Genomic DNA, 114,448 nt, shown 5'->3' with positions numbered 1-114,448 from the left:
TTAAATAAAAAACACTTCAGTTTTATTGAGGCATACGCCCCTGGAAATTGACATATAGATACCCCCACGTTGACAGACAGAATACAAAAATATATATCTGGAAGAACCTCTTCTCTCCGATCCTGTGAAATCGTCAACATGGCCACTTCTTTTAAACAGCAATTCGCTGTATATGAAAGGAGCCTTGTCTCCACACATGGGAAAAAGGCTAGTCCCATAGTCAATCAGACCCATCTTCTATTGACAGAATGGAAGAATGAAGAGTTCTGACCTTAACCCCCCACCCCCTGAATGTGGCTGTGTACAGACTGACCTCCACCACTGGCCTGTCACGCGAGACGAGATACAACACCTGCATGTAATGGAAGAAAAACTTTGGCAACTTGCCCAGGAAGAAAAGAAAAAGACTGTATTTTCTGGCAGTACAGAGAAAAACGCTGAGAAGCGATATCAAGTCTCCAATCTTTTCTATCAAAATCTTTTATTGACTTCTCCCGAGAAAAAAGAAAGGCACAGCTGGCATGTGAAGCGCCGAGGTCAGTAAACACGATCACTCAATCGCTTTATCCGGCTCTGTCCGAACTGGGTTCGCCTCCCCCGCCTTATGCTTCTGCTTCCTCTCTCACAGTTATGGCCTCTTTCGAGGCCACACTATCTAACTTACAATGTGAGGACTTTGTTGTCTCAAATCCTGTCATCAAATCCTGTCAAAGTGATGAACAACAGAGAGGTGGAACTGCGTGGGGAGTCTGGGAACACTGCAAGCAGTGCTCATGCCAAGGTTGTCATAGACATGCCTGAGCTAGACAAGCAGATCCTTGAACAGCAAGAGACCTTGCTAAAATGTTGCTCCTGTGTAACTGTAACATAACTGGACTTTTAGGATACAGAACAATGCATCAGCCCGATAGCTCTATCTCATTGACACAGACATCAGACTTCATGTCATGGATGACAATGCTGAAGAGAGATGGTAAGAGATTTTAATAATAATGCTATTATATAATGCTAAATCTAACTGCCTTTTAGGTTCAAAGATTGTATACTCTGCTTTTCTCACTCTCTCCCCTCTCTCTCTCTGTGTGTGTGTGTGTGTGTGTGTGTGTGTGTGTGTGTACGCGTGTGTGTGTGTGTGTGTGTGTGTGTGTGTGTGTACGCGCGTGTGTGTGTGCGTGCGCGCGTCCTCGCGTCCTCTACATCAGCCCTGTTCAAATGGTCCAATCCTTATTACTTCTGGACTGCTACATGTGTCTACTTCTGTCTGTCGCCGTCGGTTTGATCGTTGCCCTCAGCAGCTGTAAGACAGGTTTTATTTCAATGTTTCAAATATCTGCATAGGCTAATGATGTTCCCATTATAATAGCATATTATGATAACCCATAAATATGTTATTATTACAGTATTGAGAACTTTAACTGTTTAACATTTGATTGGTGTATATTAGCAGGCTATATGCTGTAAATGTAACTTTATTGCAGAGTCCAATATATACTGCACGTATACATTATCTAATATCACTGATCTCTTTCCCAGGTTCCGGCACCTGCAGACAGCATGGAGGAGGACATGGTGGGAGGCGAGCGAATGGCGGGAGGAAAGGTAACGTTTTACAATCTCATTCAGATGTGTATTGTGTACACTCTCAGAGTAAGATTAACACTGATGATTTTATGGTGTACATTCCATTCCAACATACACGCACAAACGCACACACACACACACACACACACACACACACACACACACACACACACACACACACACACACACACACACACACACACACACACACACACACACACACACACACACACACACAGATAGGTATTTTTAATTAAATGCTTGTTTTTTCTGTTTCCAGATCATGGCCCAAAACAAAGGAGGAGAAAACAAAGATTCATCATTGGTATAAAACAACCGAGTTATTATTAAAAAAAACAAACAAAAAAACAACAACAACAACGTTAAACTCACTTTGCCACTCGATTTGCAGTCCTCCAAGACCCTCACTGGCCTCCACTCAAGAATCCTACAAGGGCCCTCAACAACCCCCCCCCCCAAACTCCTTCTCCACCACCATGTTAGCTGTTGCGAGCAGTGGTGCAAGAAGTAATTAGATTTAGTTTTTTATACTAAGGTAAATGTAGCAATAACACATTGTAGACATACTCTGTTACAAATTCAAGTCCTGTTTTTCCTGCCGGGGAATGCTGTGGGTGCTGGGGGCGTGTTCTCTCCTCCGCGTCATCAGTGCCCACACCCTAGGTGGGGTCGGCAAAAGGACCTTTCTGTGTGGAGTTTGCATGTTCTCCCCGTGTCTCCTAGGGTAGATACCCTCACAAAAACATGCAGTAATCCTGGTCTCTATAATGCCTCCCCTGGGCAGCCGGGGCGCCTGATGGAACTGGTTGGAATAACGTGTTCCTTCCACGCGTTACGTCCAATCGGGGAAGCTCCCCCCTGTCAGGTGATAAGAAGCGGCCTGCTCACTCCTCATGCACTGAAGGAAGCATGAGCTCAGTTCGGGGCCCTCCCCAGGTTGGCAGAGGGAGAGCAGAGCCCAGGATTACAGCTTAGGCAATTGGCACCGGGTGAAAAAAAAATGGGTTATACAAATTTTGGAAAAAAAAAAAAGATAATTCACCATGGTCCTTTAAGAGTATTGGGCGGGGCTTTGGGGGGCAGAGGGGTGTGTGAGTGCAGAGTGTGAAATAAATGGACACGCAGTTTGCGATGTCAGAAGTTGCATAACTTTCATTCTTTCAATTCCTGCTGCAAGAACTCATTTTTTAGAAGCTCGCAAGGCGTAGTGATGTGACTGTGACACATTGTGAACTTGTAGACCGGCCTGCTAGTGACTCTGTCTTTGTTACTTTAATTGTAGCCTACATTCAAGATATGATCAAGGCTGCTTGCTCGTGTAATCTGTTTGTTTCTGGCCAAGTATTCTCACATTTATGGGAAATCCTCTTATTCAGTGTAATTTTCAACTTGCCATTCATTAATGGTTTTTGTGTAGGGTGACCAGACGTCCCAGTTTACCCGGGACAGTCCCGTTTTCAAGCTGCGTGTCCCAGTGTCCCGACAAATATCTCTAAAACATATCTCTAACAAATCTAATAAGTGTGACAAATAGCTCAGAATAAGTTGTTTAGTAACTGAATCTGAGTACCCACAGATTAAAATTCTTAACTACTAGAGCCCTATGAAAAATAATCTAAAAACCGATTTGTGTTAAAGAGGTGGTGCCATAGTTTTGAACTTTTTCTGTTTTTCATGTGTCTAGGAGGTTGAAAGTACTTCATTAGACCCCCTGATGTGTTTTTTTTTAAATGATGTATTCTCTTAGTATTTGTTTGTTTTCTCTTGGAGGCTGCCACCTTGTGGCCAAAAGTGTCAGTTAAAAAACACAGATACTGTGACACCCTTAGTATCAACTCCTCCCCAATTGCCATTCACCCAACACTGTGGGGTGTGGCTATACCAGCTGGGTCACCACCCACCATGCCATCCATGCATACTTAATGAACTGGGGGTGTGGCCACATAAAAACCCAATTTTAACTCTTTCTGTATACTTTTTTGGAAAAAATCTTCCTCCTAGTATAATCATAATACCTGATAATCATGTTTTAGAGGGGGGGGGGGGGGGGGGGGAATCATGGCACCACCTCTTTAATGGCTTGAAAATAAACGTTTTTAAATTGTTCAACTGGTTGAAAGTGGTTAATTAATCCAATAGGCATTCAAAAGCAGCCAATGTAATACTTTCACTTAAGTAGAAAATGTAAGTACTTTTTCCACCACTGGGAATGGCTACAGTAGGTTGCAGGGCTGATATTTGAAGGGACATGTTTCATATGCACAGGGAGATGGGGAGAATAATTAACCCCATCCAGGCCATATGCTTATGTGAGGTCAAACAGCAAGCAGGTCGTTTCACCAACGTCAAGCACAGGGGTCTTCAATGTTTTCAGGTCATGGACCCCTTAGCTGATATGAAGCACTGTCATCATGTTGGAGTAAGGTGTGTTTTCAGACATTTAACCACTTTGAACCGTCAAATACTTTCCCTCTACAAACTTCTTCTTTGACGTCCCCAGTCAAAATATTTTGTTCCAGCCAGGGACCCCCAGAAGCAAAGATTTTAGTTAAAAAAGTTAACTCTGAATTTGGGTCTTGCTGCCAAAGAGTGGTGCTCAAACCTTTTCATGTTAAGGAACCCCATGATTATAATTACATCCAAAGATGCTTCGCCTTCATTCACTTTTGGTGAATGTAGCCTTGGCCAGGAGGTCACTTTGTCATGGCGCCACCTGTATCTTCCTTGGGCGAGTGCGGTTTTACACCCTGACAGGATGTGTGCCATGGTACCCCTCTCCCCGCAAAGCTTGCAAAAAAATGATATGTATTTGGCAACGGACCCCCATCTCAAAATATTTAGTTCCACGGACCCCCCAGAAGCAAAATTTGAGTTACAAATGTTTGCTTAAAAATACATAGGCCTATATTCAAAGATTTGCACTCATTTTCACGTCTTTTCAAAAATAGCAGATCTACAAGCTCGCAGCTACATGGGTCTCCCAGGGTCCAAATTTGGACCCTAACTTTGGTTCCATTTTTAACTCAACATTGTTTTTACAATATAAATTGGGGTTAGAGATAGAAATGCCATTATATGGGGGCCCGTAGCCTAATGCATGTCAAACTGGGGGTCCTTGAAATTAAAACGGTTGGGAACAGTTGCTAGAGCAGTAAAAATCTTCTCTTATGGGGGTCCCATACTCGAACAGGTTAACCCACATTTTTTTGTCTCAAGTGACCTTCAGAATCAAGTTCAAACAAGTCAGCACTCAGCAGACATTTGATTTGACAACATTCCATCCATTCATGTCTCTTGGTTACAATGTTAAAAGTTGAGTTTCGCATAGGTGAAAGAATGAAAATACCCAAACAAGTATGGGTATTGGGGAAATACTGAACCCACTCTGTTTGGGTCAAAGTAATGAGCAAGTCCCTGGGTTTCATGAGCCATGACAAGAGTAATCTGAGTTCCCAGAAGTTCTTTTATTTTTTTCGCCACTAGAGCAGAGGTCATTTATTTAGAAATAAGTACTCACATTTTATACTTATTTTGTATAATGAAATACTCTGTTACAAGTAAAAGTCTGGAATTCAAAATGTACTTGTGTAAAAGTATGAAAGTATTGGCATCAAAAGGTACTTAAAGTACCAAAAATAAAAGTACAAATTGTTTGAAAATAGCCGATCTACAAGCTCACAAAGCGTCGCATCGTGACACGTTGTTAGCTTGTAGATCGGCTATTTTCAAACAGCCTAGGTATCAAAATAGGGCTAAGAGTGGAGGAGAGAGTATCTCAGCTCTCCCTGTGTCTGTTGCTCAGCAGGCATGTAGACACATAGACATGGGCTTGAGCCCCTGCCCTTTTATCCGTCTGTAAAAAGTGCCCTCTCCAGACCATGAATGCAGTTTCTACTATGGTGAAAGAAACGCAAATCCCCCCTTGCCATGCCATACCTCAAGAGAATGCTGCCAAAACTCTCCTGAACTTGAATGCAGCATCATATGGTGAAAGAATTGCCCTCTATGTGTAGAAATCTATGCCATACGCCACATCTCCAGTAGGCCTATTCACTTGATTATGCTTAGTTCAGTGTGGTATCCATGGTCCATGAACAACACAAAACTTAATTGCCACAACATTGTCTTGGACATGTGATATCTGCAGTGACTCAAGATTTTGTGTACCTATTTGCTATTTTGCGATGCAATGTAGCCTTTGCCAGATAGGAAGTTTGGTTTCGTAGGCGTTTCCGGGCAGAATGTGTATAAAAAAGACAGCCCAATAGCTCTATCTCATTGACACAGACATCAGACTTCATGTCATGGCTGACAATGCTGAAGAGAGAGATGGTAAGAGATTTTAATAATAATGCTTTTATATAATGCTAAATTTAACTGCCTTTTAGGTTCAAAGATTGTATACTCTGCTTTTCTCACTCTCTCCCCTCTCTCCGTGTGTGTGTGTGTGTGTGTGTGTGTGTGTGTGCGCGTGCGTGCGTGCGTGCGCGCGCGTGCGTGTCCTACATCAGCCCTGTTCAAATGGTCCAATCCTTACGTCTGGACTGCGACTGCTGCTGCATGTCTACTTCTGTCTGTCGCCGTCGGTTTGATCGTTGCCCTCAGCAGCTGTAAGTCAGGTTTTATTGCAATGTTTCAAATATCTGCATAGGCTAATGAATGATGTTCCCATTATAATAGCATATTATGATGATAACCCATAAATATGTTATTATTACAGTATTGAGAACTTTAACTGTTTAACATTTGATTGGTGTAATAGCAGGCTAAATGCTGTAAATGTAACTTTATTGCCGAGTCCAATATATACTGCACGTATACATTATCTCTTTCCCAGATTCCGGCACCTGCGGACAGTGTGGAGGAGTAATTGGTGGGAGGCGAGCGAATGGCGGGAGGCACACTCACTCTCGGTGTAAGATTAACACTGATGATTTTATGGTGTACATTCCATTCCAACACACACACACACACACACACACACACACACGCACAAACGCACTCACAAACACACACACACACACACACACACACACACACACACACACACACACACACACACACACACACACACACACACACACACACACAGAATAGGTATTTTTTAATTAAATGCTTGTTTTTTCTGTTTCCAGATCGTGGAACAAGGAGGGGAAAACGAAGAATCATCATTGGTATAACAAAAAACCCAACATATAGTGTGTGCCAGCGCCTACATCATTGTAGTCCTTAGCGGCCATTTCTTGGGTAAAAACACAGGTGTTTCAATTGTTTGATTGCATAGAACTAATGCTATAGTCTAATCAGATCACCTGTTTAAGGCTGTGTTTACCCAAGAAATGGCCGCTCTTAGAACTACATTTGGCACACCCTATTCAGCACCCATCAGCTCGCTTTAGACCACAACACTGCAGTCCTCCAAGACCCTCACTGGCTTCCACTCAAGAATCCTACAAGGGCCCTCAACAACCGCCCTCAACAACCGCCCTCAACAACCACCCTCCCCAACTCCTTCTCCACCGGCATGTTAGCTGTTGCAAGCAGTGGTGCAAGAAGTAATTAGATTTTGTTTTTTATACTAAGGTAAATGTAGCAATAACTGTCTGTGGATACACGCACATCTCAGTTTACACCTGAAGAAGGCCATGTTTTCAAAGTATACCCGAATTACCAAAAGTAAAAGTATGTACAGTAGTGAGTGATTCTCTTAATAATTGTCTCCACCAGCCGAAGGCATAGGGGAGAGTATGTTTTCCCCTCCGTCCGTCCGTGCGTCCGTCCGTGCGTCCGTGCGTCCTCATAGTTTGTGTGCACCTAATCTCAGTCGCCGTTGGCCCGGTCGCTGCCAAAGTGAGCACACACATTCCCTGGATGCCAATCTAGAACCTCTGCCCTCATTTTTTCAAATGGGCCTTTTCTAGCGCCACCTAGTGGCCGATGTTCGCAAAACACATTTCTGTGCACTACTCTTACAGATTTTGTCCAAAAATCGTACAAATCGCTAGGCAGTATCTCGACAGTCATGTGATCGACACGGATCTGTCCGATTTTGCATATTCCATCCTGATTGGCTAAGATTGGCTTCCAAAGTTTGTAGGATTGAGCCGTTTTGAACAAAATGCCTCAAATCACAAACGCAAAGTGCAATTATCATGAAATCGCGCACACACGTTCCCACTAGGTCGAGGAAGATATGCCACTTCAAATTTTTGAAATCAGCCTCATGGTGGCGCTATAACAGGCCGATTTGTGGTTTTACCTATGACTCCACCGATCAGTTTCAAACTTTGTAAGCGCACTCCCTAGAGGCCGAGGAAAAACCATTTCTCTGCATTTTTCACATCAGCCTTTTATAGCGCCACCTTTGGGCCGACTTGTGTAAAACACATTTTAGGATATTACGCCTTCAGATTTTCTCCAAAAATAACACAAATTAGTACACAGTATCTCTATAGTCATATGATCAAGTCTGATCCGTCTGATATTTCATATTCCATCCTGATTGGCTAATATTAGCTTCCAAAGTTTGCAGGATTGCTAAGTTTTTGAACAAAATGACTCAAATCATCAACGCAGCTTGCAATTACCGCGAAATTTGCCACACATATTCCCACTATGTGAAGGAACAAATGCTTTTCACATTGGCCTGTTATAGCGCCACCAGCAGGTAGACTTTAGCAAAACACATTTTTTGAACACAATGCTTCAAATCATGCATGCAGCGTCCGATTGCCATGAAAGGTCTAAGGTGAAGAACATAACGCCACCCTTTTTACACTGGCCTATTATACAGTAGCACCACCAGGACGCCTGGCCTGGTGGAGACCTGTGCTCGGAAGAGCACTGCTTCTAGTTCATCATGGTTCTTTAAGAGGATTGGGCGGGGCTTTGGGGGGCAGAGGGGTGTGTGAGTGCAGAGTGTGAAATAAATGGACACGCAGTTTGCGATGTCAGAAGTTGCAATACTTTCATTCTTTCAATTCCTGCTGCAAGAACTCATTTTTTATAAGCTCGCAAGGCGTAGTGATGTGACTGTGACGCATTGTGAACTTGTAGACCGGCCTGCTAGTGACTCTGTCTTTGTTACTTTCATTGTAGCCTACATTCAAGATATGATCAAGGCTGCTTGCTCGTGTAATCTGTTTGTTTCTGGCCAAGTATTCTCACATTTATGGGAAATCCTCTTATTCAGTGTAATTTTCAACTTGCCATTCATTAATGTTTTTTGTGGCCTAACTAATCTAATAAGTGTGACAAATAGCTCAGAATAAGTTGTTTAGTAACTGAATCTGAGTACCCACAGCTTAAAATTCTTAACTACTAGAGCCCTATGAAAAATAATCTAAAAACAGATTTGTTTTAATGGCTTGAAAATAAATGTTTTTAAATTGTTCAACTGGTTGAAAGTGGTTAATTAATCCAATAGGCATTCAAAAGCAGCCAATGTAATACTTTCACTTAAGTAGAAAATGTAAGTACTTTTTCCACCACTGGGAATATAGCTATAGTAGGTTGCAGGGCTGACATTTGAAGGGACATGTTTCATATACACAGGGAGATGGGGGAGAATAATTAACCCCATCCAGGCCATATACTTATGTGAGGTCAAACACCAAGCAGGTCGTTTCACCAACGTCTAGCACAGGGGTCTTCAATGTTTTCAGGCCAGGGACCCCTTAGCTGAGAGAGAGATGAAGCAGGGACCCCCAGTCCCCACTAGTACTACATATTATATCAAATTGTGTTGAAGATTAAAAATGTTCATAGATTTCTTAGACGGCTTAGACTTGTTTGACAGCACTGTCATCATGTTGGAGTAAGGTGTGTTTTCAGACATTTAACCACTTTGAACCGTCAAATACTTTCCCTCCACAAACTTCTTTGCCAAAAATAGCCGATCTACTAGCTTACAACGCCTCGCGCTAAGCTTGTAGATCTGCTATTTTTGGCTAATGTTCCACTCAGAATAGGGATGCTAGGGCGTCTCTCGAGAGCTAGGGTTCAAATGGTTATTGTAAAAAACATTATCCTATCACAGTGGTTCTCAACCTGTGGGTCGGGACCCCCAGAGGGGTCTCCAAATTATTTTGGGGGGTCCCCAGATGATTAATTAATGTAAACATAGTTTTTACACTCAACAATAAACACACCAACATACAAGGGTATCTGCACATTTCTAAAGTGAAAATGTAAGAACTTTTTAATACCTCTAAAATGACAAATTAAACATTGGCCAAATTGTCAAATAGAGGAAGAAATTGTGAAAAAAGCAGATCTACATGCTCACAACGCCTCGCAATGTAGATCAGCTATTTATACAAAATGTATAACACGTGCTCGTCAGGGTGTGTGTGTGTGTGTGTGTGTGTGTGTGTGTGTGTGTGTGTGTGTGGGGGGGGGGGGGGGTGGTGCTCAAACCTTTTCATGTGAAGGACCCCCAAAATGATATGTATTTGGCAACGGACCCCCATCTCAAAATATTTAGTTCCACGGACCCAGGGGCGGTTTTTATAAACTGGGGGCTCCCCACAAAGGTAGTAAAAGAGGCCCCCCCATGAGCGCGCGTGAAAAATAGGTATGCGTGAAAAAACAGTATGCGCGCGTGCGAAGTGCAGGAATTAAAAATGCCACCCTCCAACTCAATACCTATTCTGAAAAAGTGAAGATTTAGCATGACAAGACAATGAACTTGACAAGACAATAGTACAGTAAGATAAAGTAAGGTAATCAAAGGTATACAGAGTAGGCCTATATGTATATTTTTATACAGGACATATTTGATGCAGGACAATAATTATTTTAATAACAATAAGGGAATATCAGTGAATAATAATACTTTAAAATGATATTTTTACAATTCCTTTTTAATTATTATTTTTCAAAATTTAGATAAAATTAAAGCTGCAAGCAGCAATGACCGGGCCCTCGCAGCTCTACCCACGTCACAAGGGGCAACAGCCAATCAGAAGAGGGGATGGGACTAAGTTAAACCAATTAAGGTGAAGGACTCTTAATGAAGTCATATGACACCAGCCACAAGTCTGTACGACAAACGGTTCATGAGATATAGAGGCACTTCCTGTTTGGCGAAGGGAACTTCCTGTTTGGCGAAGGAAGCGCCAATTAAGGTTAAGGACTCTTAATCAAGTCATATGACACCAGCCCCGAGTCTGTACGACAAACGGTTCATGAGATATAGAGGCACTTCCTGTTTGGTGAAGGGCACTTCCTGTTTGGCGAAGGAAGTTTGATCTGTGTGTGAAACCTATTGACTCCAGTGAGCAGTTGGTCAATTCTTTAAAAAATCATAACTTTTGACAGGAATGGGCTAGAGACTTACTTTTTTTTCTCTAAATGCTCAGAATAATGAGCCCAGCAGGGGGCCCCCTCTGCCTAGGGGCTCTATGCAGTTGCGTAGTCTGCGTAGAGCAAATGCCCGCCCCTGCACGGACCCCCCAGAAGCAAAATTTGAGTTACAAATGTTTGCTTAAAAATACATAGGCCTATATTCAAAGATTTGCACTCATTTTCACGTCTTTTCAAAAATAGCAGATCTACAAGCTCACAGCTTGTATAGACCTATCTGCCATTTTTCAATAGCTAAAGTATAAAACCAGTAAGACTCCCTAATCGGGAGATAAGCGACCGTTGGTCGCTTATCTCCACAAATAGGCCAAAAGTTTGTTTTACCAATTATTACACTCTATGTGAACATTTACATCAACAAATCCCAAGTACAGGGCATCATCTGGGATACAATCCCTTTTATGCCCATATATGGAGATCCCTAACATAATCCCTTTCATGCCCATATATGGAGATCCCTAACAGAATCCCTTTTATGCCCATATATGGAGATCCCTAACAGCATCCCTTTTATGCCCATATATGGAGATCACTAACAGCTAACAGAATCCCTTTTATGCCCATATATGGAGATCCCTAACAGAATCCCTTTTATGCCCATATATGGAGATCCCTAACAGAATCCCTTTTATGCCCATATATGGAGATCCCTAACAGAATCCCTTTTATGCCCAGTTGGTTGCTAGGGTAAAAAAACATGGTTGCTATGGTAAACAGTTGGTTGCTAGGGTAAACAGTTGGTTGCTAGGGTAAAACCATGGTTGCTAACGTACACTAACAGACCAGCAACAACAGACTGTTGCCACAGCAACGTACACAAAGGTTTGTGTACACATGTGGTGTGATGTCATACTGAAGATATATGACATCACACCGTACACAAACAAAGGTGTGACGTGTGACGGACGGACGGACGGACGGACGGCCGGTGGAGGTTTTCATAGTAAACTGCTCCCTGACGGTCGCAATAATAAGGCCCCTCCACCTTGGACCCTAGTAACTCAGTCCCACTTTTCTACCCCTTCACTGATATAAACCAGGTACAGGTAGTGTACACGCACACCATAGACGCGCACACGCATGCACGACCTTGATCTAATTTTGAAATTCAATGTGAACGCGCAGCGCGCTGACGTCAATGGTCACATCCTCGGAGGAGCAACAAACAAACAGACGCAGACAGACAGCCAGGTGAGCAAGACGTTTAACGTGGGAAACGTTTAAACTTGAAACCGATCGTTTATACTTTTATAACCCGTTGGTTCACAGTTGTCTAACTTTATTATGCACTGCTCACATCATTTAGCAGGCTTCAATGCAGAATCTGGTGGAAGCTAATTTGTGTTTAATTGATTTGAGTCGGTCGTTCAACCGACTGCTTTTGTGCACTGTTTTGGATGTGTCAGTTTAACCCCAACTGGCGTGATCTCTAAACATTCATTTGAGCTCGTACACCGTGTGGTTTTCAAACTTTATCATGTCAAGGTCCATTATTTGTTCAGCATTTGATCCACGGACCACCATTTGATGAGATTCACCCTCTCAGACCCAAAACGTAGAATATTTTGTTGTCATTGGACAAGATTTTTCCAGATGATGGTGCCATACCATAGCTAGATAACTGGCAGTGGCAAACATTGACCAAACAATGTTTAACAATATGGGTCCATTTGGTTTCATTTTACCCTCTCAAGAGTTAAAGATGTATAATTAAGGGTCAATTTGGTTAACTTACCAACTCTCCACCATTTAGCTGGGGACCACCTGGAAGCCCCTCAAGGACCACTGGTGGACGGTGGCCAGCGACACCATTGTACCACCGATTATAGATTAATCTTTAGTTAATGGGAGGGCTGATGTCATATTAAAGTTGAAAATATCTCAAAACGTGTTCTATAGGTTCTGCAGTTTAACAGGCCCTGAAAACATGCTTAGAATTTAGTAGTAAAGTTCTGTCGAATTCTTTGAAAAAAATAAAAAAAAATAAAGAAAAATCTGTTTAATTGTTGTGTAAGTGGGGAAAAGTAGGCAAATCTGTTCTCTCAGAGTTGAACCAAATGGACCGTCCATTTGGTTTTACACTCAGAGTTATCGGGTCCCAGAGATAGGAATGCCATTAAATGGGGGTCCGTAGCCTAATGTATGTCAAACTGGTGGTCCTTGAAATTAAAAAGATTGAGAATCACTGCTGGAGCAGAGCTGTAAGAATCTTCTCTAATGGGGTCCCTGCCCTGGCATATATTTTTTTTAAATGGGGGTCCGTGGGGTCCTTGACATGAAAGATTTTGAGAAGCATTGCTCTAGGTTACCTTCAAGAGCATTGTTTCCCAATCAGTGGGTCGGGACCCATTTGTGGGCCACGGACCAATTTTTATTGGAAAATAGCCGATCTACAAGCTCACAACGCGGCACCAGGCGACGTGTTGTGAGCTTGTAGATCGGCTATTTTCACTAGTTTGGGTCCCAGGAAAACATCAAATCTCTTTTGGGTCTCGACCTGAAAAGTTTGGGAACCACTGTTCTAGAGCAGTGGTTCGGGTTGGGACCACCAGAGGGGTCCCCAAATTATTTTGGGGGGTCCCCAGACGTTTAGCTAAATGTTAACTTTGTTTTCCAACTCAACAGTAAACAGACCAACATACAGTATAAGTGTATACATGGTATCTGCAAGTGACAATTTAAGGACTTTAAAGACGTTTTCAGTTTTAGTACCTCTGGTCCAACATATTGGTCAAATTGCCAAATATTTGTCGGAAATTTTGAAAATAGCAGATCTACATGTTCACAACGCCTCGCATTGCGAGGCGTTGTGAGCTTGTAGATCGGCTATTTCCACAATGGAACAGATCAAGTCAAACTAAATGTATGCCAACTCCTACAATTCCAAGTGTTTGTGAAGGTTATTTTGGGGGTCACAGCCTGAAAAGGTTGAGGACCACTGTTCTAGAGAGTAGAGCTAAAGCATATATAATAGACTACCGCTTAAAGCCGCAAAGGTTTGGCATTGACTACTATACAGGAAAACCTTGCAAGAGCTTTAGAGACGGTATCCATGTGACACTCTAGATGCTGATGCTTCCAGCGCTGCCACAATTGCTTCGTTATTCTGTTTGCCTCCACAGTGACTGACAGTTAGTCGTGACGAATGTGCCTTGGCCTAAGGCTGAGGATTAGTTATTTTGCACTTGCTCCTTACCATACCTCACGAGGGTGGTTCCAGTACCCCAAGGCACATCACATAAGTATTTTTCATACAAACCAGACAATGCATTGGCAGGTTCAAACTAGGGTTGGGCGATATGGTGATAAATATCGTTGAGACGATACAATGTCTCCACGATACAATGTCTCCAGACGATACAATGTCTCCACGATATGCCTATTCAGAGATGTCGTATACAGTATACAATGATACAATGAAGGAGAGCCTGATAAAAAAAATCCTTTTGAATTGTTAATACAGAGATTCATTGCAGAATTAATTAATTAATTTAATTTAAAAAGTTCTCAAAACTTTAAAATCTGACAGTATACAAATGGACCTCGTAAAGGGTTTCATTTGTATACTGTCAGAGTTACATACTTGTACGGGTCAATTTAGACCTCCCAAAAGGATCTTTTTCTTTTAGTTTTTGTTACCTTGTAGTGGTTGTACTGTTAAGTAACTTAAAAAATAACCATAAAAACCAACATGAAAAAGATTGTGTATCGTGATAAGCAAGGTAACCCCCCCCCTTTGCCACTAGAGGCAACTTGGAGGTTATCGAACCTCTTCATACGTTTCATTAAATGACACCAAAAAGCTGCTTAATCCCATGATGTTTCCATGACTTCCCCGTCAGGATGCATCCATCCTGAGTTTCTCCATTGGCCCAAGGCCCATAAAGACAGTATCACATCACAGTATCAGAGTAGGGATGGGACGGTATAAACATTTCATATCACGATTATTGTGACAAAATAAATTGCGATTTACAATATTATCGTGATAAACAACATCCATTATCCTGGGGTGTAACATTTGCCAAAAAATGGCAGATCTACAAGCTCACAACGCGTCGCAAGGCGACACGTTGTGAGCTTGTAGATCGGATATTTTTTGGCAAAGACATTGATAGAGAGTGAAAAAAAAGACTGTATCAAGTACATATGGTTTAATTGGTACCGAATATGCAGCTTGGGCAAATAAAAGGTGAATTGATCCCAGTGCATGACGGAGGACGGTTTCACGATAAATTAAATCTCCACGATAGGATTATCGTGAGTGTTTTTTATCACGATAAACGATAATATCGCGTATCATCCCATCCCTATATCAGAGTGCTCAAATATCACTGTGGTTGTTAATGTCGCACTCCCTCATGTTTTTCGTTCTGTGCTCCTTTTCTTTTTATACTGTAGATAAAGCCAGCCATCATGAGAGTTTGTCCACCAAAGTCTGAAGTCCGGTCATCAACCCATGCCTCCTCTCGTCCCTACAAGTGTAAGAAGGCTACGCCTAAGAAGTCTAATGTGCGGTCACCAAAAGCTAACGTGAAGTTCACCGTGACCATGCCATTGAAGGTCTACTCTGGGAACTGTGGGATCAATGTGAACAACGCTGAAACAAAAGTGAATGGCGCCTTGTGTCCAAGAGTTATGTTAAAACGTGTGGCCATAACACACCATCACCAACGGATCAAGACAGAGCAGCCAGAACATCGGATCAAGACGGAGCAGCCAGAACACAAATGGATCAAGTAGGGCTGCAACTAACGATTATTTTCATTGATTAATTATTTAAACGATTAATCGGATTATGGCACTGTTACCTTTTTTCAGGCCGGGAACACTATTTAGTGTATTACAGTACATGTACAGTATGTAGCAACATATTTGTTTTTGTACTAGGCACATTTTTGAATAATATTGTTTTTTTTTCAGAAAACATAGGTCGGGCCTAAATGGGTTAATTAGATTTGAGGTTCTTTTAGACATGTTCTAACTAACAAAAACACATTAAAGATGAATAATTCATTCAGAAATACATAATTACATTTTTTCTCAGCTGCCGATTAGGTTGCAATAACCCTTTTCTGACTGCATACATTTGCTTAAAGGAGTAGTTCACCCCCAAAATGACTTTTTTTTCTATTGATTACTCATGCCATGGAGAGTAGAGTTCAATAATTTTTTTTTGTTTTTTGTCACATTCCTAAGACAAAAATTTGATTCAAGTAAATTTACCCCAATTGATTCCGGATGGGGGTAAATTTATTGTTATCACATTTTTGTCTTAGGAATGCGACAAAAAACTAAAAATATTATTGAACTCTAGTCTCCATGGCGTGACTAATCAATAGAAAAAAAGTCATTTTGGGGGTGAACTACTCCTTTAAAGAATAACTTCACATTTGTCAGGCTAAAGGGTAACCATACTCTTTTCGAAAAGCTAATTTAAAAATAAATATTCATTCAGTTCATATAGGATCCCTAGGATCAAGAGGGAGCAGCCAGAAGATCGGATCAAGACTGAGCAGCCAGAACCCAAACGGATCAAGACTGAACATTCAGAACCCAAACGGAACAAGACTGATCATTCAGAACCCAAACGGATCAAGACTGATCATTCAGAACCCAAACGGAACAAGACTGATCATTCAGAACCCAAACGGATCAAGACTGATCAGCCAGAACCCAAACGGATCAAGACGGAGCAGCCAGAGCACAAAGTTGCGAGCTCGGCGCACCCAAAACCCACCAAGGAAGAACACGCTGACAAATCTGTAGCAAGGTAATGTTCACCTGTGGTTCTTCTGATGATCCACTAGAGGGAGCAGTGTGACCATGGTTCACATTTATCCACCTCCACAATAAACTAAGGATGTTCCATGAGATGAAAATGTAAAAACATTTGATGAGGTGATAGAGTACAGTATGTGTACTGTATATCCATAAGCAACCCACTGCAAACACTGTAGTCACTGACTGTCCCTCTTGTTTCCCACGATGATAGCCATGATATTATAAATACATTACATAATGCAGTGGTTCTCAGGCCGTGACCCCCAAAATAATCATATTTTAACTGGGGACCCCCACCCTGCACAAGCACTTGGAATTGTAGGAGTTGGCATTACATTTAGTTTGACTTGATCTATTCCGTTGTGAAAATAGCAGATCTACATGCTCACTGTGAGCATGTAGATCTGCTATTTTCACAATGTCTGCCTCTAATATTTGAAAATGTTACCAATGTTTGACCAGAAGTACTAAAAAGGTCTTTAAAGTCCTTAAATTGTCATTTAGAAATGTGCATATACCCTCTATACACTCAAACTATATATTGGTTTGTTTACTGTTGAGTGAGAAAACAATGTTTCACATTGAGCTAATCATCTGGGGACCCCCAAAACTAATTTGGGGACCCTCCTGGGGGTCCCGACCCACAGGTTGAGAACCACTGACATAATATACATAACATTAACATTCAGCCTTTATTGACAGATGTAGTGTGTAGAGAGACTGGAAACACCTAGACAGCATGCAGGGGAGTGACCTGCAGCAAAGAGTGCATGCATTATAGGGATGGGACGATATGAAAATTTCATGTCATGAAAAAAATGTGCGATTTACGATATTACCGCAATAATCAAAATATCCCAACATCCATTATCCTGGGCGGAACATTTGCCAAAAAATAGGAGATCTACAAGCTCACAACGCAGCACGTTGTGAGCTTGTAGATCTTGTAGACAATTTTTTTGACAAAGAGATTTGGTAGAGAGTGAAATCTATCAGTTACGTTATTTCCAGGTATGTTTTATGCATTATAGAGGGTTTAATTGGTACCGGATATGCAGCTCGGCAAATTAAAGGTAAATTGATCCCAGTGCATGACGGAGGATAATTTCAAATCTCCACGATACAATTATTGTGCGAGTGTTTTTTATCACGATAAAATGGTAACGATTATCGTCCCATCCCTAATTATGTGCCCTAAGCATTCAGATATCGGGTTAATAGTGTTCCATCCCGCCTGTAGAGTTCTTGTACAGTCTACACCAGGGGTCTTCAACGTTTTCAGGCCAAGGACCCCTTAGCTGAGAGCGAGATGAAGCAGGGAACCCCAAAACCTTTTCGTAGATTCCATTTAGTTTCATTGTTTGACAGCACAATCATCAGTGTATTTTGGATTCATGTCAATTTGTGCTCTTTTTCCAGTCTACACCAAACCTCTTTGCCAAAAATAGCCGATCTACAAGCTCGCAGCGCAAGGCGTTGTGAGCTTGTAGATCTGCTATTCTTGGCTAAAGTTCTCCAAATATGGACGTTAGGTTTCAAGTGGTTAATATAAAAAAGGAGAAAAAAAAGTTTCTATCACTAATATAAAAAAGGAGAAAAAAAGTTTCTATCACACAAAGATTTGGAGGACCCCCTGTAGTAACTCTGAGGACCCCCTAGGGGTCCCGGACCCCCTGTTGAATACCCCTGGTCTACGCCAAGATGCATTGCTCTTCTGGTGGCTTGTGGTGAAACCGACACAGTTCTAAGCAATCTTATGCTGTTTTTTTCCTTTAATTTGTCACCCTTCTTATCTGTCTAATCTGGTAACTTAATGTCATTATTTATAATAATGTTACTCTTCACTGCAATGCACCAACCTCACTAAGGCAAAATCCCCATTTGTGAAAGCATATTTATTTAGTGAGTAAGATAATTCTGACAATGATGGTATTTTCCATACTGTCAACTTGCATTGGAAGTTGGGTATGGGTTGCATCATAATCAATGTTGGAAAGTAACTAAGTCCATTTCCTTATAAAGTACAATTTTGAGGTATTTGTGCTTTATTGAGTATTTCTAATTTGCAATACCTTTACTTCTATTCCACTACATCTACATTTAAATATTGTACTTTTACTTCACTACATTTATTTGATAACTTTAGTGACTAGTTACTTTAATTTTCAAAGGATTTTATACATTTGAAAACTAGAAACGGGTCATTCTGCACAATGAATACTTTCTACTTGTGTTACTTTAAGTACATTTTGATGCCAATACTTTTGTACTTTTAAATTTTGAATTTCTGACTAACTTGTAACAGTGTTTCTACATTGCAGTATTGACACTTTGAGTAAAACATTTGAGCACTCTTTCCACACTGATCATAATTCATGTACTCGTACAGACCAACAGTTGAGACAGTTGAGACAGTTGAAGACAGGGACTGGCTGCAGCAGAAGCGTGTCTACATTGACATGGTCCGAAGCCACATGGATGAGTATCCTGCTGATGAACCAAGTGAGTATGATACACACCTTCCCAGATTGCTGTCATATTCTACCATTGATGGAAGAGGTCATTATTAAACATGGGAGGATATGAACATTTCATGTCACGATTATTGTGACCCAAGAAATTGCGATTACGAGAAATTGCGATTACGATATTATCACGATAATAATAATAATAATTAAAAAAAACAACACCATCCATTATCCTGAGGTGGAAAACTTTGCCAAGAAATAGCAGCTCTACAAACGTGACGCGTTGTGAGCTTGTACATCGGCAATCTTTTGGCAAAGAGATTTGGTAGAGAGTGGGGGAAAAAAGACTATCAGACAAGTACATTATTTCCAGGTTTGTTTCAATTATAGTGTACAAGTGAATTGATCCCAGTGCATGACGGAGGATAATTTCTAGATACTGTATTTTTAAAACTCCACAAAATTATTATCTTGAGTGTTTTTTATCACGATAAACGATAATAACTATTATCCTCCCATCCCTAGTCATCATCCATCAACTGAGCAACTTGTAGCCTTCATATCACTGTTGTCAGGCAGAAACTGCATATTCTCCATTTTCTAACCATTTTTTTGGGGGCAAATTAACTCCCTACTTGATCATACAACAGCGTCACACAAGAGCATCAAAAGTAGCAGATCTACAAGCTCGAAGCACGGCATGAGCTTGTTGATCTGCTACTTTTACCAATTTTGAATTGGAATACTGAAAAGTAAGTCTTAGACATGAGGATTCCACCCAACAGATGTATGTGTATTTATATTTATGTATTCGTTTTGTTAATTCCCGTTTAGCCTCCGTACACCCTCTAAAGACCGAGTTGCTGAACCTGATGACCTGTGTGGCCGGACAGACACATTCTAACAGCACACAATGGCAGCATCCATCTGACCTCACAGTCAGGTATTTGTCAACTCCACTTATGCCAGTCTAAACAAAACAATTAAATTCACTCTCTTTGAAAATGTATTTGGCAAATACCTGTACATTTAATCTGATGGTGATGGTATGGATTTACATACTGTCAACTAGGATTGGTAGAATAGCTTTAGGTATAAGGGTTGCATCATAATTTTTACTGTTCCAGATCAACAGTTGAATGTGGTCAGTATTTTTATTGATGGGAATTTACTGTTTGAGTAGGATATCAGTCGTACTCGCAACACTGAAAACACCAACTCAAAGACAGTACGGGGCAGTTGGTCCACAGACAGGCTCCTCACACACCTGCTATATACAGTACACACGCTTGCCTTTAGGGCTGAGCAATATGGTGATAAATATCGTTGAGACGATACAATGTCTCCACGATATCGTGATACAATGAGGGAGCCTCATAAAAAATCCTGTTGAATTGTTAATACAGAGATTCAATGCAGAATGCTTTTAAACCTACATTTGGGTGTAAAATGTAGGTTTAAAAGCATTCCAAAGGTAAGGTCTTCCCTTAACTCTAAAAGTATACAAGTCCATTTGGTTTCATTTGTATACTGTCAGAATTACATACTTGTAAGGGTCAATTTAGACCTCCCAAAAGGAACCCACAGAGTCCCTGGACCCCACTTTGAGGACCACTGGTCTAAATGGTCTGTTTACGCCTTTTTCTTGTAGTTTTTGTTACCTTGTACTGTAGGTGGTTGTACTGTTAAGTAACTTGAAAAATAACCATAAAAACCAACATGAAAAAGAATCGTGATAAGATTGTGTATCCTGATACAGCTTGGAAGAATATCTTGATATTGTATTTTTCCATATCGCCCACCCCTACTTGCCTTCCTTTATGAGAATTAGAAACATCACATGGTAGGAGTAGGACTGAACTAGCCTCGCAAGCCATCCCGAGCTACGTCATCACCAAAGTGCTTCCTTTCTCGGTCTGGTGTCCCTCCCATCGAGTCTCTTTATTAGACTTTGGTTCTCAATTTCCAATCAAAAGGCTGCATTTCGAGCAAACTGATTGGTCGAGCGGCTGCTACAGCTCTCGCATTTTGTAAACAAACATGGCGGACCCCATGTCCAACGCGAGTTCACAAATCGCAAATAAAAGCTGCATTAAGCGAAGTTTTATCTGAAATCAACGGCATCTCATAACTTAAAAACGAACAACAGTTTGCACCTTTGGAATTTCTGTCTGGAAAAGACGTATTTGATGTTCTCCCGACGATGTTTTGATGCGCTGATGACTACTGACTGGACCTGTCAGTCAAAGTGAGTAGAAGGAGAACTCCCAGACTATCCTTTCTGGCTGTTGCGAGGCTAGGACTGAACTACTTTTAGTTTTGTTAGTGTGCTGTTTAGATTGTGGTCCTTCTTTGTTCCTTGTTGAGAACCAGTGGTTCTCAACCTGTGAGTCGGGACCGCCAGGGGGGTCCCCAAATTATTTTTGGGGTCCCCAGATGGTTAACTTAATGTGTAACACTGTTTTCTCACTCAACAGTAAACAAACCAACATACAGCTTATAGTTTACATTTCTAAAGTGAAAATTTAAGGACTTTTAAGACCTTTTCAATACCTCTAAAATGAAAGATTAAACATTGGCCAAATTGTCAAATATTAATCAGAAATTGTGAAAATAGCAGATCTACATGCTCACGTGAGGCGTTGTGTGCATGTAGATCTGGTATTTTCACAATAGGACTGTGTTAAACCAAATTTGTTATGCCTCAACTCTTCCAATTCCAAGTTGTGCTCGTCAGGGTGGGGGGTTGAATAAAACGTATATTTACAGTTTTATCAATTTAAATTACTTGGGTTTTGATCACCATTTATAACCACATACATCATTGTCTATGAGCGATTGAGCGGTGACCATAAAACTGTTCAAACATTTAGGGTTGTTTTGAGAGCAGTTTATTCAATTTCAATAGAAGTTTATGGGCATTTTGCCGTAGAGTGTAGACTGTGCCTTTCTCCTTTTAACCTCTCAGGCCTAGTAGTATATACTTCCTTGTACGATGAATAGTGAAAATGGCAGATATATAAGCTCGCAACACCTCCCAACGAAGCTTGTAGATCTGCTATAATTTTTTTAAACAGAGTTGATGGATAGTTATTCACATGTCATCAGGGCTGAGTTGCAGGCTGTTGAGGCTGAGTTTGTGGGAAACATTGCATCACTGCTGTAATGCTCTGAGCATTGTTGCCATGTCTGCTTCTTATAAGCGACTTTGGGCTTGTTTTTCTGTAAAGCATTGGTTTTCATTTAGTTTTTTTTTTGTATCTTGTGTATAGTGTATTTGCTTATTCAGGATTGTTGTGTCCTAAATATTGTTTATACCAGTGGTTCTCAAACATTTTCATGTCAACTTATATGCCAGGGACAGCCCCCATAACAGATTTGTGGTGTTAAAATGTTTCCAAAGAATATTCAAGATATTTCAATTTCTTCTTTTTTTTCCTCAAGATTTTCCTTGTGAAAATAGCAGATCCACAAACCTCACAACGCGTTGCATCGCGGCACTCGGAGAGCTTGATCGGCTATTTTCAAATAGCCAATGTATAAAAGCGCTCATGTGGCCCAGCAACTTCATTTGGTCTTGTTTTCATAGATGTTGTTGCTTATTTCTCTCGCAACATCTGGCTGGCAACAGTGGCTCTGAGCTGATGGCAGTGAAAGCAACTGTTTTCTGAAAAGCAACGAGGCTTGTCTGCATTCACTGATGTAACTCCTGAAACTGATGTACACAAGCTTCAATCAAAGTGGAGCTGTAAAACAGGGGTCTTCAGCCGGGGGTCCGGGACCCCTAGCGGGTCCTCAGAGTTACTACAAGGGGGCCCGCCAAAATCTTAGTGTGATAGGATAATTATTTTAAATGACCAACTTGAACCCTCGCATCCCTATTCTCAGGAGAACTTTAGCCAAAAATAGCCGATCTACAAGTGTTCAACGCCTCGCAGCGAGGCGTTGAACACTTGTAGATCGGCTATTTTAGGCAAATAGGTTTGGTGTAGAGGTTAAGTGGTTAAATGTCTGAAAAAACACATTAACACAAATCCAACATAGACTGATGACATTGTTGTCAACCGAGTCTATGAATCCATCTATGAAATCAGTGAAAACACACTTTTATACAATATGTAGTGGGGGTCCCTACTTTATCTCCATCTCAGCTAAGGGGTCCTTGGCCTGAAAACATTGAAGACTCCTGGACTAAAATGATCATTATGCTATCTCTCGATTCTTAATCACAATTATTGATTTAATGATGATTGATTGTGAATACAAGAACACAGGAAAAACACTGCTGGCTGTTCCTTCCTGTGCTTTTTTGCAAACTGCTAATAAAGTATTCAATCAATCAATCAATCAATCAATCAATCAGTGAGAGCAACTGTAATGCTTCTGAAACCGACAAAGAAACAGACATTGCAGATATGAAAACAGGGTTCCAAAATTGTATAGACGTTCTATGTGTAACAATCTGAATATTGTAATCATGGTATTTAATCAGGATTATTATCCTTATGGTCTTTGTTTCTCAATGTGCTCAAGGGTGCCATATATTTGGCCAAATTGTATGTAATGGCCTCAGTGATCTTTATTATTATTGTGCCCCTGTGAGGCTGATGGGTTATTATTACCTCCTGTGTAATGGTGAGGAGCCGAGGGCAGAGTGCAACAGAAGACCAAATTAAATGTTTGAATTACCGGTAATTGCCAACATTCACGATTACATAATTGTGTGTTACTCAAATGGATAAATCGTCGATGTGTTGCTTTTAATGGATAATGTTGGGTGTGTGTTTCCATTTCTTAAAATCGCATCCATTGGTTATGTACTGAAGAAAAAACCTGAGCTACATTATTATGGGCTAAAATTTCACCCGCAGTTCACCCGCTAAATATAACTCTATGGGGTTACCTGATTGATCTGGTTGTTCAGGGGTTCTCAACCTGTGGGCCGGGTCCCCCACGGGAGTCCCCACATGATTTTCGGGGGGTTCCAAGATGAAAGTGAAGTGACAATTTTGAGGTTTTAGATTTTTTTGGCATAAATCAAGGCTATTGAACACCCTTTATATCTGGGTGTTGGTTAAAATAATATTGAACCAATTGTGGGGCCCTGGCTCACATGGACTAGAACACTGGTTCTCAACCTTTTCAGGCTGCGACCCCCAAAATAATCATATTTTAACTGGGGACCCCCCACCCTGACCAGCACCAAGAGTTGAGGCATTACATTTAGTATAACACGGTTCTATTGTGAAAATAGACGATCTACATGCTCACAACATGTAGATCGGCTATTTTCACAATTTCTGCCTCTAATGTTTGGCAATTTGGCCAAAGTATAATTTGTAATTTTAGAGAAAAAAAAAAAAAGTCCTTGAATTGTCACTTTAGAAATGTGCAGATACCCTCTATACCAGGGGTCTTCAACAGGGGGTCCGGGACCCCTAGGGGGTCCTCAGAGTTACTACAGGGGGTCCTCCAAATCTTTGTGTGATAGAAACTTTATTTTTTCTACACTAACCACTTGAACCCTAGTATCCCTATTCTGTGTGGAACATTAGCCAAGAATAGCCGATCTACAAGCACAGGCGTTGTGAGCTTGTAGATCTGCTATTCTAGGCAAAGAGGTTGGTAGAGTAAAAAGAAAAGCAGAATAAGTATTGACGGGTCAAGTCGTTCAATGTCTAAAAATACACATTAAACCAACAACCCACACTGATGGAGAGATGATATTGCTGTCAAACAAGTCTACGCTGTCTCAAATCTATTGAAATGTTTAATCTGCAACACAATTTTATACAATATGTAGTGGGGGTCCCTACTTCATGTCTCTCTCAGCTAAGGGGTCCTTGGCCCGAAAACGTTGAAGACCCCTGCTCTATACACTTAAACCAACTATGTTGGTTTGTTTACTGCTGAGAGAGAATACAATGTTGCACATTAAGTTAATCAACTGGGGACCCCCCAACACCACAGGTTGAGTACCACTGGACTAGAAGTAGTTAGAAGGCAATCCAGCTCTAGTTCCAATAATGTGCTTCTTTTCAGGAGCTACCGGAAGCGATTTGAGCAGAACACTCCTGTAGTCTCTCTCCGTGAGTGGAAGGACCACCAGAACTTCAGCAGAATCAGCACCAGTGTCCCACGCTTTTACGGAGTCCCACGTGTTTTTACGAGGACTCCAGTTTATCTGTAGTGTACCGATTAGTCCATTTCAGGACTATTTAGTTTGCACTATTTTTGTGGCTTTGTTTTTATTTGTTTTAAAATATACTTGTGGCTTATGTGCATGTGTTTGCATTTTGCACTATTTTGTTTAGTTTTACTTTTTAATTTGTGGCTTAAATGCATGTTTGTGCTAGTTTATCTGTAGCGTACAGATGTTTCCATTCCAGGACTCTTTTCTTTTGTTTGCAATATCTTTGTGGATCTTTTTATTTTTAATAATGTGTGGCTTAAATGCATGTTTGCACTATTTGTGTGTGTCTAGCTTTTGTTTGTTTTAATATACGTGTGGTTTAAATGCATGTGTTTGCACAATTTGTTGTGTATTCTGTTCTTGTTTGTTTGATACGTGTGGCTTTAATGAATGCATTTTCTATGAAGCACAAGGCAGTGTATGTGGCTCTGTCATTTGGGCTGATGACTTCTAATGCATTTACACATTAGTATGGTCTGAAGTTCTACTATAAAGCACTTGAGGCTAAGATGAATCCATCAAAGGCTGATGCATTGGGTAATTAGCTTCATGTATGGGCAAATGCCCATACATTAAGTTTCCTTACTGCATAATATTAATCTGTGTTGTAGTCTCAAGGCCGTATCCTCCGATCTCAGTCATGGACCCAATTTGTCTTGGTATCGGGCACAAGTCTTGAATTTCTGTTTGTATAATTAAGCATCTATGGACGAAACACTCAAATATATAACAAGAAAAGAAAGCAAAATCTCTGGGTAGTACATGTACCAGACGATGTTTCTCATGTGAGTATGGCTGCTCTGCGATAATAAGGTCTCATTGTGAGAGGAATATATGTATAGATTCATGTTAATGTTTCAAACACTGATCATCAAACATCTGAAAGTTGTGTTTGTGCTCAAAGTTGGTCTCTCTCTCTATCGAGATGGTCTTGGCAACTACGCTGTTATTAATTCAAATGTTAACACTTTGCTGAGCGCGAGACGGAACACATCTATCATTGTAGCTCTGGTTTTTGTCTGGGTGTAATCTGTGTATTATCACAGTGGTGCAGCTTTAGCTGCAGCATGTGAAACTTCCGGAGGTTCGGGCCGGGGGGACCGTGTGTACCAGCAATAGGTTTTTCGTTGTCCCTAGAATTTTAAATTGTGTTGCCCCCCCTGAGAGTTCTTTAATCTTGTTTTGATCTACGTTTCTTCTATAAAATGTTTTATTCACAAAGCTGACTCTGTCATAATTTACATGTACTGTATGTATGTTTTGCATCCTGCCTCTTCCCGCAGGGTTTTTATTTATATAACGTGCAGTAGCAGCTTCCCAGTACCCAGCCAACAGCAGCAGCTAGGGCTGTCACGATTATGACATTTTTACATGACGATTAATTGTCACTCAGATAATTGCGATTAACAATTTAATTGTGTTTTTGTCGTTGACAATTACATTTCTGTTTGGCTTTTAAGCTTTGAAGTTGGCACATGGCAGATATGACACATAACCTAAATATACAAAGAAATTACTGACATTTTTGACTACTTACACTTTGAAAAGAACATTGATGGTGGAAATAGCCGATCTACAAGCTCACAATGCGTTGTGAGCTTGTAGATCTGCTATCCCCCAACCAAGTAAATGGTTGGAAATATATGAACATTTTTCAACATGGAAACAATTATGACGACTATGTCAAAATAATTGCGATTATGTCAAATAATTGCAATTATGTCAAATAATTGCGATTAGACGATTATGTAATAATTGTGACAGGCCTAACGGCAGCAGCACAAAGCTGTTTCACAAAACAATAGAATAATGAAAGCGAGTGCATGTTCCAGTCTTACGATATATACAGCGTTCCGCTGGTGGTCAGAAATGAAAAAGCGGCTGCACTCAGAAGCCATGTAGAAGGTCTTATCAGCATGCCCTCCTCGTCTGCTGAATAATGCAAGGCTGTTAAAGTATAAAAGCCTGTCTCCACAGTTACTGGGGCAACCATGTCTCTGGCCAGCCAACCACCAAGGGCCTTGTGGTGGTGCAGGCTGTGCAGCACGTGTACTGGAGACGGGCCCTATAGGACCCATGCCCAGCTTACTGCGCTCGCCATCAGTGGTGGAAAGTAACTACGGGAAAACTGGCTGAAAAAGACTTGCTTGCTGCATAAACTATTAAGGAAGACCTCTTAGGCAGAGAATAGTATTTATTTTATTTAGGGGCTCTGTGCTCAACATGAGGGGGTGCAAATGAATGGGCAAATGCTTCGTCAGTGCTATATGAGGATGGTCCCAGGATCTAAACATTTTGCATTTTGAAAATGGCAGATCTACAAGCTCGCAACGCGTAGCTTTGCAACGCGTTGCCGACTTATAATGTAATAATTGAATATATATAGCACCTTTCAAAAACAAAAGAAGCATGAAAAGCTTTATAGGTGAGGAGGAGCACAGTTTGTAGGTGATGATGCGGAACTTAACCGGTGGAGGCGTTTGAGGGTGGGGGTACAGGTGAGCACTCTGGCAGCTGAGTTTTGCACATACTGCAGTCTGTCCAGGGCGTTGTTGGGAAACCCGAACAAGACACTGTTACAGTAATCAGAGTCTGAGAGTGGCGGCCGTAGTCTGGAAATGTTTTTGAGGTGGAAGAAGGCAGATTTGTTAACACATTTCACATGGGATTAATATGTTAGTGGGATTAGTATGTTAGTTAATATGGCGGCAGAGCAAGCACTGTACTGATGACTTACCTTGAAAATTGTGGATGTATCCTTCGGTCTTTGTACACAGTAACGTTAGCACGGCACCGAGTGCCGCGCTGCGAGCTTGTAGATCTGCTATTTTTGAAAAACCGTGAAAATTGTGCAAGTCTCTGAATATCTTTTACCCGATCTTTGACCCGTCTTCTAAATCCTTCTTCTAAATCATGTTGTTCTCAAACTTTTTCATGTCAAGGACCCCCAAAATTACAGGTATTTGGCCGCGGACCCCAATCTCAAAATATTTGTTCCAGGGACCACCCAGAAGCAAATATTTGAGTTACAAATGTTCGCTTTTAAATAGATATATTCAAAGACTTGCAAAGAAATATCATGATTTTTCAAAAATGGCAGATCTACAAGCTCGCAGCGCGGCACTCGGTGCCGCGCTGTGAGCTTGTATATCTGCTATTTTTCAATTGTTAAAGCGGTCAATAATCCTAGGCCTAAATGGGTTAATTATTCAGGGGAAAGTGACGCCTGTCTGCCTGGAGTTTTTAATGCGTTATTCAAATAAAGTTCAGTTTCAGAGTGTTCTTCACATTTTTCTTTTGAACTTGAAATTTATAAAAAAAAAAAAAGATATACATATATAAAACAAAAGCACAGGGAATCTTTGTGGAAAATATTTTATGTTTTATTTGATTTAAGCATACACAAGAAAGCATACACCATTTTCTTCATAACTGAAGTTGTGTAACCTTGTGCATAATAGTTAAACCATGCTAGCCCTCTTAAAGCAATGTCTATACTTAACACACATGACGGTATTATGGATAGAGCAGCTTGTCTTTGTTTAGCCTACTGTCTAATTTATGCTCCCGTCTTCACACCGGGAGCGTTTATATCATGTGATTAATTTGTCATGAATAGGCCTATGCAAATATAACTTGATGCAATTAGTTTCCGAGACCAGGTCAATTTTTCATCACATCAACCTGTACGAATGAGTCACCAAATCACCAAATTGATGGTTTGCTGTAAAATATTCACAACACATTTTCAGATTGTTTATTCGTCACGCTCCAAGTGTGTAAAGGACCTTTTACGACGGTGTTGCGCACCACAAAAAAATTGCTGAATTACAAGCTAACAATGCGTCGTAGCAGAGTTGTCTAATCAGAGAGTTCTGCCACTGCGGGGTCAGAAACAGCGCTGGTCACGTGGTTCATTGTCACTTTACACCTCATAGACTTCAATGCATTCTGTAAACTTCCGGTTCGCCGTTTGTCACTATACGCCAATAGATGTGTGCGTAGAAGACCTGGCCCCATGAGGTGAACGGGAGTGACGCAACTCTCCGCAGGTAGAAGGCTCTGCGTCGTAAGTGCAACGCATTGTGAGCTTGCGACCACAACATGGCCGTACAACACAGCATAAAAAAGGCTTCAACCATGCTTCTTTGTGAATCTAGTTTTTCCTACTCCCGTAACATGAAGCATTTCTCTCTGTATCTCTGCATTCTTTACATGAGTTGTACTAGACCTAGTCTAGGTCTGTTTTTAGGTTCTATATAATACCATTCTGAAACTCCAATTTGTGTATACATTTTTTTAATGCCCGCTGTGATTTGTCTTTTTCAGTCGGGGGGGGGGGGGAAAAACGTATAAACTCTATCAAGCATATCTTTCAAACAAGGCATGAAATGTCTGCAGCTTCTCAGTCATCAAAGATGGCTGAAATTGTCAGTATCTTATAAAAGCATGGCTTGCTGCCACAGGGCCCAAAGTGGAATGTTAAGTTCTTACAGTCGTCACCATAATGTCTTTTGTTATTGAGAAAATATAAGTTTTTCACCTCCATTTTTGTATTTCTGCACTAAGGTTTACATTGTGTGTATCGTGTTAAGAAATGTCTAATGGACAGGATAATGCTACTGTAAGCTTATGAACAGCTTGGACGATAAAGAGAAGTTGATATAGGCCTAAACAGGCCAAACTCATGGCAGCCTGCGAGTGAAATATCTAGATGGGTTCCACAAATCGAAATCCTCACTGTGACATTGGTGTGCTGCCGCTGGATAATGGGGTAAAAAAAATAATAATCTTGCATGATTACTGAAATATGTTTACTACCCAGCCGAGGCAGCTGGAATCTGGTCCCTGCCAGGGAATAGTCACTCAAGCGTGTGATAATATTTCCTTGATGCAGAAAACTGTTCTCTCTAGAGGCAAAGTTAGACACCCCTGCAAGGAAATATGTTTAACATTAGCCCTAAAATGATGATAACATTTAGACTTGAAGTAAAGAGTGTGATATTTAAAACGGCAACAGAGAACCGTCTTGACTAATTGGCAAATTAGTTTCACTTAATTGAGAATGAGCTTCATTTAGATTAGGCTTTCAAAATGAGCTTGTAATGTTGTCAAGGGGGAGCTTTTTAAAGAGCCGTGGCTTTAAAGTTAAGATGTGGACGTTTTCATTCGGCGGCAGCTGTCTTGAAGAGGAGAGTGGAGGAAAAATGTGTTGGCGGAATCGCCGCTGAGAAATAATAATGCCTGGCAAACAGCAGTCGTGGCTACAGTTCAAAGAAATCATTCAAGGAGGAGAGATCGTCTGTTACCGCGCGCAGACGGATGGACGCCGATCGATGGGGCGTGCAGTGGTCCCCGGGACAAATGGTTTCAACCTTCAGCACAAAAGTTTTTTGGCGAAGTGCTGATCACTCCGGGTAATGCAGCAGAACGTCATTTACCTCCCAAGTTTGTCTAGGGAACAGTCACACGTCTATGTTAACCCATTTAGGCCTAGGATTATTGACTGCTTTAACTACTGAAAAATAGCAGATATACAAGCTCACAGCGCGGCACCGAGTGCCGCGCTGCGAGCTTGTAGATCTGCTATTTTTGAAAAATCATGATTTTTTTTGCAAGTCTTTGAATATATCTAATATATAACATTTGTAACTCAAATATTTGCTTCTGGGTGGTCCCTGGAACAACATATTTTGAGATGGGGGTCCGTGGCCAAATACATGTAATTTTGGGGGTCCTTGACATGTAAAAGTTTGAGAGCAGCATGATTTAGAAGAAGGATTTGGAAGTCGGGTCAAAGATCGGGTCAAAGATATTCAAAGACTTGCACTCATTTTCACGATTTTTCAAAAATAGCAGATCTACAAGCTCGCAGCGCGGCACTCGGTGCCGCGCTGTGAGCTTGTATATCTGCTATTTTTCTAAGGTTAAAGCATACAATAATGGTTAAAGTGGTTAAAATCTAACGCGACTCGGGCGCGTTCCAGGTATTTGAGAGTTAATCAATCACAGGGCCCTCGCGTGGCCCTCTAGCTCTCCCCCACCCACCCTGGCCCTCGTGCCCTCCCTCCGTCTCTACTTAAAACTCACTCCCGTCTCCGACACGGACCCGCTCTTATGAGAGAAATGAAAACTTGAGTTCCTCCACTCTTTCTCATTAGGAGTGGCAGTGGAGAGCGAGAGAGAGGGACTGATAAAAGCCTGCTATTTCATTAGTCATCACTCTGCCCACTCCTCTCAACCAGAACCACCACCTCTCTCATCGCTACCCCCCCTCTCAAGCCACCCACACGTGCACTATAACAGTACACGCGCACGCGTTAAAGTCTGCACATTAGCAGGCCAGGATATTGGAGTGCGCATGCATGTGCTTAATGAGATCCACGTAGAATAACAAATGCATAAATCATACTGCGTTTTCAATACAGACTTCTCACTCAGAATGAGTGTGATGTGAATTTCTCACGCTAGATTCATGGTGGCTTATAAAACCGGCTGCCCTAAAAGAAGATTATCCTCACAAATGCTTTCTTTACTAGATATATATAAAGAGCACAGTCGTGTGATACCAACAGAATGAAGTATGAGTATGTCAGTGTTATGAATAACTGAATTTGTAGCTTTCTCAGGAACCACACTTTTATGGGCCCCGATGTACTTTGTCTACAAATGTTACCTTCATCAGTACCCTCTTACGATAGGCGACGGTCCAGTCTACTTGTTTCACATTCAATTTTTGAACAGCTTTCTGAGTTCACACCACCAAACGAAAACGGCAATATAAATAGTATTTACAAATTGAAATGCAATGCCCCCTCTAAAAAAAAGAAAAACGTTTCCAGAAACATTGCATTCAACCATCACATCCAAATCTGCAAACAACCTCAACTCTGACCACATGTCATCACTAGTATGTTTCACAATAATTAGCAAAAAGACAGTTTAGCGTCGGTGGAAATGCAAAGAATACAATGGAAAAGGTGAGACATTGGGCTTCTGGCATTCCATACTACAAACTAAAGTGGAAGATTTTGATATCTTTAAGGCAGTACTATTGTATTTGAATCAGCCCTCAAAAACACGTTTTCTTTATTTAGTGAAGCTTAACCCTTTAACCACCATAACCTACACAATAGCGGGGAGGGTTCGTTTGGCCCATTCAGAAGCTGCACAGTATTACGTCCTCATACAACATTCAGTGCACAATACTATATGGCGTTATTTTATCGACTGACATTGTATTTTGCTTCCGGGGCGTGGACGTGTCAGCACTAATGGTGACGTCGAGTTGAAAATACCTCTTGGTAGAAGCCCTTCTGTCGGGGTGACATCTGTTGACAACGTTGAAAGGGAGTTGAAGCATCGGATGTTGGGCCCAAAAAACCTCCTCCGCCCTCTCCAGAAACCTTGTAGAAGACATCGGCACTGTCTTTTCGACTTTTCAGTGAAAGTTCAGAAAAAAAGACACCCTGGGGATTCCCCAATATGACCTCCCGCTGTCTTTATCGTAGTTTGCCCTGCGTCAAGTATGGCTGCTTCTTCTGCCCAAGCCGGTACATGCGGGGAACCCAGGATTTGGTGGAGGATAGATGCAAAAAAGGGCTAATTTGGGATTGAAACTTCATTGGAGTTTTTCGTCTGCTTTCTTCTGTGAACGAGGGCCGTTATTGCTGACAAGAAGGGCATTTTTTAGCCCTTCTACAGATACAAGTCCACATCACACACGTGAGTCCAACAGGTCACTATTTACATGACCGCACCCGATTAATTAGCCTCCTCAAATGCTTATCACTACAATGGAGAAAGACACAAGGAAATAGTTACGTTTTAATTTTTTCTTCCCTTTTCAATTATTGTGGAATGTTACAGACAGATCAATAATAAGCATGAAAGAAGTTAGGGACCTATTTAAAAATCAAATATAAACGATGGATTTTCAAATTTGACCTCAATGAGGATGCTAGTGTAGGCATGTTTAATGTTAGAGTCGCCTAGGACTATAAATGCTTAATTTATACTCCCATCGTATGAAGGTGTCGCATCCTGAGAATTACCAATCCACAAGATCACGACGCGGCACATCGTGAGCTTGTAAATCGGCCTGTACAGTAGGTGTGCCCAGCATGTGACGGAAGTATAAATCAGGCTTTCCAGCCGTCACATTTGATGAGCTTTGAGTTTTCAGGTCAAGTGTGATGATGCCCTGGTGGAGGTACTGGTGGTACCGGACTGATGGTACTGGTAGTACTTCCTTGTTGATACTGCTCTATGTTGATCATGCCTCATGTCAGAGATGGCTACTGAATTAGCGAGGTGGAGTCTACATTCCCTGAGGGAGGGGGAAAAAAAACTAGCTTGCAGAATGAAATCATTTCCCAGAGGATGTCATAGAGGACATCTATAAAAAATCAAGTACCAGCACAGTATGGTACAACTCCTTCTCAAAAGAATCCATATAAAAAAATATAATGATATACCCTACTAGAATGACTGACCTTTTCAAAGGAATTCGACCAAAGTAGAGAAATTGTACAAAAGTGAGGATACGATTATACTGTACAACGGATGAACAGGATGTTGTGAAGAAAACAAGGTCCGGGTGGTCGAGGGGAGATTACAGTACACTAGACGGGGGGGCGTATCTCTGTGAAGTGGACAGACCTCTGCGGTGCTCCGTTTTACCTACAACGGGGTAATGAGACCGTGGCGGAAGTAGGGAAATGGGCTAGGTTTGTGTTCATTGATCACGCACTGACCGATTGGGGAGAAGAAAGATGGAGAGAGACAGTAGAGAAGAAACGAGTGACCCACCGGGGAGAGAGAGAGAAACGAGGAAGAATGGGTCTCTGGCTTCGGTCCCGAGGGTCTGTTTATCTGCGGTCTCAACCGCAATTGGAGCCACCTGGCCCTCTTATCTCTGACGACCCGCGGTAGTGATTAAGCATGGTGGAGGCCCGCCAGTCTCTCTTCTGCAAACTCGGTGCTTTGGCCCAGCGTCGGTCATAGCTCAGCCCCCAGAGTCCTCCAGGCTTTGTCTCAGCGGCGGGCCTTGTGCCAAAAGGGGTGTGTGTGTGTGTGTGGTGGTGGTGGTGGTGGTGGTGGGGGGTCAAGCCCAGAGTAGCAGCCTCATTTCATCTCGGTGATATGGGCTGAAAAATAGGGGCCTGTTTGTTTGTTTGAGAAGACATCGTCTTTTGGATGAAAGGGGAAGGCGTTTGCTTTGCGGTCACACCTCGATGAAGTTGATCGTCGGCGTCCGGTTGTTGTTGTTGTTGTTGTTGTTCTGGAAGAAAAGAGCGAGATGACAACTATGAGAGACGGGAAGATGGGGAGGATTGTTGGAATTGTTAGTCGTTCTTCAATGAGCATGAGCATGTTCTTTCTCCGATGTTTTACCCACGCCGGGTAATGAGACCATGGCAGAACAAGGCTTTTTTTCCGTTATAACACGATCTTTAGGAATGATTGTCCACACTGTTATTTGCAAGAGATCAATCAGATCACATAGTGACATACTGTAGACATGAGTAATGCTTAACTTACTCAGTCATATAATGGCGTTGCTTGCTGAAAAGAGTCGATCTGCAAGCTCACAATAAGATGCGTTGCTATTTCTGGCGATCTTACAGTGAAGCGTGCACCAAGCTTCAGTGCCTGAGTGCTCAGACTGAGACACAGACTCGATAAAACCAATCTGATTCCCATCTGGATATCCAGATTTGGGCTGCCAGTCTGAACATAGCCAAGAGCCAATCGTTACGGTCTCATTTTTATTGTCTGTATGACAGTTTAGCTAGTTCTGAGCGTATACATCGTTTTTTATTTTTTATTTTAACACACCAAATTAATATCACTAGCCCTTACCCGTTCAAAGATATGAGCTCCAAAATGATGTGCAGTGTGTGGGTTATGGGATGTGCACTGTGCATACAGTATATGAGGGATGGAAAGTAACTTTAACTGGTGCTTGCATGATAATATGTAGGAGCATCAATGTAAGAAATACCCGTTTCGTTTAATGGCTAACCCCCCCCCCCCCCCCCCCCGCCCGCCCGCCCGCCTGCACACACACACACACACACTCCCCCCCCCCCCCCCCCGTGTGTGTGTGTGTGGGTTTGTGTGTGATTGTGCATGGCCTGAACAACAGCGCCCCTCCCTTAACATGTGTGGTCACAAAAGGTACTGTAGGCTAAATAGATATAGATACACCATAAAAATGCTATTATACAGCATACGATTTGTGAAAGTGACAAACGGGCTTCACAGTTATGTCAGGTGTGTTCATATGCTGATGGTGATGCGATTTCAGATCAATTGCTCCAGCCACCGAGGAGAAACGCTGTTTCATACAGACAGACACTCACTCAGACAGACATTCGCAAAATTATAGTATAGATATGGAGTGAAACACAATATGTGTCCGGTGTTGACCATGATATTAGTAACACTGGCATGGTCCTTTAAGATGACAGCATGAGGTTGAGGTGCATGCGGTTTGGGAGAGTGTTTTTTGCAGGTCATTCAGTCCGAGTGTATCAAAACAGCAACTGGGTTAAGGCAGCGGAAGCTTGTCATTGGCTGCACGGAGGTGACGAAAGTCTGGGGGACGGAGATACACCTGAACCTAACCTTAACCCTAACCCTAAACTCAGTAAAACTAACGCTGGTGAATGCTAACCTGGTGAATGCTAACCTGCCGACGCTGGTGAATGCTAAACTGCCGACACCGGTGAATGCTAACCTAGTGAATGTTCAACTGGTCGGACCAACAGTGCTTAACCCAGATGCTTTTTTGATACACTCAGACTTAAAGACCTGCAAAAAAAGACTCTCCCCATGCGGTTTCTGGAAGAGGCCGGGACCATTCACCTGCCCGGTGCCGTTGGGGTAGGGACCCAGGGGAGAGGAGGGGTGGTTATACCTTACTGCGCAACAGCCCCCCCGTCGGGTGCTCCGGAGTGCTGCACTCTGAGGAGGTCTTCGCTTTGTCCTTGTTGGTGTTGGGCTCGTTGTCTTTGATGATGTCATACTGACGGCAGAACAGGGCGATGACGCCTGGGGGGAGAGGAAAGAGAGGAACAGGACTGTGCAAGCACCGGTTTCTAATGGAGCCACTTAATCACGGTGAGATAGGTGACCTCAGTGGTGTAAAGTAACTAAGTACATGTACACATACACTTTAAGTACAGTACTCCTTTAAGTACTGTACAAATGCGTTTGGGTCTCCATCCGGATTCAATGGGGGTACATTTATTGTAATAAAATTACTGTCTTAGGAATGCGACAAAAAACTAAAGATATTACTCAAGTCTCCATGGCGTGAGTAATTAATAGGATTGGGCACGTAAAAGCAATACCGCGGTTATGTTACGCATACCGCGCTTAAAAAAAGGCAGATCTACAAGCTCAATGCGTTGCATCGCTTGTACTGTAGATCGGCTATTTTCAAAAGGCTGAAATGTGAATAGGGCTGAAGTGGGTATAATGTATGTTTTGTAACATTAATAATCAAAATCTACAAAGTAACTAGAAACGAAAGTTTTCAAATAATTATAGTGGAGAAAAAGCACAATATTTGCCTCTGAAATGTAGTGGAGTAAGAGTAAAAGTAAAGTAAAAAATACCTCAAAATTGAACTGAAGTACAGTGCTTGTACTTGTCTGGAGCTCACCTGCCCACATGATCAGTACGACCACGATGATGATGCACTCCCCTGCCCTCAGCTGAGTGGACAGACCCACTTCCTCCATGGTCACTTCGTCTGGCGGGGAGACAAGGAGAAGGAACGGGTTTTTGATTGATTACTTCATTAACAACATCCTTTGGTGTTATGTCCATGCACACTCACTCTAGAGAAGTAGTTTGACAGGTTACTGGGCACTGATCCTCCGAGTATCTCAAAGACCAGCCCCGTTGAAAGATGCTGCACTCTGCCTTCTACCTTGAGTCAACCCACACTAGCAAAGTGTAACTTACTCACCCACTTATTTCTACATTCTATTGGATAATGTTTTTCTCCTATTTTTTACCTGATCAACACTTAACTGCAATTCCTGGTGTTCGTTATGTTATTTTTTTTCTTCCATTTAAACATTTCTATCAGATATATACTATCTATTGCAGGATTCTTCTTTCTGTATGATTGTCATTCGCATATCTCGAGAACTGATCATCCGATCAATTCCCCACTTGGCCGGAGTATTGTTCAAAGAAGTACAGTGTTGTCATCGGATGGGTGGTTAATAAATACTGGCCTGTGTTCCTGAAAGTATCCTGAACGGTCACTGCACAATGGTTTCTAGGAACCTGCTTTAGTTGCTGTTTCACCACCTTTTCACCCCCTCGGCGCCGCAATGTACCTTAAAGTCAGGATGCTGACTCAACAAAATTAGATCTATAGAGGTGGAACTGGACTTGAACTGGAGCCCAGTATGTGTGATGATATCTACAGTTGCTACAACGAAGGACACAGCAAGCCAGGTGCTTGTCAGTTAGAGCAGTGATATTCAAACTGTTTGTACACCAATGGTCAAACTCTCAAGGCACACCTATATTCATAGCAAAAATGGCAGATCTTTTGAATAAATGAAAGGTTTATTTTTTATCTTCGTTTAAAATGAACGATAGACAAAACATACTTGTGTGCATACACACAACAAGAACACCATTGTCTTTATGAATTCTCATATACCCCTGACTCCCCATCTTCTAATAGTCTATGGCAGAGCATGTATGAAATTTCAGCTCAAATTGATATGTGGCTGCGGATCCCCATCCGATTATTTTTTTTGGGCCAGGGACCCCCAGAAGGGAAGATTTGTTCAAAATCTTCAAAACATTTTCAAGGTTTTTGAAGATGTACAGCGTCACTTTGTGACTCGCTTTGAGCTAGTAGATCTGTTAGTTTTGAATAGCCAATGTACAGTATACATGGATAAAGTGGTTAACATTATTGCGATGCTGTATTAACACATTCAGCTGGGGACCCCCTGGAACCCCTCCAAGGACCCCTAGGAATCCCCAGACCCCACTTTTAGAACCACAAGAGTAGGCTTCTTGGAAAGATTAGTGAGCTTTGCCAGTGATTCTCAAACTTTTTAATTTCTTGGTCACCCAGTTTGATATGCATTAGGCCAGGGGTCTTAAAAGTTTTAAAGCCAAGGACCCCTTAGCTGAGAGAGAGATGAAGCAGGGACCCCCTCTACATATTGTATAAATGTGTGATGGAGATTCTAATCGATTTCATAGATAGATTCATAGACTTGAGAGCTTGTAGATCTGCTATTTTTTGCTAAAGTTCTCCTCAGAGTAGGGATGTGAGCGCTCAAGTTGTTAATTCAAAATAATTATCCTATCACACAAGGATTTGGCGGCCCCCCTGTAGTAACTCTGAGGACCCCCTATGGGTCCCGGACCCCCTGTTGAAGACCCCTGCATTAGGCCATTTGATTTTCTTTTTAATCTCTAGGACCCAAATCTACACTGTAAAATCCTTTAACTCTGAGAGTGTACACACATGGAACATAAAATGAACCCTTTACGGGTTCATGTTTGGCTCCTAACTATCAATCAAAAGCTCAGATTGCACTCTCTCCACTGCAGAGGATGTACAAACCTGCTCAAACCCTATGCAGCCTGTTCCCTCTGTAAGACAATGTGAGAAGGATTCTCACATGATTAAGGAACTCTACCATCATAAATCACTATGATGCCAGTGGGCCCCTGAAACCCCTGGGGGCCCCTGGACCCCACATTGAGAACCAATTACTGGAGTCTACACGTTAAATTAAGGTACACTGACTGTACTGAATCTACCCCCCCCCACGCAGAGAATAAGAGGAACATGAAGTGGTTTACTACATCCAAGCTATTGTTTTCTCCAACAAACGCTATTTCAGAGATCAACAAAACTGTCAAACAGATGAAAGCGAACAAATTATTCAGTAAACTTGTTTATTAAACAATATGCTGTGCTCTCTGCTCTCACTACTCAAAATAATATTTTGTCAATCAGTAATCACTGTGTGCATGTGGGTGTGTGCCTGCCTGCCAGCCTACCAGCCTGCCTGCCTATGTGTGTGTCTGTGTTTGCATGGGTATGTTCAATTTAGACTTGGGCAAAATATTTTGCATGCTTCTGTGATGAAGGATATATACTGTAAATCATTGCTTTGTAAATAGAAGGCTCTTGGTTCAAAACCAAGGATTTTTTTTAATTTATCTTTCAAGTTTGTATCTTTCACTAAAGAGCATGCAAGAGTATTGATTCAGTATGAACCACGTGGTTAAAAACTGACTGCAAAACAGCGATGTTTAAGTGTTTGTTATAAGTTCAATATTCTGGTAAATCTTGTCCCCAAATTAAGAGACAGGGTGAGGATAAATCATTGTGTAAACCTGTTAAAAGCAAGAAGGTTAGTTTGCAGGTGGATTTTCATTCAGTATTTCTACCATAAACAACTGACATTAATAACTACAAGGTGGGCTGTGGCTGGCCAACTAACAAGCTAGCCTGGAGGAGAAGAGAGTGTGAGAGACATTTCAACACGTTTCTGAGTAAGTACGGATACGGATCTGAGAACTGTAATGACATGGACATTTCTAGTGGGGAGATAGGATGTTTAGTAGTGTTGTGGTGTTTTAGATGGGAAAGTCCCGAAAGCGCGAAGCCCGAAAGCGCGAAGTGGGGAAATGTCTCCTACCGCACCGTTAGCGCGAAGTGGGGAAATGTCTCCTACCGCACCGATATTGTATGGTAGTACAGCTCCTTGTGAACGTTGATAATATGCAGTGCTCGATATTGTATGGTAGTACAATGTCTCTCTTCCTTGTGAACGTTGATAATATGCAGTGCTGTCTGCACTCAGCTTGTCTCGCAAAATAGCTGATCTGCAAGCTCACAACACATCGCATCCACGAGACAACGTGAGCTTGTAGATCATTTCTCTGCCTTCAGCCCTTCACAATAAGGGTCCAGGAAGATATATTGTGTGGTAGTACAATAGTTTCGACAGGGGGCACCCTTTTTCATTTAGTCAAATATATTGTGTGGTTGTGTAGTTTCTTAGGGCTTAAAATGTCCTCACGCCTCCCCTCCCCCCGCAAAGTGAAGCCGATAGCCGAAGGGTGCTAATAGTCGGCTAATAGCCTGCATTTGCATGCATACGTATGAGACATTTCCCCACTTCGCGCTAACGGTGCGGTAGGAGACATTTCCCCACTTCGCGCTTTCGGGCTTCGCGCAAAAGGTACGCACCCGTTTTAGATAGTGTGCACAGCACTTGTCACTTAAAGGGATATTTATATTTGTAACTTCAAACTCTATTTTAACCATGATAAATTCATCAAAAACACCCATTATTTTTTCTGGTGACTCATACTAACCTCCTAATACGTAAGCAGGCCATGCTTTTTCGATAACTTTTTTCATTTATTTTTAATATTTTTTTATTGTATTCATGTTTTTCCATTTTCCCAAAGAAAATTTTAAAATTATACAAATAATAAATAATAAAATAATAAATAAAAAACTCCTTAAATTGCACTTATTTAACACTTTACTGGTTGTATCTGAGATGTTTTCAATGACAATTGTTAAGTGTTAATGGATGAAAACAATATGATATACTGTATCTCCACAACTAGTTGTCTATGTTTTAGTTTTAGTTGTTACGTTCCACGTAGGTTTGTCTGGGATTCTGTGTATTCCTCCCTGTCTCTCCTTCCCTCTATCACACTCTCAGGTCTGGAGTCACCACCTCATCAGCTGTCAATCAAACCATTACCTGGCCCCACCTTCATCCAATCATCCCCACCTGCTGCCTATAAAAGGCTGAGCTCCACCCTAAACTCAGTCTCTCCAAACCATGTTTGTAAGCTGTCCTGTTGTCTTGTGTTTTTGGAGTAGTTTGAAACCCAGAGCAAACTTTTTGTAAATTAGTATTATTTCACCTATACATTCTGTGAAATATCATATGCTCTGCCTTTGGACAGGGAAAGACCTCTATACACATGCACCACGTAGGTATAACTTTGTTAAGCAAACTGTGTAAGGGGTGTTTGCCACTTATGTATCTTGAACATTGTAGGCTTTTGTTTCACTAGTTACGTGTTGGTTAGCTTGTCTTTTGTTTCAACTAGCTGCTTCTTGTGGTGCAACATTCGTGTCCCCTGGTAGTGGCTTGTTTTTTGATGGTATACTTGTGCATCCATTAAAGTAAAAAGAGTAAAAAGCACTCTGCACCTTTGCTCCAAACCTGTGTGGTCTTCATCATTTGCACCTTTTTATGCTCAACAGCCTGGTTTTTAAAACTTGTATATTTTTGTTACCACCAGACCCAAAAGGGTTTCCTAACATGGACAACTATTAAAATCCAGTAGTCGTGAATGCCCTAAAGCTAAAGTGACCCTTCGTGATTATTTGTCTAATTGTTTTCCATTTCTCCTCCTCCAGTAAAATCCTTTCAACTACAACATGTGGCCTGTTCCATGGAGGAATTGATGCAAAAAGGAGCATGTTATTAATTCAGTTCCTACATTGACACAATATTATGAAAATATGTTCTACTACACTGTGTCCTATAAATGAATTCATGAAATACTTTAGGTTAACACAATGCCATATAGCACTTGTTTAAAAAGAAAGCTATTCAATGCCATGTGTTTGGCTAAATTGTTGGCTAAATTGTTAACAGCACAGCTATCTGTTTTTGTATTTAATTCTTGATTGTTGTTGTAATAAATACATGAAATGGAAGTGGTTGATTTCAATTTACATAACTTGTTATCCCTGTGTCAGAATGGCACAAAACAGCAAGTAACAAATATGGGGCTTGGTTTATAATTGATTTGATATTTGATTGATATGCTGCAGTGATGAGTGTCAATTGGTATTTTCTCTAACTAAATTCAGCTAATCAAAGAGGAGCTGGGGCTGGGCAATTTACTGGTATCTATTGTGATAAGAAATAGACTATATATGGTGTGGGATTTTTATCTTATTATATGACATACTGTAAGTGTTGTCTTTACCTGGTTTAATCACTTAAAGTGTTCAAAATGTAAAAATGGCCCATCTATAACCTCAGAAGCACTGTTTGAGAAATTGTTGAAAACATAGCCATATTTTTTAATTTAACAGTCCAATGTGAAAACAGCACTAATGTACCTACGATTTAACATGAAAAAAAAAAAAAATCAAAGAAACAAGGTTGATTTTGTTTATTAAAACTATAGTTTTGATCATCAGAAACTAAGAAATGTATATATCCCAAAGTGTGTATTAATTTGACATTAATGACATTACTACCTTTAGGCTAAAACAAAACATCTCTGTTTGCTTTCAATGAAAGTGTAAATCTGGGTGCAGGGTAGAAATGTTTTGACAGATGGTTTTAAACAAGAACATAAAATCTCAGTTGAACCCTGGTCATCAGAGGGTATATCTGTAGATTCAGTCATTCTGTCAGGGGTAGAGGTGTTTGCAATGGATTTTCAACTTTTGACCTGTCACCTCTCCCTTCAACTTTAAATATAACCTCGAGAATCTAATTAGTGTGAAAGGCCTGGTGGTGCAAGAGAAAAGGAGAGGTCTCACAAGCCAGAGGTTGGTGGTTTGAATCTTACTCATGGTAGATCTTCATTTTTGTTGTTTTTAAGGCGAGAAGGCCGGAATCAGCCCAGCTCCCTCCTCACCCTCTCTTTTGGCTCCGGTAGGAGAGGGAGGAGCCTGGAGAGGCCCCACCTCCAGGGGGAGGGGCTTAAGAAATTTACATATCAAGCAAATGTATTTTGTGGTTCCTTTTTCCTTCCACATTAATTTTATTGAGGCAATTAATTAATTTATTTTGTGTGTGTTCTTCCATTATTTGCTTGTTTTTAATTTAGTAAGGTTTTTATGTTTTATGTATTTTCACACCACCATTTTGATTTCACAGTTTGAGTTTTGTAGTTTTTTGTTTGGTTATAGTTTGTTTTTTGGTTTTATTGGAGGTTTGAACCCATGACCTACGGTTTAGAAGACCTATTTTTATCTATTGAGCCACAGGGGCTTTGGATACACAATTGAGAATGTAATACTTAACCTACCTTTTAGAATTTAGATGGACAATGAAAATGTTTTTAGAGAGGTTTGAACCCTGACACTTCGGTGCTTGAGCCCCAGATTTATCTCTTGAGCTATGCTTACTGAGATACGCATCTCGGAATGTTATACTTGACTCATCTTTTATCATGTAGATGGACAGTGAAAATGTTATTTTGGAGGATTGAACCTGGAACCTTTGGCTTACAAACCCCAGGTTTATCTAATCAGCCAGACTGCCATGTAAGAAACTTTTGGAAACTTAATATTTAAGTCACCTTTTACGATTAAGATGAACAGTGAAAATATTCTTTAGGAGGTTTGAACCCCAGACCTTTGGTTTTTAAACCAAAGACTTATATCTGTAGCCACCCAGGCATAGAAGATGCAACTCGGAATCTTATACTTAACTCACCTTTTATAATTTAGATGGACAGTGAAAATGTTCTTTTGGAGGTTTGAACCCTGACACTTCGGTGCTTAAGTCCCAGATTTATCTCTTAAGCTATGCTTAATGAGATACACATCTCGGAATGTTATACTTGACTCTTTTTTTATCATGTAGATGGACAGTGAAAAGTTATTTGGAGGTTAGAACTTGGAACATTTGGCTTACAAACCCCAGGTTTATCTAATCAGCCAGACTGCCATGTAACACACTTTTGGAAATGTAATACTTAAGTCACCTTTTACGATTAAGATGAACAGTGAAAATGTTCTTTCGGAGGTTTGAACCCTGACACTTCGGCACTTGAGTCCAAGATTTATCTCTTGAGCTAAGCTTACTGAGACACAAATCTCGGAATGTTATAATTCACTCATCTTTTATCATGTAGATGGAAAGTGAAAATGTTCTTTGAGAGGTTTGAACTGATAACCTTCGACTAATAAACCCACGATTTATCTATTGAGCCAGAGGGTCATGAAACAAACTATCGGAAACGTAATACTTAATCCAACTTCCTTTTTCCTCCACATAAATTTCATTTTGTTGAGGCATTTAATTTATTATTGTTGGGTTTATTCTTCCATCAACAGGTTGTTTCACTTCATTAAGGTATGTATGTAAGTTTTAGGTATTACATCATCATTTTGATGATGATGATCACAGATGTTTGAGTTTTTGTAGTTGTTTGTTTGGTTTTAGTTGTTTTTTTGTTGGTTTTCAGTTTTGTTTGAGATTTGAAACCATGACCCACGGTTTAGAAGACCTATTTTTATCTATTGAGCCACACAGGCTTTGGAGGTGCCATTGAGAACGTAATACTTAACCTACCTTTTAGAATTTAGATGGACAATGAAAATGTTTTTAGAGAGGTTTGAACTATAGGAGGGCTAGGTTTTGAACATGTGATCTCTGTGCCAAGAGCCTGCTCATTAGACCACTACACCATCATACTGTCTCTCTGGGCAATGTTCGCCTCATGCTTTTGACTTGTTCTTCTGTATTTCTGCCTTGAAAATGTCAAGATACTCCATCAGTTTGAGTTTAGATTTATTTTATCTTTTGAGCCACACACGCTGGCATGGAATAAGCGAGAACGTAATACTTAACCCACCTTTTAGAGTTTAGATGGACAGTGAAAATGTTCTTTGATTTATAAGCAACAGATGCATCTCCACGCAAGGAAAATATAACTGAGAAGACCACGGGGCATACAAAGAAGTTCAGGGGGTGCTGTTGTTCTTACAATCCACTGAGCTCTCCTGCAACAGAGGCATTGGAGCATGCAAGTGAGAATGACATATTTACTAACTTGTAGAATTTAATTAGATGGACTGGATAATTAACATTTGGCCTAATGGAGGTGTAGAACCCCTAACCCCTGGTTTAAAAACCGCTGACACATCTCTTGTGACTCAGAGATATGAAAGATATTAGCAATTTGCTTCTGTGTTGCCTAGAACTGGAGGGTTGATTGTGAGGTCACAATCAACCATCAGTTGATTCAGTGATGTCAGTGACATCATGAAGATGTACTCTTTGGCTTGCAGAGTACTATATTAATGATTTCACTGATCACATGAACACACAATCAATCTTCAGTACTAGGCAACACAGAAGGGGGGAACATCTTTTCTTATTCCCACGCAGGAACTCTGCAGTATACTGTATTAATGACATAGTTCAATGTTGAAAATGAGAGGTTTCCCCCAAGCTCATAGGATTTAGACGCAATTGGATATTTTAAAACCAAACTAAGAACAAACCATATAAACCACAGACACATGGCCTGTACTACAGCATCTTAGAAGATGCTAGTGAAATCAAAATAGTAATACTGATGCTGGTGAAAGTGCTGTGAAAATGCAGACTAAACATTCACAAGCACTGCCTACCACTGGCATCAAACTAAGAGCCAACCTTGTGCTTACAAATCTCAGGCCGGCCGTCTATGACAGGGTCTGTCAATTGTGTAAGTGAATGTTTTCCTGTTCCATCTCACGTGTTTGTAAGAAATCAAATAAAAATGATGTTCTGGCTGAATATATGATTGGACTGAATTTTATCTAACTTGAACTGCAATAAAAAGTACATTTGATATAAGTTAATCTGCATTCAGTTAATGTGTAGAGTGGGGGTTGTGTGTTTGTGACTCAAAGCCTCACATTTTCCTTTCAAATTGCATCATACACACACACACACACGCACGCTTATGCACACGTGCGCATACTCTATCTCTCTCTCTCTCTCTCTCTCTCTCTCACACACACACACACACACACACACACACACACACACACACACACACACACACACACACACACACACACACACACACTTCCTTCCCTCTATCATACTCTCAGGTCTGTAGTCACCACCTCATCAGCTGTCAATCAAACCATTACCTGGCCCCACCTTCATCCAATCATCACCACCTGCTGTCTAAAAGGCTGAGCTCCACCTCAGCTTGGCCTCTCCAAACCATTTCTCCTGATTGTAGCCTGTCCTGTTGTCTTGTGTTTTTGTAGTCGTTTGAAACCCAGAGCAAACTTTTTGTAAATTAGTGTTATTTCTCCTATACATTCAGTGATTTATGTTCTGCCATCGGACAGGGAAAGACAGAGTGCCTCTATAGACATGCACCACGTAGACAGAACTTTGTTAAGCACACTAGGTAAGGGGTGTTTGCCACTTATGTATCTTGAACATTGTATGCTTTTGTTTCACTAGTTACTTGTTGGTTAGCTTGTCTTTTGTTTCAACTAGCTGCTTCTTGTGGTGCAACATTCGTGTCCCCTGGTAGTGGCTTGTTTTTTCTTGATGTTATGCTTGTGCATCCATTAAAAGAGTAAAAAGCACTCTGCACCTTTGCTCCAAACCTGTGTGGTCTTCATCATTTGCACCTTTTATGCTCAACAGCCCGGTATTTAAAACTTGTATATTTTTGTTACCACCAGACCCAAAAGGGTTTCCTAACATGGACAACTATTAAAATCGCCCTAAAGCTAAAGTGACCCTTTGTGATTATTTGTCTAATTGTTTTCCATTTCTCCTCCTTCAGTAAAATCCTTTCAACTACAACATGTGGCCTGTTCCATGGAGGAATGGATGCAAAAAGGAGTGTCATTAATTCAGTTCCTACATTGACACATTATGAAAATATGTTCTACTACACTGTGTCCTATAAATTAATTCATGAAATACTTAGGTTAACACAATGCCATATAGCACTTGTTTAAAAAGAAAGCTATGCAATACCATGTGTTCTTCTGTTTTTGTATTTAATTCTTGACTGGTTTTGTAATAAATACATGACATGGAAGTGGTTGATTTCAATTTGCATAATTTGTTATCCCTGGGTCAGTAGAATAGCACAAAACAGCAATTCACAAGTATGGGGCTCTGTCTATCATTGATTTGATTGATATGCTGCAGTGATGAGTGTCAATTGGTATTTTCTCTAACTAAATTCAGCTAATCAAAGAGGAGCTGGGGCTGGGCAATTTACTGGTATCTATTGTGATAAGAAATAGACTATATATCGTGTGGGATTTTTATTAATCTTAATATATGACATACTGTAAGTGTTGTCTTTTCCAGGTTTAATCACTTAAAGTGTTCAAAATGCAAAGATGGCCCATCTATAACCTCAGAAGCACTGTTTGAGAAATTGTTGAAAACATTATAGCCATATTTTTTAATTTAACAGTCCAATGTGAAAACAGCACTAATGTAGCCTACCTACGATTTAACATGCAAAAATGATTTAGTTTATTAAAACTATAGTTTTGATCATCAGAAACTAAGAAATGTATATATCCCAAAGTGTGTATGAATTTGACATTAATGACATTACTCTACCTTGCTTTCAATGAAAGTGTAAATCTGGGTGCAGGGTAGAAAGGTTTTGACAGATGGTTTTAAAGTAACAAGAAGCTAAATCTCAGTTGAACCCTGATCATCAGAGGGTAGATTCAGTCATTCTGTCAGGGGTAGAGGTGCTTGCAATGGATTTTCAACTTTTGACCTGTCACCTCTCCCTTCAACTTTAAATATAACATCCAAAATCTGATTAGTGTGAAAGGCCTCGTGGTGCAAGAGAAAAGGAGAGGTCTCACAAGCCAGAGGTTGGTGGTTTGAATCTTACTCATGGTAGATCTTCATTTTTGTTGTTTTTAAGGCAAGGAGGCCGGAATCAGCCCAGCTCCCTCCTCATCCTCCCTTTTAGCTCCGGTAGGAGAGGGAGGAGCCTGGAGAGGCCCCACCTCCAGGGGGAGGGGCTTAAGAAATTTACATTTCGAGCAAATGTATTTTATGGGTCCTTTTTCCTTCCACATTAATTTCATTTTGTTGAGGCATTTAATTTATTTATGTTGGGTGTATTCTTCCATTATAAGCTTGTTTTTACTTTATTAAGGGTTTTAAGTTTTGTAGTGTTACACCACCATTTTGATTTCACAGTTGTTTGAGTTTTTAGTTTTGTTTTAGGTTTTGTTGGAGATTTGAACCCATGACATATGGTTTAGAAGACCTATTTTTATCTATTGAGCCACAGGGGCTTTGGAGATACCATCGAGAATGTAATACTTAACCTACCTTTTAGAATTTAGATGGACAATGAAAATGTTTTTAGAGAGGTTAGAACCCTGACACTTCGGTGCTTGAGTCCCAGATTTATCTCTTGAGCTATGCTTACTGAGACACATATCTGGGAATGTTATACTTGACTCATCTTTTATCATGTAGTTGGACAGTGAAAAAGTTTTTTTCGGTGGTTTGAACCTGAAACCTTTGGCTTATAAACCCCAGGTTTATCTAATCAGCCAGACTGCCATCTAACAAACTGTTGGAAACGTAATACTTAAGTCACCTTTTACGATTAAGATGAACAGTGAAAATATTCTTTAGGAGGTTTGAACCCCAGAACTTTGGTTTTTAAACCAAAGACTTATCTCTGTAGCCACCCAGGCATAGAAGATGCAACTCGGAATCTTATACTTAACTCACCTTTTATAATTTAGATTGTCAGTGAAATGTTCTTTTGGAGGTTTGAACTCCAACACTTCGGGGCTTGAACCCCAGATTCATCTCTTGAGCTATGCTTACTGAGACACACAAATCGGAATGATATACTTAACTCACCTTTTATAATTTAAATGGACAGAGAAAATGTTCTTTGAGAGGTTTGAACCGATAACCTTTGGTTTATAAACCCAAGGTTTATCTATTGAGCCAGAGGGTCATGAAATAATCAGAAATAATAATCAGAAACGTGATACTTAATCCAACTTGTAAAATTTTGATGGACAGTGAAAAGAGCCTTGAACGACCAACCATAAACCCAAGACATTTTTAAACCAAAAACGTATCACTGTAAACATGCGGGCATGGAAGGTGCAGTTCAGAATGTTATATTTAACTCACCTTTCATAATTTAGATATTGAGCCACACTGGCTTTAGTGCTACAACTGAAAATGTAATACTTAACCTATCCTTTAGAATTTAGCTGGACAAGCTTTGAAGCCTAACCCTTCAGTTTCTAAGCCCCAGATTTATCTCTCAAGCTATGCTGACCTGAGAGACAAATCCCAGAATATAATACTTAAAGCCATACTGTGTAAGATGCCCAACTAGTGGTCATTAGCCCTATAGCAAACCGCGGTCGCGTCCGCGTCTTTCGGACGTTTTTCGTACCTTCAGACCCCCGCGTCTGCCTCCACCTCGCTGAGATCTATCTTTTAAGGGGTCCCTTGTTCCTGTGCGTTCAGTAATTCCAGAGATACGGACTCCTTCACCCTGCCTGGTAGGCGAAATTACCTAGAGAAGGGATGGTACAAACGGGCGACAACAAATATGGCTGCCATAGCGACCCCACTTCAAGATGCGCTGTGATTGGCCGGCAGTTGTATAACCCTCGCTGTGATTGGCCGGTAGTGTGATGACGCAATTTTGGCACGAGATCCGGTCCACGGCAAGGATCTCAGTTTACATACAGAGAAGGCTTTACAGGCTGAAATTCACGGCGCGGATCTTCTAAAACTTTTGTGATTTAATAGTTAGGAGAATTTTAAGATTTGTTTTATAAAAAAAGTTACATAGTACAACTTTAACTTACATTTTAGACTTTAGATGGACAGTGAAAATGTGATGACAGATGACAACTTCAACATCCTTTTGACCTGGCACTTCTCCCTCTAAAACTAAAAGAAGCTAAAAAAAATCAAATCAGTGTGAAAGGACTGGTGGTCTAGAGGTAAAGGAGAGGCTTCATTAACCAAAGGTTGGTGGTTTGAATCTTGAAATCATTTTGTTTTATTTTGATGAGGCATTTATTTTATTCATGTTGGGTTCATTCTAACCATCACCAGCTTGATCAGTTGAGGCACTTTTAGGTTTTGTAGTATCACACTATCATTTTTATTTCACAGTTGTTTTATCTTTTGGTTGTTTAAGTTGGTTTTTTGATTTTGTTTGAGTTTTGAACCTATGATGTATGGTTTAGAAACCCTGGATTTATTTTTTGAGCCACACAGGCTCTGGGAGACAAATCTTAGAATATAATACTTGACTCACCTTTTAGAATTAAGATGGACAGTGAAAAATGTCTTTAAGAGTCTTGAACCACCGACCTTGGGCTCATAAAACCAAAACTTGTCACAGCATGGAAGTCATAGCTCAGAATGTTATACTTAACTCACCTTTTAGAATTTAGATGGACGCCGAAAATGTACTTAAGGAAGTTTGATCTCTAAACCTTCAGCTTATTAACCCCAGGTTTATCTCTTGAACCACGCTGTCATGGAAAATACAACTGAGAACATAATAGTTAACCAATCTTTTAGAATTTAGATGGACATTGAAATTGTAGCTGATCTACCAGAAGAGGCAACCAATCAAGCACACACGCTGGCATGGAATAAGCGAGAACGTAATACTTAACCAACCTTTTAGAATTTAGATGGACAGTGAAAATGTTCTTTTAGGAGCTCTGAAACACCAGATGCATCTCCACGCATGGAAAATATAACTGAGAAGACCAGGGGGCATACAAAGAAGTTCAGGGGTGCTGTTGTTCTTACAATCCACTGACACAGCTCTCTTGCCACAGACGCATGGAGCATGCAAGTGAGAATGAAATACTTAAACTTGTAGAATTTAATTAGATGGACTGGAGAATTAACATTTTGCTTGATGGAGGTGTAGAACCCCTGACCCCTAGTTTAAAAACCGCTGACATCTCTTGTGACTCAGAGATATGAAAGATATTAGCAATGTGATCAGTGACATCATGAAGATGTACCCTTTGGCTTGCATTCTTAATGAGTTCACTGATCACATGACCCCACAATCAATCCTCCAGTTCTAGGCAACACAGAAGGGGGGCACATATTTTTCCTCATTTCCACACAAGAACTCTAAGGCAGGGGTCTTCAACGTTTTCAGGCCAAGGACCCCTTAGTCGAGAGAGAGATGAAGCAGGAACCCCCACAACCCATCGTTTGACAGCACAATCATCAGTGTTTTGGGTTCATGTAAATGTGTGTTTCCAGATATTTAACCACTTGAACCGTCAATAATTAATAAACTTGACCTATCACTCTGTACTCGGTCTGCACTTTTCCCCCTCTACACGAAACCTTTTTGCCAAAAATAGCCGACCTACAAGCGCACAACGCCTCGCAGCGCGAGGCGTTGTGAGCTTGTAGATCTGCTATTTTTGGCTAAAGTTCTCAAAATATGGATGCCAGGGTTCAAGTGGTTAATATAGAAATGGAGAAAAAAAAAACTTCTATCACACAAAGATTTGGAGGACCCCCTGTAGTAACTCTGATGACCCCTAGGGGTCCCAGACCCCCTGTTGAAGACCTACAGCCTACACTCTAAGTATATTAATGACATAGTTCAATGTTGAAAATGAGTGGCATTCCCCCCCAAGCTCAAAGGATTTAGATGCAAGTGAACATTTTAAAACCAAACTAAGAACAAACCATTCTGTATAAGCCACAGACACATGGGCTGTGCTACAGCATCTTAGAAGATGCTAGTGAAATCAAAATAGTAATACTGATGCTGGTGAAAGTGCTGTGAAAATGCAGACTAAACATTCACAAGCACTGCCTGCCACTGGCATCAAACTAAAAACCAACCTTGTGCTTACAAATCTCAGGCCGGCCGTCTATGACAGGGTCTGTCAATTGTGTGCGAATGTTTTCCTGTTCCATCTCACGTGTTTGTAAGAAACCAAATAAAAATGATGTTCTGGCTGAATATTATGATTGGACTGAATGTTATCTAATTTGAACTGCAATAAAAAGTATATTTGATATAAGTCAATCTGCATTCAGTTAATGTGTAGAGTGGGGGTTGTGTGTTTGTGACTCTATGCCTTCTCATTTTCCTTTCATATTGCATCATACACACGCACGCTAATGCACACGTGCGCGCGCACACACTCTCTCTCTCTCTCGCACGCACGCACGCACGCACGCACGCACGCACGCACGCACACACACACACACACACACGCACACACACACACACACACAGAGGTTTTCTTGTAATGCGTTGGGTAAAGCAGTGGCTAAGGTTCACTGCAGCACAGAGAACGCCCGTCCGTGTCCTTTTCTCGGACACAGCCACTGACATTCTCAGGGTCCAGGGTAACAGAAACCACACGCTCCAGTAAGCTTTTAGCCACAAGCCAATCGATTGGCCTCTGTTGACCAGTATTAACAAATCAAAGTCTAACATCTCCAGACCCCTGACACTTTTGCTAGTCAGCCTCCCTGGGGCTAATAGTTGGCCAGCTGCAATGTCATTGATGCACACTAACCAATCACGGAATGAGATTGATTCCCCAAATCGTTGGAGCAGAACTGATTGAGGGCAGAGATGTCTATGCCTCCCATTCACCCATTCGCACGCACACACACACACACACAAACACATGCACGCACGCACACATGGCACGGGTGTGTAGGGTCGTTCCGACACGCATTACTTCGACGTTGGGTCCGTCCGACTCGTGTAGCCACGTAGTCGTAGTAATGAGACGTCGGACTGACGTTTTCCTCCCCGGCCGCACACGCTCGCATGCGTGCACACACACACACACACACACACACACACACACACACACACACACACACACACACACACACACACACACACACACACACACACACACACACACACACACACACACACACACACACACACACACACACACACACACACTCCTCATGCACATACGGTGCACGTGTGTCTTTGTGCACATGCCAAAAAAGACAAGATACAGGAGGGCACCATTGGGGCCAAATGGAAAACAACAAAATCATACAAAACATCTTAGAATAGAAAGACTGAAAGGCTCTTCTGTCTTCTACGATGTGGTGAACCTTCAGGGTTATAGCTCAGTCGACTAAGACATTCTCTGCGTGTTCCCAAGGTCATCAGTTCAGCCCCCGCACTCACTCACAGGAAAAATCATTTTCAGTGCCAACTCCAGGAGGAGAGATTGAAAGGCGCTTTCACACTGCGAGATGTAGCTCAGTGTGTTAAGATTAAGGTCTCTTTGTTTCCAAGGTCATACTTTGAAACCCCACTCTATACTTACAGGCCTTTTGAGAGTCAACTCCTGGAAGACAGATTGAAAGGCTTTCACACTGTGATATAACTATGAGGCTGTTGGATTAATATGTTCTGTAGATGTTACTTATTCTCTAACTAAACCCATGTACTGAACAGAGTCCTAGGATACCACAATTAAAGGTAAACCCCTGATGTTTACCTCTCAGGAAACAGTGGGAGAGTCCTCCACCTTGATGGCATGGGACTCAAACCTGTGAACTGTCTGTAGCAGAGGCACCTATCAAGCACACCACAACACCATATGGGCCCTCAACAGGTGTCTCTTAAGGGGAGCACACACCAGCTGCGGACGGCACGCATGAACCTACCCACACCAGCGGCGCCAGATGCCTCGCCTGCCACTCCCGATACGCCACTGTTCTATTTTCCAGGCGTTGCCGTGCGGTGAGAAATATGCACAGCCTCTCTAGCCGGTGTGTGTTCCCCATTAGTACATTTATTTTTTATATAGTATAGCCTTCAAAACTTCAATGCACTACTGTATTTAACCTGGGATTTGAACATGGAATGCTGAGCCTGAACGTTAGACCACTACATCTTCACTACTACCATCTTGTGGTAGTAATACTTTTGAAGTGTACCTTTGTATGTTAGCCTTGAAATGTCTGGGACTTGAACAAAGAACCTATGTGATCAGAGACCAGGCACTAAACCACTGCACCACTGCATCTTCAAACTGTCAGTATCATGTCAGTGTCATGTCAGCATCATGTCCAAAAGGTCACATGAATTGAGACAACCAAGAAAGATAATTGTGATGTGACTATTTGTCAAGTGTGATGCAGCGTGGTGCGGTGCCTGCCGTTTCCATGGCAATCAAGCATCTCGCATGTCTGTACCAATCCAGCCTCCCGCGCAACAGATGAACTGAACAATTATAATATATATAAATATAATTGTTCAGTTCATATTATTGGGACCACAGGTCGCAGATTAGTATGTGAACGGTCACAGCCTGTCCGTGTGTATCTCTGTCTATAACTCCTGACACTGTGGTTCTATGGGTTTGTTGACCGTAACAAATATCTTTAAAACCATATTGACCACATTAATTCCTTTCCACTTCGCTGGCATCTGCTCATCTTTATAGTTGCCATCAAAAGCTTGTGGGCTGAGGATTGGAACTGAGCTAATTAAACAGACATCCATGAACAAGCAGCCCAAATGAGACGGGCAAAGATGGATGTCGGCTCAAGCGGGGGATTTGTCGGATACGAGCGGAGGATAATGAAGCGTGCGAGCATCCCTCGGTAGAGACGGCTCTTTAGGAAAGGTGTGTGTGATGGGGAGTGTGTGTCTTTTGTAATGGAACTAGAACAGACTCATAACTGACTCTAGGGTAATTCAACCATGTGTGTATTTGTGTGCATAATAAATCACGATGGCCTATGCAGTGTTGTGTTGTGCCTGAACGCGTTCAATGAACGATCAACCCATTTAGGCCGGGTACGCATTGTTGCGCATTATTATTTTATGCTTTAACTATTAAAAAAAATAGCCGATCTACAAGCTCACAGCGCGGCACCAAGTAATAATAATCTAAATCTTCAAAGTACATGGTAAATAAAGTTTTCAAATAATTGTAGTGGAGTAAAAAGTACATTTGCCTCCACTACTCCAGATGTAGTGGAGTAGAAGTAAAAGTATTGAAAACTGGAAATACTCCAGTAAAGTAAAAGAAAAAAAAATACATACAATTTGTACTTAAGTACAGTACTTGATCCCAGATCCATTGTTCAGTAACAGTGGTCTCACCGTCTCTCCAGTTCTTGAGTAAACAGAAAATACATTTTCAGGTTAACCCTACCAATCAGGACAGAGAACCCCACAATGATCATTTATCAGCTAAAAACATGTAATGCTCCAGTTCCAACTTTGTTCTTTAATTAGTTTTTGCTGCATCACTTCCAATTTCACTTGTTTATCCTGTGTACTATATAGGTTCTCTCACCTATGGATGAAATTGATATCCTAACGAAATATAGAGCTATTTAACACCAAAATAAGATCCCTTACACCCCCTTCAATTCTTTTTGTATATTTCTCTTCAGTTGACCATCACATTCCCAGTCATTCTTCTTCCCATCCAGTTTGAACATTTAGAATTTTGAACTGCAGAAATGGAGTTGGAACAACTGAAGTTCAGGAGAGAGAGAAAGACACCTTGACCCCCTCTCCACCTACCTGCTCTCACGCCACCTACCTGGCCCTCAGCTCCGCCCCCAAGCCATCTACCTGGCTCTATTTATCCTCACTCTAACCTCCCAGAATCCCCCATGCTTTTCGTATCCCTCCACCATCCCTCCACCACCACAGCCCCATTTTCCTCTCTCCTCTCTCTTTCCCTCGCTCCATCTTTCTCCTCCTCTTCCTATTCCCCTCTCTTCCTCTTCTCTCTATACCTTTCCTCAGGTTCCTGCCGGGGGGTTCAGTTCACATCGCCACTGACGCTGACGGTGCAGGCGATCACGCTATACGACCCCTACCCCGAAGACTCCAGGGTCAGCGACCCTCTCCGGAACCCGCATCCCCTCTTCTCATTCCCTATTCATTATCCGCATCCCTTCCTCCCATTCCCTATTTATTATCGATTCATTATTCATTTGCTCATAATTTATTTCATTAAAAACCCTTAAAACATTCATGGTGTGTTTCTTGGTTAACTAGTGAAATGTACTTAGTTACTTTCCACCACTGCCTGGCAGTGTGGTATTGGCAGAAGGAGGGTGGCGACAGCCCCCATAATACCCATTTGAAGAGAGGTAACTGTGGCACATTGTTTTCCTGTTGAGAGACCGCACTGTAGATTCTCTAAATTTAATTACCCCTTCCTCTGTCTAGCTCTCTATTGGTTTGTGTGTTACCGGGTGTTTATGTATGTGTGCGTGTGAGTGCACGTGTGTGCGTGCGTGCGTGCGTGCGTGTTCTGTGCATGCAAAATACTACTTGAAGCCAAAGCGTGGGTGTTCAAACAACTGTTACTTTACAGAGAGAGAGAGAGAGAGAGAGAGAGAGAGAGAGAGAGAGAGACACAGACTTACAGTACAAACAATTGGGTCTTGACCAACCGTAAGAAACATTCAATATCACATACACCAGTAAGACTCCCTAATCGGGAGATAAGCGACCAACGGTCGCTTATCTCCACAAATAGGCCAAAAGTTTGTTTTACCAATTATTACACTCTATGTGAACATTTACATCAACAAATCCCAAGTACTATGCAGAACGACCCATTTCAAGTTTTTAATGTACAACAATATTTAGAAAATAGATCTACAAGCTCACAATGCTACGCATTGTCCTCGTCCCTTATATTCCCATAGGTTATATGGAGATCTCAGTGTTTGTCAGTCCTTGTTCATGTATGCCCATATATGGACATCTCTATATCTACTGTAACAGTCCTTGTCCCTTTATGCCCATAGATGGAGATCTCTTAACTGTAAGTCCTTGTCCCTTTTATGCCCATATATGGATTCCTGATGTCATCAGTATATGAACATATATGGGCTTTCTGATATGCCCATATATGGAGATCTCTTAACTGTAAGCCCTTGTCCCTTTTATGCCCATATATGGATATCCCTGATGTCATCCGTATATGCCCATATATGGGCTTTCTAATATGCCCATATATGGAGATCTCTGTATCTCCATATATGGGTATAAAAGGATACTTCAGGTCTGACATCAGGTTTGTTTATATTGGGTTGCTAGGTTTGACATCACAAACTCCATGGGCCATCTGACCTAGAAATCTATATTTGGGCATAGATGACTCATCGTGACCTCATCATGATTTCAATCGCTATAAAAGGACTCTCAGTGACATACACTCTCCACAGATAAAGCAGTCAACCAGCCTACCAGTCAACCCATTCTTTGATTACTTTGTACAACTAGATTAACTTTTCAATGGCATCCCCACTGGAATTGACCGAAATGTACGACAGACAATGCCGGTCTTATATAGGGGTCATTTGTGTACGGTGTGATGTCATACTGATGTCAGCAGTGTGATGTCATACTGATGCGGAGATATGAGCAGGGCAAAGGTGTGACGTGTGACGTGTGACGTGTGACTCAGGGACGGACGGCCGGTGGAGGTTTTGATACTAAACTGCGACCTTACGGTCGCAATTATGCACATACCTACAGTATAGGGATATAATATTTAGAATTAGTAAAAGGTTTCTCTTTACCTTCGAATCACTAATGTTGCATCATTTCTTTGAAGAGGTAACAATGAAATACATCTTGAATGTTGAATACTACAGTGACTCTGTGGTGATGTAGCTTAAAGTGTTGATGCCGTTTCGAAAAATCTATTATTATGGATGTAATTAAGTAAACACTGTGATTCTATAGCAAATTTATGGACATTACTATTTCAACACATATGGACAAACCCGCACCTTGACATGAACACAGAGATTACACACATTTATCGATAGCAAAGAGTAGCTATATGGAATGGAAAAGTAATTAAACCCCTTTTTTTCATTTTCCCTCTTAAAATTGTTAAATACAAGGCAGTGAAGGAGTTTCCATACTATCAATTATTTGCACTGCAAAACGATTCAATACCGATTATCTGCATTGCAAAGCCAAAGCGGTACGATATATGCTTTTGCATATCAATATATCATTGCAAATTAAAATAGATCTTTCGATTCAGTTACTATATCGTTACACCCCTACTCGCGTGAGAATTAGTGTAAAAATTATGACAAAGAAAGTGCAGTATACGCTATACCAGTGTTTCTCAAAGTGGATTCCAGGGACTCCCCCTAAAGGAACTGCGGGTTCCTTTAGGGTCCTCTAAATGGACCCATACAAGTCTGTAACTCTGGCAGTGTACAAAAGGAACCAAATGGACCCGTCAGAGTCCATTTGGCAGTGGTGGAAAAAGTACTAACATTATTTACTTAAGTAAAATTATCAATACTGCCATGTAAATGTACTCTGTTACAAGTAAAAGTCCGGAATTCAAAATGTACTCGAATAAAAGCATGAAAGTATTGGCATCAAAAAGTACTTAAAGTACCAAAAGTAAAAGAACAAAATGTTTGAAAATACAACTACAAGCACACAACGCATCGCAGCGCGACGCGTTATGTGCTTGTAGATCGGCTATTTTCAAACAGCCTAAAGGTATAAAATAGGGCTAAAGTGGTTTATGTATGTTTTATAATATTATCATTTATATCTGCAAAGTAACTTAGTAACTAAAGTTTTCAAATAAATGTAGTGGAGTAAAAGTACAATATTTGGATCCGAGATGTAGTGGAGTAGAAGTGTAAGTATTGTAAATTGGATATACTCAAGTAAAGTACAAATAACTCAAAAGCGTACTTAAGTACAGTACTTGAGTAAATGTACTTTAGACCACTGCCATTTGGTTCCTTTTGTACACTGCAGTTATGGGCAGACCTTGAAATGTGAAAGTTTGACAAACAAACTGCGCTGTACAGTAGTAGTGTTCAGACTAACATAACATTCATTGGCTTCGGTTCATGCTCACAGCCCCAAATCCCTCCTTCGCAATCCTGACAAACACATCCCCACAGGGGTGTCGCACCAGATTCTGGGCCCTGGGTACAAGGATTCACTTCAATTATGTTGTGCTTTAACTATTGAAAAATAGCAGCTATACAAGCTCACAGCGCGGCACCGAGTGCTCACAGCGCGGCACCGAGTGCCGCGCTGCGAGCTTGTAGATCTGCCATTTTTGAAAAATTGTGAAAAAAAACCTTTGAATGTTTCAAATCCTTCTAAGGTTTTTTGAAAAAAACTATGTTTCTATGTCAGTCGTGCTCGAACCTTTTCAAGTGAAGGACCCCCAAAATGATATGTATTTGTCCACGGACCCCCATCTCAAAATATTTAGTTCCGGGGACCCCCCAGAAGCAAAATTTGAGGTACAAATGTTCGCTTAAAAAAATACATATTTTGAAAGATTTGCACACATTTTCACAACTTTTCAAAAATAGCAGATCTACAAGCTTGCAGCGCGGCACTTGGTGCCGCCCTGTGAGCTTGTATATCTGCTAATTTTCAATAGCTAAAGTATAAAATAATTAAGGCCTCTTCACCTTGGGCCCTATAGTAACTCAGTCCCACTTCTCCCCCTCTTGTGATGCCCCTGCATCCCCAGCAAGAGCTGGGTTTACTGTGGAGGAATCACGCAGAATGACTCGGGCTGCGCCGGGTGATGCCCATGGAGGCGCATCAATACGCTTTGAAGTGAACACCCCCCTCCGGCTGTTTATTCACGAGGCGGTCAGCAGGGCAGACTGTTAGGGGCATTGTGTTGAGAAATTTAATTTCACGCTTTGTGTCCCTATTGATTTTTATTGGACCTTTAGACAAAACCAGTCAAGGAATTGTCAACGGGCCAAGTTAACTCCCCCCCCCAACCCCTGCACGGAAACAGTGAAGAACTTTGCTAGCCTGGAATTTGGACGAATCCGCCTGTGCAAAAACTAAAAGGTTACATGTCTCCTTTCCGACATGTCTCCATTCCGACATGTCTCCATTCCGACACTAACCCTATCTCTAACCCCGACAATAAGAAGTCACTGTCGGAGTGGTGATATGTCGGAATGGAGAGCAGTCACCAAACTAAAATGCCATTGGCGGATTTTTAGGTCTGGCCGCGCTCAAATTGTGAATTTCCTCACCCCGAAGAGTTGGGTGACAAATCAGGGCACGGTATTGGTCTGGTCTAACCAATTGTGTCCAGAGCCATTTTCTTTAACCCGTCTCTTGAAAAAAATAAAAAATTAAAAAAATAAACTCCATATAGAATTACCAGACTCATGTCCATGCAGTGATATAGTAGCTACGCGAGGCTAGAACTTTTCTGCTTTGCTTTGTTGTGTGTAAACATGTTACATGTACAGTAGGCTATATGTGTGTTTGTGTGGGTGGGTGCATGTGTTTTTGTGGGTGGATGTGCCAGTGAGTAAGCGTACGCCATGTGGGCGATTATGTGAATTAGCCGAGATGTTAACTTTGGGCAATAGCTGAGTAGTTAGTTTTGGTAACACTTTCTATGAGGCCCATGTCTAGTATAATTCATTATTTAAACATAATTATAATGCATTATAATATACTTTTAACACTTTAATATAGACAGGATTATGCTTTCTAGTAGGAAGAGGCCAAATGCCCGAAGCAAGCTTTTTTCTCGAATTTCATAATTGCTGGACACTACGATATGCAAGACTAAATGTTTCTGCTTACATCTCAAATAATGCTTTTGTACTTTTACTCAAGTAACATTTTGAACACAGGCCCCTTATTTACTTGAGTATTTTTATTTCTACTTATACTCAAGTAACATATCAGAGTGTGTCTTCCACCACTAGCCTCGCATAGACAGACAATATCACTTCGTGAATATTATTCTGGTTCTTGGTGTCATTTCTTTTTTCCCCCCACGGGCGGTTACCAAAAGATTCAAACAGACTCTATTGGTTAGACCTACAACCAATCAGTGTAGCGCACCGGTGATACGCCAGCCCTACATTTACATACTGGGCCCCTGGTTGGTTCCTCACGACTTGTGAGCCGTGAAATATTTGAATAACTGAGCGGGGCCAGACCTCAGGCAATCTTTCTTTGCAATGGCATATTGGTCTGGCTATGCGAGGCTATTCCACCACAGGGACAGCAGGACAAAAGGTGTGGAGCCTCTCCGTACTTACCTTTACTCTTGGAGGCCTGAGTCTCCGCCTCCCTGGGCGTTCGGAAGCGCAGAGGTTGGCTGAGCGGGCTGGCATGCCCCGACATGCTGATGGACTGCACGTGCACAATGTAGTCTGTCTCCTCCTCCAAGTCCCATAATGCACAGGAGCGTGTGGTGGTGTTGACTTCCTGGATGAAGCGCAGCATGCGCACGTCTTTCTTCTGTCAGAGCGCGACACAGGAGATTAGAGTCACTTTGTGGGTTAAAATACGCACAGTGAGAGAAAACCATAATCCTATGAGAATCTTAGAGTTCATGCATGTAGGCACACACCTGCATATCATTGCTGTCGGGGCATAAACCACTTATATCCATATTTTAACTTTGAAATGTTTAAGCAACACACTCTCACTTCCAAAACCGCCTTGAGTGACTTCTCGGGACAATGGTTAATGTGCATGCCATCCTCAAACCCAAGACGTAAAATGGTGACGCTATACCAACAGTTAAAACGTCCGAGACGTGACGTCTAAAACGGACTCGAAGTCCGCTTCAGCTGGCTCAGCACCGCTCGAGATACGTCCCGATAGGGACAGAATCGTACCTCACGTCCCTCCTAGTCAACATTTTCTTGAGGTATTAAAAAGGTTTTAAAAGTCATTAAACTGTTACTTCACTGTCATTTGTGACTTGTCATCTTACTACTTTTTCTTTTGGTACTTTAAGTATATATTTTTTATGCTATTACTTTTGTACTTTTACTCAAGTAACATTTTAAACGCAGGCCTTTTACTTTACTACCCCTTTTTTTCATTCAACCTTTATTTATTCTCGAAAAGACATTGAGGTTGCCCTCATTTGCTGTGCCATCGAGATACATCACAATACAACATTAATATTTACAAAACAACAGACAATATAAAGTAAACTTAAAAACAATTGCAGACATTTGTTGGTAGGTTGTCAATTAAAGATTTAAATTGACCGTATGTTATGGGAGTACATATCTTAAATTTTAGTTGTAGCTCATTCCAGGTGGTTGGGGCATTACAGCAAAAGGCTGTCTTCCCCAGTCCTTATCCCTAAACTTCTTTGCCTTTTTTTACTATTTTAATCATTTTAAAAAACTTCAAATAGCCGTCCTACATCGACACGTTCTACATGAGAACTTGTAGATCAGCCATTTGAACTATTTAAAAATGTTTTTCAAAATAGTAAAAAAAAGGCAAAGAAGTAAGGAAGGCATGGACGAAATTATAACTATATTTGTATATACTGTAGTGCTGTTGTTACTTTAGTAAAATACTACAGGTAATTCCGCCACTGCAGGTCAGATAATGTGTTGTGGATCGACTGCAGGGCTATGAGATACTGAGTCATCTGTATTGGAACTGACCGTATAGCAGCGGGATTTCTTACCGACAGTGCATTCCACTGTGCTTTACAACGTATTGCTAAACAGCCCTGCAGATTCTTTATTATTAAAATGTACCCAAGATATTATTGATGCACTTGTAAAACTGTAATTGTACGCTAATTCTTGGATGTGTAGTCATCACTAGAATCCTAATTAAAATCCTATATCCATGCAGGAAAAATGCAAGTTTGGCATTATTATTTCCTTGGCACTCTACTGGACTGCTTACCCTGTTGTTGGTTGATTAGAGTTTATGCTGTTTACTGTGATCTTGCACTTAAGTTGTTGTGGATACGAGTATCTGCAAAATGCTTGAATTGCAATTTTTGCATTTTGCAATTAAATGTAATTCAGTCAGACTCACATATATATATATATATGTTCATAATGTATAATAATGTGAATATTATATAGAGGGTATGCGCGTGACATCATCATCATACCCGGAAGTTATGTGGGAACGCCTACTGAGAGGCAAAAACTACTTTCTGGCCTTGACAGCCCACACATCCAAACGGAAAGGTCCTATCTAATTTCATTAAACAGCGTTAAACAACGTTAAACTCACTTTGCCACTCACTTTGCCACTCGATTTGCCACTCGATATGCCATTCACTTTATACATGCGCATACCCTCTATTGTGAGGCTCTGCTGCAGACAGCAGCTACTGCTACATACTGTACTACTACTCCCTGCTTATCACAATTAGAAAACAAATATTTAACCAAACATAATAGTTCTCAAACATTTTTGCGCAAAGGACCCCCAAACTGATACGGAGCCCCATTTGAAAAGGTTTTGTACCAGGGAGCCCCAGAAGAGAAGATTTGTGTTAAATAAATTAAAATAATTCAACTTTTTCCAAACATTTTAGAGATTTTAAAAATAAATGTGTGTCGCGCTGTGAGGTTGTACATCATCTTCTACTTTTGAATCGCCAACATATAAAATATGAATAAAGTGGTTAAAACAGCCGATCGCGGTGCGAGGCGTTGTGTGCTTGTAGATCTGCTGTTTTCACTACTTTTGTGCGAAGGCCTTGTGTGATGAAGCAGGGCTTTGCTTTGCGAAAAGAATTACAAATTTGAAACTTGGAGATACGAGGTTTCTGCCCGACAGTGACGTAAATTACGTACGTGCGTGCGTGCGTGCGTGACAACACTTTTCCCTTTTCAAGCAGCTGTCATTGTAAGCTACTGGCAGACAGACAAACGGTCCAAATGGAAAGTTCTGGCAGCAACACAATGCATCATGATCCATACAATGGTACCAGCAGACTCACACCAGTGATGGGGACACAATAAAGAGAGCCGGAAACGAGTGCTGACAGCGATCTACTAATTAATTTCATGGGTGGCAACGTACAATATGTGTGGGCACAAGGACATGAGTTTGCGTGTGTGTCATATTGTTTTAAGGAGAATGGGAAACCATTTTATATTTTCTCATTAACCACTGTCATTAGCCACTTGGACATAAAATGTTTAGTTTGAAAGGGGTCCCTGGGGGTTTATACTTGACAGGAACCTGGTTTGGCTCCTCCCCTTTCTTAGTCCACTTCCTCCCGGGTGCCAATGAGTGTCTCTGCAGGAAGAGTCACCAACGTAATTTTCTCTACCCCGCAATCCTTGTCCGTCAGATGCATCGCACTGGGTGGTAAATTCACACCGGAAGTTCGGTGAATAACACAGAGTCTATGAGAGCCAGCTGGACAGTTCAATGAACAAAAGAAGATTCTGAACGATTAGTCGGGGGTGTTAGGGAGATAACATAGTCATTTCATGGTAATTAATCTAAAGCGCCAAATTTTGCACAGATGTAGCCCAGGGCATGCACTAATGATTTAGCTAGGGCGCCCGAGTCGGCGACCTTCGGGGTCGCCACAGTGGCCAAATCAAGTTGGGATCCCATCGACTTTCTACAGTATACAGGAGGAAAATACCCACAAAGAAATCTGCTTTAAGTAGGATGTGCGGGGTCTAACTAGGGGTTTGTCATGATGCTGAATCCATTGCAAGCATTTGTTTTGCACAAAAAACATTCCTTGGGCTATAAATGGCCCCAGAAAACGATGGTTTAGTGATGAAAAGTGATGAGTCATCACTTTTCACAGTTTTGTGGGCGTTTTCTGGGGCCGCCCCTGACTAGATAGAGACCTTTATAAAATAGCTCAGGGACAGCTCAGCTCAGAAATATAAAAGAAGACATGTCACACATTGTTTGCTGCTGTGTTGCTTTTTGGTGTGTACGCTGTATAACTTTATAGAGGTATCTAAAGAGCACAAAAGTATGTTTCTGAACTAGCTAGTATCGCGAGACTCTCCACCATTTCCTGTCTGGAAACCAACTCTGTGCACATCGAAAAGCAAGTGATTGTAGAACAATACCTGTGATATGTCTTCTTTTATATTCCTGAACCGATTATATGACAAAGGTCTCAGTTGTTCATAAATAGTTTTAGCCAGGTCTAGCCGGCTCTCATAGACTCTAATGTTATTCACCTAACTTCCGGTGTGAATTTGCCACCCAGTGCGACGAATCTGCCGACTGGAATCATGTCGTCATGAGTGTCATTTCCTGCTCATCTTGTTCCTAGCCGGGTGCTTCTGTGTTTATCAGGGCCAGACTGGGACATCAATTCGGCCCTGGCATCTTGGCCCAGACCGGCCCACCACAACCTGCGCGAACCGAAAATAGAAGATCTACAAGCCCTTGTATGAACTGTTATATGTTTCTGAGGGACTCCTGGGCCCTGGGCCCTGTGATTGGGCTACTAGGCCGGTATTTAGATGATAAACAAGCCAGAAGGCCAATCATGTGATGTCTCTTTGCTCTGTGGGCTGGTGCTACTGAAGGATTGGCCTTCTCCACTAAGCACATTTATTTTTTTACAAAAACTCTCTGGGTGGTCCCTGGAACAGAGCATTTTTAGATGGCGGTCTGCGGCCAAATATAACAATTTGGGGTTCCTTGGCACACAAAACCTTCTTAACTAGGCCTCCTGATTTAGAGGGCATTTGTAGAATCCGCCTCAGGTCTTAATGGGTTAAAATCCTCAGTGTGTGTGTGCGGGTGCGTGTGCGCACGCGTGTGTACACTCAGGCTCACCTGCTGTGTGATGGCGAATCCAATGACAGGGTCTCCCTCCGGGATGTCCCATGTTACTACAGCCGAGTTAGCCTTCAATGCTTTGATGGTCACATTGACAGGAGCCGCCAAGCTATCTGCAAACACAGACACAGAGAGAGAGAGAGAGAGAGAGAGAGAGAGAGAGAGAGAGAGAGAGGACAACAGTGTAAAGCAAATTATTACTGCAGTGGCGTGTTCACTAGTACAGTGGTTTTCAAAGTGTGTGCCACGGCCCCCAGGGGCCACTGGGGGCGCCAGGGGGCAATTGGAAAGGAGAGGAAGAATCATATAAAAAAAATCTAGGAAATAACAATAAACTACATCAATCAATCAATCAATCAATCAATCAATCAATCAATCAATCAGCACCATGACCATGGCCAGAAGCAAGGGTCCCATTTCCCAGAACGCTTCCACTCCCAAAAGCAAAAGCTTTTCAACACCTCGTTCAAGTCCACCCCATCAGTCAACTGTTTGTGGACGTGTAGAAAAAGTAGACGATTGAGGCGTTTTTCAGTCATTGTAGAGTGATGGTGTAGGTCGTCTTCAGTTGAAGACGACCTACTGACGATTACTGACGATAACTACTGACGATAACTGACGATTCGGTCAGTTATTACTGAATACTTGGTACATGCCCTTCTTTCATAAAGTTATGACAAGACCTCCACTCTTAGTTCAGCATCCTTTGGAGAACAAGCATGAAAACATTGAAGCCCATCATTGGTGCAGTTCAGGCTTCTCTCTCTTTCTCTCTCTCTCTCTCTCTCTCTCTCTCTCTTTCTCCCTCCCTCCTTCTCTTTCTCTCTCGCTGTTCATTTTAAACTAGTCAGGCTGATTCATAACTGCACATAAATTCTCCCTGCTAAATACAGACACCCCCATTAACCTTCCCCGCTCGCGCTTCCCGGGCACTGTTCTATGACAGCCCTGTTTCTCTGCCGTGATGAATTCAGTCGCACTGTGAATAGCTGAATGAAATACGATAATGCCATTAAATGAGAACTATACTTGACTATTTAACACAGAGGGTGTCAAGCACGTTCCAGGTCACGGGCCGGAGTGGGCGAAATGCAACTTATGCTGACACAATTTCGTCAACTAAAACTATGACGAAAAATGTTCTCGACTGCTTACAGTAAAGCGCTTGTCTAGATCGTCTATTTTCAACACGCAATCAAGTTTAAAATCAGGCGTTAAGATGCCATCAAGGCCCTCCAAAAAACATTTTTGTCAACGAAATCAACAGTAGATTTAGTCTAAAACTAGACTAAAACTAAATGAAAATGTATTCAAAAGAGTATGACTTAAACTAAATAAATAAAATTGCCCCGCCATCACTGAAAACAGTGCCCAAATTCAGGGATAACTGACATCACTTCTACCGCCGCCAATACTCCGCATGTGTCGGTGCCATGGTAACAGCCGCATGCCGAAACAGTGCCCAAATTTGGAAATGACTGACATCACTGATACTGTACGTCTAGGTTCTCCAACATTACTTCTGACACTCCTATTCAATCCCTCATATACTGTGCACATGCCATAACCCAGTGGTTCTCAAACCTTTTTGGCTTCAGTACCCCTTTTTCCTGATTTCTGGATCAAAGTACCCCCTTTACCCGATTACAACACGTTGCTTAGAAAACTACATTACCATATTTTACCTTTTCTTTTGGTAGATTAATGCCCTACTTTGCCACACTACAGTGTCATACAAAAGTAGCTTGTAAGTCTAGTAGACAACCCATAGCTACTGTAGAACATAAAACTTTGAGGTACAGTACTCAAAATTTCCAGGTTCACATTCTGGCTACTAGACTGTTGAATTTGTGTACTACTTGTTTTGGGCATTCACAGCATCGATGCTGTGAATGAACGATAACCCACCTTTTGAAGAATATATTGAAAAATATAATATTACAAATAAGAAAAGGAGTGAAAGACCTGAAATTAGAGCATCCTGAGCACATTTGCTCTAAACATTGTCATTTTGTGAGCTTTCCATTTTCCATTTTCTCTCAAGTACCCCCTGTAGTACTTCCACGTACCCCTAGGGGTACACGTACCCCATTTGAGAACCACTGCCACAACCCAAACTGCACATAATTCGGAGCACATATCTTCGAACAGGCAAGGACTAGTTTACTGTAAAGCATTAACTGGAAAAGGAGACATGGTCATGCACTCCCCCTCCCTCCCCAACACACGCACACATCACACACATACGCACGCACACACACACACACACAAACACAAAACACAAATACACTAATCTAAGCCACAGTGACATCTGCAAATGATCAAAGGAGGGGAGCGGTTACTACAGCAAATAAGTGCTTGTGACAAATCAAACTCATCATCTGTCTTAATCATTCATCCATCTCTCTCCCCGGCCGTCCCTCTCTCGCTCTGCCTATCAGTTTAGGAAGATGCTAATTTCCGTCACGGACGACTTAAAAGAAACACAGTGTGACAGCTAGCGTTTAGCCCCTGCTGCTGCTGCTGCTGCAGGGCGATGCTCATTTCCCTGACACGGATCACTATTCTGTTTACACACAGACACTTTACAGTATCATGTGCAAACCTCACAGCAACTAATATTGGCCTTGTTGTGATTCACATTTGTCATCTTTGCTACGGACTTTGGCGACGGGGGAAGCTAACCTGTTTTCTGTTGGTTAAATGTGCACACATTTCTGCTATTGAAAGCTATAGAGAAGACCAGTGGTGGAAAGTAGCTAAACACATTTACTCACATACTGTGCTTAAATACAATTTTGAGTTTGTTTGTTTGTTTTCTTACTTTACTGGAGTATTTCCACATTTCAGTACTTCCACTACATCTCAGAGGCGAATATTATGCTTTTACTCCACTACAATTATTTTAAAACTTTAGTTACTATAATGACTTAGTAGATTTTGATTATTACTGCAAAACATACACAACGTGAACTACACATTAAAGGACCACTTCACCTCTGGGACAACCAGATCTTATTTTATTGTTGTTTAGGACACGATCAACAAGATTTTGCATCATATGATGCATCAGATGATGCAATATCATGCTACAAAGCATCATATGATGTTTTCTAGCAGGCTGAAATACTAAAATATCTATCTATCTATCTTTTCATCCCGATAAGTTTACTAAGTAAGTAGGCCTACTTGAATTCCGGACTTTTACTTAACAGAGTAACAGAATAGTTCTACATTGTTGTATTGATACTTTTATACAAGTACTTTTTCCACCACTGCCAATGCTTTCCTCGCCCAGCTCAGCTGACCTAAGTTTGTCTCTTTCTCATGTCCCCAAATTTCTGCTCACTCCCCCCTTTTCTATCTTTGTCTAGCTGTCTGTCTCAGATCAATCTGGCTAGCCATCGTCAAGGAAAAGTTCTTTTCACTTTTTTCTGCATTTGCAGCAATGCAGAAGTCTGTAATCAGATAGACAGCAAAGACATCTCGCATAGACATCAAAGGGGGCTTGAGCCCCTGCCCTTTTAACTGTCTGTAAAAAGTGCCCTCTCCAGACCATGAAAGCAGTTTTTACTATGGTGAAAGAAATTCAAATGCCCTCTTTCCATGCCATACCTGAAGGCAGCATTCAAGAGAATTGCCTTCTCCTAACCCTCCTGAACTTAAAGGGCCAGTTCACCTCTGGAGCAACCAGATCATATTTTATTGTTGTTTGGGACGCGATCAACACAATCCAGAGTTATTTTTTGTGTTCAATCTGTGTTTTGAGATATTTTAGTATTTCAGCATGAATGATGATGCATTTTGCATCATGAGTCATCATGCTGCATCATATGATGCAAAATCGTGCCCCAAACAACAATAAAATAAGATCTGGTTGCCCCAGAGGTGAACTGGCCCTTTAAATGCAGCATCTTATGTTGAGGAATTGCCCTCACTGTGTAGAAACTCATGCCGTATGCGTATTCCACATCTCCAGTATTTACTTGATTATGCTTAGTTCATTGTGGTATCAAATACCAAAAATAGCGGACCTCCACACTCACCCGAAAGGACCTTTTAGAAATTTCAGCCCGTGCCTCTCTAACATTCTCTGCACGTCCCTGGTCTGTCTGTATGTGCTGCTTTACACTACATACATGGGACTTGGCCAGTTGGCCGTGACCTCAAGCCTTAAAATATCCGCATGACATGAGGACATGATGAGCTCTGATGAAACACCAGACAGATGTCTTCATAAACTCTCCCCCCTTCCCTCCCGAGCACGGGAGGCCGGTTTGACATAGCGTGAGAAATTGGGGTGACTTTGTGGCACTGTTGGTTGTCCCTAGTGTGTGTGTGCGTGCGCCGTGCGTGTGTATGTGTGCAGGGGTGTCGCACCAAATTCTGGGCCCTGGGTACAAGGATTCACTGCGGGCCCCCCATGAACGCATTATTACGCATTAGTTTGTGCTTTAACTATTGAAAAATAGCAGATATAGATCTGCTATTTTTGAAAAATCTAATATTGTCTAATATTTCAAAATCCTTGTGTTTCTATGCCTTGTGTTTCTATGTCAGTGGTGCTCAAACCTTTTCATGTGAAGGACCCCCAAAATTATATGTATTTGGCTTCGGAGCCCCATCTCAAACTATTTGGTTCCAGGGACCCCCCGGAAGCAAAATTTTAGTTACAAATGCTTGCTTAAAAAATACATATATTCAAAGATTTGCACACATTTTCACAACTTTTCAAAAATAGCAGATCTACAAGCTCGCAGTGCGGCACTCAGTGCCGCGCTGTGAGCTTGTAGATCTGCTATTTTTCAATAGCTAAAGTATAAAATAATTCCAGGCCCTCTCCTGGACATTGCAAAAGACCTAAGCTCTTTCGACAGAGGTTCAAGTCCTCTCCTTAACTCACGCCTCCACCTTGGGCCCTAGTAACTCAGTCCCACTCCCCCCCCCTTGTGACGCCCCTGTGTGTGTGTGTGTGTGTGTGTGTGTATGTGTGTGTGTGTGTGTGTGTGTGTGTGTGTGTGTGTGTGTGTGTGTGTGTGTGTGTGTGTGTGTGTGTGTGTGTGTGCGTGCGTGCGTGCGTGCGTGCGTGCATGCGTGCAAGACACATGAAGACGATACACAAGTTGACGTGTGTGCCTTTGTAAGAACGATGATCGGAGTGACAGCCAGTTAACTAGTCCATGCTGAGTGGTCTGCATGGGTGACAGCTCCTCATTAGCCTGCTCAATAGGTGTGCGTGCCGTACCGGAATGTGCGCGTTTGTGTGTGTGTTCACATGCGAGGTCATTCAATGTGAACTTGAAGGAAATTCTTGAACAGGCTGTTACATCATTGCAGGACAGTGTCTATATTAGAGACAGACTGCACCTTTGACCCTATATAGCTAAGAGCAGTGGATCCCAAACTTTTTAGCTTGTGACCCAAAAGAGAAATTAGACGTTTGCCCGGGACCCAAAACTAGTGAGAACAGCAGATCTACAAGCTCACAACACCAAGTTGTGAGCTTGTAGATCGGCCATTTTCACTACTTCTTATCCACCTCTTTCCGCGGGAATTTACTGGAGAATGTTTTGCCTAGAGATGTTTTGCACCAAACTGCACCACACTTCCGGTTAACAGCAGACATACAAGCTCACGTCGCGTCGCAGATGCAGCCGTTGTGAGCTTGTAGATCACACTCGGCTGCGGCGCCGGAAGCTCCGTCCAATTTTTGCGCAATGCACAATGGGATGTTGGAAACTTGTGGATACATTTGTTTTCTAATTTATGGAATTTCCCGACCCACTGTTCGGGAAACAGTGGCCAAGAGGAAGCCTTTATCATTAAATACTAAGCACTTCTATATACCATCTCAGAGCTGTACAGGGCCTGTACAGTAGGTGCAGAGTAGACATGTTTTAAATATATATATTTGGTAGCCTAGGACATTGGTTCTCAACGTGGGCTCAAGGGACCCCTAGGGTTCCTTGAGGGAGTTCCAGGGGGTCCCCAGCTAAATGACAGTTAGAAACCAAATGGACCCTTATGGGTATTAACTCATTTGGTTCCATTTGTACACTCTCCGAGTTAAATTAACATTGATTTTACAATATAGATTGGGGTCTCGGAGATAGGAATGCCATTAAACGGGGGTCCGTGGCCTAATGCATGTCAAACTGGGGGTCCTAGAAACTAGTAAGACACCTGAGCGTGGAATGCGACCTCAGGGTGACATGCGACCTCGCCCTAAAGGGCGAGGTCGCGCCAATTCTTGACTATCTGGCCAACCACAGCGTTTCTCTGACGATTCTAGTTGTTATCATTCTGGGGGGAGTTTGTTCATGTTTTTGTAAGGGTATCAACCCTAGGAGACACGGGGAGAACATGCAAACTCCACACAGAAAGGCCCTATCGCCAACCCCACCTAGGGTGTGAGCGATAGGGCCTAAACATGGAGATGTGGAGAACACTATATATGGAGATAGTCCAGTCCATCATGTCATATGGGACTACCGTCATAGACAGTAGCCATTGTTAGGCCGGAGTCAATGGCTGTCTGTCTGACTGTCTGTACAGGAAGTGATGTCACATGACATACTTTTTATGCCCATATACAGTATGAGTCATTCTGTACCACATCTCCATGTTTAGGCCAAACAGGTTCGCTCCATTTCTCCATGTATAGGTCCAAATGACCAACGTCGAGCTTGACAAGGAGGATACCGCACATTGTACCTCATCCACCCTTTCTTCTCTCTCCTTTTGGTATCTTTATCCTCCTCCTCCTTTTTTTCTTTTTTATTCTTCTCTTTTTTTCACAGCCGCCCCCATATTTACTTTAGAAAATATATATTAAATTCTAAGAACGTTTCGAGTACCAGTTTGATACAAGAGCGAATAAGCGCTACACTTCTGGAATCCTGTACGTCGACTTAAAGTCGGATCCAGGCCTAATAACTTTATCTAGCCGCCCCCGTTGCCACCTCCTTTTCTTTTCTGAGACACATTGTACCTCATCCACCCTTTCTTCTCTCTCCTTTTGGTATCTTTATCCTACTCCTCCTTTTTTTGTCTTTCTTAGTCTTGTGTATCCTTCTCTTTTGGCTACATGTCATATGTAGTCCCATATGACATGATGGACTGGACTATCTCCATATATAGTGTTATCCACATTTCGTGTAGCCGCCCCGTACAGGAAGTGATGTCACAACTCGCTGACATCACACTGACATCACAGAGGTTACGGAAGGAAGGAAGGACACTCAAGCGACACGGTTTTTCAGAGTACATGCGACCTTCGGTCGCAATTAGAATGGTTGAGAATCACTGCTAGAGCCGTACAAATCATCTCTTATGGGGGGTGCCTGGCTTATCTTTTCAAATGGGGGGCCGCAGGCTGATAAGTGTCAGTTTGGGGGTCCTTGACATTAAAAAGTTTGAGAACCACTGGCCTAGGACACAAAAGGAGTCCGGAAGGCTGGCAAAGTACTGTGCTGTCTCTGCTATTATATCGGTAGACGCCGTTACAGAGTACTGAGTGACATGCTTATTGTATCATGAAGACATATTTTGCCATGGTTTTGTGAATGTAACCTTGAATGTACCTTTAATACGTGTGTGTCCTTCTATGCTCTCCTTCATGTGGACATGACAACATTTTTAAAAATGTGTGTGTGCGTGTGCACGTGTGTGCGTGCGTGTGTGTGTGGGTGTGTGTGTGTGTGTGTGTGTGTGTGTGTGTGTGTGTGTGTGTGTGTGTGTGTGTGTGTGTGTGTGTGTGTGTGTGTGTGCGTGCGTGTGTGTGCGTGTGTGTGCGTGCATGGGTGGGTGGGTGGTCAGGTGTTTCAATTCCTTAGTGCATTCAGTGAACCTTGATCAATAAAGTCCATCATTATCTAATAAACATTCCCCTTTAGCCTCCCCCACCCCCCTCTCTCTCACTCCCCCTCTCCCCCTCTCTCTCTCTCTCCCCCTCTCTCTCTCTCTCTCTCTCTCCCTCCCTCTCTCTTAACACATTAATACATGTCTTGATGGCAGCCTCGCCACCTCACTGACCCCACAAAGACAGGATCTCTCCTCCCTTTCCACCTCTGGGTCTCTCTCTCTCTCTCTCTCTCTCTCTCTCTCTCTCTCTCATCCTGACTCTCTTTCCATTCCTCAGCACTTTTTGCAGAACTGCAGGTGACTCTAGTCGTTGCTATAGGGTTAAGGAATGTGATACGCCTTATTAAACAAACGTAGATGAGCCGTGCCTCCCTATAGAGGAAATGAGAACTAACAACTCGGAAAAGATGTGAATGTCAGGAAGCTCCTTAAAAAGACAAAGTGTTCTCGTGATAAACAGACTTTTAAGATAAAGGGATATCACTAAATATCATCTTTTCTTTGAGGGGGGGCAGTCATTACTGTCTAAGTAGGGTTTTTTCCATTTATGGGAACATGTGGGGTGCTGTGAGCTTGTAGATTTTCTATTTTTGAGAACCACTGTTCTAAACCACTCTTGGCCAGTGCTACAGCAAGAAAACAAAATGTACGCAAATCATTATAAGTAGGCTTTTTGAGCGGTGGTCACAACGCTCCTATACTTGGCCGTGTGTGTGGGTATGCCTGTATGTCTGTAGCCTGCAGTAACCTTTTCTGACCACACATGTTAAGGGAGGGGCGCTGTTGTTCAGACTCACATTCACACACACACACACACACGCACGCACGCACGCACACACACACACACACACACACACACACACACACACACACACACACACACACACACACACACACACACACACACACACACACACACACACACACACACACACACACACACACACACACACACACACACACACACACAGCCTCCACCGCTCAGTTCACACGAGTGTGATTTTTCCATTTATGTTTGTTGACAATGTTATAATTATTTTTCCCTATTTGCAGAACCAGGTGTCAGGTGTGAGGCCAGAATAACAACAGAAACCCTTTAATTACCAATTATGTTTATGTCAATTTAGAGAATGGTGCCAAGTTCTTACTTCCTCTAAGGAATCACATCGCGAGCATGAATGAGGCAGTGCAAATTCAACGCATTAAGGGTGCATTCTCACATTCGGTATACTCTATGCGGTTGAGAGGGGTGAAATTGCAACATTCTTGCATATTTAATTAACGCGTTTGCGCTCACACTGCACGTTGTCAACAGCATGCAGGGAGCGGAGCGGTCAGAAATGAAATCATTGAGGGGACGACGGTAATGGTCAGAAATCTAATGGAGCGGATGATTGGGAGTGGGATTTAACCCGCGCAGGGCTCTACCACAATGTTTAATTGCCAGCATGAGGATGCATTCACACCAACAGTGAACGGTGTGCTGTAGCGAATCGAAACCACAGGGGATTTTGTGGGATTTTTTTCATTTGTTTGTTTGATCTGCAAAAGAATACGCATGCGTCTTCACACATGCCCAAATGATGCGCATTTTCCGACAACACGCTACAGGATTCGTTTTAATAACAATAACACATGCCTGTGTGAATGCACCCTAAGACATGAGGTCGAGTCTACAAATACCTTCCTGTGCCATGGACCCCCAAATTGATATGTATATATTTGGCCGTGGACCCCTATCTGAAAATGTTTTGTTCCAGGGACCCCAGAATAGAAGATTTGTGTAAAAGAAAAATCTAAGTTTTTCAGACTTCAAAAATAGCAGATTTACAAGCTTCCAGAGTAGGGATGGGACGATAATCGTTATTATCAAAATTACCCTCCGTCATGCACTGGGATCAATTCGCCTTTTATTTGCTGAGCTGCCGGTACCACTTAAACCCTCTATAAATGGTAAAACGGACCTGGATATAACATACTTTTTTCATTCTCTACCAAATCTCTCTGCCAAAAAATAGCCGATCTACAAGCTCACAAGGTGTTGCGACACATTGTGAGCTTGTAGATCTGCTATTTTTTGGCAAATGTTCCGCCCAAGGATAATGGACGTTGGGGATGTTTTGATTATCGTGAGAATATCGTGAATCGCAATTTCTTTGGTCACAATAATCGTGACATGAAATGTTCATATGGTCCCATCCCTATTCCAGAGTCAAAAGCCGCGAGCACGAGCAGCGAGGAGACTTCTCAGGCGGGTGTATTTCCATTCTCCACTGTGGGGGGACATTAGCCATCTGTAGCACCTCATTAAGGCTCTGCAGAACGTATAGCAGCATTTCTCAAAGTCACGGCCCCATGGAGTGATAGCGGCCACGGGAATGTTAATGACTGATGACCTGCGGACTAACGATAAGAACTGTCTGTGTCTGTATATATTATCTGCCGTTATATGGATCTCGAGTCCTGTTCTGACTGGTGTTCGCTTGGGGCACAATTTCATGTTTAGTTAATTAAGCATCTTAAGCTCGTTTCACGGTTATGCACGAAGCAAAGATTCTCTTTGTATAGTAGCAGTAGCAACTGGCAGGTGGTGGCTCAATAGACCTTATTCACACCGCGGCCATCTTTGATCACATGACCACGTCGGGTGGCAAGCAGCCAATCAGAAGCTTCCTTGGGTGGGTCTTGTCTTACCCAAAATGCTGTTTTGAGCTTCTGATTGGCTGCTTGCTACCCGACGTGGTCATATGATCAAAGATGGCCACGGTGTGAATAAGGTCTATATCAAAGCAGTCATAGTATGTTGTCTAGGCCTACAGTCTTTTAAGTAAATGTTTTGTGTGTGTGTCAACGTGTGTATTTACACAGGGGGGCAGTATATAAGCATCTCAGCTCACACATGAAGGAAACGTTGAGTGTCACCATCACAGCAATAGCGAGTGCCCCTGAGGCTGCGGAGGAGAGAGCAGCTACTGTATTATCAATGTTCATTAGAGGAGAATTTCGTCCAAAAAGGCAATCTTACCTCTAAAAGTACTTATTTGGTCCCCCAAAACATGGTCCAGGTGTTCTTTTTTTTTTACAAAAGATGCAATATATTGAATTTTGCGTCCATCTGTCCTACCTGACAGGCGCGATCAGATAAATTGTTATTCTGAATATTTATCTCGCTCAAAAGTAATTTTTTTCCGCTAAATGCCTGTGGCTGATATTGCCGCAAAGCCGTGAACTATGAACTCACGTTGAAATCTTGTGTCTCGCGCTACTTCCCGGGAGCCCGTTCACTTGCATTGCAACGGAAGTAGCGCGAGACTCGCGATTTCAACGGGAGTTCAAAGTTCAGCATTGTATAAACAAATATGGCAGTGCTCTGGTCGTGTTATCGCTCGGGCGGGATACTAACAGTATTTGAGGCAGAAATGTCGCAAAAAAAAAAGGACTTTCGAGCGAGAGAAATAAGCGGATTAACAATTTATCCAATCACTCCTGTCTGAAGCCAAGGACAAGTCGAGCCAAAAATGGATTATAGTGCACATTTTGAAAAACTAACACCTCGACCAATGTTTAGGGAAGGATACTTTACAGAAAGTAAGAAAACCTTTTGGGCCGAAACATTCCTTTAACACGGCCACTAAACAGACATTTAACAGGGACATTAAAGGACTTTAAAGTCCTTAGCCGCAAGGACATTAAAGCGTGCTTTACAAGTGTCTGCCACTTGTTACCTGTGCCCCCCCCCCCCCCCCCCCACACACACACATTACACACATAGGCAGGGGCGTCACAAGGGGGGGGGGGGGGGAGTGGGACTGAGTTACTAGGGCCCAAGGTGGAGGGGCCCTAGTAACTTTAGCTATAGAAAAATAGCAGATATACAAGCTCACAGCGCGGCACCGAGTGCCGCGCTGCGAGCTTGTAGATCTGCTATTTTTGAAAAGTCACGAAAATGTGTGCAAATCTTTGAATATATGTATTTTTTAAGCAAACATTTGTAACTCAAATTTTGCTTCTGGGGGGTCCCTGGAACGAAATATTTTGAGATGGGGGGGGGGGGGGGTCCTTCACATGAAAAAGTTTGAGCACCACTGACATGGAAACATAGGTTTCTTGCACACATTTTCACAATTGTTCAAAAATAGCAGATCTACAAGCTCGCAGCGCTGTGAGCTTGTATATCTGCTATTTTTCAATAGTTAACATTCATGGGGGGCCCCCGCAGTGAATCCTTGTACCCAGGGCCCAGAATGTTGTGTGACGCCCCTGCACATAGGCCTGCCTCAGAGTTAATGTGCCATGATAGAGTCAGCATTTTGTGCTGATCTGTAGTTTGCTGCCACATGTGAGAAAGGGGACCTTGACCTCGTCCTTGTTCATGCCCACATACTGTACAGCAGCTCTTACACATGGGTACTTGTGCTGTATGCACCAGGGACGTGCTGGCCATTGGGAAAAGCGGGACAACTCCCGAACGGCCGGTTCATTCCCGGCCGGTCCAGGCCGGCCATTGGGAAATAGGAAAAAAGGAAAAAAATAAAATGGCGGCCTTCGTTCCATTTTGGGGGCTGGGCGGCCAACAAAGTAAATCGTCACTGTTGGACAGAAACCTTGTATCTCCAAGGTGCGAGGCGTTACAAACGGTTTTGGACATACAAGGTTTCCACCCGACATCGACGAAATATAACTCATGTACAATAATTAGCCCACTGGCTTGTCACTTCGCAATGAGGGCCTCTACAACTCTTTTTCCCGGGCTGAATCAGGGGCCCAGCACGTCCCTGGTATGCACACACGCACAGAGGCAGCTACTACACACCAGGGACGTGCAGAGAATTTTAGAGAGGCAGGCGCTGACATTTCTAAAAGGGCCTTCTGGTGGAAAAATCGAAAATAGCATAGGCCTCCAAGCTCACAACGCGTCGCAGCACAACGCGTTGTGAGCTTGGAGGTCGGCTATTTTCGGCGTGTGACACCACCGCTGAACTAAGCATAATGAAGTCAAAACTGGAGATGTGGTGTGACCGCATGGATTCATTCACAGAGAGGGCAAATCGTATTATTTCAACATGAGATGCTGCATCCAAATTCAGGAGAGTTTGGACAAGGCAATTCTCTTGAATGCCACCTTCAGGTATGGCATGGAAAGAGGGGCATTTGCATTTCTTTCACCATAGTAAAAACTGCATTCATGATCTGGAGAGGGTACTTTTTACAGATAAAAAGGGCAGGGGCTCAAGCCCCCTTTGATGTCTATGTGTGTATGTGCCTGCTGCACACACACTCACATAGTAGCCCTCACATATCTCCTGTAATATTTAAACTAATTCCACACACAAAAAACGTATAAGATGTGACAATATACAATCTTAGTTGTAAGTAACGGACAACGGACATGCAGTGATGGAAAAAGTAGGCTACGTTTCTTTACTTAAGTAAAAGTATCAATACTGCAATGTAGAAATACTCTGTCGCAAGTAGAAGTCCCATATTCAAAAAAAAAGTACAAAAGTATCAGCATCAAAATATACATGCAGAATGTCCCATTTCACAAGTGCAAAATGTATAAAAATATTTGCTATTTTCTAAGTTGTTAGTGGTTCTGAAGTGGTTAGTGTGGTTTGTAATAAGAATCAAAATCTACAAAGTAACTAGCAAGTTTTCAAATAATTGTAGTGGAGCAAAAGTACAATATTTGCCTATGAGGTGTAGAGGAGTAGAAGTAAAAGTTTTGAAGATTGGAAATACTCCGGTAAAGTAAAAACACCTAAAAGTTGTACTTAAGTACAGTACTGGAGTACACATACTTAGTTACTTTACACCACTGCAGACATGCATGCACACTGCAACTGTGGGCCTGACAGAATGGCACTCAGGAGGAATGTCGAACAACAACAGGAGTTAATGCATCTCGTTTGGCACAATAAAACATCTAATGAATAATTCAAGATGGCTGTCTAAACCGCGCGCGTGCCGCGGAGTCCTAGCGTAATATCGCATCATGTTTAACCCATCAAGACCGGGAACGCATTATCAATACTTTTACCATTATTTTATGCTTTAACTATAAAAAAATAGCAGATATACAAGCTCACAGCGCGGCACAGAGAGCTTGTAGATCTGCTATTTTTGTAAAAATCGTGAACATTTGTGCAAGTCCTTTTTTGACCCGATTCAATAAATGTCTTCTAAATCCTTCAAAGGTTTTTGAAAAACGTTTTATGTCAGCAATTCTCAAGCCTTTTCATGTCAAGGACCCTTGTATTATATGTATTTGGCCACCGACCCCCATCTCAAAATATTATGTACCAGGGACCCTCACCCCCCGCAGAAGCAAATATTTGAGTTACAAATGTTTTTCATGATTTTTCAAAAATAGCAGATCTACAATCTGTAGATCTGCTATTTTTGAATAGCTAAAGTATACAATAATTCCAGATTCTAATGGTTTAATTATGAATGGACCGGGTTTATGAGAGGGAGAGCGCTTGAGCCAGCGTTTTATTTGATCGCTCTATGCCGGCGCTACGACGCCTCGGAGAAAACCCAGAGCACGCCTTAGTTTCTCTCCCTTGTTTTCTCGCCCACGGCTCCTCTTTGTTTCACAGTGTGCTTTCCGTACGACTGCCACCTTTGGTTGTGTCGTTGATGAATAAACAAACAGCGCGATAAGCTGCCTCCGCAAGAGGTGCTGGGAAAGGTATGAATACTAAAATGTTACAAGTTGAAGTCCTGGTGTTCAGAATTGACTTGAGTTTAAGTATAAAAGCAGGGGTCTTCAATGTTTTCAGGCTACGGACTCCTTAGCTGAGAGCGAGATGAAGCAGGGACCCCCAAAACCTTTTCGTAGATTCCATTTAGTTTCATCTTTTGACAGCACAATCGTCAGTGTATTTTGGATTCGTGTCAATTTGTGTTTTCAGACATTTAACCACTTGAACCGTCAACACTTAATAAACTTGACCTTTCAACCTGTATCAACCTCTTTGACAAAAATAGCCGATCTACAAGCTCACAACGGGATCTGCTATTTTTGGCTAAAGTTCTCAGAATAAGGACGTTAGGGTTCAAGTGGTTAATATATCACACAAAGATTTGGAGGACCCCCTGTAGTAACTCTGAGGAACCCCTAGGGGTCCCGGACCCCCTGTTGAAGACCCCTGATAAAAGTATTTTGGCATCAAAATGTAGCTACTTCATGTACCAAAACTAAAAGTTTTGGTACATGAAGAAAATCTTCCATTTCATGTTTTCAAAATGTATGAAATGATTTTAAAATAGCAGATCTGCAAGTTCACTACGCATCACAACACGTTGTGAGCTTGTAGATCGGCTATTTTCAAATAGCTGCACCCTATATACTGTAGGGCTGAAGTGAGTATGTTTTGTAATAATATTTAAAATAACTAGTCACTAAAGTGTTCAAATGAATGTAAAATATTTGGTTTCGAGATGTAGTGGAGTAAGTACTGTAGAAGTATTGGAAATTGGAAATACGCAAGTAAAGTACAAATACCTCAACATTTTACTTACAGTACTTAAGTAAATGCACTTAATTATGCAATAATGCACTTTACTCAACGCCTCGCACCCGCGAGGCGTTGAGTGCTTGTAGATCTGCTGTTTTCACTACTTTTGTGCGACGGCCTTGTCTGATGAAGCACGGCTTTACCTCGTGAAAAAACGGACAAATCTGAAACCTAAAGATACAAGGTTTCTGCCCGGCAGTGACGAAATATTGTATATTTCTGTGAAGGGTTAATTGGTCTGACTAAACTGGGAGAGAACAAAAAGTTGTCAATCATTGGCTACTCTAAACGTTTTTTAAAAGAAAAGGCTCTTTTAGTACTCTTCCGTTGTCCTGCCTTTTATATCACTGTCACAGAAAATCCACCATGGACACTTTTTCTTTGTGTTTGTTCCTCCCACTGAATCTATTGCTTTCACAATCCATATCCAATCCATACTATAGTTGGCTGACTATTAGCCCTATTCACAGACCGCCCACTCAGCAAATTTCTCAGCAACTTCCTGGTGCTGACGTCAGTTTAGAAGGGGAAATTAATACAGAAATAGCTGGACTTAAAGCCAGCAAATCATTATTTCGAACGGTAAAGTAAATTATAATGCTTGGTGCCTTTTACTATCTTGTGTTCTTGATCATGCTAGCCGTATTTTATACTTTACTATTCGGAAATTGCATAAAATTTGCGATTTCTGTGTTAACTCTATGGGCTTTTAGTAGGGATTCCCCTTCAAAGTGTGACTTCAGCACCCGGGGGATGCTGAGTGGGCGGGCCGTGAATAGAGCTAATTCCCCTCTATCTAGCTGTGTGTGTGTGTCTCTCTCTCTCTGGTAAAAAAAAAGAACCTGTATGTATGTATGTATATGTATGTATGTATGTATGTATGTATGTATGTATGTATGTATATGTATGTATGTATGTATGTATGTATGTATGTATGTATGTATATATACTGTGTGTATATATATATATATATATATATATATATATATATATATATATATATATATATATATATATAGTGGATCTACATTGACTACCTTGCAATTTTTGCCATTTCTGCGCGATATAAAATCAAATCAAATGATGAAACATGGAGATACAGTACACGGTTTCTTGCTGAAATGCCATTATCCCTACAGTCTTAGATGCTTTATCATCCATAAGGTGATATAGTTTTGATAAAGCCCTCTCACGGTAACTGATCAGTGTGAAGCTCCTCGGCTCGTGGTTCAGAATACAATACAAAGACAATACGGTGGCCTGTCTGTGACGCATGCCTGATTTAGTCTGTATTCTGCATTGACGAGTGATTAGATGAGTGTAATTCTTCTGCCTTCTGCTTCATTTGCACATTATTTGACTAAAGATACATTATGCACATTGTGACACATGGTGCAAAAAAGCTACCTGTGTATTGTCATTTACTTTTTATCTATTATCTGGTGTTAAACTGCGTTATACTTGTTTGTGTGTCGGTAATCTGAGTCGCCAGATGTTTTCGCCAGCTCTCGCTTATAAACGGGAGGGGGAGCGGTCTGTGAGCGGCCTGAGAAGCAAGGAAGGGGAGACGGGGGGCGGTGCGGGGGGACGCAAGCCTTGCATGAAAAACAGGCAGGCGTCTGTGACTCTCCTCTCTCTGCAATCGACTACACAGTGTTGCCATGTCTGCTTATTATAAGCGACTTTGAGTGAGGCTTAGATGTGGATTGCGCTGTGTTAGATAGTTGCTTGTTTTGGGATTGCTTCCTAAATGTTTTTTAAACCAGTGTATCCCAAACATTTTCATGTCAAGGACCCCCAAATGAATGAAACTGTCCACGTACTGTATCCCCAGCAGAAAACAATTAGTGCTGGGGGGACCCTGGTACCAGATTTGTGTTGCTAAAATGTTTCAAAGCCAAGACAAATTCTCTCACAATTTCTTTAGAAAACAGCCGATCTACAAGCTCACAACGCACCCCATCGCAGATGCAGATTGGCTATTTTCAAATAGCCGAAGTACTGTATGTAGGTTTAAAGTCTGATCGACTACACCGCTGGATTTCCGCCAGGCACATACAGTACATATCGTTGTTGTCGTCGTCTGAAAACCTTGTATGTCCAAAACCGTTTGTTTTGTATTTATCATTTTAAAAATGATTTAAACAAGTGAAAACAGCCGATCTACAAGCACACAACCGAGGCGTTGTGTGCTTGTAGATCTGCTGTTTTCACTTGTTTTGTACGACAGCCTTGTATGATGAAGCAGGGCTTTACTTTGAGAAAAAAAAAATACAAATTTGAAACTTGGAGATACCAGGTTTCTGCCCGGCAGTGACGATATGGAGAGTGTGTGCGTACACTCCACTGTGTGCTTTGACAGGCATTGATATAGAGGTCAGTGGGTCACGGGGCTGGTGTTCGCTCAAGCGGGAGCTCGTAAAAACAACGACAACACGAGGATGGAATGCACTCTCATAGAAAGTAATTTAGGACTCCCGAATGCAATCTAGAAGATCCTTGGTTTTCATAGCCACATAGAGGGTTTCTGTGTACACACGGGCGTACACATATCGTCACTGTCGGGCAGAAAACTCGCATCTCCAAGTTTCAAATTTGTAATTTTTTTCGCAAAGTAAAGCCCTGCTTCATCATACAAGGCCGTCGCACAAAAGTAGTGAAAACAGCCGATCTACAAGCACACAACGCCTCGCCGCGAGGCGTTGTGTGCTTGTAGATCGGCTGTTTTCACAGGTGCAACATCAAATGAGGTCTGATAGAGAGGAACAAACAGTCTCAAGATATCGTACCACCTTCTCTTTCTCTGCTTCCTCAGTTAATACACACACATACTGCAAGCACGCACACACACGCACACGCACACACACACACACACACACACACACACACACACACACACACACACAGGCACGCACGCAGTCTGTCTTGTATTTATCTCTCCGTCTCTGTCCTCTGTCCATCTCCTTTGTATTCTCAGCGCAATATCCGTTTGTTTATGTCATCTGTAATTGTTTGGCTCAAGTCTCTCTCTCTCTCTCTCACTGTCTCCCCCTCCCTCTCTCTGTCTCACCCTCTCTCTACCTCTCTCTCTCTCTCTCTCTCTCTCTCTCTCTCTCTCTCTCTCTCTCTCTGTCTCCATCTCCTTTCCTCTCAAGGACCTTCTCCGAGAGGCCTGCAGGAGCTCAGCAGTGGTGGAAAAAGTACTCAATTGTTTTGCTAGTAAAAGTATCAATACTGCAATATAGAAACACACTGTTACAAGTAGAAGTATGGAATTCAAAATGTACTTGAGTAAAAGTATAAAAGTATTGGCATCAAAATGTACTTAAAGTACCAAAAGTAAAAGTACATGTTTGAAAATAGCAGATCTACAAGCTCACAACGCGTCGCGATGCGACGTGTTGTGAGCTTGTAGATCGGCTATTTTCAAATAGCCAAGGTATAGAATAGGGCTAAAGTGCATTAATGTATGTTTTATAATATAATCATTTATATCTGCAAAGTAACTAGTAACTAAAGTTTTCAAATAAATGTAGTGGAGTAAAGGTACAATATTTGGATCCGAGATGTAGTGGAGTAGAACTAAAAGTATTGGAAATTGGACATACTCAAGTAAAGTACAAATATCTCAAAATTGTACGTAAGTACACTACTTAAAGGCCCGCTGACACGCCCCAAAATAATAATAGTATGATCACGTGGTCTCTCTGAAAACGGTCTGAAACAGTCTGAAACTCATGTAACAGTGTAATCTCCCCCTCGCTCCCCAACAACAGCCGACCAGTACAGTAAGTAGACTTTTTAAAGTGACAGTACCCCTTTAGGTGGCAGTACCCATTTAAAGGACAACTTTAGTTTTTTTACAACAAGGCTTCATATTTTAGATTGTAATTAAAGAATATAAAAGATGAGTGTTAAACTTATTTCATTTACTTCTTTCTATGGTTTTAGAGATTCTTATTTCAGTGGTTGGGGGCATGCGTACAAGTGGCTAAATATGTCATTTTACACAGAATAAGCCCATTCCCAAGATAAAACGCAACCTTTCATGGTTGGATGTGACTTATGGGGGGTAAAAGTGTTACTGTAAATAGCAATAAAGAAACTGCTGGCTTATTGTGTCTAAAAAGACATATTTAGCCACTTCTACGCATGCCCCCATGCGTCCGCATGCCCCACATTTTAGCGATAGAACAAATGAAGCAAATGAAAGCATTTTAACACTCACTTTTTCATTTCTCTAATTGCAATCTAAAATATGAACCCTTGTTGTAAAAAAACAAAGTTGTCCTTTAAGTAAATGTACTTAGTTACTTTACACCACTGCAGGTGAGTGGGAGGGCCTGTGGTATTGACGGGCTGCCAGTGGAGCTGCAAGAGGACTTGTGGCAGGTGGTGGGCGGAGTCTCGCTCTCAGTTTAGCCAGAGCCGGAGGCTCACCGTTGATGAGCTGCAGGAGAGCAGGTGTGACCTTGCTGCCAAAAAAAGGATGACCCCCAGAAGGAGGTGGAGGAACTGGCGCCCCCTGTGGCACTGCTCTGCGCCGACTATATGAACTCCTTCTGCAAATCTCTGGCAAGCCATTCTCTCGAGACAGAGTCTGTAGCTATAAGAGGGACAACCCGAGTGGGCGTTCCCTTTTCTTTGACGATTGCTAGCCAGATTGCTGGCAAGCTGACTGAAGGAGGTGATCATGCATGGGACCAAGCTTCTCGGCTCGTGGTTTAAGAAAGCTGTTGTTTCCCAAACAGTGGGTCGGGACCCATTTGTGGGTCACGGACCGGTTTTTAGGGGTCACGACTCGAGGAAAAAAATAAAAAAATAAAAAAATATATATAAATATTTATATATATATATATTTTTTTTTATGTATACATTGTAAAACAATCAAACAAATCCAAGCAATTCCATAAAGAATAATGAAGAAGTAGTGAAAATAGCCAGTCTACAATAGAGATGTGCCGATTGATCGGTAAGTGATCGCGATCGGCCGATAATGCCTCTATCGGCTTTGATCGGTATCGGCTTTGACGATCTACAAGCTAGATCAGCTATTTTCGCAATATTTATCTGGGGGACTGAATGTAACCTCGGCTTCAACTCCTACGAGTTGTATTTGAGCGTGCAGTCTCCTAATGTTTACACTTATATACAATGTCAATGTTTTGTAAGAAGAATCATTATATAAATGCTGCTACAGTAATACAAAAAAAAAAAGTATGGATTTGACGCTGTGATCGGGAATATCGGTATCGGCAGATACTGATTCCAGTTGATCGGTGATTGTATCGGCCCCAATCTCAATCGGATCATCTCTAGTCCCCAAGCTATTTTCATAGTATACTGTAGGTATATTACTAGTATAGGTCCCGGGCAAACATATAATTTGTCTTTTGGGTCTCGAGCTAAAAAGTTTGTGAACCACCGGTTTAGAATATAATACAAAGACAAGATGGTGGCCTGTCTCGTCTGTGACTCTCTTCTCTCTGCTATCGACTACAGGTTTGCCATGTGTGCTTGTTATAAGCATTTTCAAATATCCGAAATATAGGGTTCAAGTTCTCATCATGAAGCCTATAGTCGCTTCTTTTGCGCTTGTTTTCATGGACCGTAATGAGTCCTTTGTGTTCCACCAGGGTTTTATTTTTGCCAAGATTGAGACATTGCAGGGACGTGCTGGCCATTGGGAAAAGCAGGACAACTCCTGAACGGCCGGTTCATTCCCGGCCGATCCAGGCCGGCCATTAGAAAAAATAAAAATAAAATAAATTCGCAAAGCAAAGCCCTGCTTCATCATACAAGGCCGTCGCACAAAAGTAGTGAAAACAGCAGATCTACAAGCACACAACGCCACGCGGTGCGAGGCGTTGTGTGCTTGTAGATCGGCTGTTTTCACTAGTTTAAAATCATTTTTAAAATGATAAATACAAAACAAACGGTTTTGGACACACAAGGTTTCCACCCGACAACGACGAAATATAACTCATGTACAGTAATTGGCCCACTGGCTTGTCACTTGTCATGTTCTGAAATGGCAAATCTTTGAGTAGCAGCAGCGCTATAGAGAGAGATCTCTCTCTATAGCGCGCAATGAGTGCCTCTCCAACTCTTTTTCCCAGGCTGAATCAGGGGCCCAGCATGTCCCTGAGACATTGACAGTGTTTTGAAGGTTTCTCACCGCTGTGCATTCTACAATGAGAGAGACTGTGTGTGAGACTTCAACCACTGTTTTCATCTTTTTGGATTGATTGTTTTTAGATCAATGGTGAAAATTGTTTTCAAAGTTTCAAAGTCTTTTTCCGAGCCTTTGTTTTCTTGTTGTTTCATGGTTTGTCTTGTCCTTTCTTTTGTGTGGATGTTTTTAATTGAATGTATTGGTCTCTACGAGTAAAAGGGGCCTTTGAATAGAAAAATGTGCGCTTTTGTCTGTGTATATTTTACCGCATTTTCGTTGTGAGGATGGGGTCGGGAGAACTCCAGAAATCTATGAAGAGGGGCAACTATAACAGAAATCAACCAAACCAGGTAGGTAAGATTTAGGATAAAAGGCAAATAAAGCGCAATGTTGATTTATCCTGGAATTATCCTTTAACATCACCCTGGCCATCGGCATCTGCAGTAGCACCCAAGTAATGGACTTGGGCACTACATCTAGTTGGAAAACTGTTTGCCTCGCCATCAACAGCCCCTGAGGCTGGTTAGAGAGAGTGGCTAAATACCTAGGCAAGTTGGGTGTGACCATGCCCTTCACTGAGTGACATCATAAGTTAATATGACAAGTCAGAATGGCTCTTACAGTATCTATCCTCTCTCTTTCTCTCATTTCGGTCTCTCTCAGTTTGCCACTAGCATTTTCTCTTCCATTATATTTTAATGTCCTCTGTTGTTCTCTAAAAAGTTGTATCTTTCCCATCCCTCGTCTTCTGTCTTTCCCCTTGGCACTTTTCTCTCTCTCTCTACTCTTGTTGCCGAAGATCACACACACCTACACCCACACCCACATCCACATCCACATCCACATCCACATCCACATCCACACCCACCCACACACAAGCATGCACACACAGTGCATGCAGTATCTTTTTTTCCCCCTCTCTCACTATCCCTCACTCTCTCACACACACACATACTCACACAGATACGCACGCACTGTACACGCGTACGTAAATACGCACGCACACGCAAACAGACACACACACTCTCATGCACGGATGCACCATGCGAGCGTGCACGCATGGTGCATCGTCTCTGAGGACAGAGGGCCTCGGGGTGCCGTGGAGCAATGCATGCTGGGATGTGACTGACTGGGGGCTGCTGGGACCGGGAATTGATTTGAACCCTGGGACAGAATGTGGCATCACAATAAACCACACACACACACACACACACACACACACACACACACACACACACACACACACACACACACACACACACACACACACACACACACACACACACACACACACACGCAGCAATTAGCAATTAAAAGTCTTGGGGGAGGGCTGGGGGCAACTCTTTATTCAAGGCCATATTGTGTCAGACAATAAATTCTATTCAATAAATTATTAAAGAGAGAAAAGTTAGGAACATTTTAGAAATGGGGTTGGGGACCCACCTGTCCCTGTATCGCCTTGTCACGCACGCACACGCACACGCACACACACACACACAGACACCATCTGGGCTGGTTCCCCGCAGGACTTTATACCACCCAGCGCCACATAAAAAGTGTATTTTCTACGCTCTGTTGGTTGGTTGAGCGGAACAGAGGAAGGAGGAGAAAAAAATTAAGCCGTAGAAAGACTTGGGATACAAACGCACGCACTCACACACACACGTATGTACGAATGCACGCACACATATAGACGTTTTCAATCTGTAAACAAAAACGCAGCTAACCATGAACGATTTTGTTTGACGGCTTTACAAATAAGTATCATCTCAAGATGGATATTCCCATGTCAGCCGAAACGGTTCAGATGACACAAAGAAAGAAATGCGAATATCAGTTCACAGCAAAGAGCTGGGTTGAGAGAGATGCCACTTGTATTTAATGTTGCACTTGACAAGAGTGTGAATGTAAGTGGCATAAAGGCCTACCACGTTTGGCAGTCATGGAAAGATGCGAGTCAACTGTAAGAGAAGAACTCTACCCTCTGGCGTCTGGCATTTAGTTTTAAAATGCAAAATGACGCTCCCATTTCGTCAGGGCTGCTATGGCCGGCATTAAGGGATTGAAGCCAATGACAAAACGTGACAACATGACCAAATTGTTTACAGAGTATTTTTTTGTATAGCGAAGGGTTGAAATATTTTTGCCGTTAGGACAGATGGCGTTCCAGCCATGATCTGCATGGAAACAGAGGAGCTATGAAGTTACATTATGAAAGAACATCCGCACGCTTGAATCTGAGTTCACGAGAAGATTTGCTGCATTTCTTAAGTACCTCTTGATGCCCTTTCCCACTGGGAGCGATAACCATAAAGATAACGATAAAAAAATATAATTTTCAATTGAAGTGGATGTCAGCGTCCACAACGATAAAGCCGTCATAATTGATGTGAACGCCGACATATCGTTATCTTTATCGTTATCGGACCCAGTGGAAAAAATAAGAGAACAACGACTTATAGAAGGCAGTTGTAGAATTGGCCTCAGGTATAAAATTAATGGCCTTGCCAGCTTTGAAGGACTCCTGAAAGGTCCAGCACTCTGGATGACTATGTGCAGTGGTGGTAAAGGTACTCACATATTTTACTTAAGTAAAAGTATCAATACTGCAATGTAGAAATAATCTGTTAGGCTGCCCTCAGACCAAAATACCTACGAGAGTGGAATCCGCGTTCCGCCAATGCATTTCAATGAGAAGGCGGCGGTTTCATGTCAGTGGAGGATATCTGAGCTCTGCGCAGACCTTGCGTTTATGCTGGAGCAAAGAAATTCTCCACGCAGATTCTGGTTTCCCCCCCTGTCCAATCGGGTGAGTCGAAGCCGAAGGCGTAACATTCTGAGAATCAGGAAGGGACTGGGAGATGTTTTGTTTTGATCAAGAGTCTCATGCACCCAAACTCTTCTCTTTTTAGCTTGTTGCATCTCCCCTTCCAATAAAGCAAGGGCGAGTACCCTTCGCCTGTCCATTATAGAGTTGACACGTAAAAGATGATGAGGATCGCTACGCTAGTGTAACAGGCTACAGGGAGGGAGGGCGGTGCGGGAAGTGAGTGACAGGGGCGTCACTGGCTTTGGGACGGAATATGCTCTCTGCGTTTTTTGCCAGCCGCGCACCAGAAGAGTTTATCCACTGCCGACCATATTTTGGTCTGAGGGCACCCTTACAAGTAAAAGTCCGGAATTAAAAATGTACTTGAGTAAAAGTATGAAAGTGTTAAAGAATGTAGTTAAAGTACCAAAGGTAAAAGTACAAAATGTTTGAAAATAGCAGATCTACGAGCTCACAATGCATTGTGAGCTTGAAGATCGACTATTTTCAAATAGTCAAGGTATAAAATAGGGCTAAATTGGTTTATGTATGTTTTATAATATTATAATTTATATCTGCAATGTAACTAAAGTTTTCAAATAAATGTAGTGGAGTAAAAGTACAACATTTTGATCTGAGATGTAGTGGAGTAGAAGTAAAGGTATATAAATACTCAAGTAAAGTACAAATACCTCAACATTGTACTTAAGTACAGTTACTTTACACCACTAAGTGTTTGCGGTAGAGTTGGGAAACCACTGCAGTGAGAAATCACTGAAGCAGCATCTGCAGCTGCTGCTGGACATCGGAACCAGAGAAATGTTTGCAGACTCAGGAAAGTTGCATTCGCCTTTGTTATCAGTCCTCAGCAGGGACGTGCTGGCCATTGGGAAAAGCGGGACAAAAAGTAAAATAAAATATCATTCTATTTTGGGGGCTGGGCAGAAACCTTGTATCTCCAATTAAGTTTCAAATTTGTACATTTTTTCGCAAAGTAAAGTCCTGCTTCACCATACAAGGCCGTCGCACAAAAGTAGTGAAAACAGCAGATCTACAAGCACACAACGCGAGGCGTTGTGTGCTTGTAGATCGGCTGTTTTCACTAGTTTAAATCATTTTTAAAATGATAAATACAAAACAAACGGTTTTGGACATACAAGGTTTCCACCCAACGACAAAATATAACTCATGTACAGTACTTGGCCCACTGGCTTGTCACTTGTCATGAAAAATGAAATGGAAAATCTTTGAGTGGCAGCAGCGCTATAGAGAGAGATCTCTCTCTACAGCGCGCAATGAGGGCCTCTCCAACTCTTTTTCCCAGGCTGAATCAGGGGCCCAGCACGTCCCTGGTCTTCAGGTCAACATACCTCTCTGAAAGTCCTCTCGGACACGAAGGACATGCTCTGCCCCTCCCGCAGGCGCTTGACTGTTGACCACTCAACTACAACCCCAGATAACAAAGCTCAGCAAAGGGAACAAGGCCAACAATCACACTGACTGCAAGCGGCATCGGTTTATTTATTTTTTAGTAGGCTTTAGTAGCCTAGTAAAGGCTACACGGCCCCTTAAATTGCTTTACTTAATCTCAGGAAGATTTTGCAAGGCTCCATGAATAATTCTGGCTTGGGATTCTGGCAGATTAGTGGGGTTATTGCTCTGAGATGTTGTTGCTAGTATTCATGTACAGTGTATGGACAACCAATATCTGTTGGAAATATATTTTCATCTTGATATAGTGTCATCAGTGTCGCAGTGGAAATAAGACTTAATAAGGCTTATTGTGTTTTAATAAGGCTTAGTGTGTTTTCATCCTCGGTGATGCATGGCCTGTATGTCAGAGAGCGCTCTTGTCACCAAATCAATCAATCAATCAATCAATCAATCCGGACGTTTAAGCGTTGAATGTATAATGGACCACAAAGAAAACAAATTTGTGTCATCCATTGTGTGTGTGTTTGTGTGTTTTTAACTTATTGTACGGCCTGCAACTTTAACAATCATCAATTAAGTATTCAATCAATCAATCAATCAATCAATCAATCAAACAAACAAACAAACACAAAACTGAGCTCCAGGAGTGAGCATGTTCCACATTGGTGGAGCTTTTACAGCCTTGCTCTGCAGTAGGCTATATACTGTAGCCCTCTATGAGTGTGTGTGTGTGTGTGTGTGTGTGTGTGTGTGTGTGTGTGTGTGTGTGTGTGTGTGTGTGTGTGTGTGTGTGTGTGTGTGTGTGTGTGTGTGTGTGTGTGTGTGTGTGTGTGTCCGTGTTGCGTGCATGCATGTGTGTCTCAAAGCGCGGGTGCCCAGTGGCCCTTAGGGGATCAACCTGCAGTGAAGACAATTCTACTGCCATGTCTCTCTCCTAATCTATGCTCTTAACGCTCACTTCATTCTCTCCTTCAACAAGGAAAGAAATCCCCTTCAGGATCCATGAAAAAACATTCTTTGATTATATTACAGATCCATCCACACAAGATTAGTCTAATAAAAGTAAAGACAATATGGTTAAACCTCTATTTACGGTATTTGGACCTACTGTAGGTCGTCGGGACAATTCGTTCTTAATCACAGCACATCCATCAAGTCAGCTCAGCCAGACACGTGCACACATAGACATCAATGAGGGCTTGAGCCCCTGCCCTTTTATCTGTCTGTAAAAAGTGCCCTCTCCAGATCATGAATGCAGTTTTTACTATGGTGAAAGAAATGCAAATGTCCTCTTTCCATGCCATACCTGAAGGCAGCATTCAAGAGGATTGCCTTGTCCAAACTCTCCTAAACTTGAATACAGCAGCTTATGTTGAAAGAATTGCCCTCTCTGTGTGGAAATCCGTGCCGTTACGCCACATCTCCAGAATTCACTTGATTATGCTTAGTTCAGTGTGGTATCAAGCACCGAAAATAGAGGACCTCCAAGCTCACAACGCATCGCGCGAGGTCTGCTATTTTCGATATTTCCACTAAAAGGACCTTTTAGAAATTTCAGCCCCTGCCTCTCTAACATTCTCTGCTAGCTCGGAGTGCTTGCATTCGGCGTAGGGGTGGGCGATATGGCGATAATTATCGTCTCGGCGATACAGCTTTGCCACGATAGGCCATTTCAGAATATCGTTTCTCTCGTGATACAAACAGTCATTTAGAAAAGGCTCTGGACAGCGAGTGCACGTTCCATGAGTCGCAGCTCTATTGCTTAATTCATACTTCTATAGTACGGTGGTGTAATTCGCCAAAAAGAACAGATCTACAAGCTATAACGTGTCGCGGCTCAACGTGTCATATAGTTTGAGGATCTGTCCCCTGCTTTCACGGCCCCTCCCCCGTGCAGCACGCAGACAGGCTACAGAGTGTCTACAGCACTGACTGAGTTGTGATTGTGTGCAGGAGCACGGCACAGTGGTCCACGATTTAGTTTCACTTTCACGGGACTTAAAGCAGTGATGCAGCTTGGCCTGCATTCTTTGAAGCATAATGGATGCATTAAACTAACAGGACGCAAACTACTTATCCGTCCTGCTATCGCTTTCAGCCATCTCACTGCTTGCAAAGCTGAACTGTGCTGGAGTCTCATCCATAGCTGTGTGTTCTGGCAGTATTGATGAGATGATTTAGATCACCTTGTAAATCCATGCTTCTGTTTTTATTAACTATAAACAAGTAGCTATTTGCTGCTATTTGTAAAGTGCTTATGTTTTCACCATTGATGCATGCGTGTGTCGTCGCGAATCGCGGTGAAATCGTCGCGTCTATTTTGCGTCTATTACATAATTGGCTTAGTTATAAAAACCATGCCATTATTGTTAGTAGAAAAGCGAAAAGCTAGGATGATAATGAGTGAGTAATTCTCTAAAAATAAAGCTTGTATCATAACAAACCTCCTGACTTTGGTTGGTCATAAGGTAATTTGTTTTCCCTCAAGTTTCAATGGTAAGGCATGGGTTGTTGTCAACCTGTGGGTCGAGACCCCCAGAGAGGTCCCGCCAAATTGTTTTGAATATAGCCGATCTACAAGCTCACAACACTCAAAAAACATTTCAAGGGAACCCATAAAACATTTCTGGGACCCATTTGAATGACCTGAACCATCATCACACCAACTAGTAAATATTTTGAGGTAAAAAATGATAATTGTTTAATAAAAAATCTGAATGTTATCATTAAAAAAAAACATAGATTAGGCTATCTATCTTTCTATCTGCAGCATAAAAATGAATAGATTATCTATAGAATATCTGTGTGGGTCTAATAAACCAACCATAAGGTAATTTGTTTTCCCTCAAGTTTCAATGGTAAGGCATGGGTTGTTGTCAACCTGTGGGTCGAGACCCCCAGAGAGGTCCCGCCAAATTGTTTTGAATATAGCCGATCTACAAGCTCACAACACTCAAAAAACATTTTAAGGGAACCCATAAAACATTTCTGGGACCCATTTGAATGACCTGAACCATCATCACACCAACTAGTAAATATTTTGAGGTAAAAAATGATAATTGTTTAATCAAAAATCTGAATGTTATCATTAAAAAAATCATAGATTAGGCTATCTATCTTTCTATCTGCAGCATACAAATGAATAGATTATCTATAGAATATATGTGTGGGTCTAATAATCATAATAAACCTAAAAACTCGCATAAAACAGTATCGTGATAATATCGTGTATCGTGATACTGCATGAAGCATATCGTGATAATGCTTTTATCCAGTATCGCCCACCCCTAATTCGGCGTCAGTCCCTATAGGCTCTGTGTCTCACTCAGCCACTGGTGAGCTCACTGGTACAGTAAATGAGAGGAGAAGACAGGAGACTGACAACGTGCCTGAGGAGAGAGCAACAGCTACTGAAGCAGAGGTAATGATATATTGACGGCGAGACTCGGCGGCAGAGACCTTTCTACAACAAAGATGAGCCGGCAACAGTGCCCGCGAGGAAGGGGTCGATTCAGTTCATTCAATTTCAGCAGCGATGTGGCCAATAAAAAAAACAATATTACAGTATGAAGACGAAAACCTTCCATTTTTACCAGTTTAAAGGGATCCCTGGCTAATAGGACAAATATGCCTTAATACATTATAATTGTCCTCTGTAACTACAATGTCAAATTAAAAACACCTCAATTATTTTATTTCTTCTAGGAATAGCTAATCTTTCACTCAATAGGGGAAATGCCCGTCGCAAGTTGATGATGTCATAAATGTCATGTGTGATCTATCCCTATGGAATTGATGGCATGCATGTGCAAATAAAAACAAACGTAATACTTCCTATGGTTAATATGAGCATCAAATCAATATTTCAAATGTGTTTGTGTTTTTTTTTTGCACATGCATTCCATAGGGATAGATCACACATGACATTTATGACATCATAGCTATTTCTAGAAGAAATACAATAATTGAGGTGTTTTTAATTTTACACGTTAGTTATAGAGGACAAATATAATATATTAAGGCATATTTGTCGTATTAGCCAGGGATCCTTCTAACGGCAACCAGGTTATTGGGAATACTAGTTACTGTCCAGGTTCTAGAGCTTCCAGACCCAGCCCTGTAGGCCAGTGTTTCTCAAGAGTTTTAATTTCAAGGATGGTTTGGTAAGCAATAGGCCACGCCGGAGCCCATAACTTGGGGAGTGTACAAATTGAACCAAATGGAAGGGTTCTCAGAGTTAGAGAGTTTCAATGGTCCATTTGGTTCCTAATTATTAATCATTTAGCTAGGGACCCCCTGGAACCCCCTTAAGGACCCCTGCTGGGAGAACCACTAACTGTTTATTACACTAACACTTTATTTACACTACATCTAGGGCCAGATGAATGAATCCGGCCCAATCAATGTTAGCAATGACTGTAATTTCAATGCAGATTAAAAACACATTTTAATGCTGCAGTTGTGGTCATCAGTTTGTAAATATTGTCGTGTTCTACCAGAGTCGAAGAAACGGTCCACTTATAGTCTGTTCTGTGACGCACGACTCGCTTGTGACAATTACACTCTTACAATGGACTGTTATCAAAACATTACGCCTAAAGGTTTTGGACTTAATTAGTAGATCATGTACTGCATGCATGAATTATACTGTAAGTGGAAAGTCTCTGAACACATGCACGCACACACGCACGCACGCACGCACGCACGCACGCACGCACGCACACACGCACACACACACACACACACACACACACACACACACACACACACACACACACACACACACACACACACACACACACACACACACACTAAAAGGCTGGCCTGCATATACAGGTATACTGTAAACACATACAGTACACACACTCACACGCTCGCACGCACACAAACGCAAACATACTCATTATAAGCAAAGCATGTCACATTCAAAAAAGCAGGAAACTGCGCGTTCCCCTAATGAAAGCAGGAAGCCAGGGCTTCACAGTTCCATTTTGGCTGTTGCAAGCCAGCTGAATAAAGCTGTGATTTATGAGCAGGTCCTTCATCAACCTGTATGTTTATGAATATGACATTTGGCCGTGACTTCTCCCATCTGCACGGAGTAAACTCTCTATTCATGAGTTCCTAACCATCCAGATATTAAATACAACAATGGGAGGGATACAAGTAAAACAAAATAACACCCAATGTGAAGTGAGCGGTGGTCGGGCTTGCATAACGTCTTCAGACTAGGATTTGAGTCTAGGATGTACAGGGTATGCTACACACACACACACGTTTTGCTATGGCAAAACGCTGAGGAAAAAGGCTACAGACATACAAACATGATGCTACGTACACACATTTTACTATGGCAAAAGGCTGAGGAAAAATGCTACAGACACACGCACAGCCACTCTTAGGAGCGGTTTACCACCGCTCAAAAAAAAACCGACAAATAAGCAAATAAGCACAGGTTAGTTCTGTGCTGACACCTGAATTTCCTGATCAATAAGGCTTTATGTCTGTCTGTCTGTCTGTCTGTCTGTCTGTCTGTCTGTCTGTCTGTCTGTCTGTCATAACAGGTTTGCATGAAGTTGTGGGTATGAGATGCTTGCATTTGGACATGTGTGTTGTATACATGTGTGTTATTGATGATGTTTATAAAGATCAAAGATGTCCATTCAGAGACAAGCCTACTGTAAACTGCCCAACATCCTCTCACAAAGGACTCGCACAGCGAATGTGGGCCATCAGAAACCTGACACTTAATATTTCGAATCACAACCTTTGTCTGGTCATACAAACATAACTGACACAAGGAATTCAAAATCAATGCGTAATATACCAATGCCGATTGTCGGAATATTTGAATGACAGAAATCTTAGAGAAAGATGGAGGATGACAATGAATGTGTATGAGAAAGACAGGGAGGCAGCCAGTAGAGCGATTACAACTCAACATGTTGCGTTGTGAGCTTGTACTGTAGGTCGGCTATTTCCACTATTAATGTTATAAATTAATGTCACGAATTATAGAAATATATCTCTGCTGTCGGGCCACTCCAACAAGTTCATTTTCCAGAAAGTGAGAAAACGTTGAGCTCAAGTAGACTTAGGAGGTTTTGGCCGAATCCCTTTATAGTACTTTCCATTGGTATAATATTTTTTTTAACAAACACACAGATGTAAAGGGTGTTCCATAGCACTGATTTATGAGAAGAAGAAAACATTTTTTTAACTGGTTTTGGCCCAACAGTAACATATACAGTACACAGAATGCAACTGTTAATCACAATTCTTTTTTGTGACAATTAATCGTAATTTAAAATGTCATAATCGTGACAGCCATACTAGTCTTTTTCAGTCTAAATAATTTACTATCTTACTCTGAAAACTTGAGGGTTAGTATAAAGTAGAACATTGTCAGCCCACAGGATATACTCCTGTTAAAACTACCCATCACCACATCAGACAATTGCTTTTCACACGGCCAAGCCCTCAGTGGTTCCCAAACTTTTTAGAGACGTTTGATGTCTCCCTGTGACTCAAACTAGTGAAAATAGACGATCTAGAAGCTCACAACGCGTCCTTGTCACCTTGTCACTGTGCTTTAAGCAGAAATAACTATGCCTAAACCTAACCATAACCACTAAGCCTAAACTCACAAAAAACAATGCCTAAACTTAAAGGTAAACTTCCACCATATCTTCATATAATTGGCCCTTGGTCTGCCACGGGGTCTCCTCCCAGGGGGCCATGCAGCAAGGACCTCCCTAAGGAGACGCTAACCGGGAACCACCCAATTCCCAAGCGGCTTTCGCCCTTGCATGTAGAATTCATACTAGGGATGGGACGATGCGCGATATTATCGTTTATCGTGATAAAAAACACTCACGATAATCGTATTGTGGAGATTTAATTTATCGTGATATCGTCCTCCGTCATGCAATGGGATCAATTCAGCTTTTATTTGCCGAGCTGCATATCTGGTACCACCTAAACCCCCTATAATGGGTAAAAGGTACTTATAATATACGTACTTGATACAGTCTTTTTTTCACTCTCTATCAAATGTCTTTTCCCAAAAAATAGCCGATCTACAAGCTCACAACGTGTCGCAATGCGACGGGTTGTGAGCTTGTAGATCGGCTATTTTTTGACAAATGTTCCACCCCAGGATAATTTTGATTATCGCGATAATATCATAATTTTTATTTTGTCACAATAATCGTGATATGAAATGTTCATATCGCCCCATCCCTAATTGATACCAGGCAGAACGGTGGATTGACAGACGGTCGTGGGTGCGTATCACCACAGCACCATAAACCCTACAACGTAACGTCTTTAATGTGCCTGTGTTTATGGTGAATCATAAACCGTCCACTGTCTCACCGTTGGCAAAGCATTGCTAATGTTTCCATTTAAAATGCAAATGCGCTCCAAAACACATTAATCTTACATGAATAAGTAGTCCATAAATCCTCACACAGCCAATTAAAAAAAAGGGAATCAATGAATCAATCAACAAATTAAAACAGCAGCATGATCGATACAAAGGCTCTGGGCAGCGCAGGTTGCTTTTGCTTGAGAGATAATTATATTAATACCATGGAAATGAGGCAGAATCGTTTCAAAATGCAGGACTCTCTCTTTTCTTTTATGGTGCAAAGCAATAACCTCACTGCCGATGCTGAATGCAGTAACTATAGCCAGTGATCCGGCAGAAATGTGGCCCTCGCCAACCCCGCCATAAATCTTCTGTGACTATACGGTATATTAAGTGTCAGGTGCCAAGCAATCCTCCCTCCTTACAGAGAACTTATAGGCCTCACATGTGAGAGCCAAGGGTCATAAAGACCCACATATCATCTCCTCTCAGCCCCAAATAGTCTACTGGCATAAAACCGCGCCATTTCCATTGAAATGCATTGGCGAAATGGGGATGAAACCGCGCCATTCCCACTGAAATGCATTGGCGAAATGGGGATTCCACTCTCATAAGTATATTGGCCAAATTGCCACGGCATGAAACAAGCGCTTAAATCGCTTATTTAGTCTCATTAACGATGGCATGGATGTATTTGTAATGACAACTAGTAACAAATTCATGAAAAATAAAGACACTTTTGACCACAACAAATAGTGTAAAAATGAGAGCTACTAGGTTCTGCTGGGGAAACTGGACAACTGGGGTAACTGGACAAGAGGGGCATGCATGTGTGCCTAATAGACCCCATGGACAGTCACTTTGGATCAATATAAGCAGGAAAATGAGCCTAGAAGTGATTTAGGGCGGAGTTAATTGTTTAAGTAAATGTACTTAGTTACTTTACACCACTGCAGGAGGAGACCACCTCATTCTGTAGACAGAAGCAGAAGCAGGCCGCTGGGAACGTCATGTGTGATTCTAACGCTCACGCACGGACGTGGATATTTCCTCTGATCCTTTTCACATTCTCCCTTTGTAGTCCTCCGTCTATTTGTTTACGCTCGAGGATCGTTTCCCAGATCAATTAACCGTACTGGCGTTACTCAATAAAAAAAGGTCTCCCGGGGGCACTCTGACTGACGCTGTAAATTTCCATACGGTAATTTTATCACATGCATAAACTGAGTGATCATTGCCATACGCATTCAGGGGTAATTTTGGTAACCCTTTACTTTCCGGTACAGTAATTACATGGTAGTTACCACGTAATTACTTGGTAACCACCCCGTATTTACTGAGTAATAACTAGGTAATTACAAGGTAATTACAATGTATTTTACATAGTAATTACCTGGTGTTACCTGGTAATTCCCAGATACATTCCTGAGAACTACCAGGTAATTACTAGGTAATTTAAAGCATGTACCTGGTAATTCCATATTAACTACTTGGTAATACCCTTAGCAATTACTTAGTTTATTACCCGGTAGTTCCCTGGTATTTTCTTAGATACTACAAGGTAATTATTAGGTAATTATAAGTATTTTATTATGTATTTAGCATGTAATTATACTGTAACTACCTGGCAATACACTTAGCAATTACTAGGTTTATTACCCGGTAGTTACCTGGTATTTTCTTGTATACTACAAGGTAATTATTAGGTAATTATAAGTATTTTATTATGTATTTAGCATGTAATTATAGTGTAACTACCTGGTAATACACTTAGCAATTACTAGGTTTATTACCCGGTAGTTACCTGGTATTTTCTTGTATACTACAAGGTAATTATTAGGTAATTATAAGTATTTTATTATGTATTTAGCATGTAATTATAGTGTAACTACCTGGTAATACACTTAGCAATTACTAGGTTTATTACCCGGTAGTTACCTGGTATTTTCTTGTATACTACAAGGTAATTATTAGGTAATTATAAGTATTTTATTATGTATTTAGCATGTAATTATAGTGTAACTACCTGGTAATACACATAGTAATTACAAGGTATATTGCCTGGTATTTACCAGGTATTTTCTTTGATACTACCAGGAATTTATGAGTAGTTGCTTATGCAATTACTATATAATTACATGGTAACTACCATGTAATATACCTATTAATGTCTAGGTAATTCCTATGTATTTTCTTAGAAATTACTAGGTAATTACCGTTTAATTTCATGTTAACTATCATGTTATTTACCTGGTCCTTACCTTGATAGGTAACCCATTATAATCTGTGCATATACAAAGGTACTTACCTGGTATTTAGTTACCCAATAACTCCAAAAAGTATTTACAGGGAAATTACCCAGTAGTTACTGTTGGTTTGTACTGTAAAGTAAAGCGTGATCAATTCCATGACCTTACCTGGTAATTACTCAGTATTAACCCAATAACTACAAAAGGCATTTACATGGAAATTACCCAGTAGTTACTGTTGGTTTGTACTGTAAAGTAAAGCGTGATCAATTCCATGACCTTACCTGGTAATTACTCAGTATTTAGCCCATAACTAGAAAAATATCACATTACCCAAGACACTTGGACCGAAAATGCCCCCAAACTGACCAGTGTTCATTCATTTGCGTTCAGTGAATGCCAAGTCCTGGCTTTACAGTGTCTGTGAGTCTGCTTCTCCCCCTGAACAGCACACTGTATGTCAGGAGATAAGAATTCCCATCAAAAACCACCATTACCAGTCATCAAAAATTACATTAAGATGAATGCATATTATTTTTACACCTCCTCACTCAAGACACCTCGCTGGGACAGATATGCAAAAACAGGTGAGCTGCCAAAGCTTTAATCCAATGAATTTCTTATAAAACATAAAACATAATTACAAAAAAGTGTAAAATATTAACAGTCAGGTATTTTTTTATCAAGTAGAGATTTCTCTTAAAAAACAAAAAAAACAAAAAAAAAACAAGAAAACATCAATGATAAATAATAACTATATGCAACACCTGTGTCGTAAAGGTAGTATATGACAGTTACCAAATTACAGCATGGGGTTAGAGGTTGGGCAAGATAGGTTTGTCTACTGGAGCCAGAGAGGTAAATAATGAGACCAGATGCAAGTATAACCCGTGTCTGGACAATAATATAGTTACTAAAACTAGGCACTCAAAGAATGTGTGGACTAGGTAAGCAGAAGACTCTAGATTCGTGGAGGGAGATGGTTGCTGTTTGTACAACAGAATGAAGCACAATGAGACTGATCTAACTTTCAAAGGTAAGAGATAGATGTTTTTTTTTCTTTTGTTAGTTTCTCTGTACCTTTTAGTTTTATTTAGTAGCAGACAAAAAATAGTGAAACAACTGTCTACTTGTAAAATGTACCCAAAAAGAAATAAAATAAAATGAGGAGTATCTGAATGACCAAAATATGATTTATTTGTAACTCTCTATTTAATAGTGCGCTGTCCCTGGTTCCACAACGTTTTGGCTATTTATCTCTATTTTGTCTTGGTCTATTTTATTTTCTCTACTGACCTATTATTGTCTTTATGTTGTTTTGTTGTTTGGTTTTGCTACATTAAGGTAATCTATTATTGTTGTTAGCTGTCTGTATAATGTTCTTATAATGGAACCAGGGCTCTTATTTTAGTTGTTTAATTTTAAACTCAACTTGAACCCTTTGAAAAAATACCAAAACACTTCAATAACAAGTAAAGAAAAATGAATCTGAATTAATCCTATAAACAGTCTAAATTCGTATCTTCAATTCAGATCAATCAATTAGATGATAAATCAAATATCAACAAATTCAACATTTCAATTGAACAAAAAAAAAATCAAAGTCAAGTTACAATCAATATTTTCCTTTTTTTCCTCGCTCTCTTTTTTATCCTTCAGTTTGTTCTTCTGTTCGGTTCGTATGGTCAGTGGACCACTTGCTGCTGTTTACTTTTACTTAGATTTCTCTGGTGTGCAGGGATGAACCTGGCAACAGTACTTGTCCTACCACCATGTAGACAAAGGCACACTTTAACTCTTTCCTCTTCTTTCAGGTTACAGGTCGACTCTCAAGGGCCGCTCGCCAGTCTGCATGCTGCTTTAGGACTCCAGGAAGGATGAACAGGCTGCAGACGATTCCAGGATCCAACTATCAGTTCAATTCCAATAACCAAAAAACCCGGCCTTGAAAACAAAGCCAGAAGACTCATTAGTAGTCTTATTTGAAATAGCACCATGTTAAAACCCATAGGCCTATACTGTAAATCATCCCTTTGTCTTCATGTTTTCATCATAGATATATTCTGATTAAACTGAAGGTATAATTAACTACAGTTATCTTACTGAGTTACTGTCCCCCTTATTAAAGTGAAACCATCATAATAAACAAATGCTTCAAAAGTGTCATTTCCTATAACACCATGCTCACCATTAAATTACTTTTAGTGGTCTATTTAGTCAAGTGGAGCCTTACCAAGGGAGATGCTTCAAAGAACATTGCTGGGCTGCTGTGCAGTGAAATGTAGAAATAATCACTAGCAAAACAAAAACGTTTTTGCTAGTTTCTCTCGCGTCCAGCAGATTCCCAAGCGTGTCTATGAAGGGAGCGCTCGTTTTATGGTTAGATGTCACAGTTATCGTCCACGACATTAAGTTATTGTCCACGACATTACAAGCGGCGCGAAGGCCAGCGGACCTTGGTCCTGCTCTTCGCCCCCGAGCGCCGCAGGCGCGAGTGGCCGCGAAGAGCGGGCCAGGGCCGCGCAGCCGGCGGAGCGCCGCGCGAGTTACGAAGCCGTGGTGAATGCAATCGTTATATTTATGCCCAGGCCGTAAGGCCTGGGCAAGCGCACGATAAACGCAACGTTTGGTGCACCTCGCGCGGTCCAAGTGACTACAACCGAGCGCTCCCTACGTCCGGTTCAGCCAATCACAGGGGGCTTGGGGGAGACCGGAACCAGACCGGAACATGGACAGCCTTGGGCAGTCGCCAGACGCGTTTCTCTCTCAAAGCTTATTTCTAAATAAACCTTCTGGTTTTGCTCAATAAAGTCACTTCTCAATCAAAAATATCCGTTGCTCACTTCAAAAAGAATTATTTTCACTCAGACAATCCCACAGCTCCTGTCCTCTGTCTCATGCAGGCAAAGTCAAAAACAAGGAAGCATGTCTATATACTTCCTGGTCTGAAAAGCACCTGATTGGCTAACTCAGCCAACTCACAGCAAGCAATGTTCTTATTGGCTTACAAAACGCCCCCTTTTAGATTGACTGCTGCTCTCACCAATCACACTCCATGTCATGTTACCACCATCATTTTAACCCCTGAAATGCCAGTTCAGTTATTGTGCTGAAATGACACTGTGTTTAGATACATGTTGATATCCTATTTATTTGTTACAGAGTAGAAAATTGAGTAGAAAAAAAAAAACAACTGTTGAATTTATGTATTAAGTATTTGAAGTGAAACCTTATGTAACGACAACTGTGTGACTGATATTGTTTTAGACATTAACACAGAGATGCCTCTGGCCTTGCTTTATGCAGGTCAGTTCTTTTTTTTTTTTTTTTTTTTTTTTTTCAATTGGACACATCTGTTTGATGTTTGTGCACATTGTTTTATTTTCTATTATTTCTACTCCTACTAATTATATTTCATTCAATATAAAATTGAGACGGCCAACTCAAGTGACTTGTGTAACCCAGGGTTAAATGACTTAAGGATAAACAGAGAGAATAATTAAAACAATTTTCTACTCTGTAACAAATAAATAGGATATCAACATATTTACAAGTGACCTAAATATGTGCTGGAAAAACTAACCAACAAATAATCTAAACACAGTGTCATTTCAGCACAATAACTGAACTGGCATTTCAGGGGTTAAAATGATGGTGGTAACATGACATGGAGTGTGATTGGTGAGAGCAGCAGTCAATCTAAAAGGGGGCGTTTTGTAAGCCAATAAGAACATTGCTTGCTGTGAGTTGGCTGAGTTAGCCAATCAGGTGCTTTTCAGACCAGGAAGTATAGACATGCTTCCTTGTTTTTGACTTTGCCTGCATGAGACAGAGGACAGGAGCTGTGGGATTGTCTGAGTGAAAATAATTCTTTTTGAAGTGAGCAACGGATATTTTTGATTGAGAAGTGACTTTATTGAGCAAAACCAGAAGGTTTATTTAGAAATAAGCTTTGAGAGAGAAACTAGCAAAAACGTTTTTGTTTTGCTAGTGATTATTTCTACATTTCACTGCACAGCAGCCCAGCAATGTTCTTTGAAGCATCTCCCTTGGTAAGGCTCCACTTGACTAAATAGACCACTAAAAGTAATTTAATGGTGAGCATGGTGTTATAGGAAATGACACTTTTGAAGCATTTGTTTATTATGATGGTTTCACTTTAATAAGGGGGACAGTAACTCAGTAAGATAACTGTAGTTAATTATACCTTCAGTTTAATCAGAATATATCTATGATGAAAACATGAAGACAAAGGGATACAGTATAGGCCTATGGGTTTTAACATGGTGCTATTTCAAATAAGACTACTAATGAGTCTTCTGGCTTTGTTTTCAAGGCCGGGTTTTTTGGTTATTGGAATTGAACTGATAGTTGGATCCTGGAATCGTCTGCAGCCTGTTCATCCTTCCTGGAGTCCTAAAGCAGCATGCAGACTGGCGAGCGGCCCTTGAGAGTCGACCTGTAACCTGAAAGAAGAGGAAAGAGTTAAAGTGTGCCTTTGTCTACATGGTGGTAGGACAAGTACTGTTGCCAGGTTCATCCCTACACACCAGAGAAATCTAAGTAAAAGTAAACAGCAGCAAGTGGTCCACTGACCATACGAACCGAACAGAAGAACAAACTGAAGGATAAAAAAGAGAGCGAGGAAAAAAAGGAAAATATTGATTGTAACTTGACTTTGATTTTTTTTTGTTCAATTGAAATGTTGAATTTGTTGATATTTGATTTATCATCTAATTGATTGATCTGAATTGAAGATACGAATTTAGACTGTTTATAGGATTAATTCAGATTCATTTTTCTTTACTTGTTATTGAAGTGTTTTGGTATTTTTTCAAAGGGTTCAAGTTGAGTTTAAAATTAAACAACTAAAATAAGAGCCCTGGTTCCATTATAAGAACATTATACAGACAGCTAACAACAATAATAGATTACCTTAATGTAGCAAAACCAAACAACAAAACAACATAAAGACAATAATAGGTCAGTAGAGAAAATAAAATAGACCAAGACAAAATAGAGATAAATAACCAAAACGTTGTGGAACCAGGGACAGCGCACTATTAAATAGAGAGTTACAAATAAATCATATTTTGGTCATTCAGATACTCCTCATTTTATTTTATTTCTTTTTGGGTACATTTTACAAGTAGACAGTTGTTTCACTATTTTTTTGTCTGCTACTAAATAAAACTAAAAGGTACAGAGAAACTAACAACAAAAGAAAAAAAAACATCTATCTCTTACCTTTGAAAGTTAGATCAGTCTCATTGTGCTTCATTCTGTTGTACAAACAGCAACCATCTCCCTCCACGAATCTAGAGTCTTCTGCTTACCTAGTCCACACATTCTTTGAGTGCCTAGTTTTAGTAACTATATTATTGTCCAGACACGGGTTACACTTGCATCTGGTCTCATTATTTACCTCTCTGGCTCCAGTAGACAAACCTCTTGCCCAACCTCTAACCCCATGCTGTAATTTGGTAACTGTCATATACTACCTTTACGACACAGGTGTTGCATATAGTTATTATTTATCATTGATGTTTTCTTCTTTTTTTTTTTTTCTTTTTTTTTTTAAGAGAAATCTCTACTTGATAAAAAAATGCCTGACTGTTAATATTTTACACTTTTTTGTAATTATGTTTTATGTTTTATAAGAAATTCATTGGATTAAAGCTTTGGCAGCTCACCTGTTTTTGCATATCTGTCCCAGCGAGGTGTCTTGAGTGAGGAGGTGTAAAAAATAGTATGCATTCATCTTAATGTAATTTTTGATGACTGGTAATGGTGGTTTTTGATGGGAATTCTTATCTCCTGACATACAGTGTGCTGTTCAGGGGGAGAAGCAGACTTACAGACACTGTAAAGCCAGGACTTGGCATTCACTGAACGCAAATGAATGAACACTGGTCAGTTTGGGGGCATTTTCGGTCCAAGTGTCTTGGGTAATGTGATATTTTTCTAGTTATGGGCTAAATACTGAGTAATTACCAGGTAAGGTCATGGAATTGATCACGCTTTACTTTACAGTACAAACCAACAGTAACTACTGGGTAATTTCCATGTAAATACCTTTTGTAGTTATTGGGTTAATACTGAGTAATTACCAGGTAAGGTCATGGAATTGATCACGCTTTACTTTACAGTACAAACCAACAGTAACTACTGGGTAATTTCCCTGTAAATACTTTTTGGAGTTATTGGGTAAATACCAGGTAAGTACCTTTGTATATGCACAGATTACAAGGTAAGGACCAGGTAAATAACATGATAGTTAGCATGAAATTAAACGGTAATTACCTAGTAATTTCTAAGAAAATACATAGGAATTACCTAGACATTAATAGGTATATTACATGGTAGTTACCATGTAATTATATAGTAATTGCATAAGCAACTACTCATAAATTCCTGGTAGTATCAAAGAAAATACCTGGTAAATACCAGGCAATATACCTTGTAATTACTATGTGTATTACCAGGTAGTTACACTATAATTACATGCTAAATACATAATAAAATACTTATAATTACCTAATAATTACCTTGTAGTATACAAGAAAATACCAGGTAACTACCGGGTAATAAACCTAGTAATTGCTAAGTGTATTACCAGGTAGTTACACTATAATTACATGCTAAATACATAATAAAATACTTATAATTACCTAATAATTACCTTGTAGTATACAAGAAAATACCAGGTAACTACCGGGTAATAAACCTAGTAATTGCTAAGTGTATTACCAGGTAGTTACACTATAATTACATGCTAAATACATAATAAAATACTTATAATTACCTAATAATTACCTTGTAGTATACAAGAAAATACCAGGTAACTACCGGGTAATAAACCTAGTAATTGCTAAGTGTATTGCCAGGTAGTTACAGTATAATTACATGCTAAATACATAATAAAATACTTATAATTACCTAATAATTACCTTGTAGTATCTAAGAAAATACCAGGGAACTACCGGGTAATAAACTAAGTAATTGCTAAGGGTATTACCAAGTAGTTAATATGGAATTACCAGGTACATGCTTTAAATTACCTAGTAATTACCTGGTAGTTCTCAGGAATGTATCTGGGAATTACCAGGTAACACCAGGTAATTACTATGTAAAATACATTGTAATTACCTTGTAATTACCTAGTTATTACTCAGTAAATACGGGGTGGTTACCAAGTAATTACCTTGTAATTACGTGGTAACTACCATGTAATTACTGTACCGGAAAGTAAAGGGTTACCGTAATTTTTGTCAGATTATCAGTGAACCGAAGCAGACTTCAGGGCTTATATGTTTAATGTAAGAAAAAGCATATACGGCAGGTCAGTGCTGCATGAGAATGGCAAACATGTACTTAAAGCAGGGACATGCAGAGAATGTGTTAGAGAGTCAGGGGCTGACATTTCTTAAAGGGCCTTTTGGTGAAAATATCAAAAATAGCAGACCTCCAAGAGCGACGCGTTGTGAGCTTGGAGGTCGGCTATTTTCGATTCTGGATTTCTACGCAAAGAGGGGAATTCATTCAAAATAAGATGCTGCGTTCAAGTTCAGGGGAGTTTGGACAAGGCAATTCTCTTGAATGCTGGTATGGCATGGAAAGAGGGCATTTGCATTTCTCTCAACATAATAGTAAAAACTGCATTCATGGTCTGGAGAGGGCACTTTTTACAGACGGGTAAAAGGGCACGGGCTCAAGCCACCTTTGATGTCTATGTGTGCACGACGTGCCTGACTTAAAGGGAGAATGAGAACCAGTGGAATACGTCCTTTTGTGATAAATATTTTGTCAGGCGACCGAATGCAGGCTCCCCTGGTTTGGCTGGTGCTACAGGTCTGCTGGTTATCTAGGACAGCTTCTTGATTGAACGCCCGAATCCTCGCCGTTTCCCTTGAATAGGCTCTTTACTAGAACACGAAAGGGAAGAGAAAAGCTCTCTCTAGTGTGTGTGTGAGTGTGTGTGTGCGCGCTTAAGTGTGTGTGCGTGCGTGTGTGTGTGTGTGCGTGCGTGCATGAAACCAAACCACAAGTCAAAAGATTCACGGTGAGGAAAATTACAGGAAGGGAGGACATTTCGCTGGTCCTCACTTTTCGAGAGGCTGTTTTAGGGTTGGGTGGACATACTGTAGGTTTAGGATTAGAATTGGAGCTGTGATCCGAAACGTTTATGCTAACACCAGGGATTCAAACTATGGTTCCCCGCATGAGAGATCAAACTTCTACCCCTCATCCAAGAGGCAATCCTTACTTGGCCATGCAGGACCTTGGGAGCTTCGAGTGCAGTATACTTAACCCAACACCAGATGAGGGCCTAAAGGTCTAAATGGAAGAGTATAGGGAGACTAGCCTGGCGGGGCCATACATCATACTGTGTTCACTCACTCATTCCTTCCCCAGTATAACGTCTGGCCTTCGGCAAACAAACACGTCTGACGGCTACGCTTCTGATTGCAAGCCTGCCTTGTATTACGTAGTTTTTTCCCCGATTCGTATTCAAAGGATTTAATGGTGTTTTCAATGTTGAGTCTACAGGGTCCGTGACATGGACCACCCTGAACGGGGGAGGGGGGAGGGGGGGTGCGTTGATTTAGTGATGCAATCAGATCCTGAGTAGGCATCGGTAGGTGACGCGTTGGGAGTGAGACTGATCGTACACAGTAAAATGCACTTTTAATTTAACTATGGAGAGTGTACCCTTATTTTACTGTGCGTTACTGGTGGAGTGCATCGTCATGATTTTAAGGAGAATTCCGTGGTAAATCGCTTTCTTACTATGTTTTCCTGTTATTTAGCCTTCAAAAAACTGGTCCGGGGGTTTGTTTTTTTATTCAAAAAAGCTGAGCCTCAACAGGCTTGTAGCCTACAGTTCACAACGGCAGCCGGCAGCCTTGGGCCACAGAGAGGAAAGAATTATTCAGGGGGAGGGAATCAACAAAGGCATCCATCCAGAAAGAAACAGATCAGAAATGGCCACCAGTCTCCAAGTTCAGGAAGTTAATTGAAGAGAAGAACAGTGACATGCAGCTTTACAGTAGCTGGCAACGTCATCATCAACAGCCAATGAGGGACCAGCATTCGTGGGGATGTCACTGGTGAAGTCAGCAGAGTTTGGTATACAGTATAAGAGCATTCCTGGTAATGTCTTCATTAACAGCCAATGAGGCCAGCAGAGCATCATGGTGGCATGGTCTGCTGGTGCACAAGTACAGCCATGTATGGCCTATTTGCACAAGACGCAAGTTGGCACCTCGACAGAGTGCAGTTCTAGTTTATGTTTGTGAACTACAGGCTTACGTCATTGTTGTGAACTGGCCGTAAAACGATTAGGTCACATTCTAAATCTCGTCTCGCAAGACTTCTGAATCCTATTGAATCCAATAGGATTGTGAAGTCTCGTGAGACGAGATTTCGAACGCGAGTGAAAATTACCATGGAGTAACTTCTGCATGTTAGCTCATCGGTGTGTTTATAAACAGCTGTACAGTACAGAAGAAAGGGATTTAGTAGCGATGTAAATAAGCAGAATTGCCTATGGCCCGAGGGTGCAGTTGTGAACTGTAAGCTTGTTGCGGCTAGGCCGAAATTGACAAGAATGCTTTTTTGGATAAAAAAAAAACCCCCACCCAGACCAGTTTTTTGAAGACTAAATAACAGGAAGACAAATCAAGAAAGCGATTTACCACGGAATTATCCTTTAAGTGTAGATCTTCTTCACGCTTCATTCAGTTTTGTTTTGAGATTCAAAAATTCTAAATAAAAGACAAAGTTAGTTTGAGCTGCAAATTAATTGGACAGATAGATTGTGTAAGTTGTGAGGCGCTGCATGCCTCCCCTCCATGTGCAGTGGTGTGCAGTGCACTGTATGTACCTGGCTGGAATGAGATTCAAAGGTCAGCACAGCTTCGATCCAACCCACACATGCATGCACACACACACACACACGCACACACACACGTAGCCCACGCACGCACGCACGCAGGCACACACGCACACACACACACACACACTCGCTTTACATTTCATCAGATCACAGTCTCTCTCCATCTTTCTCTTACTCTCTTTCACCCCCCCCCCCCCCACACACACACACACCAAGCATTGTGTATGCGCACGAGCGTGCGTGTTTGTGCACGCGCATGCATGCCAAAACAATAGCCAACAGTTTGAAACGATTACAATGTGATCTACTGTAGCCTACAGTGCATAGACACGAACGAAATGCCTGATTCGGGTGAAATTGTGGTCGAACAAAATGACACAAAGCACAGCTTAATATAATTGTTTTCTCAGGAAAATGTAAAACAAAGTCAGCCTTTCCACAAACACAAACACGGGCTACGCAATGTCTCACAGTGTGTAGAGAATACGTCATTTCAGAGCCAGAAAGCACACAAAACATGTCCACTTTCTCCCTTCCTTTTTGCACAGCTTATCAATGCATCATTCTGTCGTTTTGTGTCTATTATAGCTATAAATGCTCACTGAAGAAGACAATGCATGGGAAGGGGGTTTCTACGCTCGAATACATTGGATTATATTCAAATTGCCCATAAACTTACCCGCTGTGGCTCGTGAGACACAGAGACAGCTGATGATGAGCAGCGGTGCGGTGGGACCGAAAAATCTCTCCATCTTTCTGACATTCGGGAGACGTGCGAGCCCATTGACTCTGGCCAGGGCTATGGTGGTACTGGCTTACTAATGTCGTTCGGCATGCACGTCAGTTCATGCGTATTGTCTCGAAGTGAACACGACGGCTCGGCTATACGGCCACAGTCTCTCTCTCTCTGTCTGTCTCTGCACGCTTTCCTGCCGCAGATCGCCCGCTCTACTGGTGGTGGTGGCACGGAGGCTTTTCAGCACCCGGGACAGCGACATTCAACAGTAGCCTTTTAGAAGGTGCGACGGGGCGTCACGTCCGTCTGCGAAGCCCCGGAGCGCTCCTCTCCTCCTCCTCCTCCTCGGCTGCAGACAGCCAGGTGTGCTGGCATCCTGCTCGGCGTCTCGACCCAGTGCTGCTGGCTGCTGCCGACAGCCGAAGCGTTCTGTTTGTTGTGTGTGCTCGGTCCACGAGCCGCGAGCTGCAGCCGCCGCGAAATCACTTCTCTAACCCCATCTGTGCCACCGAGGGGCCGCTACTGCTGCTGCTCAATGACAATGACTCTAAACGGCTGCAGATGGCATGCGAGAGACGTGCTCGTTCTGTGTACGAGAGTGCCTCTGGCTTTTCTCCTGCCCACTCATGAGACTAAGAACGTGCCCGGGTTTTGAAAGCTTCAAAACAACACCATTCATATTCATTCCTATAGCATTCCGCCCACCAGCCCACCTGGCTCCGCAGTTATTCCACAGTAGCCTACTATACCGTTGATTATAGGCAAGAAAAGAAAAGTGGAATGTCCTCTTTTCCTTGGAGGCCTGTGATGCCAATTATTGTTTGTTATTTCTGCACGGCGAAAACGGGTTCTTTGAACATTTGAAATGCAATGGCCTTAAATTATAGGCAACAGCCTACATTTTTCGCCGAGCCAGTGTCCATACTCCATTCACCTTCTATCAAAGCTCCAGTGGTGTAGTGAATTTCCCCCCCGAAAGCTCACTTGATTACATAAACGCAGTATCTCCTGAAGAAACCACGCTGCATAACATATATGTTAATATAGGCCGCCTACAAATACATTATCACAAGTTCACAACATTTTTAATCCAAAACACAACACCCGACGGGGCAAGTTTAACTAAATTTGTCCTGAAAGCCCTCGCCGTCCTGAGGCTGCTTTGATCCGTTCGTTCTCTGCATTATTAGGCTGCCTACTGCCCATGCCCACCCGTAGATTAAATATGCAAGAGTAGTCTAGAGAGCCCACGCAAAACAGTTGCAAGATGTGCAAAGATTCATCTCATAAATAATGTCACCCATGGCGCAGCTTTGAACTGCTTTTAAGAGAAAACAACTCTTGACTTTATGCGACCGTCCCACACGTAGGCCTACCGGTAACAATAGTACATAACTGCACATTAAGCAAATAACACGTGAAGGCTGCTGTTAAGAAAGAACCGAACAGGCTTACCTGCACTTTAATGTGCCTCTCACTGTGTGCGAGAACTTCGAGGGCTGCGGACTTTGTGTGTGTGAGAGAGTGCTGTCCCAGCTAATGCTATTTGGGCAAGCCAGTCCAAAGTCAGGCGAGCACAAAGTCCCATAGCTATGTCACCTAGAACTATTCTCTGCGTCTCTCTGTCTCTTTGCCACAACGTGTAGGCTGTTCACCTCGCGTCACACACCAACACCATGCTGCTGACCGTAGAGTAGACGAGGGTGAATATAGGAGCCTGGCTGCAGGGGGATTCATTGCGCACGATGATACCACGCGGGCTTGTGTACACGTGCTCATTGTTGGCTATAGTGAAGGATATGTCCTGAAACAGACAAGAACAAAAAGGGAGAAAAATTAAAACAAATATTGTAATGCGGATCTTTCCCTAAACATTATATTTGTAAAAAAAAAAAAAAAAAAAAAAAAAAAGCAAACATGAGAAAAAAAGGGGATCACTTGTTATACCCAAACCAATGCTTATTAAAGACGTAAAAACCATGTAAACAAACCAGTTCAGTGTTCAGTTTAAATGTAGCAGTGATTCTTCCCATTTTGAACAAAGTAGTTTTATTCATTGATGAACTCCGTTTCTTAGGCTATATGCACTTGGACTGACTGCCAATATGTTAACAGACACAATAATAAAGGCTTAGGCCTATTTAATTTTGAACTCTGGCGATTGAGTGTGCATTGGAGTTTTTTAGTAGGCTAAAGGCCTAGGCTAGGCTATAGTTTAACTTGAAAGATGCAATTCTGGGAAATTGCAAGTGTGGTTGCCGTTTTCACACTTTCCCATTCATTCAAGTCAATGGAGGTCCAGCAATATATATGCGCCAGCCATTTATCAGGTCCACTGACTTACTGATGGTGATGTAAAAAAAAAAAAAAAGAAAGAAAAGACTGTTGATGGTGATGATGATGATGAAAGTTGATGACTTCACTCGTCACCGAGAATGCTGCTTCCAGATTGGTTGACAGTTTATCTAGAAATGAATAAATAGATAAATAAAGTAGCACTAGTACTATAGTGTGTTGCCCCTGGTGCTATATAACTCGTGGTTGCTCTAGCAGGGGAACCAGAACCAGA

At 41.5% G+C, this 114,448-nt stretch overlaps 1 protein-coding gene across 6 annotated transcripts; it reads right to left on the bottom strand.

Annotated features, from left to right (window-relative positions):
• Positions 1-31,416: 31,416 nt before the first annotated feature.
• On the bottom strand, positions 31,417-113,438 carry fndc5a (fibronectin type III domain containing 5a). Of its 6 annotated transcripts, none has more exons than XM_080750333.1 (6): positions 113,335-113,438; positions 65,818-65,933; positions 61,311-61,512; positions 37,041-37,177; positions 36,338-36,471; positions 31,417-34,696 (listed from the first exon to the last, which is right to left on the bottom strand). In XM_080750333.1, the coding sequence occupies exons 3-6, from the start codon at positions 61,495-61,497 to the stop codon at positions 34,540-34,542; spliced, it is 615 nt and encodes a 204-aa protein (XP_080606459.1). In that variant the 5' UTR covers positions 61,498-61,512; positions 65,818-65,933; positions 113,335-113,438; the 3' UTR covers positions 31,417-34,539. The 6 variants fall into 6 exon arrangements, with proteins under 6 accessions (XP_080606459.1, XP_080606454.1, XP_080606457.1 ...); XM_080750328.1 differs by lacking the exon at positions 113,335-113,438 and adding an exon at positions 111,823-111,939; XM_080750331.1 differs by lacking the exon at positions 113,335-113,438 and adding an exon at positions 111,823-111,939 and having other exon boundaries at positions 36,343-36,471.
• Between the last annotated feature and the right edge of the window lie 1,010 nt (positions 113,439-114,448).

This window comes from Nannobrachium achirus (assembly GCF_963921795.1).
Source record: "Nannobrachium achirus genome assembly, chromosome: 20".
In the NCBI taxonomy this organism is placed as follows: domain Eukaryota; kingdom Metazoa; phylum Chordata; class Actinopteri; order Myctophiformes; family Myctophidae; genus Nannobrachium; species Nannobrachium achirus.
This window is presented reverse-complemented; position numbering and strand designations above follow the sequence as displayed.

What these genes read in the sequence shown, in the direction of transcription:
- fndc5a (XM_080750328.1), bottom strand. Translation starts at nt 111,895, where the DNA reads ATGGAGAGATTTTTCGGTCCCACCGCACCGCTGCTCATCATCAGCTGT. An exon ending in TCAGGCCTCCAAGAGTAAAG is followed by an intron (nt 37,178 to 61,310) that starts GTAAGTACGGAG and finishes TCTCCCCGCCAG; the next exon opens with ACGAAGTGACCATGGAGGAA. An exon ending in TACTTCAGTTCAATTTTGAG is followed by an intron (nt 36,472 to 37,040) that starts GTATTTTTTACT and finishes CTCTCCCCCCAG; the next exon opens with GCGTCATCGCCCTGTTCTGC.